This window comes from Macaca fascicularis, chromosome 3 (assembly GCF_037993035.2).
Source record: "Macaca fascicularis isolate 582-1 chromosome 3, T2T-MFA8v1.1".
In the NCBI taxonomy this organism is placed as follows: domain Eukaryota; kingdom Metazoa; phylum Chordata; class Mammalia; order Primates; family Cercopithecidae; genus Macaca; species Macaca fascicularis.
In genome coordinates, this window is record NC_088377.1 from 100,525,790 (window position 1) to 100,662,804 (window position 137,015).

Sequence of the window (137,015 nt, forward strand, 5' to 3'; positions counted from 1 at the left end):
ACTAGAGAAAATCTGAAGCAATTCACCAAGTTGGATGAAAAAGGACTTACGTACCCTTGATTTATTAAAATTCATTGTTTTATGTACATTTCTCTTTAATAAAACTCTGAAATGAACATTTGTTTATGCAGTATGATATGATTTAACAATTTATATGACAAGCTTAATAAGGCTGACATTCAATGAACAGAAAAGTAATTTATCGTTTAGTAATCAGAAAAACTTTCAATCCATTTTTATCTTATTTTTAAGTGTCTGTTATTAAAGCTTGTGATTTTTATTAATGTAAACAAGCCAAAGGGTGATTGTTTTTGACACACGGCATTGTACCATAGTGTAATGGGTAGTTTCCTTCTCAGTTAACCTTCAATACTCTGTACACACTATTCTGAAATACTGTGGTGAAGTAAGGCCTCGCATCTTTGAGCAGGACGCTACATAAGGGAGGGTTGGCTGCATTGGAAGGGTCTTCCACATCCCAGATTTCAAGCATACTGCAACCAGGCCTGAGAAAAGATAGACATGTATATCCATATCAGAAATGTATTCCTGTCTAGAGAAAATAGATACATAACACAACATCTAGATTTTCAAAGACAAATTTATTAAATATTTTAAAGCGTCATTTCAAAAAACATAATTTCAGTGTTTAGAAATTTAAAAAATAGAATGAAATTAAGTATGTTGCATTTTCACATCTCATTTAACCGAATGAAAGACATATCCTACAATAAAGCTTCAATATACATTCGTAAATATATATTTAAAAGCTCACTTTCAAGATGAAGCAAACACAAATGTACTTTCCCAGTACCATCACCATCTAAACATAAGGCCCATTTGTAGTAAAATAAGACAACTTAAAACCTAATCGAATTCCTGATGAATTTCATATTTTTTAGCATAAACTGTCTTGGATTAGCATGAAATCATCCAAGGCAGGGACAGGAGACTCTCATGGCAGTTTGTTTTCTTCAGTGCTTTCCCGTTTTGGGCGGCTGTATGACTGGGCTACACGAGACACTGTTCCTCCCCGGAGAGTAACCCTGCATGGCAGTCATTAAAGGGAAGGAGTCAGGCAAAACTGATGTCTAATTTTTTAACATCTATATTGAAGTATAAGTTACACACAATAAAATTCACCTACTTTATGGGTAAAGTTTGGCAAGTATGGGCAAATGTGTATAGATGTGCGAGCACTACCACAATCATAATACAGAAAATTTCCATCACCCCGACAAGTTCCCTGTGCCCTTTTGCAATCTACCTCCTTCCCCAAACATGGCCTCAGGCAACTACTGTGCTTTCTGCACTATAGTTTTGCTTTTTCTAGGATTTCATATAAATATATTATTAGTCTTTTCACTTTTGGCTTCTTTACCATAGCATGTTTTTGATATTCATATCTGAGCTGTAGTTCCTACAACTTCTGTTGAGGTTCAGTAGTTCCTTCCTTTTTGTTGCTAAATAATATTTCATTGTATACAGAGAGCACAATTTGTTTATCCATTTGCAAGTTAATGAACATTTGAGATGTTTTGAGTTTTTGGTGACCATGAACAATGCCGCTATAAACATTCATGGACAAGGTTTTTTGTGGACGTGTGTTATCATTTCTCTTAGGGAAACACCTAGAAGTGGAATTGCTGGGTTGCATGGTTATGTTTGATTAAGTGTGGATTTATCTTTATAAGCAAGTTCAAAACTGTTTTCCAGAGTAGATGCACCATTTTCCATTTCCACCATCAATGCATGAGAGTTTGAGTTGTATCAGTTTTTGTAATTTTAATCATTATAGTATGGTTATGGATGATTCAGAATATCTTCTTTGGTGGAATGTCTATTTAAATATTTTGCCAAATTTTGTGTTCTTATTGAGGTGTGAGAGCTCCTTGTATATTCTGGGTAAACGTCTGCCAGATTTTTTTAGCAGATGTATTAAGGCATAATTGCTCAATAATTACTCAATAAGCTGCACATATTTAGTATCCACTTTGATACATATTAACATGTGTATACAACTGTAAAACAGCAGCCACAATAAAAGTCATGAACATATCCATCTCTCCCAAAAGTTTACTTCCGCCCTTTTGTAATCCTAATTATTGCATGCTTTCTTTTTTGACTGGATTCTTGTCCTCAGTAGAATTATTTTGAGATCCATCCATATTGCTGTATCAATAGTTCGTTCATTTTTATTAGTATTTACATTGTCTGGATATTCTAATAGTGTGTTTATATATTCATCTGTTGATAAATAAGCAGGTCGTTTCCAGTTTGGGGCTATTACAGAAAATAAGGTGCTATGAACATTTGTGTACAATTACTGGGATGGATATATGCTTTCTTTTATGTTAATAAATATAGTAGTTATATGTTTAACTTTTAATATAATTGCTACACTGTCTTGCAGAGTGGTTGTACCCTATTACTTTAGCACCACTGGTGTATGAGAGTTCTAAGTCCTCCATAGTGTCAGCAACACTTGGCATCATCAGGTTTTCTTTTTTTTTTTTTTTCAATTATAGCTATTTAGCTATTTTATTAAGTGTTTAGTGATATCTCACTGTAATTTGCATTTGCATTTCACAAATCACGAGTAACATCAAGCATCTTTGTGTGTGATTATTTGCTATCTGTCCTTTTGTCCTTTTTTTAAAAAATTTTTTTATTTTTGAAACAAGGTCTTGCTCTGTCACCCAGTGGAGTGCAGTGGCACAATCTCGGCTCACTGCAACCTCCGCCTCCTGGGTTTAAGCGATTATCCAGCTTCAGCCTCCCGAGTAGCTGGGATTATATGCGCCCACCATCACGCCTGGCTAACTTTTTGTATTTTTCCAGGCTGATCTCCAACTCCTGACCTCAGGTGATCCACCCACCTCTGCCTCCCAAAATCCTGGAATTACAGGTGTGAGCCACCCACTGTGCCCAGCCTCTTTTGTCCATTTTTAATTGGATTGTTTTCTTACTATTGGGTTTTGAGAGTTCTTTATACATCTAGAGAAAGTCCTTTATCAGACATAGGCTTTGAAAATATTTCCTCCCAGACTGTGGTTTATCTTTTAATTCTTCCTAATACTGTTTATGAAAAAGCAGAGGTTTACAGTTTTAATGAAGTCCTATTTATCAATGTGTTCTTTTGTGAATCATGATGATGTTACTGTATCTGAGAAATCTTAGCCTAATCCAAGGTTACAATAATTTTCTTCCATATTTTCTTCTAGAAATTTTATATTCTTAGATTCTTAGTAGCAAGTTACCTTCTACTCCTAGTTTGCTGAGAGTTTTTAATCAGTTGTGGATACTGAATTATGTCAAATACTTTTTCCTGAATGTACTGAGAGGATGATGGGGTCTTTCTTTTTCAGTTTGTTACTATGGTGAATTCACCTAATTGGTTTTCAAATAGTGAGATAACTTTGCATTCCTGGGATAATCTCCACTGGTACATTGTGTATTGTCTTTCTTTAATATATTGCTGATTCATTTGTTGCAATTTTACTTAAAAATTTCACATATGTGTTCATGATACATTTTGATTGGTTGTTTCCTTTTATTGTAATGTTTCTCTCATGTTGGTTTCAGGATAATGCTGACCTCATAGAACCAGCTGGGAAGTAATCCTTCCTTTTGAATTTTCTGGAATAGTTTGTAGAATTGGAATTATTTCCAGTGAAGATATCTGTCTTAATGTTTTCTTTGTGACAATTCTTTTTACTACAAATATAATTTTATTAATAGATATAAGGTCATTCATAATAAGGTAATAGATATAAGATTTTCTATGTCTTAAGTGAGCTTTGGTTTTGCATCTTTCAGGGAACTTCTCCATTTTATCTATTTTGTCCTACTTAGTGGAGTAAAGTTGTTCCTAAAACTCCCTCATTATCCTTTTCATTCTTCAGATCTTGTAGTGATAAAATCTTTCTTATTCATGATATTAGTAATTTCTGTCTTCAATCTTTTAGTTTGGGTAGAAGTTAATCAGTTTTATTAATCTTCTCAAGAATCAGTGTTTGGTTTTATTGACTTTTCCCCGTTTTGAGGGGAAATTCACACTGATTTTGATTCTAATTTTTATGCTTTCTTTTCTTCTCCTTACTTTGGAGTTTACTTGTTCTTTTCTTCTAGTTCCTTAAGGTGAAGCCGAGTGACTGATATGAGGCCTTTCTTCTTTTTCTATTATAGGCATTCAACATAAAAACAAATCTCTCTACTGCTGTATCTGCATCCCACAAATAGTGGGATGGTGTTCTCATTTTCCCTTAGGTCAAAATACATTGAAACTAACCCTCCTTTTGTTTCTTCTTGACCACGGATTATCTGGAAGTGTATTACTTAGTTTCTAAACATTTGAGGGAATTTCCACATAGAATTCTGTTACTTATTTCTTAATTTCATTGTAGTCAGAGATTGTACTTTACATGATCTAAAGTATTTTAAATGTGTCAATACTTGTTTTGTGGCCTAGAAACTGGTCTTTTTTGATAAATAGTCTGTGTGTGCTTGAATGTCTATTTTGCTGTTCTAGGGTGGTGTGTACTATAAATGTCAATTAGTTCATATTGGTTGATGGCGTTATTCAAATCTTCTGTATTCTTGCTAAATTTCTTTTTATTCTACAAATTATTTAGAGAAGACTATTAAAATTTCTAACTATTCTGTAGATTAGTCTATTTTTTCCTAAAGTTCTATCAGTTGTGCTTCATATATTTGAAGCTCTGTTATCTGAGTGCATAAATGTTCAGGGTTGCTACATTCTCTTGAAATATAAATCCCTTCATTTAAAAATCCTTGTTTAATCTTGATAATATTCTTAGCATTCAAATGTACTTTGATGTTATTACAGCCACACCAGTTTTCACTGACTAGTAGTAGCATCGCATGTCCTCTTCCTATCTGTTAACTTTTAACCTCTTCGTTTCTTTATATTTAAATAAATTTCTTGAAAGTAGCCTATAGTAGGGTCTTGCTTTGCTATGCAATCTGACAATTCTTGCTTTTCATTTGTGGTGTTTAGAACTATATTAGTTTCCTATTGCTGCTATAACAAATTACCACAAACAGTTGCTTAAAGCAACATGTATTTATTCTCTTTCAAATTTTGGAGCTCATAAGTCTAAAATCACGGTATTGGCAGGACTCCAATCCTTCAGGAGGTTCGAGAAGAAAATCCACTTCCTTGCTTTTCCAGCTCCTAGAAGCTGGCCTCATTCCTTGGCTTGTGGCCTTATATCACTCCAACTTCTGCTTCTACCATCATATCACCTTTTTGATCTCTTACTCTTTTACCTCCTCCTTATACTTTGTGATTACATTTGTCCTACCTGGATAATAAGGATAATCTCCACATCTCATGAGCATTAATTTAATCACATTTGCAAATTTCCTTTTTCCATGTAACGTAATTCACAATTTCTGGGAATTAGGACATGGCCATCGTGGGGGGCTCATTATTCAGCCTACCACAAGTCCATTTACACTTAATGTGATAATTGATATGGTTAGATTTAAGTTTATACTCTCGGTGCTTTCTCTTTGTTCCGTCTGATCTTTGTCTCCCTTTCCCACTTCTTCTGCCTTATTTTGGATTGAGTGATTTTTATAATTCCATTTTAATCTTGTTTGTTGCCTTTTGGGTTCTGTCAATTTTTGCTCTACATATTTTGAAATTCTCTTTTAAGTTCATATGCACTCAAATTATTACATCTTTCTCCTGTACTGAACTATTTTGCATTATAAAACATAGTCGTTTCTAGTAATATTCTTTGTCTTAACATCTATCTTATCTGATATTTATATATTTTTCACTTCAGCTTTCTAATGTTTACTCACGTGGTATCTTTTCCATTCTTTTTCCTTCAGCCAATATACATATTTGTATTTAAAGTGCACCTCTGCAGGCAGCCCATAGATAGGTTTTGCTCTTGTATTCAGTTTGCCAATCTCCGCCTTTTATTTGGAAGAATTTAGTTCTCCTTCACTTTGAAATTACTGATATGGTTTGATATAGGCTTGCTGTTGTGCTCTTTTGTTTTTTTAAAAAAACTTTATTTCAAGACATTTGGAGATCCACATTAAGTGAGAGATAATACAAGTAGTTCTTGTATAGACTTTAAACAGCGTCCCCGGCCATGGTAACATCTTGCATATTTGCATAATATCACAGCCAGATAATTCACATTGATAGAATGGCGATAGAGAGCATTTCCATCACCACGGAGATCCCTTGTATGGCCACACATACTATACTTTCCTCACATTCCCACCCCACCCTAGCCCCTCGCAACCACAAATCATTATCTACATCTATAATTTTGTCATTTGAAGACAGTTACATAAACGGAATTATACAGTAGGTAACCTATGGGGATTGTCTTTTCTTCATTCAAACAATTCTCTGGAGATTCATCCAGGATCTTGAGTGTATCAATAGTTTGATCCTATTGCTGAGCGGTATTCCATGGTATGAATAGATCACTATTATTTAACCATTCATCTTGTGAAAAACACCTGGGTTGTTTCAGGTTTAGGCTATTACAAATAAAGCTGCTATAGACATTTTTCTATAGAATTTTGTGTGAACACAACTTTTCATCTGTCTGCGAAAAAATGCCCAGTACAATTGCTGGGTCTTAAGCTGGTTGTATGTTTAGGCTTTTTCCCCTTTTATTTTTAGTTGACAAGTAATACTTGTACATATTTATGGAGTATAGAGTGATATTTCAATGCATAATTACGAAGTGTAATGATAAATCAGGGTAAGGATATCCATCAGTTCAAATGTTTACCATTTGTTTGTGCTGGGAACATTCAGAATCCTGTTCTTTCTTGACATATACGATAAGTTACTGTTAACTAATATTCACTCTAAAGTGGCAGAGAACACTAGAACTTATTCCTTCTATTTATCTCTAATTTTGTATCTCTTAACCAACCTCTCCTTATTTTCTTCTCCTCCTTACCCTTCCCACTCAGACTCTAACTACCACAATTCTACTCTACTTCTATGAGCTACTTCTTTTAGCTTCCACATGAGTGACAACATGCACTATTCATCTTACTGTGGCTGACTGATTTCACTTAATGTATCCAGGCTCATCCATGTCTAGGCTTGCCATTATGCTCTTTTTTCCCCTACTGTTTTATTTTTTGAGTGGTTTTGCTAGGGATGACAACAAGCATCTTTAACATATCATGATTTACTTACCATTTAAATTGGGTTATTTCTAGTAAATCATACATTTCCATTTACTCAATTTTTGTGCTACTGTCATGTATATTTAATTTCTGTCATGAAGTAAAAAATATAATGGTATCACTTTTGCCTTAAATAAAGTCTTCTAAAGATTTTCAGAGAAGAAAATGTGTAGTGATTAATATCCACATATTTACCATTTCCAGCGCATTTCGGTATTTCTTGTATATCTGAGTTACCATCTGGCACCATTTCTCATCAGCTGATAGAACTTCTTGTCCATCTTGAAGTATAAATCTGTTACCAACAAATTATATTAGATTTTTTTGATCTGAAAAATGTATTTTTGGCCTCCATTTTTAAAAGATAATTTCATTAAATATAGAATTCTTGATTTTTCTTCTTCAGCACTTTGAATTACCATTCCAGTGTCTGATAATTTCCACTATTTATGTTGAGACGTCAGATGTTTATATAGCATATCATTTTTTCTCTTATTTTCAAGATTTTCTCTTTATCTTTGATTTTACCATTTTGACTATAATGTTCCTTGCTTTGGTTTTCTTTGGGCTTAACCCAGTTGGATTTGTTGAGCTTAGCAGATCTCTAAGTTAGTAGCTCTTATCAAACTTGAGAAATTTTTGGCCAACATTTCTTCAATATTTTTTCTGTCATGTTCTTTTTTTCATTACACCTAATATTAAAATTATGCATGTGTTGAACTACTTAATGTTACACAGGTCTGTGACGTTGGTTATTTTTCAATCTTTTTGGTTCCTGTTCTTTTGATTAACTATTCTCTCTTATCTTCAAATTCACTGAATTTTCTGTTCAAATGTTCTGTTTTCATCTCAAAACTGTTGAGTACATTTAAATAACTTTCATTTCATTTACTATACTTTTCAGTTCTAGAATTCCCATGGGGGCTGGAGTATTTCTATTTCTCTGCTGAGATTCCATATCTCTTCACTCATGGATACCATGTTTTCTTTTAATTTATTGAATATATTTTTCTTAAGCCTTTGAATGTGTTTGTAATAGTGGCTTTGCAGTCTTTGGCTGCTAAATCCAACATCTGGACCTACTTGAATTGGTTTCTATTAACTTATTTTTTTTTTCAGGGTGTTGATCATACTTTCTCATTTTAGTTGGCATCTCTGAAACCTTTTGAACATTGTAAATGATATATTGAAGTGACTGTAGAACCTGTTTTGTTCTTCTGATTGCCAATGTGTTGTTCTAGGAGACATTTAATGTGCCTGAATTTCCTGTCATGTGCAGGAGCTAATATCTCTGCTTAGGAGCCTAAACAAAGGCCTCAAAAGATCCATTACACATCTTAGAATTTTATGATTTTTAGAGATTCAAAATTCAGAAATTAAAAAATTTTAATTTTTTTTATTATGTTTTTCTTAGGATGTTTTTCTTATTATGGCATTTTGGGTTTTATCACTTTTCTTTTAAGTCTTACAAATCCAACTCAGCTATGGTACTGGATGCTAATATCTCACTGTGTTTTAAATTCAAATCCATATTTCAGATATCTAATAAAAATTTTCATATTTCAAAAATTATGAAAAAAGCTAAGTAGAAGATGTTAAATTGAAAAATCAGGATGTTAAAATATACTATAATGTTTGGAATTAAATTCTACTTCATTGATAGTATAATTTTACTTCTCTAGATGAAATAATTTAAACTAAGATACCAGGATAATATTTTAATGAATTTAAACTAAAATCTCTTAAAAAATCAGGACTATTGTAATAAAGTGAAACATTTGTTGCTTAAAAATATACCATATCAGAGAGCATAGGGTTAATACTCACTTAGTTCTCACAACACACCATGCCTCTTCTAAAACATAGTAATTCACATGTAACTCCAACAATTTATCTCTTACTTCTTTGGCAGATTTTCGACTATATGTAGAATAAACTATTTTTGTCTGGGCCCTTTAAATTTAAACAATAGTTTAAAAGATTTTTAAATGAATGATAATAGAGTAGACTAAAAAAATTGAAATCTCAATACTCACTGGGTGGAACACTGATATACATGACTCAGAACAGCATCAACTATTTTGGGGATGGCAGTTTCCACATTCCTACTTATATTTTGAATGTAATAAAACTTATAGCAATTTTAATTCTGCATATACTGCTTATTAGTGTTTAAAATAGTCTAAAGTTGTACTGGGTAGCAGAGAGCAGCTTAGGATATGACATTTTCTTCTCATAATTCACAAAGTTTTCAGAGAATATATTCTGACAGAGACTGAATGTAGTGAAAACATATCTTTAAATGCTTAATTTCATCTAAAGAAGCTCTGACAAACACATGAATTGAAACTGAGTGTATCAAGTAGAACACTTAGACAATGGGCATCCAGGGTGTCAGAACAGGTAGGAAAAGCACCTTCACAGAATCTTGAGAAATGGGGATGGTCACCAAAATATGGTACAATAGGTGATTTGACCATAGTGGAAGTTCTTACAATATCCTGACAGACTATCACTTATGCATTGGATGTTGCTTAGAATTTCAAGCATATGGGATGCTCAGTCACCACAGTGGTTTCCATGCCAGTTCACCGCAGTAGAATAGAGAGAGCGTCAGGTACATTTCTAAGGTGTCTGACTCCAAGCCCTGGCTCCTAGACAGCAGACCTAAAACTTTTAAATAATTTAAACAATTGCCTCTAACAACAGGCCAAAAATCCACTTTTAAAAAAGATTATACTGACAACTACTAGAATAACCAAAATAATTTTTTAAACCAGCCATTTAAGGAAAGCAAAACTTTTAGACATCAATGGAAACTAGAGTTCTCATAATCAGCTAGCAAAAATTTTCATGAAAGCATGTAATATATAATAGCAACTTTCATGTACTTTTTCAGCCTGTCACAAAAGGCTAGTCATTGGCCACCACTAAGATCTAGAAGTCATTTCTTAAATCAGAGTGAGGCTTGTGATGTAGAGCAGGGGTTGGCAAACCATGGCTGTGAGTAAAATCCATCCTATCTCCTGTTCCAACTACCTAGGAGTTTTACTGGAATACACACACACATCATAAATATGTGACACATTTGTCACTTTGGGAAAAACTGGCTTTTGCATTTTTCAGTTTTCAGAGGTCTGCTTGCTCCAGAGGCGACAGGTATATATTGTCATTTCTGGATGGTTATTGTCATTTTTTTTTAACTTCCAGCATGAAAATGCGGATGAGTTTGTGTGTGTGTGTGTAAAAATTTTCCCAATTCCTAAGAATTGGGAGTCACCCAAGTGAGTCTTGATGAAATATTCATCGGCCGCCAACCTCAAGTCTGCCATCTTTGTAATGTGGATGATCCACAATGGGATGAAGTGTAGACAGCTTGACGCCATTGTAGGCATGGCACCTGCGAAGATGGCATCTAAAAAAAAAAAGGCTATATTCTTCAATAAAATGTTTTAAAGAAAATCAGAAGTTAAACTTACCTCTAATATGTGAACCCAAATTAAGAAGGATGATGCCTATTTACATGACGGTGGACCTCATTCTTTTTATTGACTCAATAGCTACTCACTGTCTACTATAATAATAGCTGACTTTTGTTAAATGCTATCTTGGTGCTAGAAACTGTGCTCTATATTTTAGTAAGAATTAAATAACTTAATTTGCACAATTCTAAGAGGTGGGTCCTCTGTTCTTACTTTGTAGAATCTACAAACTGAGCATGTGTGGGGTCTGGGTTGCACACTCATTAGAATCTAATGCCTGATGATCTGAGGTGGAACAATTTAATCCAGAAACCACCCCATATCCCCCAGTTCTGTGGGAAAAAATGGTCTTCCACGAAACCAGTCCCTGGTGCCAAAAAGCTGGGGACTGCTGTTGTAGATGATGAAGAGACAGAGCCAAGTTAAGTGACTTGCCCAAGACTGCACAGCCAGGAAGTTCCAGAGCCTGCCCTCTTAGCTGCTTCACTAAAGCTTCCTGCCATGCTAGACCACCATGCGAACAGCAGGACTACAGACACACATGAAACAAAAAGAATGTAAAATGTCATATCTGTTCCAATAATGTGAAATGCCAGGAACTGAGAGACTGCTGTGAAGGGCAAGGCTCATGGGACATTTTTTCAAATGACTTTTGTGGCTTGTGAACTATGGTCCTGTGGATGTGCCATAAAAAGAGAAAAGCATTGTTTTCTTCCCTCAGATCATCTTTAATTAAGTTCTCAGAGTTACCATTTGACTTGACACCATTTATACATGCCATGAAATCATTTCACTATTTGCTGCTAGTACTTTTTGGAGTAATGACATGTATAAATTTGGTCATAACAAGAGATACATCAAAATCTACTATCTGGCTTCCATTTCATCTCTTGAAGCACCAGAAGACCAAATGCTTACTTCCCGATACTTTGGTATAAAAAACAATTATATACTTGTGAAGGTTATCATTTTTAATCAGTACAATAAAATCAGTAATAAAGACAAGACATATTATTCAGATCTACTGTAAAAAAAACTATGTTGGAGAGGAGGTGGAGCATGATGACCAAGTAGAAGCCTCCACCGTTCATCTTCCCCTCAGGAACACCAAATGTGATAACGATCTACACAAAAAGCACCTTCATAAGAACCAAAAATCGCTTAGGTACCAGGTTGGCCACAGTGGGGAGGAGCACCAAGCAGGCTCTTGTGGTCCCCCGATTCCAGGTCTTGGCTCTTGGGTGGCATTTCTGGACCTGGGCTGGAAGAGAGCCCGCTGCCCTGAAGGGTGAGTCCTAGGCCTGGCAGCACTTACCACAAGCTAACTGAAGAGCCCTTGGGCTTTAAGTGAATGCTGGCAGTAGCCAGGCAGTACCTCCCATGGGCCTGTGGTAGTGGTGGAAATGGAGAGAGACCCCTCTGCCTGGGGAAAGGGGAAGGAAGGGTGGGAAGGACTTTGTCTGGTGGTTTCAGCACCAGCTCAGCTGCGGTAGAATAGAGCATCAAGTAGATTTCTAAGGTGTCTGACTCCAGGCCCTGGCTCCTGGACAGCAGCATCTCTGGACCTGACTCTGACCTGGGGGATCTTGCCACCCTGAAGGGAAGGTCACCAGCCTGGTTTGCTTTGATACTTGCTGACTGTAGAGCCCTACACCTTGGGCAAACATAGGTGGTAGCCAGGCAGTAGTTACAATGAGCTTTGGGCAAGACCCAGTGCTGTGCTAGCTTCAGGTCTGACCCAACACATTCCCAGTAGTGGTGGCCACAGAGGTGCTTATGTCACCCCATCCCCAGCTCCAGGCAGCTTAGCACATAGAAAAAGAGAGAGAGACTCCATATGGGAGACAGTAAGGGAAGAGAAACAAGAACTTCTGCCTGCTAATCCTGAGAATTCTGGATTTTATCCAAGACCACCAAGGTAGTACCTCTAAAAGTCTGTGATAGCTTCAGCATTACTGGGCATGGGGTGCCTCCTAGTGCAGATACAGCTGCAGCGACCAGAAACTTAGATCACAACACCAAAGTCCCTTTGAATACTTGGAAAGCCTTTCCAACAAGGATGGGTACAAACAAGCCCAGACTGCAAAAACTACAATAAATACCTAACTCTTCAATGCCCAGACACTGACAAACATCCACAAGCATCAAGACCATCCAGGAAAACATGACCTCACCAAACAAACTAAATAAGGCACTAGGGGCCCAATCCTGGAGAGACAGATATGCAGCCTTTCAGACAGAGAATTCAAAATAGCTGTGCTGAGGAAACTCAAATAAATTCAAGATAACACAGAGAAGGAATTGGTAATCCTATCAGATAAAGTCAACAAATACATTGAAATAATTAAAAAGAATCAAGCAGAAATTCTGGAGCTGAAAAATGCAACTGACATATTGAAGAATGTACAAGTCTCTTAATAAGCAGAACTGATCAAGCAGAAGAAAGAAATAGTGAGCTTGAAGACAAGGAGTTAGAAAGAGAGACAGCAGTAGGAAGTTTATTCAAAAGTATAACAGAGAACTTCTCAAAGCTAGAGAAAATATCGATATTCAAGCACAAGAAGGTTCTAGAACACCAAGCAGATTTAACCCAAAGGCTAACTCAAGTCATTTAATATCAAACTCCCAAAGTTCAAGGATAAAGAAGGGATCCTAAAAGCAGCAAGAGAAAAGAAACAAATAACATACAATGGAGCTCTAATACATATCTGGCAGCAGACTCTTCAGTGGAAACCTTACAGGCCAGGACAGCATGTCATGACATATTTAAAGTGAAGGAAAAAAACCTTTTACCTGAGAGTAGTGTATCCAGAGAAAATGTCCTTCAAACCTAAAGGAGAAGACTTTCTCAGTCAAACAAAAGCTGTGAAATTTCATTAACACCAGACCTATCCTATAAGAAATGCTAAAGGAAGTTCTTCAATCTGAAAGAAAAGGACATTAATGAGGAAGAAATAATCAGAAGGTACAAAACTCACTGGTAATAGTAAGTACACAGAGAAACACAGAATATTATAGCAGTGTAATTATGGTATATAAACAACTTATGTAAGTAGAAAGACAAAAAGATGAACCAATAAAAAATAACTACAATAACTTTTCAAGAGACAGTGCAATAAGATATAAATAGAAACAACAAAAAGGTAAAAAGTGGGGAGATGAAGTTAAAGTTTAGAATTTTTATTAGCTTTCCTTTGGCTTGTTTGTTTATGCAATCAGGGCTGTCATCAGTTTAAAATAATGGGTTATATTATTTGCAAGGCTCATGGTAACCTCAAGTTTAAAAACATACAATGGATATACAAAAAATAAAAAGCAGTAAGTTAAAACACACCACCAGAGAAAAATCACCTTCAATGAAAGAAAGAGAGGAAGGAAGAGAAGACCACAAAACAATGAGAAAACAAATAACAAAATGGCAGGGTAAGTCCATATCAATAATAACACTGAATGTAAATGGATTAAACTCTCCAATCAAAAGACAAAGAGTGGCTGAATAAGAAAACAAAACCCTAAGAATCTGTTACCTACAAGAAACACACTTTACTTGTAAAGGCAAATATAGACTGAAAACAAAGGGATGGAAAATTATATTCCATGCTGATGGAAACCATAAAAGAACAGGAATAGCCATACTTATATCAGACACAATAGAGTACAAGACAAAAACTATAAAAAGAGACAAAGAAGGTCATTATATAATGATAAAAGGGTTAATTCAGCAAGAGTATACAACAATTATAAATATATATACACCCAATACTGGAGCACCCAGATACATAAAGCAAATATTATCAGAGCTAAAGAGAGAGACAGAGAAAGACAGATCCCAATACAATAATAGCCTGAGACTTCAACACCCCACCTTCAGCAGTGGACAGATCATCTAGACAGAAAATCAACAAAGAAACACTGAACTTAATCTGCACTATAGATCAAAAGGACCTAATAGATACTTACAGAACATTTCGTCCAACAGCTACAAAATACACATCCTTCTCAGCACCTGGATCATTCCTTGAGGACAGACCACAAAACAAGGATAGGCCACAAAACAAGTCTTAAAACATTTTTTAAAAATTGAAACAATATCATGTATCTTCTCTGACCACAATGGAAAAAAACTAGAAATCAGTAGTAAAAGGAATTTTGGAAACTCTATAAACATAGAAATTAAAGAATATGCTCCTGAATGACCAGTGGGTTAACAAAGAAATTAAGAAGGAAATTGAAAATTTTCTTGAACCAAATGATAATGAAAACACAACATATCAAAATCTATGGGATACAGCGAAAGCAGTATTAAGAGGGAAGTCTATAGCTATAAATGCCTACATCAAAATAGAAGAAAACCCTCAAATCGACAACTCAATGATGCATCTTATAAAACTAGAAAAGGGCAAACAAAACCCAAAGTTAGTAGGAGAAATGAAATAATAAAGATCGGAGCAGAAATAAATGAAATTGCAATGAAGAAAACAATATAAAAGATCAACTGGTTTTGTGAAAAGATAAAATAAACAAATCTTTAGCCAGACTAAGAAAGAGAGAAGGTCCAAATAAATAAAATTAGAGATTAAAAAAAGGAGACATTACAACCAATATTGCAGAAATTAAAGGATCATTAGAGACTACCATGAGCAACTGTATGCCGATCAATTAGAAAACCTAGAAATGGGTAAATCCCTAGATATGTAAAACCTACCAAGACTGAACTACATAGAAATCCAAAACCTGAACAGATCAATCACAAGTAATGAGATCAAATCTCTAATGAAAAGTCTCCCAGCAAAGAAAAGCCCAGGACCTGATGGTTTCACTGCTGAATTTTATCAAACATTTAAAGAAGAACTAATATCAATCCTACTCTAATGATTCTAGGAAACAGAGGAGGAGGGAACACTTCCAAACCTGTTGTATGAAATCAATATCACTTTAATACCAAAACCATACGAAGACCCATCAAAAAAAAAAAAAAAAAAACTACGGGCCAGTATCTCTGATTAATGTTAATGCAAAAATCCTCAACAAAAAACTAGCAAACTGAATTCAATAACACATTAAAAAGATTATTCATCATGACCAAATAGGATTTATCTCAGGGACACAAAGATGGTTCAACACAGCAAATCAATGTGATACGTAATATCAACACAATGAAGGGGGAAAAAATCATATGATCATCTCATCTCCATAGATGCAGAAAAATCATTTGATAAAATTCAACATCCTTTCAGGATAAAAACCTTCCAAAAAAACTTGGGTATAGAAGGAACATTAATCAACATAATAGAAGCTACATGCGGCAAACGCACAGCTAGTATCATACTGAGTGAGGAAACACTGAAAACCTTTCTTCTAAGATCTGGGACATGACAAGGATGCTCACTTTTTACCACATTATTCAACATAGTAATGGAAATCCTAGCTAGAGCAATCAGACAAGAGAAAGAAATAAAGGGCATCCAAATTTGAAAGGAAGAGGTCAAATTATCATTTTTTTGCAGATGACATGATCTTATATTTAGAAAAACCTAAAATCTCCACCAAAAAAAAACTATTAGAACTGATAAATTCAGTAATGTTGTAGGATACAATATCATACAAAAATCATTAACATTTCTATATGCCAACAGAGAACAACCTGAAAAAGAAAATTTAAAAAGTAATTCCATTTACAGTAGCTGCACATAAAATTAAATACCTAGAAATTAACCAAAGAAATGAAAGATCTCTAGAATGAAAGCGATGCAAAACTGGAGAAAGAAATTGAAGAAGACACAAAAAAATGGAAAGCTATTCCATGTTCAAGCATTGCAAGAATCAGTATTGCTAAAATGTCCATACTATTCAAAGCAATCTACAGATTCAATGCAATTTCCATCAAACAACTAATGATATTCCTCACAGAAACAGAAAACAAAAATCTTTATTTATATATAAAAACAGAAAAGACCTAGAATAACCAAAGCTATCCTGAGCAAGAAAAAAACTGAAGGAATCACAATATCTGACTTCAAATTATACTACAGAAGTATAGTAAACAAAACATCATGGTACTGCCATAAAAACAGACACACAAACCAGTGAAACAGAAGGAGAACCCAGAAAGAAATCCATACATCTACTGTAAAGTTATTTTTTACAGCAATCCCAAAAATATACACTGGGGAAAGGGTAAATCTCTTCAATAAATGGTGCTGGGAAAACTGGATATCCATATGCGGAAGAATGAATCTACACGCCTATCTCTTGCCACATACAAAAATCAAATCCAAATGGATTAAAGACTTAAATCTAAGACCTCAAACTCTGAAATTACTACAAGAAAACTTTGGGGACACTCTCCAGAACTCTGGATTGAGCAAAGATTTCTTGAGTAAATACCCGGGAAGCACAGGCAACCAAAGCAAAAAAGAACAAATGGGATCACATCAAGTGTAAAAGCTTCAGCACAGCAAAGGAAACAATCAGCAAAGTGAAGAGACAACAGAAAGAATGGGCGAAAATATTTGCAAACTACCAATCTGACAAGGAATTAATAACCAGAATATATAAGGGACTCAAACAACTCTGTGGGGAAATATATATATATATATATCTACTTTAAAAATGGGCAAAAGATCTGAATAGACACTTCTCAAAAGAAAACATACAAGTGGCAAACAGGTACATGAAAAGGTGCTCAACATTACTGATCATCAGAGAAATGCAAATCAAAACTACAGGGAAATAGAATCTCACTCCAGTTAAAATGGCTATTATCCAAAAGACAGGCAATAACAAATGGCTGTTATCCAAAAGACAGGAAAAGATGTGGAGAAAAGGGAACCCTCGTACACTTTTGTTGAAAATGTAAATTAGTACAACCACTATATAGAAGAGTTTGGAGGTTCCTCAAAAAACTAAAAATAGAGTTACCAAATGATCCAGCAATCCTACTCTTAGATATATACCCCAAAGAAAGGAAATAAATGTTCAGAAGAGGTATCTGCACTCCCATGTTTATTGCAGCACTTCTCACAATAGCCTAGATTTGGAAGCAACCTAAGTGTCCATCAACAGGTGAATGGATAAAGAAAATGTGGTACACTGACACAACACAATGCTACTCAGCCATAAAAAAGAATGAGATCCTGTCATAAAAAAAAGAATGAGATGCTATCCATAACATGGATGGAACTGGAGTCCTTTACATTAATTGAAATAAGCCAGGTACAGAAAGACAAACTTTGCATGTTCTTACTTACTTGTGGGAGCCAAAAATTAAAAGAGTTGAACTCATGGAGATCAAGAATAGAATGATGGTTACCAGAGGCTGGGAAGGATAGCGAGGGGGTGGAGGGGAAGTGGGGATGGTTAATGTGCACAAACAAAATAGAAAGAAAGGATAAGATGTAGTGTTTGGTAACACTATAGTCAACAAAATTTAATTGTACATTTAAAAACAACTGAGAGAGTATTACTGGATTGTTTGTAACACAAAGGATCAATGCTTCAGGTGATGGATACTCCATTTACCCTGATGTGATTATTATACATTGTATGCCTGTATCAAAATATCCCATCACCCCATAAATATACACACCTGCTATGTACCCACATAAATGAAAAACTTTGAGAACCCTGAGTGTTTCCTTTCAAATATAACTAAGCATTCTAAATGCAACTCTGAATGAAAATTTCTTTATATGCCTCAAACTTGAAAATATGTAAGCCAGTCAAAGAATGTGTATTTATTATTGGAGACTCAATAATTAATGATGACAAGCTGTTAAGCTAGAGAAGTGGTTCTCAAGCAGGTATGATTTTGCTCCCTAGGGAGCACTGTCAACTCTGGAGACATTTTTGGATGTCACGCTATGGGGAGGAGGGAGGAGATGCTGTTGGCACCTTGTAGATAGAGGCCAAGGATTTCTTGTAATTCATAGGACAGCCTCAATGTCAACAGTGCTAAGGTTGGGAAATGCTGGGCAAGAAGAACTGAAAGCCCAGGGCCAGGGTCTTCCAGAAAAAACTAGGCACACCTGTCCAGCAAGAGCTGGACCCACTGAGTTGTCGTCTATGGCAGACAGAGAGGAAGAAATACCCTCCCCCTCCACCTTCTGTTTTTTTGGCTGTGAAGTAAATGAGCATAACAAGGAAAAATCAGGTATTTTCCTATCACTGTATGGAAGTCTCCATTTAGCCTACACACAGATTAGAAAAAGGTATTCCCCTGACTTGACAGAGCCCCGTTTGTACATGGCTTGCTGAGTGGACCACAAGCTGGATTTAAGCTTTCACTTATCCTCTCAATTGGTCACCTTTGTGCAGTGCACAAACTATACAGCCTTACATGGCAGGCCTCAATATAAGCACGAGTCCCACTAATACTACAAAACTTCATACAGCTTTTAATATGTGGTAGCCATGAGAAAACTCATAATAAGAGTAATTAAAAGGAGAGTAAGACAGATTGAAAAGAAGATCAAAGAAGAGGCATCTAAAAGTGAGACAGGGGTTTGTAGCAGTTATCTTAGAAGGATAAGTTGCTAAACGTAGGCTCTCTGTCAGGAATGTAATACAAACACCAAAACAAAGAAAGACACAAGAAAATATTAAAAGGGCAGCTACCTTTAAAAGCTTGGGAAAAATAGCTATAACTGGGGAGGGGTAAGGGAGAGTAAAGAAAGGGAGTGACTATCTTGATCTCCTATGTGGAAAAAGTCAGTTGGGGATTACTTTTAAAATTCGAATTAAACTAGCTAGGCAGTTTAACGAGGCGCTGTCACCTACACCCTTTGAAAGCTATAGACCAAATATCTTAGTTAATGTCTATAAAGATTTACCTTAATGATGGTTAATTAGTAAAAAAGTGGCTATCAAATAAGAAATAAGAGGAAACAAGCTCAGGAGTCATAAGAAAATTTAAATAAACCACAGTGAAGACCTCGTACCAGAGAAAGTTTCTAAATATCAAAAATAATCTTAGATTTACAAATTTAGTTACAGAAAATGTTATAGAATATACTTATTCTCTGGAAAGGTATTTAAAAATATCTATCTGCTTGAGATAGTTCTGAATAAAGACAGAAAGAAAAGAAGGTAAGCTAAAAAGAAAATTTTGGAGTATTTAAAAGTAGGGTGTATACTATCTCTGTGAGATGATTTCGTGAAGAAAATAGAATATCCAAGACTTTAACTCTTCTGCCGATGACCTGTTTACAGAATTAGAGGAGATGGCACTGATTGGAGTGACAGAAGCGGTGCCAGTTCTCCCCGCCATCAAGAGTATCTTCTGCTGTGCCTGGCACAAGGTGTGAAATTTCATTTTTAAAGATTTACTTCTTTGATTTGTCATTGTTATGGTTAAAATGCTATAGTGCTCTCTGAGAGTTAAAGGACATAACTTGTGAAAAATCATTAATTTCCTGGTGCTAATTTAAATTATTTGACAATTATCTGGGAGGGGCTTAAAGGGGGCACAAAATTGCCTTTTGAAAGGGTTTAATTGATTGACATTACAATAGTCTGCTCAAAGTCTGTGAGAGTATGAATGCCTATGTAAATCTGTCATACACACATGAAAACATGTATCAGAAATGACAATTATATAGCACACACAAATGTGTTTGTATGTTTGTGTAAAACTATGCATATAACCAAATACTTATACACCTGGTGTGGTATTGTATTTGATCCACTGTAAAAGTTCTTCCTGAGGCAAATTATTAAATTATCCTATTATGCTCCATTGATTATGGAGGTTTGCATAACCTTGTATTGACATCACTGTTAGAATGCCAAAGATAACATTCTCAAAACGAACTCCGCAAAAAAGCCAGCCAAAGAGCTGACGACATAAACCATTTATTTATAGTTCTTATATGAAGAGTACTGCAGGGTCAACAATAAATTCTCACCTTGTTACTCAAACCAATGTGAATTACCCTTTGATATCAGCACATATATATACAGAATTACCATCTCCGGTTGTTTCCAAAGCAACGAATATGTTGGCATTACAGGGCCCAGGTGAAAACGGAACTTTCTCTCCCCTGGGAAGAATTAAGGAAGCAATGCCTGATCCTTCTAGTACTAATTTACTACCAAGGATTAAAATAAACAAATCACAACTGTGAAACATCTTCGAACTAAATCCTTTCATCCTTGGCTGCCTTTTGTGGACATCGTTAGTAGACAGGGAAGTCCTATTAGCTTGACATATATAGATTCTTCTCAGGAAAACAGGCATTATGGTATTTTAAGGCTATATACTCATAATCAAAACTAAGTAAGGTGTTTGTAGAAGTACCTGAGGCCTAATATTCTAGCTAATTTATCTACTTCTTTTGTATGTTAGATACAGTGATAGAACCCCAGAATTTCTTATAGATTCTTTGAGCCAAATGGGACCATACTAGAGCAATTACTCTGCATCTGCTCTGGTATTGGATGAGCACTTCAGGGTACTTTTTTTTTTTTTTTTTTTTTGAGACAGAGTGTCACTCTGTCTCCCAGGCTGGAGTGCAGTGGTGCGACCTCAGCTCACTTCGACCTCTGCTTCCCGGGTTTAAGCAATTTTCCTGCCCCAGCATCCTGAGTAGCTGGGATTACAGGCACACACCACCATGCCCGGCTAATTTTTGTATTTTAGTAGAGACGGGGTTTCACCATGTTGGCCAGGTAGGTCTCGAACTCTTGACCTCAAGTGATCTGCCCACCTCGGCCTTCCAAAGTGCTGGGATTTCAGGTGTGAGGCATCATGCCCGGCCACCAGGAAACTTTTTTTTTTCTTTCTTTTTTTTTTTGAGACAGAGTCTCACTCTGTCACCCTGGTTAGAGTGATGTGGTGCGATCTTGGCTGACTGTAGTCTCTGCCTCCCAGGTTCAAGTGATTCGCCTGCCTCAGCCTCCCAAGTAGCTGGAATTACAGGCACGTGCCACCATGCCTGACTAATTTTTGTATTTTTAGTAGAGATGGGGTTTTACCATGTCAGCCAAGCTGGTCTCGGAACTCCTGGCCTCAAGTGATCTGCTCGCCTTGGCCTCCCAAAGTGTTGTGATTACAGGTGTGAGCCACTGTGCCAGGCACTCTTACACAGACCTGAACTCCGAAAGGTTATGTTCATAGACAGGATATTAACAGGGGAAATATTTGCCTAATCACTTGTTATAGAAATATCAATTTAAAATCTAGAAATACTTTTCAAAGCCACTTGAAATTGCTTTTCTTGCTTATAGTGAATCATGAAGTAATATTTTAAATCATTTAAATTAGTTAAAAACACTTAGTGTGTTTGTATTTTGAATTAGTCAGCAAAGCTGCGGTAACTTTAAGTGTAGTTACTATAGTTTTTATGGTATTGTTATACAAGAATGAATCCCTTACCTGTTGAGAGCATATCAAGGAAGCCATAACACACACGTGTGGTGTCAAAAACAGCTTTAGCCTCATAATTAAAATGCCAAGGGCAGTAAACACTAACAACTGCAATGTGTGAAAAGTCAGCTACAAAAACACAAATAAGACAAAATCACATTTTTGCTTTTCATATTTTTAAATTAATGAAGTATATTAAAACTATATTATTCATTAAGACAAGGATCTTCTAACTTAGTAATGAGCCTATTAGTATTCATTCATTCAGCAACAATTTATCGAATGCTGACTATGTTCCAGGTCCTCTTCTGGGTGCTTCAGATACAACAGTGAGCAATTTCTGCCCTTGTATTGTATTTAAGTACATTTAGTAACGAAAGACAGACAATACATAGACATAGCAAATAAATAAATCCATTACATAGTCTACTGTAAGGCAATAAGTGCAGCCGGCAAGAAAATGGAGCAGGCAGAGGAGCCAGGGAGAGCAGGAGGTGGTGCGAGGAGGCGGAGGACCAACACAGCGGGCCTCACTGTAAAGTGACAAAGTTACCAATGCATCCCTGATGCAAACATCTGAAATCTACAATGCTCCGAAATCTGAAACTTTTGAGTACCAATATGATGTTCAAAGGTTATGCTAAAACAAATGCTCATTGAAGCATTTTGGATTTTGGATTTTCAGATTAGGGATCTCAACTAGCAACTACAGTGTAAATATTCCAAAATTCAATAAAATCTGAAATCTGAAACACCTCTAGTCCTAAGCATTTTGGATAAGGGATACTCAACATGTGTCATAAACTATCCCTATTAAGTTCAAATTCAGTTACCCACTCCTGTAAATTTGACCTTTACCTCAATACCCACTTAAAGTTCTATCAAATAGGAAATATCTCTAGTCCATATTGATCTTTTCCTTTTTATGCTACAAAATGATTTTGCACCATATAAAATGTTGTCTTGTTTCCTTTGTAAACTTACACATACTGAAGAGCAGGAACATTACTTTAGTATCTTTTGTGTCCTTCAACACTTCTGAGCTTGTCACTGACTGACCAGCAAATCTACGTGGTGGCAGATGGCCACCAGTCACAGGGCCAAGGGCGCCTGCCCTAATGGACTGTAGCTGATTAGCTCAGCAGGTTAGAAACCAAATGCTTGTTATTGTTAAATGAATGCAATTTAATTTAATTCTGTACTATAGTAATAAATCAGCCTTCTAGCTTTTAAATCCTTATTACTATTCAAAAGTGAGAGCAGATGAAAGAGCGAGAAGGATCAGCAGAAATGTATCACCAATGCTGACAACTCACGACTGATGATGCGTCAGCAGCAGGTTATACCTTTGTCAATTATCCTCAAACTAGAATGTAATACACAAGTCTACTAGAGATTAAAATGAAAGCTTTACCTCACCGTGTTCAAGGAGCTTTTTTATAGAATAAAACAAAAATATTATCTATTTACTGAATGTCTTTTATACTATAAATGTATAAAAATAAGCTTCGTTTGTTTGATCTTAAAAATCTGAGTATCTCTAAACTACTTAGGAACATACATAAAAATAAAAATATCAGATAATACTACAAAAATTACAACAATTTAAAAGTCATAATTTATAGTCATCATATTCAAGATATGTCAAAAATTTGTTCTTTGGTTAAGACAAAATAGATCTTACAGATCCCTGGAGATTGTACCTCTCATGAATAAATGAATAGGATGACCTTCTATTAAACCTATATATACAGTGTATACAATACTTTAGATGACCACTGTTAAACTTTTGAGTTGTTTTCATTTTTCACAATTACAAATAACATAGACACTTGTGCATAAAACTTTGTAAGCATCTCTGAATATTTCCTTAGCATAAATTTCCAGAAGAAAAATTACTGGGCAAAACATAAATATTTTTAGTTTCAGAAAAGTTGTCCCTTTATAAAATACTTATAGTACACCTACTGTATTCTAGGCAGTATGCAATGAAATGAATACCACAGTCCCTGCTTATCCTCCGATCCTCACTTTCCACAGTTTCAGTTACCTGTGGTCAACTGCAGTCCAAAAATATTAAACGAAAAGTTCCAGGAAATAAACAATTCCTAGGTTTTAAATTGTGCACCATACTGAATAGTGAAATCTCAAGTCACCCTGCTTCATCCTACCTGGGATGTGACTCACCCCTTTGTCCAGCATATCCATGCTGTATATGTCACCGGCCTGTTAGTCACATAGTTACCATCTCAGTTATCAGATGGACTCTGGTGGTATCTCAGTGCTTATTTTCAAGTAACCCTTTTCTGACTTAATAATGGTCCCAAAGTGCAAGAGCAGTGATGCTGGCAGTTGAGATATGCCAAAGAGAAGCTGTAAAGTGCTTTCTTTTAAGAGAAAAGGTGAAAGTTCTCAAAAGAAAAAACATCATATGCTGAGGTGGCTAAGATCTATGGTAAGAACAAATCTATCCATGAAATTGTGAAGAAGAAAAAATTAATGCTAGTTTTGCTGTTGCATCTAAAACTGCAAAAGTTATGGCCACAGTCCATGGTAGGTGCTTAGTTAAGATGGAAAAGGCATCAAAATTGTGGGTGGAAGATGTGAACAGAAATATGTTCCGATGATGGCAATCCGGTGTGTTACTCTCTGCAGTTTCAAGCATCCACTGGGGGTCTTGGGATGCATCGCCCTGCAGATAAGGGCAACTGCTGTGCAGCATGAACAGTATGGACACAACACTTACCTTCATGGAGTTTCTATTAGAGTAAGACAAGAGGTAGGAGGCTGCCTATTTTATTCTTCTCTTGAAAAGACTGGGTATTTTACTTTTATGAAAGGTTTTATAGCCTGCAGGGGCTATAAATATGGATTCTGGGGGTGAAGAGAGAAATAAGTGTAGAAACTAAATTCAGGGGTACAGAGACCCACAGGTTTTTTAAAAGAGAAGTCAGGGGAAGGTCTCTTAAGGTAGTAGTGGAGCCCAAATTATTCTATCTCCCTTGTAGCTCCTACCCTTTGTATACAGTAGTTTTTTAAAAATAGAAGACAGGGGAAGGTTTCTTAAGGTAATAGTGGAGACCAAATTATTCTACCTCCCTTGTAGCTCCTTCCCTGTGTATGCAGTTAACAGACTGCGGTTTCCCCACTTGTCCCAAAATCTTCTAGGCACAACAAATTCCTGTAGTGAGCTGCATGCAAGGAAGAAGCCTGGTAGGTGAGTAATTATTATAATCACCAAGAACCCTGAAAGTGACTACTGATACTTTATTTAAATCAAGTAGCTAATTAAAAATGTGAATATACAACCAAATCCCAAGACAGAAATAGCATGAAAAGGAAACACCAAAATGAGTAAAAAACTTGACCTCTCGGCCGGGCGCGGTGGCTCAAGCCTGTAATCCCAGCACTTTGGGAGGCCGAGACGGGCGGATCACGAGGCCAGGAGATCGAGACCATCCTGGCTAACACAGTGAAACCCCGTCTCTACTAAAAAAATACAAAAAACTAGCCGGGCGAGGTGGCGGGCGCCTGTAGTCCCAGCTACTCGGGAGGCTGAGGCAGGAGAATGGCGTAAACCCGGGAGGCGGAGCTTGCAGTGAGCTGAGATCCGGCCACTGTACTCCAGCCCAGGTGACAGAATGAGACTCCGTCTCAAAAAAAAAAAAAAACCAAAAAAAAAACCAAAAAAAAAACTTGACCTCTCATGAAACAGCTAATGCAAATGAAAACTCCAGTTATTATTTTCACAGAAGTTTAAGAGGATAATGCATCCATATAATTAAAATAAGCTCCAGTGAAAAGGAGTTTTCAGAAATTCTAAGAAAAATATATTTGCCTAATTTAAAGCCTCAAAAGAAGGTTGAAGAGCAACATGTACACAGCTGAAGTTGACAGTATTAAAGACTCAGTGATGATATTCTCTAAGAACATAGAAAGAGAAGAAAAAGATATGATAAAAGCAGTAACAGAAATTCAAGAAAGAGAGGCTAAAGTGAAAGAATAAGAGAACAACAAAGCACACACATCACCCCTCCAAACCTTATAAATTTCCAGAGAGAAAAACTATATAGAAATTTTCATCTGTAATGCTCAATGCTAGAACACAAAGAAGAATGTCAACAAAATGTTGAATGAAACCCACAAATATCTATTAACCAATCTATCCATCAAATATGAGGGCAAAATAAAGCCATTTTTCAGGTAACAAAGCACCCAGAAAGCATGCCAACTTCTACATGTCAAGGAAAAATAAATTAGTAAAATTTGAAGTCAAGTCCAAAGATTGCTGATGTCTTTAATGTAAATGTTTAGAGATTTCTTAAAACATAAGAGATAAGACAACAATCTAGAAGTAAATTTCAGCATAACCTGGAAGGAGAGGGTGCGTAGGCAGGGACAAGTAACAATATTCCGACAGCTCAGTGCTGAAGCAAGCAGGTCTCTAAATACAGAGCCTGAGTATGAATTCTGCCTCCACTAGTCACTAGCTGTGTGCCTTTTGGAAAATTACTTACCTTCTTACTGGTTTCCTCATCTGTAAATAATGAGAATAACTGACTCCCTTCTTACAAGGTGGTTGTGAGGATTTATTGAGTTAATACTGGTAAGAAGCTTAAAATACTGTCAGACATACAGGAAATAATAACTATTAGCTATTACCATTGGTAGTAACAGGTTTTAGATGCTGATGAATTCTTGGTATCAAGATGAATATATTTGCTAATAATTTAAGAAAAACCATCAGGAAATATAGAAATGGAATACAGCTAACAATTCAGCAAGTATCAAGAAAATAATTTTTGAAAAGCACGATGAATAGAAAACATAAAATCAGATGGCAGGAAGAAGTATAAACACACCAGTTATCACAGTTAATATGAAAATGGGTTAGATTCACCAATTAGAAAATGAGTATCAGAGGAATTTAAATAGAAAAAAAAATCTAACAGTAAGAAATATACCAAAACCAAAATGTCACAAAAATGTTAAAAAAGAATAAAGCGTAAATACAGGTAAACCAGGCAAATCTATAAAAAAGCAGATGTGGCAATACTAATTTTCTACAAAGAAAAATTTACAGCAAAAATCACTAAGTAAAGCAAAGAATATCCTTTATAATAATCAAAACTACAATCCTATAATAATCATGCAATGAACAACAGCACTATATAAAGCAAACACTATTCATTTTTAATGTTGTATGTGAAGATAGCATTCTAAGAAAACATAAAAAGTAGAAAAATAAGTTGGTGTACTAGACCATTTAGAATAGCACATTAATAACATGATATAACATGTAACTTTGAACTTCCCCCAAATAAGAAATGAACATTTAAAAAATCCTCAGAGCATTTACTAAAACTGAACATCTATCTCAATAAATAGCAAGTTAATTTATTTAAACTTATTTATTTATTTTTATTATACTTTAAGTTCTAGGGTACATGTGCACAACACTCAGGTTTGTTACATATGTATACTTGTGCCATGTTGGTGTGCTGCACCCATTAACTCGTCATTTACATTAGGTATATCTCCTAATGCTATTCCTCCCCTCTTCCCCCACCCCACAACAGGCCCTGGTGTGTGATGTTCCTCTTCCTGTGTCCAAGTGTTCTCACTGCTCAATTCCCACCTAGGAATGAGAACATGCATTGTTTGGTGTTTTGTTCTTGTGATAGTTTGTTGAGAATGATGGTTTCCAGCTGCATCCATGTCCCTACAAAGGACATGAGCTCATCCTTTTTTATGGCTGCATAGTATTCCATGGTGTATATGTGCCACATTTTCTTAATCCAGTCTGTCATTGATGGACATATGGGTTGGTTCCAAGTCTTTGCTATTGTGAATAGTGTCACAATAAACATACGTGTGCATGTGTCTTTATAGCAGCATGATTTATAATCCTTTGGGTATATACCCAGTAATGGGATAGCTGGGTCATATGGTATTTCTAGTTCTAGATCCTTGAGGAATCATCACACTGTTTTCCACAATGGTTGAACTAGTTTACAGTCCCACCAACAGTGTAAAAGTGTTCCTATTTCTCCACATCCTCTCCAGCAGCTGTTTCCTGACTTTATAATGACTGCCATTCCAACTGGTGTGAGATGGTATCTCATTGTGGTTTTGATTTGCATTTCTCTGATGGCGAGTGATGATGAGCATTTTTTCATGTGTCTGTTGGGCTGTATAAATGTCTTCTTTTGAGAAGTGTCTGTTCATATCCTTTGCCCACTTTTTGATGGGGTTGTTTTTTTCTTGTAAATTTGTTTGAGTTCTTTGTAGGTTCTGGATATTAGCCCTTTGTCAGATGAGTAGCTTGCAAAAATTTTCTCCCATTCTGTAGGTTGCCTGTTCACTCTGATGGTAGTTTCTTTTGCTGTGCAGAAGCTCTTTAGTTTAATTAGATCCCATTTGTCAATTGTGGCTTTTGTTGCCATTGCTTTTGGTGTTTTAGACATGAAGTCCTTGCCCATGCCTATGTCCTGAATGGTATTACCTAGGTTTTCTTCTAGGGTTTTTATAATTTTAGGTCTAACATTTAAGTCTCTAATCCATCTTCAATTAATTTTCATATAAGGAGTAAGGAAAGGATCCAGTTTCAGCTTTCTACTTATGGCTAGCCAATTTTCCCAGCACCATTTATTAAACAGGGAATCCTTTCCCCATTTCTTGTTTTTCTCAGGTTTGTCAAAGATCAGATGGCTATAGATGTGTGGTATTATTTCTGAGGGCTCTGTTCTGTTCCATTGGTCTATATCTCTGTTTTGGTACTAGTACCATGCTGTTTTGGTTACTGTAGCCTTGTAGTATAGTTTGAAGTCAGGTAGCGTGATGCTTTTAGCTTTGTTCTTTTGGCTTAGGATTGTCTATGCAAATCAATAAACGTAATCCAGCATATAAACAGAACCAGAGACAAAAACCACCTGATTATCTCAATAGATGCAGAAAAGGCCTTTGACAAAATTCAACAGCCCTTCATGCTAAAAACTCTCAATAAATTCCTTGGAACATATCTCAAAATAATAAGAGCTATTTATGACAAACCCACAGTCAATATCATACTGAATGGGCAAAAACTGAAAGCATTCCCTTTGAAAACTGGCACAAGACAGGGATGCCCTCTCTCACCACTCCTATTCAACATAGTGTTGGAAGTTCTGGCTAGGGCAATCAGGCAAGAGAAAGAAATAAAGGGTATTCAATTAGGAAAAGAAGATGTCAAATTGTCCCTGTTTGCAGATGACATGATTGTATATTTAGAAAACTCCATTGTCTCAGCCCAAAATCTCCTTAAGCTGATAAGCAACTTCAGCAAAGTCTCAGGATACAAAACCAATGTGCAAAAATCACAAGCATTCCTATACACCAATAACAGACAAACAGAGAGTCAAATCATGAATGAACTCCCATTCACAATTGCTTCAAAGAGAATAAAATACCTAGGAATCCAACTTACAAGGGATGTGAAGGACCTCTTCAAGGAGAACTACAATCCACTGCTCAGTGAAATAAAAGAGGACACAAACAAATGGAAGAACATACCATGCTCATGGATAGGAAGAATCAATATCGTGAAAATGGCCATACTGCCCAAGGTAATTTATAGATTCAATGCCATCCCCATTAAGCTACCAATGACTTTCTTCACAGAATTGGAAAAAACTGCTTTAAAGTTCATATGGAACCAAAAAAGAGCCTGCGTTGCCAAGACAATCTTTTTATTTATTTATTTATTTTGATACAGAGTCTCACTCTGTTGCCCAGGCTGGAGTGCACTTGTGCCATCTCAGCTCACTGCAATCTCTGCCTCCAGGATTCAAGCAATTCTCCTGTCTCAGCCTCCTACTCAGATTGGGACTACAGGCATGCACCAACATGCCTGGCTAATTTTTGTATTTTTAGTAGAGATGGGGTTACCACTAGTTGGTCAGGCTGGTCTCAAACTCCTGACCTCACGTGATCCACCTGCCTCAGTCTCCAAATGTGCTGGGATTACAGGGATGAACCACCACGCCCAGGCTATATTTTAAAGCTTTATTGCATGAACTTTTTAAAAAGAATAATACCTTGCATTTGCATAATTTAAAATGAATTTTTATATGTTCATTAAAACTCATCAGTAGCATACCTTTCTTGGTAACAGCTTGTTAAAAATGTTGTAATATTTGGGGTGTTAACTGTAATAAAACTGAATTTCTTAAAAACAGAAACAAGAATTGAGACTTTTTTCCTGAATGGTCGCATATTTCCAAGTGGCCTAGATTATTGAAAGTAATTGAAAATAATAGTAATTATTATGGGTCATATAGTATGTTAAACACTCTTCTCAGATTATCTCATTTACCCATCATCAATAACTCTATAAGATATGAGGCTGGTTTTTTTTTTAATTTTACAGACAAAAAAACAAGTGAGGAAGGTGGATTAGCAGTTACAGTAAAAAAATATAAAATAAGTTGACTGTTTCTAAGTAAAAATTTTGACTTTCAGATAAAAAAAAAAAAACTAGAGCAAAAACTCTTATTAGTAGAGAAGGAAAAAAACATTCATACCGCTTTTTCCATGAAGTCAAATTTGGGAGCACAGGTGTATATTAAAGTATCAAAATCTGTATACCTTAATATTCTGGCTGCTGTAAGACCACCCAGGCGAATCTGGGAGAAAATAAAGTAAAATGAATTAAAATTACACAAATGACTATAGCCTATAGCCAGTAATACTTTATTGATGTAAGAAAAACAAAGTTTATAGAGCAGATAAATCCAATGTATTTAGACATCTCCCTAAGAAAATAAAAAACTACAGTGAACCAAATATACAATGTGCTGACTTCTCAAGATAACTGAAAATAAAGAGAAATATCATGAAAAATGAAAAGTAGAAAGAAGTCAGAAAAAAATAAAGAGAAGATGATAAAGAGTGAGCTAAAATCAGTATCTGCTGAGAAGAAACCACCATGTAGTACATTTTATAATAAGACAACTTATGATGAAAAACTATTTTACTTAACCTCTTTCAACATATATTGTAGATCATAAGCTTTCTGTGCATTGTCACTTTCACAAAGCCTCACAGACTGATTACAATATTTGGTACTTCTTGATGTTTTACAGACATATATTCAAACCACTGAATATGAGATCTGATCCTCATAAGAATTACAACAATTACACATATCACTTTGATTTTTGACTTAGCTATTTGATCTCCAAGACTAAAAATAGATACCAACAACCAAATCCAATGCAGAACTTCTATTTTTCTACTGATTATTTACAACCTGCTCTTGGTGAGACAATTATTCTTCCACAGCATCCTCAGAAGGCCAGAAAAAGAAAATATTTGGCAAGTAAACTCTTAATTCAAATTATTTTATACGGATGGAAATTATCTTATAATAAGTTTGATGACTATAAGCGGTTTTCATTCAATTATTTTTCCTAATCTACCAGTACTCAAGGATAATCTAGAGTTGCACTTTATTTTTCTAATTTAGAGTAGGCCTGGTGACTAACAGTAATGTAACCAAACCACTATAATTTCAGGTTTTCCTCATAACTGTCACATAAAGGAAGTCACTCAGGACTACCAAGGAAGCGTGTGTGGTTTTTTTGTTTTTTTTTTTAAGATTTGTAGGGCAGACATGGTGGTTCACACCTGTAATCCCATCACTTTGGGAGGCCAAGGCAAGTGGATTACTTGAGGTCAGGAGTTTGAGACCAGGCTGGCCAACATGCTGGAACCCCATCTCTACTAATAATACAAAAATTAGCCGGGTGTGTTGGCGCCTGCCTATAATCTCAGCTACTCAGTAAGCTGAGGCACAAGAATTGCTTGAACTCAGGAGTTGGAGGCTGCAGTGACCCAAGATTGGCCACTGCACTCCAGCCTGGGTAACAGAGTGAGACTGTGTTTCAAAAAAAAAAAGATTTGTAAAGAGTTGGGGGTCAATGTGAAGTAAGGCAAGAAACATAATCATGTCAAACTTAACAGATAAATAAATAACTTAAAAGGTCTAAATAAAGTTTATCATAAGACATACATAATAAAGTTAAAAACAATAAAAAGGAAAGGAGAATGGGGAAATGTGTCAGACACACCAGAGAACAGCAGCAACAAATAAACTAATAAACCACCATGCAAAGCCAGCAATAAATGGCAAATAAATGCTTACACTTAGAAATTGTATTTAATATAAACATGTTGCATGTTATATTGCATAGAGATAGCATTTGACTTTTTAGAGAAGTAATACTATAATCCCTTGCCAAAGTACATAATTTCAGCATCAAACAGGGCCCTAATTGGATAGTATTAAATGAGGTAAATTTCAAAATTGATTATTGTATGATATACTCATGTATGCTTATTTCTAAACAGAAAGTGCTAGAAATAAAAAGTAGATTCATGCATTGTTTTCTATTCCCTAAACCAGTTAGTTAAGCAGGGACTTAGGCCTTGAAGAGGGCTACTCTTTAAGACATTAACAAACAGAAATACCACATGAGAGATAAATGCTCTTCATGTATTTCCTAGAAAATAAAAAGATCAAAATTTTTTAACATTTTCTTTTTATATAACAAGAAAGGCCTTAAAACATCATACATTGATTTTAGTCCATAGTTATAAATAAATAAAACAATACTGAGATTTTAAGAGTTCTGTATTTTCAAAGCTGAGGACGGCCTCCCATATATATGTTAACATCTGCAATAAATGGATAACTTATGATGTAAACAACTAATTATTTGCATTTTAACTGAAATATAAACAAATAACTACTTAACAAACTTGTTTAAAGTTAGTTAAAAAAAAAAAAAAAAAGGATTTTTTCCTAAAAGGCTAAGTCAGCATTCACGAATATTCTTTCTTTTTAGTGGGTTGCAATGATCACTGACCTGCAAGACTTTATGATTGACTCTGCCAATAACTTGTCTAGAGACCTTAAAGAAGGCACTTAGCCTCTGTAAAATGGAGAGATAAGAATAGATGGTTTCAAAGTTTTCATTCAGCTACATATTTATAAAAACTTTTATGTTTTAACTAAAACGTACTTACGTGGTCTGAAACACCCAAGATTTTAGATGTCAGAAATTTCAAAATGATTGTTCCAAACCACCAGGCACTACCTTGAATTAGCTAGAAAATAAAATAGAAGTCCAGTATTTAAAACTACAAATCACCCAGTTAAAGTATTCAATTATATCCATAAATGACATAGAAAAATTTTAATTATGTGAGGTATAAATGGTGAGGTTTTTAAAAAAAGTTCCTTTAGAAAATCTTGTTTAAAAGCAAAGAATTAAAACTGACGACACTGGTATAAAATATATAGCAACACTAGAATTCTACATCTCCTAAATCTTTTGTTGTTGTTGTTGTTTTGTCTTAAGGAGTGAAAAGGTTAATAGAAAAGAAAGAAAGAAGGAAGAAGAAAACAGCTCCCCATACAGAGACAGAGGGAGGGGGGATTTGAACAAAGAGAAAACTCTGGGTGCGTCAGAAAAGTGGCTGCTTATATATATCCTAATCTAAAGGAAGTTTTAAAAGCTTACTTCTTTTTGATTTCTGTTAAGGAGTGTTTATGTGTTTGTTTCCAAATATTATTTCTCAGCTGAAAATCCATTTTTCAAAACACTACCTTAAAAGTTCTTCTACCACTCCTGTGGAAATATATGAGCCCATCTTCAAGAAATAACAGTTTGAAATGTGAAAATTTAAGCTTTCCTTTAAGAAAGAGGAATATGAACTAGAACTGGCAATGAGGCTTCTATTTTGTTGTTGTTGTTGTTGATTTTTTGACTAGCCTTGATTAAAAAGGGAACAACTGTGTACTTCTGGTTAGCCTGGGGAAAGTTACAGCAGCCTAAATTAAAATCTCTGCATATATCAACCAACAAGTAGAACAATACAACCACATATATAGAAAAAAGGTAACAGCACAAACTTCAAATCACCTATGAATCAAAAAGGAAGCAACGAATATATAGAGTTATACCTCAAGTCCCTGACCTAAGCCTTTGCAGAGAATAAGGGGAGACCCACAAAAGGATAAAGAAGAAAAGGAAAGACAGGGGTCAAAATTGGAACTAAAATAACCCAAGAAAGAGAAAAGTCCACCCTATGTGTAAAAAGAGCCCTGGGAAATTGGTAAATGGGAGTACAGAGCAGGGACTAAGAATGAGTAGGGACAAAAACACCAATGTCAGAAAGGCATCATTTCTGGAAAAAAAGGAGAATAAAAAGGGGAGTGCAAGAAGGAAAAAGTATCCAGCAGGAAAAATGAGAAGCCAAACCAAAAGACTATCCATCGCTACTGCCATCACGCACAAAAAACGAAAAAAGTTATTCGTTGAAAAAAATCACACTATGCTACATTCTCAGAAGAGGTTTGCACTTGGACTAGAAAACACAAAATAATAGACGAAAAAATGCCTATATAAATATCCAGAGCTTCTTTAAGAAGATAACAAACATGAAAGTCAAATATTTCAGCTAATGAAATCCACACCACTGAACGATAAAATCTCACAAAGCAGAAGAAAATTATGCAGAATTAAAAGTTGATATTAGGTCTAACATTTAAGTCTCTAATCCATCTTGAATTAATTTTCGTATAAGGAGTAAGGAAAGGATCCAGTTTCAGCTTTCTACTTATGGCTAGCCAATTTTCCCAGCACCATTTATTAAATAGGGAATCCTTTCCCCATTTCTTGTTTCTCTCAGGTTTGTCAAAGATCAGATGGCTGTAGATGTGTGGTATTATTTCTGAGGACTCTGTTCTGTTCCATTGGTCTATATCTCTGTTTTGGTACCAGTACCATGCTGTTTTGGTTACTGTAGCCTTGTAGTATAGTTTGAAGTCAGGTAGCGTGATGCCTCCAGCTTTGTTCTTTTGACTTAGGATTATCTTGGAGATGCGGGCTCTTTTTTGGTTCCATATGAACTTTAAAGCAGTTTTTTAATCCTAGAGGAAAACCTAGGTAGTACCATTCAGGACATAGGCATGAGCAAAGACTTCATGTCTAAAACACCAAAAGCAACGGCAGCAAAAGCCAAAATTGACAAATGGGATCTCATTAAACTAAAGAGCTTCTGCACAGCAAAAGAAACTACCATCAGAGTGAACAGGCAACCTACAGAATGGGAGAAAATTTTTGCAATCTACTCATCTGACAAAGGGCCAAAGAACTCAAACAAATTTACAAGAAAAAAACAAACAACCCCATCAAAAAGTGGGCAAAGGATATGAACAGACATTTCTCAAAAGAAGACATTCATACAGCCAACAGACACATGAAAAAATGCTCATCATCACTGGCCATCAGAGAAATGCAAATCAAAACCACAATGAGATACCATCTCACACCAGTTAGAATGGCCATCATTAAAAAGTCAGGAAACAACAGGTGCTGGAGAGGATGTGGAGAAATAGGAACACTTTTACACTGTTGGTGGGATTGTAAACTAGTTCAACCATTATGGAAAACAGTATGGCGATTCCTCAAGGATCTAGAACTAGATGTACCATATGACCCAGCCATCCCATTACTGGGTATATTCCCAAAGGATTATAAATTATGCTGCTATAAAGACACATGCACTCGTATGTTTATTGCAGCACTATTCACAATAGCAAAGACTTGGAATCAACCCAAATGTCCATTAGTGACAGATTGGATTAAGAAAATGTGGCACATATACACCATGGAATACTATGCAGCCATCAAAAAGGATAAGTTTGTGTCCTTTGTAGGGACATGGATGCAGCTGGAAACCATCATTCTTAGCAATATATCACAAGAACAGAAAACCAAACACCGCATGTTCTCACTCATAGGTGGGAACTGAATAATGAGATCACTTGGACTCAGGAAAGGGAACATCACACACAGGGGCCTGTCATGGGGAGGGGGGAGGGGGGAGGGATTGCATTGGGAGTTATACCTGATGTAAATGACAAGTTGATGGGTGCAGCACACCAACATGGCACAAGTATACATATGTAACAAACCTGCACGTTATGCACATGTACCCTACAACTTAAAGTATAATAATAATAAATAAATTTAAAAAAAAAAAGAAAAAAGAAAAAAAAAGTTGAATTAAATATCCTCAAATGAGCATTCAGAAATATTAAAAAAGCAATTTAAGCAAGAAATTCAAAAACCAAGAACAGAAATGGGGAAAAAATCAGAACGAAATAAAGAGTTTATTAGACATAGAAAGGGAATGGAAAAAAATGAGAACATTATCAAAAAATAAGAACGAAATCACAAGATGATTAAAAGAAAAAAAATTCAAATAAGTTAATGAAGGAATTGAAGTAAAGGCACTAAAACAATGATGAAGAATGAAAATGATACCAGAGAAAGAAGTGAGAAGTATCAAAGTGGCAGAAATGGAAGAAAGGCACATACTTAAAACTGGAGCGCCTGAAAAAAAACCCCACAGCAATGAACCAAAACTAGTGTTTAAATTATAATCTAAGAAAACTTTCCAGAAATAAAAGAAGACCTGAATCAGGTCTTCTTTGGAAAGGATCCAGGGGGTACTGGAAAAAATTAATCTGGTATGGTAAACTAACTCAAGACATCTTTCAGTAGAACTATGAAAAATGAAGAAAAATTCCTCCAGGCACAGAAGTCACATAATTTATAAGGGACAGAAGAATTTGACTAGCATCAGACTTGTTAAAAGAAACATACAAACCAAAGCAGTGGTGTAGATGCATTTTAAAGACACTTTAAAAAGAGAGAACCAAGTATTTTATATCTAGCCAATCTGTCATTCAAGTATAGAAGTTATAAAAAAAAGTTTCATATATGCAATAATAGAGGAAATAATAGCAAATACAAAATACAAGACTAAGTTCCTAAATACAAAAAGTTTAAAAGAGAATCATATACAGAAACAAAGCAAATATAGTCAAATACACATAAAACTTAAAAGTTTTCACATTATCTCACAAAGCAAAGACAGACTCAACTTATGCTACACAGAGAAGACAAAAACAGATTCAGAAAGGTGAAAAATAGAATGATGGCAGCAGCATGGCAGGCAAATACCATTTCCATATGGAAACTAAGGAAGACATTTAAAGCAAGGATAAGAAGCAAATTCATGGCCTCAAAAGCTTTATCAATAAGAATGAAAGAGTGAAAATAAATGAATTAAATCCTTGACTTAAAAATCTAAATAAAGAATAACAAAATAAAGCGAAAAAAGTACAGGAGAGGAAATACTCATGAGAATAGTCTATTATATCTACCCCTCTGTGTTATCTATTTTTCTGTTTTATATTTCTTCCCTATATTCTAGGATTCCTTCTTTCATTTCCTTTTTGTTTTCAGAACTTTTTAAATTTTATGTTCAGGGGTACATGTGAAGGATGTGCATGTTTGCTACATAGGTAAACATGTGCCATGGTGGTTTGCTGCACCTATCACCCATTACCTAGGTATTAAGCCCAGCATGCATTAGCTATTTTTCCTGATGTTCTCCCTCCCCCTCCCCTTCCCTGACAAGCCCCAGTGTGTGTTGTTCCCCTCCCTGTGTCCATGTGTTCTCACTGTTCAGCTCCCACTTGTAAGTGAGAACATGCAGTGTTTGGTTTTCTGTTTGTGCATTAGTTTGCTGAGCATAATGACTTCCAGCTCCATCCATGTCCTCACCAAGGACATGATCTCATTTCTTCTTATTACTGCATAATATTCCATGGTGTACATGTACCACATTTTCTTTAGCCAGTCCATCATTCATGGGCATTTGGGTTGATTCCACGCTATCAAAAAAGAGCTCACATAGCCAAGGCAATCCTAAGCAAAAAGAACAAAGCTGGAGGCCTCAGGCTACCAGACTTCAAACTATATTACAAGGCTACAATAACCAAAACAGCATGGTCCTGGTACAGGCACATAAACCAATGCAACAGAATAATAAAACCACATATCTACAACCATCTGGTCTTCAACAAATCTGACAAAAGAACTTCAATTAACCATTCTTTAAGGTTTTCTGCTAGCCACAAATTATCTTAATTTTCCTTGATTGGAGAATGTCTATTTCCCCTTCATTCCTAAAGGAAACATCCACTGGATAGGTAATTCATCTTGACAGATGCTCTGCCACAACCTTCTGGCCTCCTTAGTTTCACATGACAAGTCTGCTACAATTCAAGTCAGTTTTGCCCTGTAGGTGATGTGTCATTTCTCCGTAACTGTTTTCAAGATTTTTTTCTTTTAGTTTTAAAAGTTAACTTATAATGTATCTTGGTATGGATTTATCTGGGTTTGTCTTACTTGGGAATCACTCAGTGTCTTCACTCTGCAGGTGTGTCTTTCACCAAATTTGGGGAACTTTTAGCAATTACTTCTTAAAATACTATTCAGCCCCACTCTCTTTTTCCATTCCTTCTGAAATTTTGATGATACAAATATTAGATCTTTTGTTACTATACCATAGGTCCTGGAGGCTCTGTCCTTTCTCCTGTGATTTCTCTCTCAATTTAGATTGGGAGATTTCTATTGTTCTATCTTCAAGAACACTGACTGCTTCCTCTGTAATATTCACTCTGCTACCAAGTCCATTTACTAAATTTTAATGTCAGTTATTGTATTTTTCAGTTCTATAATCACCAAATTCTTCTTTAAAAAAACAAAAACAATTCTTGGTGAGATTTTATAGCCTTTTTCATTTGTTTCCAGAGTATTTAAAACTGCTCACTGAAGTGTTTTTATGATGACTGCTTTAAAACTCTTGTCAGATAATCACCACATCCTATTCATCTCAGTGTTGACATCTGTTGATTGTCTTTTCTCATTCAAGTTGTATTTTCTTCATTCTTGCCAAGATGAATGGTTTTTCTCTTGTGTGCAGTACATTTTTTAATATTATGTTAGAGACTGTGGATCCTATTTTAAATTTCTATTTCAGCAGACAGTCACTTTGTTTTTAGGTTTATCATGCAAGTCCTGGCCTACTTCTGTGTGCTATAGTTACAATGACAGTTTACTTTTCAGAGCCTTTGCAGTGCTAGTGCTATTCTGGTCATCTTGATTCATCTGGTGCCCTGGTACTCTGTCTCTGCCCCAAATCATGCTGCCAATGCAGGAAGAATGTACTTCCCAAGTCCTGTTGCCATGAGGTAGAGGGTGAGAGACACCAGTATTGTGGGGTAGGGGGTCAGCAGAGGGCAGAAGGCTCTTTCTTGGGCTGCCTAGTCCTAGCAGGGCACCTGTTAGATCCCTGCTGCTGCTACCTGCATGGGCAGCCTTCCTGGAGGGAATAGTAGATACCAGACCCACAGGATGGAGAGCATTTCCCTGGACCCTCTTTCTGAGTATCTTCTCCCACTGGATAGAGTTTCAGGAGATGGCAGCCTGTGGTGTTTTTCTGTGAGTTCTGAGGTACCTAACTAGTCTGCCTTTCTATAGCATTGGGCTGGGATTGGAGCTATAGTTATGAAATCATGATTTCATACACACACGTGTGCACATACATGCAGTGAAAGGGCCTAGAAACAAGGACACACTGGTAGTAACGAGTGCACATTACCACTCAGGTCTTGGTTTCCAAATACCATTCTCCCCTAAAAGGAACCAGGGCTCCTTGGAAAAATGGCTGATTCTAAGGCTAGCACAAGGAAAATCAAGAAAAGCCTGGAGCATTATAAAGTTATAAAGACATGTCAAAAAGACATCCAGCTTAGGGACATTCAAAATGGCTAGGCCTGGAACTGATATTTGTGTATAACATATGGTTTTTCTCATATAGATAGACTATTCCAGCATCATTTAGTGAAAAGTGACCTGCAAGACAATCTTGCTGAAATTTCTTTGAATCTGAACATCAACTGGGGAGAACTGCATTACATGAACCTTCATACACATAAGTGGGTTTTCTCTATTTATGTCTTAGAATTTTTAAAATAAATTTCCATACAAATACTATATGCATTTTGTTAGATTCATTCAGATCCTATGCATTTTTCTTCCTAATATATAAGGCATATTTTTAAAAAATATGTTTTCTGTTTGTTGCCAAAGAATAGAAATGCAATTGATTTTTGAATATTAAACTTAAATCTAGCCATGGTATTGAATTCTTCTAATTCCTAATAATTTGTCAATTATTTTATTCTTTCTAGGTAAATATTGATACTATAATAAATTTTCCTTCTTTCTGTTTCTTTCCTTTTCCTATTATTTACTTTTCTTGCATTACTAGGCTAGTTTGGACTTTAATAAAATGTGAAAAAGCATATTTATCTTTATGTTGATTTTAAGTAGAACACTCTAAGTACCTTATTATCGGTAAGGCTAATGACTGCTGAAGAATTTTACTGGGTTGAGAAAACTGTTATTTCTACTGTGTTACGTTTTCATTATAAATGGGTGTTCAATTTTATCAATTTTATTTTCTGCATCTAATGGGATGAACATAAGATATTTTTCTCTTTTAATCTGTTAGTATGATAACTTACATTTTTGGATCTTCCAGAAACATCTTTGGATTCCTAGAATAAGCCAGTTTTATCACAAATGGATTATCTTTATCATATCGATGGCTGTTCTTGAGTTACTAATCTTCTATACTTTTGTGTGTAAGAAATGTTTTTAATCGAGGTGAAATTTTGAATCTATGCTCACGAGTAAGAATATCCTTTCTCATACTATTCTTATCTGGCCTTAGTACTGAGCTTTAGATTATCTTGGAGGTTCCATTTCCCTTCCTGTAATGATTCTCATGCCTCATGGCACACACAAAGTTCCCCTTTGTAAATTTCAGCATGAGCTCAATTCAATAATTACCTTGCGACCAAAAACTGGAGTCTCCCATTAAACAATGAATTTGCTTCTATTGACATTAAACTCTAAAATGAATCACTTAGATCTAAAAATACCTTGTTCAGGTTGTATGTAATAAATACTTATCTTTGCCAAAGATATACAGAGCTAAAAACAGAAAATAATACCTAGGGAGGCTTAAAAAACATGTAAGCTGAACATTTGGTTAAATCTCAACTCTTTCCCTACTTAGATTTTTTGTTTCTTTGATATTCCTGAATTTAAAACTTAGTCAATTCATGTTCTTTCCAGTCTACTACTGAAAATGTGGTTGAAAAATGAAGACAGTAAATTTTCCTTTGAGTGCAGCCTTGGCAGAATTTTTTTGATGTTTATGGACACTCTTCTATTTATTGTTATTTTTCAGTAGTTTGCAACTGAAATTCTGACCTCCTTTTGAGTTACTAAATTGCTCAATTTTTCTGAAGTGAAAGAATTATATATTACAAGTGTAATGTCGATATGTGAATTTCTACAAAGCCTGCATGCCTAAGACAGGTGGCCTGGGTAAAGAGTCAAATTGGTAGAACCAATAAAGAATAATAAAAAGACAAAAAAAGCATCATGTCATCCATTCAACAACTTAGTGGACAAATCTTTCTATATTTTCACCATAAAGGATGGGAGAATGCCTCCAACAAGGAGAAAATAGCAACTCCTTCCATTTTGTTCTCTTGTATTGTGGGTAGGAAACTACCTCCCCAACTTGTAACATTTCCAGACTTATCCTCTCAATATATAACATGTAAACATAACAGTTCATTTCTTCTGTCACCCAGCGTGGAGTGCAGTGGGGTGATCATGGCTCACTGTAACCATCCTGGGCTCAAGCAATCCTCCCACCTCAGCCTCCTGAGTAGTTGGGATCACAGGCTCACGCCACCATGCCCAACTAGTTTTTCTATTTTTTGTAGAGATGGGGTTTTGCCATGTTGCCCAGGCTGGTCTCAAACTCCTGGGCTGAAGCTCTCTGTCTGCGTTGGCCTCCCAAAGTGCTGTGATTACAGGCGTGAGCCACTGTGTGTGGCCCAGGGTTTATTTTTTAATGGAAGTACATCACAGACCAGCGAAAAAGAATATCGTCTGTCTCATATTAAGAGAATTTAGGAGTTGCACTACCTGCCTAATAACTTATTTTACTAGGAAACCATGGAAGTAACGTGAGCCATCCATCTGCATATTTGGGAAGAAGCCAAACAAAAATTAGGTAGTGGCTGAGTTCAAATTAGAAGGGGCTGGGAGACTGTAAGGAAAATGTTAAAAGGACAAAAGTAATAGAGTCTAAAGTTGGAAGCAGAAGGAAAGAGAGATAGATGATGGATAGATGCAGAGGAAAGAAAAGGAGAAAGCTGGAAAGAAACTACGAACTTGAGTTATTTTGAAGGGAAGGTTAACTAAAGCTAAAGAGAGAAACTCAAGACAAACAAATGTTAAAAAGCAAGGCTGTGTGGATACAGCAGGATGAAACATAAAGGAAGAGTGGCCTGGAAGTGAGTTGTGAAATACGTGTGCTGACTTCTTGAAAATGATTTCTAGTCTTTGCTAAGGACTATTTCCTTACATATCTATCTACCTTAGATAGTAGCTATTTTAAAGACAGTAGTTATTTATTAACTATAAATCATTAGCATTTTAAAGCATATTAACTGTGTTCAATTTATAGAAATCAAAAGTAGAATTTAAATAAACTACATTAAAAACATTGAATCTTACCCAAAAGTTGAGTTCAGATACTCCCAGTTTTTAAATTTTCTTTCTCTTTAGAATTATTGCCTAAAATGCACATAAGGGAAAATGAAACAATTCAATTAACATTTATATTTTGTATAAATTGTACATTTCAAAAATTACATAGCCACCCTGTTCCATCTCAGCTATCATCAGCCATTTTCCTCCATAACTGTTTATTTTTCAAATTTTGGACATGGCAATTTTCCTTAAGGTGAGAGTTAAGTCGTTTGTGTGTCAAAAAGCTGCCTCTTGAATCAAGTTATTTCCTCACGTAGATACCCTGGCCGTTTTCTGCAGGATAATTCCTCTACAAAGGTAAATGGTATATGAGCATATGACAGCATCCATGCAAGTCTGTATGTGAGTTATCCAGTAACATTAGTGAACTAAACTAACATGAAAATCCTTCCTCTCCAAACTGCCAAATAAAATATTTAAACATGTTTAAAAAACGTATACTCATGTGAAAGAGAAGGAAGTTGTGATGCTAGAAAAAAGGTGAATTTTTAAAAATACAATATTAATTAGCAGATAACAACCACCCCGGCAGTCTTTATAAAGGCCTGTAGATTAAAGTTACAACTATAGGCTTGTATTGTAAGGGGAGGGCAGCAGAAGAGGCCTTGGGTCTATGAAAGGTAAGAAGTTGGAATTGAGACTAATACATAAAGCTAGGGTCCTCAAAAACTATACCTGCAGTGCTATGGACTGAGAATTTGTGTCCACCTCAAATTCATAGACTGAATCTTTATAATCCCCCTTGTGATGGTGTTTGGAGGGTGGGTCTCTGGGAAGTAATTGAGTCATGAGGGTGAAACCCTCCTAAATGGGATTAGGGTGCCCGTATTACAAGAGACTAGAGAGTTGATGTCTCTCTCTACCGTGTGAGGACACAGCAAAAAGGCTTCTGTCTGCAAACTACCAAAAGGGCTTTCACCAAGAACCAAATCAGCTGGCACCTCGATTTTGAACTGCTCAGCCTCCAGAGCCGTGAGAAATAAATTCCTGTTGTTTAAGCCATCCTGTCTGTGGTACTTTTGTTATAACAGCCCAAACTGACTAAGACATACAGTGCCTAAGAATACTTCACCTACCATCTCTACAAGTTGATAGGTTATTTGTTTATTCCCAGGTTTGGGGTGAAAACAGTGCTCTCATGAGAAATTGAATTCTTGGACTTGCATATTATTTAGATTTGGATTCGAATTTTGTATCATTTAGTTGGTGTAGAAATTACCAAAGTGAGCCAGGATTACTAAACTTCCAATAGGAAAATATAAATGTATCAGATTATTCATTGCAACATTGTTTGTAAATGCAAAATTTAGGAAACAACCTAAATGCCAGACATAGAAGAGTGACTGAATGACAGTAAATCCACAGTAGAATACTAGGAAACCACCAGAAAGAATGAGGAAAATCTCTATGAACTGATATCCAGGATAGGTTGTTAAATGAAAAAAAAAGTACAAAAGATTATCTTTAATATAAGAAGAGGAGATGTAAAAAATATACATGTAACATTTATTAGTACTCAAAAAAGCCCAACTAAATGGCTCAACCAGAAAACTAATGAGATTTCTTACCTACAGGGAATAGGCAGTAACAGGGTGAAAAGTAAGGTGGAGAGAATGGGCTGGAAGGAATAATGGGGAATATTTTCTGGTATAATTTTATATATATATATATTTCTTCCTCATTGAAACATGGTAATGTTTCACCCAAAGTAACTAAAATCAATCAGAATGAAACTTCCCGTCCAAGTTTGTATAACAGGAACCACATTTACTTTCTCACCCTAAAAAACTAAAATACCAAGCAAAATAGATTATAGAGACAACTGTGAACAATGATATGCCAACAAATTAGATAATTTATAAGAAATAAATTTCTACAAACATACAACCTACCAAGAGTAACTTATGAAAACACAAAAAAACTCAACAGACCTATAAGAAGATTATTTAAATAAATAAATAAATAAATAAATAAATAAATAAATAATTTTCTCAACAAAGGAAAACCTCGAACCAGATGGCTTCACTGGAGAATTCTATGAAACATTTAAATAAGAATTTACACCAATCCTTCTCAAGCTCTTCCAAAAAACTGAAGAGAACACTTCTATACACATTGTATGAGGCCAGCATTACCCTGATACCAATCCAGAAAAACATACTACAAGAAAACTACAGGCCAGTATTTCTGATGCATATAGAAAAAAACCCAAATATTTCTATTAAAAATGAGCAAATGACTTAAATAAACATTTCCCCAAAGAATAAATACAGATGCCCAACAGGTATTTAAAATGATGTTCAACATCACTAATCATCAGGGAAATGTAAATCAAAACTACAATGAGATACCACCTCAAACCTGTTAGGATGGCCATTATAAAACAAAACAAACCAAAACAAAACCAGAAGTAACAAGTTTTGGCAAAAATGTAGAAAAATTGGAATGCTTATGCATTGTTGGTGGGAATATAAAATGGTGCAGCCAAAGGGCACATCAGGTAGTCTACATAGAAGAGTTTGCTTCAGAGTGCAGCAATATTAGCCATAAACTAACCAATACTTTTAATTCCAGCTAACAAATCTTAAAAGCAAGGCCCGAAAACATCAGCCTGTGTTCAAGCAATTTAACTGCATCACAGAAAAAAGCTCAAGAATATTTATAGGAATAAGAAAATATCCAGCAGCTAACAAGGTAAAATTCACAAAGCCTGGCATCCAAGTAAACATTGCCAAGCATGCAGACACTCAAGAAAACACAACCCCGATATGAGGAGAAGAAACAATTAATTGAAACTGACACAGATGACAGAATTAGCAGGTGGAGGCACTGAGGCAGTTACTATAACTGTATTACACATGGTGAAGAAGTGGTAACAGAGACAGAACATGTTAATTAGAGACACAAAATACTTCAAAGATCCAAAATGAACTTTTAGATATGAAAACTACAATGACTTGAATGAGAAACACACTGGATGTGATTAACAACAGGTTAGATACTGCAGAAAAGCAACCAGTGAACTCTTGAAGACACAGCAATAGTAACTCTCCAAAATTAAATAAAGAACAAAAATAAACATAGGCTCCATGAACCACTGAACAATTTCAAGCAGCCCAATATGCATGTAGTGAGAGTCCCTAAATGAAAGTGAGGTGGGGAGGCAGAAAAATATTTGAAGAAACAATGGCCAAAATTTTCCAAATTTGATAAAAATTATAAACCTAAAGATCTAAGAATTTCAATGAATCCTAAATACAAGAAACATAAAGAAAGCTATAGTAGGGCACATTATATAAACAAACTGCTCAAAATCAGTGGTAAAGAGAAAATCTTATCTCTAGCTGGGAACAGTTAGAAAAGTAACATATTATTTACAGACGAAAGCACAGGGATGTCAACAGATTTCATAAGAAAAAAATGCAAACAAGACAAGTCAAGCAGCATCTTTTAAATTCTTAAAGAAAATTGCTGTTAACCTGCAATTCTACATCCAGGAAACATACCTTTCAAAAATGAAGGCAAAATAAAGACTTCATGACCAGCTGATTTGCACTAAAAGAAAAGTTAAAGGAGGTCTTTCAGACAGCAGGAATACAGTAGGTCAATCTGGCTGTACACAAGTAAAAGGCAGCGAAAATGGTAACTACAGGGTAAATATATAACATTTAAAAAATTTCAAATACTTTTGAAAGGTAATTTACTGTTTAAACAAAAACAATAATTTATTGAGATTTCTATATCATATGTTTAAGTAAAATGTATGACAATAACATGAAATAAATTTAAAAATGCGCTTTATCAAAATATGTGGGATGCTGATAAAGCAGTGCTTGGAGAAAAGTTTATAGCACTAAACACCTGTGTTTTAAAAAAAGAAAAAAACAAGAAAGGTCTCAAGTCAATGACCTTGCTTTATAACTTAAAAAAAAAAAAAAAAAACCTAGAAAAGGCCGGGCGCGGTGGCTCACGCCTGTAATCCCAGCACTTTGGGAGGCCGAGGCGGGCAGATCACAAGGTCAGGAGATCGAGACCACGGTGAAACCCCGTCTCTACTAAAAATACAAAAAATTAGCCGGGCGCGGTTGTGGGCGCCTGTAGTCCCAGCTACTCGGGAGGCTGAGGCAGGAGAATGGCGTGAACCCGGGAGGCGGAGCTTGCAGTGAGCCGAGATCGCGCCACTGCACTCCAGCCTGGGCTGGGCGACAGAGCGAGACTCCGTCTCAAAAAAAAAAAAAAAAAAAAAAAAAAACCTAGAAAAAAAGGAGAGCAAAACCCAAAGTAAGCAGAAGAAATGAGGTAATAAAGATCAAGTAGAAATCAATGAAACAGAAAACAAAAACAGTAGAGCAAATCAATGAAACCAAAAGCTGGTTCCTTGAGAAAATTAATAAAATTGATATACCTCTAACCAGACTGATAAGAGAAAAAAAAAATAGAACACAAACATCTAATACCAGGAATGAAAGAGGAACTATCACTACAGATACTATAGATACATGAAAGAAAGAAAACATTATGCCTTTGTCTATAAATTTGACATCATAAATAAAATTTAAAAATTCCTTGAAAGATACAACCAAAGTTCACTCAAGAGGAAATGGATAACACGAATAGCCTTATATCTTATTAATGAAATGGAACTTGTAGTTAAAAAACATTCCTACAAAGAAAGTTCTAGATGGTTTCACTGGTAAATTCTACCAAATATTTAGGGAAGAAATCATGATTTTACACAAATTCTTCAGAAAACTGGAGAAGAAAGAACAACTTCATAACGCATTTTATGAGGCCAGCATTGCCATGTAACCAAAAAAGACAAAGATGTCATAAGAAAACTATGAACCAATTATTGTCATGAACTTAGGTGCAAAAATTATAAACACAATTTTAGAAAGCTATATCCAACAAAAAATAATACAGCATGACCAAAGTAAGGTCTATTCAAGGAATGCAAAGATGCTATAACATTTGAAAATCAACCTATACAATGCAGCACATTAACAAAACAGAAAAGAGAAACTATATGATTATATCATATCTTCAAAATTCATTTTTGACAAAACTCAGCAAACTGAACAGAAGGGAACTTCTTCAACCTGATAAACGGCTTCTCTGAAAAATCCTATAGCTAACACCATTACTTAAGGATGAAAGACTGAATAATTAAACAAAATTTATATTTCAAAATGAGCCATTTAAGACATTTAAAACTACTAAAATATGTGAAAGAATGACACAAATCAAAATTAGAAAAACTGAGAAATGAGCTGACAGAAATCAAAGAATTTGAAATAAAACAATAATTTCAGACATAAAAATTCAAGCAGAGGAAATATGAGGAAATGAACATAATAATAATGCCTTAAGAGGTATAAAAGGTGAAGAGAAGAAACTTTTAGAAATAAAAAAAGAAATAAGATAAAAAGTATTCAAAAGAGAGTGATACGTTTATAACGTATCAAAACTTGTAACACTTTTAACAGCAACCCTTTTGGACAGAAGTAAAACAAGTACTCAAGGCAAAAAATAAAAGAGACGGCCAGGTGCGGTGGCTCACACCTGTAATCCCAGCACTTTGGGAGGCAGAGGAGGGCCGATCATCTGAGGTCAGGAGTTCGAGACCAGCCTGGCCAACATGGTGAAACCCTGTCTCTACTAAAAATACAAAAATTAGCTGAGTGTGGTGGTGGGCGCCTGTAATCCCAGACACTCGGGAGGCTGAGGCAAGAGACTCGCTTGAACCCAGGAGCTGGAGGTTGCAGTGAGCCAAGATGGCACCATTGCACTCCAGCCTGGGCAACAAGAGCGAAACTCTGTCTCAAAAAAAAAAAAAAAAAAAAAAAAGAAAGAAAGAAAGAAAGAAAAAAGAAGTGAAAAAGAAAAGAAAGAAAAAGTAAAAACAAAAGAGACAAGAATTTTACATAGAGCCAACTTCACTTTCAAGTAAAAGGTGACAAAACAAACTGACAAACACATCAGAATTGAATGAATTCTCTTGTAGAACAAGACTAAAATAACCAAGGTAACTAGGAGATAACGACATAAAGACTGCTGATAAATAAATGTGTATTTGTTCACATAAAAACACAAAATAAGGTTTATAAGGCAGAAAGTACAGTATGCAATACTCTACGTTCTGACAATATAGATACAGAATTAGTAAAAAAAAAACAAAAACAAAAAAAAAACCAAAAAAAAAACGGGTTAAGAGAATGAGAGAAGGATATGCAAAAAAATCTTTATTTCTCATAATCATATGCATGGTGCAGTACAGCAATTCTCATGCATACACTTTGGGAGAAGGCAAATGGATATGTGATATTCTATCATCCATAGGCTTCTTGAGACCCAAGAGAAACAAAAATACAAATACAGGATAGAAGGAGTTAAGTAAAACCTCATATTCTTCAATTTGATTTGTAAATTCAGAACTTGTGAGCTAGTTTACCATAAATGCATGCACACACACACACACACACACACACACACATTTTCATGGTAGATTTTTAATGAGAGAGAGCCTGCACCCTATGATATTTCCTACCTCTGTCCACTAAGAAGGCCTAGAAACAATGACCTACTCAGTAGCAGTGAGTATCCTTGGGTCCCAGACTGCGGTCTTAAAACACCATTTCCCCGGTAAAGGCAAGGAGGGTGTCTTGCAGGAATGGCTTCCTCCAGGGTTTGGACAGGAGTCCACAAGAGAGACCTGGAAGAACTTGTCATACATGACACAAGTGTGCTATCAGACCACCAGGGTCGCGTCAGAGAACTCAGGAGAACCCTAAAGAGGCTTCCCTGGTCAACAAAGAAACAATCTGAGAATGAGTAAAGGTAATAATTTCAATTAACTTGAAATACATCAAAAATGTTTAAATCCCTATGTTCCTAATGAAACTTAAACACACACATACACAGCCCAAAGAGCCCACATTTGGAAGATGACAGGGAACCAGTTCATTATTTGTAAAACTTGCAAATAAAGACGTAAATCAACACTTACTTAACTTTTCCTAAATGAACTCTAGATGACGGATTAGAATGTGACCACTTTGCAATCCCTATTGAATTAACAGATCTGTCATAAGGCACTGAGGGCTAGTACCATAAAGAGAGACATTATGTGCCTTTTGATGGAAGAACAATACTATAGATTTGCCAAAGTGATCAAGCCTGAAGCAATCCAAGTTTCAGATCCAGTTTCTAATATATTAAGCTATACCATGAGACAAAGGAACATGCTTAGCTACACCACAAGAACTCAAAAAGCAAAATCTGGACCATGAAATCCTCCACATGTTCTATGACTCCAGTTCTTCAACAAATAAATTTCATGAGGATAAAACCAGGCAGATACGCAGGAAACTTGTAGCTAAAAAGAGAAACTTAAGTAACGAAACTATAAAGGAATGCTGGAAAGTTACTATCATAGCAATCAAGACAGCCATTATTGTTTTAGGGCAGTACAAGGGAGTGCTTTGGGACGGGTCACATGAAGGGCTTCTACACTCATTTAGAAAATTATAATTTTGATATAATGGTAGTTTAAGAATGTTTGCCACGTAATACATAACACAGTCAGCCCTCCACATCCATGGGTTCCAACTGCTGCAGATTCAACCAACAGCAGATAGAAAATATTTGAAATAATAATAATAATACAACAGTTTAAAAAGTACAAATGAAAATACAGTATACAACTATTTGCATAGTATTTACATTGCATTAGATGTTATAAGTAATCCAGAGATGATTTAAAGTGTATAGGAAGACGTGCATAGATTATATGCAAATAACACACCATTTTACATAAGAAACTTCAACATCTGCAGATTTTAGTATCCACAGGGGTTGGGGGTGTCCTGGAATCAATCCTTGCAGACACTGAGGGGAGACTGTACTCATCAGTATTAGCCAGCACTAAGTCAGCACACAAAACATTTGCTCTATGCAGTTTTTATCTGTACTACATTTCAAAATAAAAAAGTTTTCATTAAAAGAGGTAGATGAGCACACTATTAGGAGTTCTCTACTCTGTAATGGTGAAATAGTTTGGCAAAATGTTGGAAAGAAAGAGCATTTTCTGGGGGGAGAGAAAGAGGAGGGATTAACTACTATGAAGGAAAAAGGATATGGAAGGCAAAAATGTTAAAACATAAGGGCAATCCCAAAAGATTAAATCACTGCACCATACATGGAAAAGTGCTGTATTTTGGCATTACTGTAGTTGGTACCATTTCTGATCAGTGTGGAGATGGGAGGTAGAGGAGAATATTCTAGGTTCTGGCTTATAGATATCAGAAAGTTGGTATCATTTCTGATCAGTGTGGCGATGGGAGGTAGAGGAGAATATTCTAGGTTCTGGCTTATAGACATCAGAAATATGACTACAGTGTAATAGAACTGATTCACTAAACCACCCTTCCAAACACATATCCAAATGAGCGTCATTCCATGTAGTTCCTGTGAGCAGACTACACACTTATTCTAATTGTCTTGCTATTGCTCAAAGTAGTTTGGAACTACACTTTCTAAACTGCCTTCAGAAATAATTTAGTTATAGGTGCAAAATAATTGGTCTTATGACTTTACTGTCACACCATCGTTTGAGCAAGATCTGTATTTCCCAGCCCAATTACACAAAATATTCACAAAATTTTGGTCATTTCCAAAAATCGAATCCACTCTGGAAAGGCAAAGATTTGCCACCAGTGAAGACATTCTAAAGAATGTGCCGTATCTGTGAAGGAAACTCAGAGGAGTTCCAAAAATGTTTTGGGCAGTGGCAGTGTCACTGCAATGAGTACTTAACCTCCTCAAGTGACTTAAGAGAAAGAAGTCATATTTATCATAAAATGGGATATGTTTAAAGTATGTATAAAGTCTTATTACTTTATAATAATTTTCCAATATTTACTTGGGCACTGTCTTAAAAAGAAAAACTTCATACTGTAATATTTTTCAAGGATAAGACAGGTTTGCTTGGGAAGAACTGTGTCATGTTGAATGATAATCAGGAAAGGGTCTATTTATTCTGTTATAACTGTTTTAGACAGGAAAACATGCTATTTGGTAGGTTAAAAAAACCAACTTTATGAACTAAACACCCACATCATTAACAAAGATGAAGAATAAAAAGAAGGTAAGTACATTAAATTTCCAAACATCAAAATGAAACTAATGATAACTGAAATCTGAAAAAAAAGTGGAAAAAATACATTTTATGGTTATTACATTTATTGGCATAATGCATACTTTGTAGGTATATAGCCATTTCTAATGCAAATTTATTTGCATAAAGATGAATGACTCTTGGCCAAATGATAATAGACTTTCAAGTCACTGCTAGATTCTAAGTATTAAAATTCAAGACTATAAACTCTATCTGGCAGAATTTAACTTTTTCTCCATCTGCTGCTTGGAACAATGAAAAATAAGTCTATGATTTCTATTGTTTTATCAATGGAGTAACATAACAAGAAAGATTTAGTTGTAAATACCAGTTTTATTAATCTTATTTTTGTTAGACTTCTGGACTTCTATTATTTATGAAGCTTTACTAACTTTTTATGTTTTTAAGGAAGCTATGTTTGGGACCTAAGCCAAAAACAAAATTGCAAGAATATAAAATTTCAGTTAGAGTGTCATTCAGGCAAAATGCTAAAAATCTCATGTCAGAGAAAGAAAAGGAAGTTTTAAAGTAGTAATAATAATAAATAAAACATAAAAATAAAGTTTTAGAGAGCAAAACACATACACAGTCTACCTGAAAGTATAATCTATTATAATACGACATCTATAATATACATTTCCAGTTTTCCTTCTGGGTATCACCAATAGCATATGTATTAAATGTTACCAAAGAGGAGGTACCCTATAAAACAGAATCACTTCGATTTTATAAACTCTGAGGACCTATCTTAATATTTGACTTATATATATTAAAAATGTTACCATGTTCACATAAATGATCTACTGAAATTTGCTTGGTTTAATGCATCCCACAACATACATGGGAAATAATGACGCTATCTGAAATAATATAAAAAAGCAAAAGTGATAAAAAGTATAGAAAACTAACACTTTACTATTCACAGGCAAAGTAAATATAAGAGGAGGGCTACATTTCTAATAATGGTAAGCAAAGGAATTTGAACCAACCTTCCTTCCCACTAAGAACCAGAATGGCTAGGAAAAATATAAATATATAAATATTTTTAAAATATGTATGAAAGCCATAGATTATTAACAAAGCAAATGAGGAATTAAAAAGATAGATGGCAATCTATAGCGATGAGCATGACGTTTTGGGCCACTTTTCTCCCAGAGGTATCTGCCAATTTCAACAGAGGCAGATGCCTGCCAGCTGAGAGGCAGTTGGGAGACCAGCAAGCTGAGCAGGCATTTCAGCAGATTCAGCAGTCAGAGTGCACCAAGAATGGTGCTTTAGTTTGGAGTTTCAAAAGGCCATACTATAATAGTGAACCAGAAATCAAGCAGCCCTCAGAAAGACTGAAACCCATCTATGGATCATCTCAATCTGATTGCATGAAGGTGGTTCAAGATTTATTAGTGCTTTTTACTTGCCTCTCCAATTTTTCATGTATAATGTCCAGCACCAAATCAAAAATAACCCAGAATAGATGGAGATAAGACACTATCGCTAACACAATAGAAATAGATCCACAAAAGATTTAGATCAGGGACCAGCACATTTGCTATATAAAAGGCCAGATAATAAATATGTTACGCTTTGTTGGTCACATACAGTCTCTTGTATATTCTTTTTCTATTTTTGTTCTATAACCCTTTAAATATATAAAAACTATTCTTAGCTTGGAGATCACTCAAACATTTGTCTGGCATAATCAGATATGTCTTTAGTTTTGCTTCAAATGTTCAAGGAAATAACTGATAGGATTGAAAATTCCAGGAGAGCACAGAAGTCATTAAAAAAAAAAAAAATTGGGCCAGGCATGGTGGCTCACGCCTATAATCCCAGCACTTTGGGAGGCCAAGATAGGAGGACTGCTTGAGCCCAGGAGTTCAAGAGCAGCCTGAGCAAAATGTTGATACCTCATCTCTACAAAAAACTAAAAAATTACCCAGGTGTGGTGGCACAATAAACTAATTTTAACCTTAATCTATAAAAAACACAATTAAGAATAAAATCTTAACGTACTCCCAGAAAATAACAAAGAACATTGAATTATCCCTCTGTAAGCATGAAATGCACACATACAAACAAAACTATATACATTAGTAAAGAAAAATAACAGCCTAGTATATATCCAGAGAACGGCTAGAAAATCATTACAGCAATACCAAACTTACCCAATAGCTTCTTCTTTTTCTTTGTTTTGTTTTTGAAACTGAGTCTGGCTCTGTCACCCAGGCTGGAGTGCAGTGGCGTGATCTTGGTTCACTGCAACCTCTGCCTCCTCCGAGGTTCAAGCAATTCTCTGCCTCAGCCTTCCAAGTAGCTGAGATTACAGGCGCCCAGGGTTTCACCATCTTGGCCAGGCTGGTCTTGAACTCCTGACCTCGTGATCCACCCGCCTCAGCCTCCCAAAGTGTAAGAATTACAGGTGTGAGCCATCGTGCCTGACCCAAAGAGCTTCTTAGTTGCATCATTACCACTGGATTAATAAATGGGCTTGCAATGAAGTGATGCTCATTAAAAATCTATTCTACTCTGTTGGCATGTGCAAATAATGAAAACCATAGAATAATGTCTGTGTTATAACGTGAAAGGGGCCAACTATTATGAAGTAAAGCAGAGAGAATACTTTAAACATGCAGCACCAATTGAGCTGGGGTTATAATTTCATTCTTTGTAGGCTACTGGCAGCATGAGACTTCTTAGCAGAATTTCTCACTTCCAATATAGAATATTATTATTATCATCAGTATTTGTTATGCAGGAAGGAACACTGATGGAAAATCTTAGTATCATGAAATTTCATCAAAATTCTCCATTTACTCTCTGCTTTCCCAATTCAGTTTCTTGGTACTAGTTACGGAGCTGCTTTGGAAATAGGATATGGGCTCAGCTCACTTAAGCAATGATGAGCTTTATGATTAAAGCTCGCAGAAATGCTGCCAGGTAAAATTCTGCTCCACAGTCAAAACAGTCAACATTTAGCTGGATTAGAAGCAGAATGTCCTGCTGTGAAGAGTAGGATTGGCCCTTAGCATGCTGTGTAGCTTGGCACCCAGAATGATTCCCAGGACAAAAGGAAAATCTATAGGTAGATATATACAGATACTATCTCAAACACCAAAAATAACATTTGTGAATAAATATAATAGAAAAACTCTTTCACATGTTGAGCCTTAAAATCTGTCAAACTAATCAACACAGTAAAATAATGTGAAATTATATTATTTCATAAAAATCATACCTTTAAGTAAACTTTATTCCCCATTTTGAAAATCTTTTAGGGCATAAATGTCACCATATTTAAAATTTTCTATGGAAACAACCAAGTACATCTTGCATTCAACTTAATTAATATACACAAAGGAATATAAATCATTGTATTGCAAAGACACATGCACCCATGTGTTCACTGCAGCACTGTTCACAATAGCAAAGACATGGAATTAACCCAAATGCCCATCAGTGACAGACTGGATGAAGATATGTGGTACATATACACCATGGAATACTACACAGCCATAAAAAGGAATGAGATCAGGTCCTTTGCAGGGACATGGATGGAGCTGGAGGCCATTATCCTCAGCAACAGGAACAGAAAACCAAACACCACATTTTCTCACTTATAAGCGGTTGCTGAACAATGAGAATACATGGACACAGGGAGGGCAACAACACACACTGGGGCCTGCTGGGGGATGGGGTGGGGAGAGCATTAGGAAAAATAGCTAATGCATGCTGGGCTTAATACCTAGGTAATAGGTTGATAGGTGCAAAAACCACCATGGCATACATTTACCTATGTAACAAACCTGTACATCCTGCACATGTACTCCAGAACTTAAAATAAAAATAAAAATTAATTTTAAAAATCTTCTTACCTGTGTAAAAAGAATAAACTGAGCAAATTGCCAGGGAAGCATAAAAGCCACATTGGAAAGAGAGAGTGCAACGAAGGGGCTTCTATCATTGCTCGAGGTCCTTAATAGAGAGAATTGATACCAATAAGTTTCACCCTGAAAATAGTCTGTCCCTAAAAAGAAAGACTAATTGCAAATGATAAAATCTAAATTATTACATTGCCTTTACTATTCATACAACAAAATATATAGTTAACTTTTTAAAGTATACTAAAAATAAATTGAAATACTACAGGGTTTGCATGAAGCAATCAAAATTAGAGTTATAAAAATAACGTTGTAATTTACCATTAGATATTTTAAATACAAAAGCTCATCTTCCTCTACATCTGCATGACATTAGAAATTTAATACTCCAGCAAGGAGGTCAGAAAATAGGATGCGGCGCTGCCTCTGCACACCTCAACATGCTTCTCCTGTATGTGTAGCAACAACTTTTACATACCACCACTTTTATGTTTCAAAAAACATTGAAGAGAAATGTAAGTGCTAACAAAGTAATAAGTTTACAACTATGGAAAAATTTAAGCAAAAAGAATCTTAAAATATTAAAAAGTCATTCTAGAATTTAGCTGAAGCAAGTGGAAGTTTAAATGGTCCATTCTGCATTACTGAGATGTATTAGGAACCAATAACTTTTACCATACAGAATTACAGTAACTTTTAGATATGAAAAAAGAAACACAAATATTTTACCTAAACAATAGAACTGTAACTGTTCCTTTTATAAATGCTGTATTGGATTTTGATGAATCTTTGTACAACCGTATATAAATTTTCAAAAACAAAATTCTAAATGTTCATATTGTTTACTAATGTTATCATAAAATACTCATTATGTACTTTGTAGTCTTATATTTTTCAAACAAAAATTACTTTTGACTAAGATACAGAGTATAGCACATGCCCTCAATGATACAACCCTAAATGTTCTAATTAAAGCATTTTATTCCATGAAACCCCTAACTGACCAGACTGATATCACTTCAAAAAAATATAACCCACCTTCCTAGGAATTAAACTGGGAACGAATAGCAAGGGGTGATGAAGAATGGGCAGCTTCCATCACCTAATCTCTGAGAGAAGGCAAAGTGTAGAGCAAAGATATAGAGATCTGAATGAGGAGGAGGTTCCTAAATCCAAATTCAACCTCAGAATATACTCGTCAGGTTGGTAAGAAATCAGAAGTTAGCCTGCTCCATTCTCAAGGTTTGTGCCACCCCAGTACACTACTATTTACCACTCTTCAATTAGCTTTATCTGAGTGCCACAAATATTTGCATGGACATGTGCAGTGTTCCGTGGTTAAAGAGATAAATATGGCATGGTCCCTGTTTCCAGTAGTACTTTTAAATACATATAATTAGCCAGGTACAGCAGCTCACGCCTGTAATTCCAGCACTTTGGGAGGCTGAAGCGGGCGGATCACTTGAGGTCAGGAGTTCGAGACCAGCTTAGACAACACGGCAAAATCCTGCCTCTACCAAAAATACAAAAATTAGCTGGAGGTGGTGGTGTGCACCTGTAATCCCAGCTACCTGGGAGGCTGAGGCAGGAGAATCGCTTGAACCCGGGAAGCAGAGGGTGCAATGAGCCTGGGTGACAGAGCAAGACTTCATCTCTAAAGAAAGAAATAAAAATTTGTGTATGTGTGGATGATTCATAAATTTACTGTTTTAAAAAACAAGGAAGACAAACAAATGATTTTTATATAAGGCAGAATCTGCCAGGGATAGCAGGTGAAGAATGGGGTCCTTTGGGAGTTTGGAGGAGATAGTGATCATTATTTCATTCAGTGAGAGTTCTCATTAGTATTCTATCAAACTTATTTCTCTGAAAGGCTATTTATAGTATTCTACCACATATGGGTTTTTTTTTTTTTTGTTCATTTCTCAGACCTCTTAAATATCTGAAATGCTTATAAACGTAATCCCTACAAAAAAAAGTATCCAAAAAATAAAGTTTGAAATGAAACTGGTTGTCCTATTAGAAACATTAGTTGTTCAGAAATGCTTCATAAATATGCAAATATATGTACTCCTTATCCATCTAACTCCGCATTTCCCAAATTCGTTTGCACACAGAACACTTTTCATGGCACAGTCATCAAAACCACAGGTTAGAAAACAATGTCAAAGTACCTCAACTTTGAAGAGAAAATGTAATTGTTTCTCAAAAACTTTTGAATCTTGGCAAACTATATACAAACACATACCTTTTGGTTTATTAAAACATAATGTAGTTATCTAAAATCTGTAGCCTACACTCTTAAATGGACAGCCATTTTTACATAGCAATTTTGAATTATTTTCTTAACTCTATACTCAATTTACTTTTAAAATAACTAAAAAATGGTCTAAATTTGGTAATTACAACTTCATAGGTTGAAGTATATATAGTATATATATATATATTATATGTATATATAAAATATATATTTATGTATTTTTTTTAGAGGGAGTCTCGCTCTGTTGCCCAGGCTGGAGTGTAGTGGCACAATTTCGGCTCACTGCAACCTCTGCCTCCCAGGTTCAAGCAATTCTTCTGCCTCAGCCTCCCAAGTAGCTGGGATTACAGGTGCACACCACCATGCCTGGCTAATTTTTGTATTTTAGTAGAGATGAGGCTTCAGCATGTTGGCCAGGCTGGTCTTGAACTCCTGACCTCAAGTGATCCACCTACCTCAGCCTCCCAAAGTGCTGAATTGAAGCATATTTTAAGAAACTTAAATTATAATTTATTTGCCTTTGTTTTATGAATCAAAGTTACCTGAGAATCAAAGTTAAAATATACATCTGAAGTACAAGGAATGGATAGGAAAAACTTTCACGGAGAGGTGGTGTCCAGACCACACAGGTGGCCTGAAATCAACAAAATGCCCACTTTACATCATGTTTACTACAACAAACATATTTAAAAACCAGGGGTGAGTCTGTTTTAGTAATTTTAACACTAGGTTCACTATATCCCATTTCTGAGTGTCCGGCATGGCTTCTCAGTTTTTGAAGCTCTCTTAATGCATGAGGCCATTAAGTAGAGAGCAATTAACTACCATGTCCAGAAATCAGCAACAGATATATCAGACCCAGCAAAAGGAAACCCAAGGGACAAACAAGATTGTACATATAAGAGTTGTGAGAATTCTGTGACTGACCAACTAGATCCACAGTCCAGCTCTCAAGGTATGATCCTGGCATATGATCCTGGCATCCCAGGCTTTGGGATATATGCATGCCAAGACAAATACCTAAACAAATGTCACCTAGATCACTCGCAAGCACCAAGAGAGTTTCTACATAACAAGTATATTCGAATGAATATAAATACACACTTCGAATAGCTAAGATTGCCTCAGAATTTGTAAAATGTACCTTAAAAAAGGTTAAGTATATATTTTAAAAACAACGAGAAGTATTTGTGAACTACAAATGCGATGCATGTAATGAAAGTATTAAAGTTTCATACAAACTTTAAAATGACTTCTAAGACATATAGGTCAGAGTATTAGAAAAATTTTCCATCAACAATTCTGAAATTCTAGAAAGAATGTGAACTCTTATTACTTTGCAAGAGTCTTAAAAGTTATTGCTCCTCTTCCAAGATACCAAAATTGTAAATGTTGGAAGAAGAATTATGATACATATAAGAAAGTCAACTTATACCAACAGTTTCCTGGCACACTAAAAGAAAAAGCTTTGTCATTATATCAGCACATTGTTGAATGACAATGCATTTGTTTGCTTTAAAATAATATATATGGCTTTCATGTGTAATTTTTATGATTCCTTTATCTAACTGATTTTTAAAAATTAACGCAACAGCAATGGATGAAAGTACTTCTACCCTGGCCGGGTGCGGTGGCTCATGCCTGTAATCCCCAGTACTCTGGTAGGCCAAGGCAGGTGAATCACAAGGTCAGGGTTTCGAGACCAGCCTGGCCAACATGGTGAAACCCCATCTCTACTAAAAATACAAAAATTTAGCTGGGCGTGGTGGCACATGCCTGTAATCCCAGCTACTCAGGAGGCTGAGGCAGGAGAATTGCTTGAACCCAGGAGGCAGAGGTTGCAGTGAGCCAAGATCGCGCCATGGCACTCCAGCCCAGGCGACAGAGCAAGACTCCACCTTGAAAAAAAAAAAAAAGTACTTCTACCCTATGTAACCTGTGTCATAACATATTAAATATTTTGTTCCCAAGAGCTAGTAGTCAGAATCTCTCTCTTTTTCATTGCCATATCCTCAGCATCTAACAGAGCATGGATGTGGTATGTACTCAATATTTTGTTGAATGAATCCATCGTATTTGAAATAAGCTTCTATGAGCTCTTTTTTAGGCGGACTGTGTTTCATTGAGCTGAATTAGTAAGTTTCAGCATTTTGCATTACTGAACAGACAGCATGACATAACAGAAAGAAGTGAGGGAGCAGGAGGCAGTGTCTTAACTGTGTCCCTGCTGTCAGGCCTGAGGCCTCTTTCATTGTTGTTAAGGGGAGTGCAATGCATACAAAGTTTCACTTAGGCAAGATGAGTAAGTTCTAGAGATCTGCTATACAGCATTGTGTTAATACCGTATTGTACACTTAAAAATCTGTTAAGAGGGCAGATCTCATGTTACTTATTCTTACCACAATAAAAAAGTTGAATATATATGTTATATATATATAATATGTTTTTATAAAATATAACTATAATTTTATCATTTATAAAATATAAATTAATATACATATGTGAGGTTTTAGAGGCAGACAGACATGGAATGGGAAATCCAGCTTCATAATGCAGCAAATGTGGAATGCGGATAAATAACTTAACCTTCTCTAAATTTAAATTTCATAACTTGTATGATGAGGCTGCCACCACCCACAAAAAAAGTTTACTGGGAATACATCAGATAATGTGCATGACGTGATTCAACTCAACAAGTACAGTATTTCCTTTTCTCTACAGAATATATGTATATGTATATATTTACTAAAAGTAAGGCAAGAGATTTCACGTTTGAAATTCTAGCTATTTAAACATTTCAATCAGTGTGATTCAAGTATCAACTTATAACACAAGGGTCTCTAAAATATTGTGAAGTCATAAGTAGTATACAATTACATATTGTTTGGACGAGTATATTTCCTTGTTCCTCTATAACCCTTTCTACTTCTTAAAAATTGCTTTCTAGAAAACAAACCTCTCCATGATTGAAAAAGAAGCACAGTACTGTAATAAGACCTCCTAGTTGAGTACCACTGTAAAAAAAAAAAAAAATAAGAGTATACAATCAAAATTCATGGAAAATATAGTGAGCTTTTCACAAAATTACCTCAGAATTTAAAATCATAGTTTAAATCATATTTAAAACATAATAGTACTAAACCATACCCATGTAGTTGATGTTTAAATCCTGAATGTACAATTCTAAAAAGTGTACATATAAATTAATCTCAATTTTATAATTTATTATAGCTAAAACACTTTCTAAATAAAATACATAGGGTCATAGGGTGTGAACATAAAATACTTTTCTTTTTGTTTTTTTGAGACGGGGTCTTGCTCTGTTGCCCAGACTGGAGTGCAGTGGTGAAATCTCGGCTCACTGCAACCTCCACCTCCTGGGTTCTAACAATTCTCCTGTCTCAGGTTCCTGAGTAGCTGGGATTACAAGCGCATGCCACCATGCCCGGCTAATTTTTTCACTTTTAGTAGAGACGGGGTTTCACCATGTTGGCCAAGCTGGTCTCAAACTCCTGACCTCAGGATCCACCCACCTTGGCCTCCCAAAATGCTGGGATTAGAGGTGTGAGCCACCGCGCACCACCACATAAAATAATTTTGTAAGAAACAGACTAGCACTTTAGAGTCTAGATCACATCCTTTGAATACTCTGAACAAAGGTAAATTTTTATCTTTTGAAATTGGATTTAAGGGATTGAGAGATGAAGATTCTAACAGTTTCATGTACCATTAACTTATAACTGTCTAAACTACTGCAAATATTCTTTACTTGAGTCCCAGAGAAGCAATAATGCAGAATACAAAAATCAGATGAAAGATAAAAACCATTTCTTTTGATACTGTTGTTTTGTTTTTTTGTTTGTTTGTTTGAGAAGGAGTCTCGCTGTGTCACCCAGGCTGGAGTGCAGTGGCGTGATCGTGGCTCACAGCAACCTCCGCCTCCATGGTTCAAGCCGATTCTTCTGCCTCAGCCTCCCGAGTAGCTGGGATTACAGGTGCCCACCACAATGCCTGGCTAATTTTTTTTGTATTTTTAGTAGAGACGGGGTTTCACCATGTTAGCCAGGATGGTCTCAATCTCCTGACCTCATGATCCGCCCGCCTCGGCCTCCCAGGGATTACAGGTGTGAGCCACTGTGCCTGGCACAAAAACAGAACTTTAAAAAAAAAAAAAATAGAACATTTTTAAACCTGCCCAAACAATCTCAAAGCAATTCTTTTCCCTCACAATAACAAGCTTACATTTTTCTATATGGCATATAGAAAAGTGCATAAAATTTCTAGCTTATACAACTATATAAAGGGAACATCCATGTAGTCACCACATAATTAATTGAAATAGAGAAACGATTATACTGAGTCTCTACTTGCCAGCCTCCAAGATAAGAATCAGCTACTGACCTGATTTTTGAGATTATCAACATAACTCTTTCGATATACATATCAAACTATGATTTACTTTAATCTGTTTTTAAACAATATACAAATGGAAGAATGCAGTATTTTTAAAAATTCTGTACCTGGATTCACTCATTCAAAATTATATCTGTAAGAATCAACCATGTTGTGTGTAGCCGTATAGTTCATTCATTCTCATTATTGTATACTGTTCCACCATGTTAATAAACCAAAATGTATTCATTTCTCTGTTAATGGATATTTGGGTTGTTTCCAGTTTGAAGCTTTTGCAAATGATGCTACTATATTATTGTATGTACTTCCTAGTACACATGTGCAAGACTTTTTTGGGAATATATACTTTAAACTAGAATTGCTGAGTTACAAGGTATCTATACCTTCAACTTTACCAGATAATGTACACTGTTCACCAAAATAGTTGTACCAATTTATGTGTCCACCTGTGGTGGATGAAAGCTCCTTTATCAATCTATTAGATGTGAGTTGGTATTTCACTGTGGTTTGAATGTGTATTTTCTTCATGACTAATGATGGTGGTCAACTTTACATGTTTATTGACCATTTGGTGTTCTTCTGGGAAATACCAGTTCATAAACATTTTGTCCATTTTTCTATCAGGTTGTCTTTCTTCTTTGTCTTCATCTTCCCACTCTAATATAAACTTCACAGGGACAGAGATTTCTGTTCTGTATTCCAAGCACCCAGAACAGTGCTCCAAGTCACAACAGGCTTTCAATAAATATTTATCAAGTTAATTAATGGAATTTCTGGATAGTAGGTGGGGTATATACTTTGTAAATATCTTCACTCACTTGGAGGTTTTTTTTTTTTATCCTATAGTTCTTTTGAGGAACTGAAGTTCTTTTCATCCAATTTATCAGTTTTTCTTCATGGCTGGATTTTTGTGTCTTGTTTAAGAAATCATTTCTTATTCCAAATGACTTCTGTATTATACGCTGAACACTTTATAAAAAATTTGTCTTTCATATTTGAGTGTTTAATCCAGCTTGGATTTATTATTTATATAGTTCCAATTTCTCCTTGTTCCATATGATCTCCCAATTATTCCAGCACTATTTATTAAAATGCCTGTCCTTACCCACCAATCTGCGATACCCACTCTTCCATATATCGAATGCCTTTAAATGTACATTTCTGCTTCTGGGCTGTACTCTATTTCAGTTACCCATTTGTCTATTCCTGTGCCAATATCATAGTGTCTTTTACATTAGCTTTATAATATAGCAACAATTGATAGTGCAAATCCTTCTTTTTCAAGAATACCTTGACTGCATTTGGCCCTTTGCATTTCTGAAAACTTTTAAATCAGCTCATCAAAGTCAACAAAAAATATGTTGGAATTTTGACTGGTAGAGCATTGAATCTATAAATCTTTTTAATATCAAGTCTTCAATCAATGAATATGGAATATCTCTCCACTTGAATTTTCCCAGACATATCTCAGGAATGTTTTAATCATTTTCCCACAGGTGTCATATATATCTTTTGTTGGTTTTATTCTGAGGAACGTCATGCTTTTAATGCTATTCTAAACAGCATCCTTTCAAAATTTCATTTTCTATTTGATCCTAAAGTATAAAATTTATAATTTTGAATTTTAATATTAATGTTTACATCTAGTAACATTGTAAATTTTCTTATTATTGCAAACATTGTATCAATCAACTTTTAAAATTTTTCTAGATATATGATGTAATCTACTTTTAAGAACACTTTTTTTTTTTTTTTCAAGTTTTCCAATCCTTATACTTATCACTACTCTTCTTTTTATGTACTGTGCTGGATAGTATCCCTGGTACAACACTGACTTATGTTAATAGTTTTCGTTGATTCTATGCTAGTGTTTTTTATGCTGAAAACTTCCTAAAACAAAAAGTGTGTATATTTACTGAACTCTAAATTGACATAAGCCTATGAAAACTCAACAAATATTTGTTCAAAGAGTAAAGCTATTAATTAACTTTAATTTTAAATGTTTTACACAACAAGAATAACCTTGTAAAGAAATCTGATGATTCAGCTAGGAAAATGTTCCACCTAAAGAAACAGAAAACCTAACAAAAGTGGCTCACACAATATGGATGTTGTTTATTATATCATTCAACAAGAAAATGAAAGATAAGTATCTGTTGGCATTGGTTCAGTAGCAGAAGCATGGTAGGCCAGATAGATCTCCTATGTTTATGGCCTTTCCCTTATGGTCACAAGATGACTGCTGCAGCTCTGGGCATGACATCCTAGTGTAATCAAAGCAGGAAGAAACAGAGAAGGGGCAGCTAAGTCTGTCCTTTTGTGAGAAAGGCAGATACTTTCCTAGATGTAACCAAAACCGACTTCACCTTAGTTTTCATTGACAAAAAGTAGCTGATATGGTTATCTCAGGGAGCAATTAAGTGTGGGAGCAAAACACACGACCATTGAAATTAATTTCAACTTATCACCTGAGACAGGTCTCACTGCTGCTTCCCGTGGTACTCTTATCAAGATAGACAGGCTAGCAGATGTAAGTGCCCGCCACATGTGATACACAGTTTTTCCTACTGCTTTCTTAATTTCACCCTTAGAGAATACAATTAGAAATAAGCTGCTGTTATTGCTAATGAAAGATCTCCTCCAATGTTTTATTAATTTTACACATGAACTAGGAGATATTCCATTAAAGCCTTTGTTAGGAAATCTTAATTAGTTTAAAAAAAAAAAAAAAAAAAAAACCCTTACAGGATAAAAGGGATGCCTTTGAGATAGAATTTTAGTGACATCTCCAGTTTCTGGTTACATGATATTGGTTAAGCTTCTGAAAAAAAATCAAACAAATCCACAAACTTTCCTGATATGAATCTAATCTCGTTAATTTTCCTTTTCATTTAATCAACAAATATCAGCCAGTCTGTATAAGCCCACTGAAAGGTCTCTCAATTCAGTAGTAGTCTTACCTCAGGTATGCTCCATACGTGAAGAACAATCCCATCATTAGTCCATTTAAAATAAAGATTACACCAACATAATAGCAAGCAGGATCTCCCAATCCTTTGAAAAGATACAGATAATCAGTGTTTAATGAATATACGACTCTAAAGCAATTGGGCATAATTATCTCGGTGCTTTGCAATCAAGAGCTCATGAATTTGCTGAAAGCATTTGCTTTCCAGATTGCTGCTGTGTTTAATTCTTTACCCTTATAAGAGTTTGTGTGTGTGTGTGTGTATGCAGACACATATATATGTATGTGTGTATATATATGTGTGTATATCTACACATACACATATGTAAGCTCACCCTTATTGAGGTATAATATAGTTACACTTATACTTAACACTTTTTATAACTGCATTTGTACTTTCCTCTAAAGAATTACTATTACACTGTAATGATTTGTTGGGGATTCACATTTATTAGCTGATGCTGCTAGTAGTTAAGTGTCTGGAACTGTCTGTAGAACCACTTAATGAATACAAAAGAAAATCCATTGCATTATTTTTATCTGTTGCTAGGCTCTAGGAAGAGTTAAGGTATGGTTTTGACTTCAGGATACAGCTTTAGTCTATACGAAATGATCCAGTCATTTGATCCATTATCATGTATAGCTAGAATCTTAGTATATTCCATACAGAAGATCGTGCGTGTGTGGCAATACGTACTTTACGATCATCCCACATTTTTCTCAGAACAAGTTTATGACATTAGCAGATATAAAAATACTTTTCTTATGATTGAGAAAACAGAACATAGAATACTCAACTTGTCAGAGGTTATTTCACTTTAACTGGCTGGAGCCAAGGTCTGAAGGCTGGCCTTCTGATTCCCCCTGCCTCTCTGATCACTCCTCTGAGTCAGTTCCAGTAACTTCTCTTGTTTTATTTACCACTCTTCGACACTGGACCACCTTAGGTTCTGTCGTATGCCCCCTTCATTTCTCCATCTGCATATTCTCCATAAAGAAATTCTTCCACATCCATGGCTCCAATGATCTATATACAGATGACTCCAACTCTACATTTAATCCAGAACTTTCTCCTTATTCTCATACCCAGATAGCCACTTCATGTCCCCACTCTGAGGTGTCTTAAGTACCTCAAATTAATGCATACACAATGAAACATAACAATACAAACCTGCTGCTGTTCAAATGCTTCTTACCATTCAAAGGAGCTCAGTTACTTAAGCTAGAAACCCAACTGTGTTTCACATGACTCTTCACTCACCTTCCCCTCCCTTACCAAACAATTACCAAGTCTCGTCCATTCTACTTCCAAAATCTCTCTCACACCCAGACATTTCCACATTATCTTTCCTGCAGTCACTTGCTGAGAATAGAGGAAGTCTCCTGCCTGGTCTCCCTGAACCTACTTTTGTCCCTTTTCTAATATTCTTTCCATACCATTGACTAAATAATGTTTTAAAATGAAAATCTGTTAAAATTCTTCAATGGATAAAGTATAAAATCCTTTGCCAGTGCACGCCTTTCATGATCTGATCCTTCCTTATATTCCCAGCACCATTTCACATCATTTTCTTCTCCATTGCTTCCAGGAATTCTAGCCTTCTTTCAGTTCTCTCTTGCTTCAGGATATTTGAATATGCTATTCCCTATTCTTAAAATACTTACCCTCTCTTACTCCTAATGTCGGGAACCTTATTTTCTTATTTGTAATATCCATCACAGTTGTAACTGCTAACAGCCCCCTTACAGCATAAACTCAATGAGGGTAAGGCTCCACGCCTAGCTGGTTCATCTCGGTGTGCCAAGTGCCAAACACGAACCTATCACTTATCGGGAATGTAACTAACACCATACTTAGGTGATCATTTTCACCACTCAGACAGGGTCACACCTTCTAGCTGACTGAATCATTGCTAAGCCTCTCATTTTATGAGGCAGTTTCTCCAATCCTTTACATTGTACACAAAAAAGTATAATTGCCCCTCAAACATCCTCATCAATTCTATTTTTACTGAGGGAATTAGTAAAAAATGTAATGAAAATAGATTTGGTTCATATTCCAAGAGTTGAATGTTGTTACAAACAAGTCTAAAAATTTATTCATAAAATATAGCAAGTCATGTTCTTAAGAATTTGAAGAAATAAAGAAAAAACAACAGTATTAGTGTTATGAAAAGAGATACATGTGGCTCTGAATGAGAGTTTCAAGGGACAGCACCGTACTTGAATTGTAAAAGTGCTGAAATGCAAACATCTTAAATGGAAGTGACCACTATGTATCCTGGGAAGCTGTTAGATGATTCCAAAAGCGGTTCTTTGACAAAGAAATCAATGTAGAATATAAATAGGAAGAGTTTTATTAATACTACTCATGAACTATGAGCATATATAAAAAAGTAGTATTTCTAAATCTATTATTGCATATTTATGCAATTTAAAATTTTTAAAATATGTATGCATAATTAAATTTATATTAGTTATTACAAATAGATATTTGACTACTTAATCTACCCTCAAAATTTATATATTGAAACTACTCCAAGACACATCTTTCTGTATCTTTGCATTCTGAAACAGAAGACTAACTTATAGTCAAAATTGCATTACAATGGGATATGTTAATACTCAAATTCCAAACTTGATACTCAAATTTGTAAGTACACAGCCTTCTCAAAAAACTACTTTAAAATGTAAAATACTCATTGAGGTGAGTCACTTCTAATTTTTTTAAGTGAACAACAGTATTTTACAATAATTCTTAAAAGTGAATCATATTATTAAATGTTGATGAATGTTTACAAATGACAGCATGTTTGGAAGAAACATGCCTTCACAGCTTTGAACTTCATTAAGAGGTTCTATTCTGGTGACATTCCAGCAGGTCTTAGTCTCTAGTCCAAATAAATTCATTATTCCCATTAATGTGCAATACCAGGAGCCTATGACTACCTTTAAAAAGACTAAAAAAAAAAGAGATAATGGAGGAAAATACATTCTCTTCATAATGATCTTTCCAAAGTACCATTTTGTGATGGTTGCCTTAGACATTATAAACTCTGACAATTTAGATCATTTCACTTGTGAATCAGTCACTTCAAAATTATACATTATGCTTCTATATAGAAAAATATTACATATGTGGTAACCAATTCTGTAATATAAATAATAGTAACTGTTAAGTCAATATAAAACTATATAATTAAAATATGGTGATTAATAGAAAAATACAAAGATTTATAGAAACATTTCAAAATTCATTTCATTTAGATCCTTGAATTTATTCCTTCATAAAATATATAAAATACATCATAAAAACTGGAACATAATGGAATAATAGCACCCGTATGCATTACCACTTTAACCAAGCAGAAGATTTAATTAACCAGTTGTTTCCAATCTGCAAGCTATTTGTAACATATTCAAAGAGAAAGGAAAAATAACCACAAAAAAATTTCTAACAGAATGTTTATGTCTCAGAGGTTTTTAAAAAATAACATTATACATTCTGGAAAACTAATGTGAGATCACTGGGGGAAAAATAAAAAAATAAAGAGGTGAAAAAGGAAAGTAAGCACCTCTAAGAGCTAACCATTTTTAATATTTTGGTGATTGGCCAGGCGCCGTGGCTCATGCCTGTAATCCCACCACTTTGGGAGGCCAACGCGGGCAGATCACGAGGTCAGGAGTTCGAGAACAGCCTGGCCAACTGGTGAAACCCCATCTCTACTAAAAATACAAAAATTAGCTGGGCATGGTGGCAGGCGCCTGTGATGCCAGCTACTCAGGAGGCTGAGGCAGGAGAATCACTTGAAATCAGAAGGCAGAGGCTGCAATGAGCCAACATCACACCACTGCACTCCAGCCTGGGCAACAAGAGTGAAACTCCAACTCAAAAAAACAAAAAAAAATGTTGGTGATTATCTTTCCAGTCCTCCCCCTAGGCATTTAAAACATGAAATTAAGAGTTACTCAATACTACCTAATGAGATCACATTATCAATGTTAATGTAATATATATCACTAAACATCGTAAACATCTTTCCACGTCTCACAAGTGTAGATTTATTATGCAGCTTGATATAGTAGGAAAAGTATAGCTTTGATGTCAGAATTGAACTGAAATTCTGACTCTGCAAGTTATAGTTTCTATGGTTTCAAGAAATCCTTCAACAGCTGTCAATCATTTCATCTCTCAAATGAGTTTAATAATAACTATTCTACAAGAGAAGTGAGGTAAGAGCTCACATATATAGTCATGTATGTCCTAAGTATAGTGCTGGCATATAGTATGCAATGAATGCTTTTACCTTTTTAAAACATTCTGTTCTAAACTCACATTTTTATTTGTAAATGAGAAATTAATCTCCTGTGAAATTAATCTCGCAGGGGGAGCAAGGCGACGGTTGCCGGGAAGCGCGCGCCACCCCTCCCTCCCATTCTTCGTCCTCCCCTCGCGCGCCACCCGTTTTTCCCTCTTTCTCCGTTAATAACAGCTGGGTGGCTGGGGGAGGAGGGAAGGTGGCCCCGGCGGAGTCTGGGCGGGCGCCTCCCGCTCAGCCGCCAGCCGCCTTGGGAGCCGGAGGATAGCGGCGCTAGCAGCGGCCGCCCGAGAGGAGGCTGTGCCGAGGCTCGGGGCGCCGAGCGCAGCAGCAGAGAGCACCAGCGACCCGTTGTGGCGCACCAGACGCAAAACCAGCGGCAGCCGCACGGCCAACTGAGCCGCCCCTTCCTGCTGGAGCCAGCGAGGGGTGCGCGCAGCCTGGACCCCTTCCTCTGCGCGTCTCCTCGTTTCCCCCGCCCGCGTCAAGCCGCCAGCCTCGCCCGCCGCCCAGAGAAGGGGGCGCCGGGCGGCGGCCCTGTACGCGCGGGGGCCTCTCTGGACCGGCCGCGGCGCCTGGGCCCTGCTCTCTAGCTCCCGCGCTCACTCCTGCCCTCTGGGCTCTCCGGGCGCAGCGCGCAGGCCGGGCCGGACCCTGCCCGGGCCAGGACGGACATGAGCGCCAAGCAGAGCGGCCCGACAGCAGTTAACAGTCGCACGCGCGCGTGCTCGGGCTCAGATCTACTTTCCAGTAGCAGCGGAGGGGCCAATGGGACCGCGGGCGGCGGAGGCGCTCTGACCGCCGCTGCGCGGAGGTTCCCGGCTCAGGTGCCCAATGCGCACCAGCTCAGCGCTACGGCCGGCGCCGCGGCGGCTTCGGCAGTCCCGCGCAGCCGCTGCCTCGGCGGGGCCGTGGGGAGCGTGGCGTCGGCGGCCCGTGCGGCGCAGTCCTCCTTCAGCATCCCGAACAGCAGCGGCGGCCCCTACGGCTCGCAGGACTCGGTGCACAGCAGCCCTGAAGACGGCGGCGGCGGCGGCCGGGAGCACCGGGGTACTGCGCCCGGTGATTGGCTCCTTACCAGCTCTCCTCTCGCCGCACATGTTTGGAGGTACGGACCCCTCTCCGCGGGCCCGCGCTCGGTCCTCCCGCGGCTGCACGTGGGTTGTGGCCGCCGGCTATTTTTAGCCTTCTTTTCTCCTTCGCCCGGGGCGCCGGGGGCTGCTCCCAGGCCCAGCCCCCGCAGGTCTCCATCCTGGGAAGAAACCCCCGGCACTTAACTGCTGCGGTGCGGCTGTCGCGTAGACGCGTGGTTTGGTTTTTAAACATCGTGAGCACCCTCACCTCAGCGGCTCCCCGGTAGAGAAAGTCTCTTTTTCAGAGAGATGACTGGAGCAAATGTTGTTTTACAACAAACCGACGTAACAGCCCTTATGGTTGTGGCTTTTAGTACCGGGAAGTCAGGAGGAGACCTGTTGCTAAATGTAGTTCTATCTGGGGACTCAGTGGGGAACAGTTTTTAAAGGGCAAAGGTCAAAGGGTCTCGAATGAACGCTGAGTTACCATCTTTGGACCGACCTTTAATAAAAAGCTGTAATCCTTAAATCTGTGTCAGTCCCACTTACTATGTCACTTTAATTGGAGGAAAGCGTTAATGAAAAGTTTGTTTTTAAACCCCACTGAACCGCTACTTAAGGTCACAGTTAATGTGAGTCCTGCTTAATTTAGAAAGCATTTAAAAAGTGGAAAAGTTTCCTAAGGAAGTAAAAATTTTGCAACTCTGCCTACAAGATACAGTAATTGGCTAGGTTCTTTGGAAGAGCAGTGTTGACTAGAGTTAAGAAAAAGTCAGTTGTGGAAAATGGGCATTTTTAATAGCAAAATGATGTGCTTTACTATAGAAACAGGAGGAAGGGTGCGTTGTCCTGGGAAAAGTGAATTCTTCTTCAGTTATGTTTTATGCTGATCTACTTTATTGCAAAACGCTAATAGTAAATGAATCAAGACCACCTCCCCTCCCCGATTTATGAAAATAAATACAAATATAGAAGATAAGCATTCCCATTTCATCGCATTATGCATCCAATATTAGAAGAATTCGCAGCTGAGCGCAGATGAACAGCGAAAACAGCATCCCCTACATTTTTGTGCCTCTTTTACTCATGTATTTGTAAACGTAGGAACTTTGAGTGGAGACTTAGTAAAGTGGAATACGTAGTAATTTATCTGTTCTGATGTTCTGTACTATCAGCATACACGCCAGCATAAATTAAAAATAAGAATGTCATGTTTAATTTTTCCCATCTTTTTAGTAACGCTTTGCACATTCAATATGGAATGACGCTTGACTTTTAATTAGCTACCTTGTTTTAAATTAATTTTTGCTTCTTAAAAATATTCATCCCTCTTAAAATTGGGCCATTTTTAAAAGTCATTTGCTTTTGAGTAAAAGAACTCTCCTGGTGTCCTTAAAGTGATTTGATCACAACTAAACAGTTGAAGTTGCTGTAGTCCACACTGAAGAATATAAAAGGCAGATTCTGAGAATTGGTGATTAGTGTGAGATTGAAGGGCAAACTGGTTTTTAATATTTATCTTTATCTTTTTAAAGTGAAAACTTGCATTTAGCAGTTATCAAAAGATGAATAAGTTCGCTAAAGAAGGGTGAATAGGAAAAGCCTTGTCAAGTTAATAGTTAATATTTAATATGCTGATTTTTAAAAATTCATTTTCTAAGAGCTGATAATTCCCTTTGAGAAACATATTTCTATGGGTTTACTTTGTTAAGTAAATGCATTCCATTCAGAGCACGGGACAGTTGAGCCCCATGTTATTCCTAGTAAATGAGTAAGTCAAAATACCTAGTTGCTTAAAGTTGGAAATAAAGCATTTCTCTTTTTTCTTATCTAAGTTGTAGATTTGTGCAGTCACTAGTTCTTTTAGTGCTGTTGGGGTTGGGTGACTGGGACCTAGTAGTACAAAGACAGTTTCTGAGGAACTTATAGCAGCCTTTCTCAACCGGCTTTGTGGAGACAATTGTGCTGTAGTGTGCAATGCATTTTAACTTTTAGCTCCAGTGCATTTAGGACAGTTTTAGTTATGTATCATTCTTGGAACAGTTGAGAAAACAGTCACTGAAAAAATTGCCTGTGTTTAGTGATTCAGATGAGGAACCTCAGTTGAGAATTGCTGGAAAGGGATCAGAGAAATTACCTGTTCTTACTGTATGACAGGATCAAATGAAAGTGCCACATCCTGAAATTTTTGTTGAGACAGGGAGATGGAATACACTTATGTAAAACCCCATCTTAGTGGCATGCCTTACTGAGATTTTTACCTATATTTTAGTGGACGGGTTATTAGGAAAATAATAGAAGTGTGTTTCTCATCATCATGAGATTTAGGGAGCTAGATCTTATAATTTAAAAAATTAGACTTGACTATACTTCACATTTACTTGATTTTTTAGTATCTATTATAGCATTATTGTGTTTATTCAGTTACAAATTTTATAAATGGTTATATACAAATAACCCATCTTAAAATTGATAAAAGGATTATTTCAGAATTAATGGAAAGTTCATATTGTTTTTTGTAAAGCTGTTGTTTTAATTGTTGTTTAGATTATTCACGTCTCCTAATAAGAAAATATGGTACCAATAAGATTCAGAATTATTCTCTTGTGAGCTGTCATGTAATTTATAGAAAATGAAAAACAGTCCCCCCTTTTTATTTTTAACACTTAAGAGTCTAGCAAGTGGAATTTTTAGTAGTTCCCTCACAATGAATTGCCACATTGAACGAGGAAGTTTTCTGTGTTGGTTTTATGTTTTGCTGTCTTTTGGACATCTATTTTGGCTATATACGCTCTTATTTTCTCTAGAGACTGGAACAAAAATGCCTAATCCAGATATTTCAGTTTGTAGAAATTTCCTAGAATTGAGTTGCCGGACATCAGAATATGATTATATTTATATAGGAGTTTTTAGGTGAAGTAAATCTTGTCTTTGTTATTCTTTTCAGACTGGGGAGTGTTAAAGTGAACAGACGCTTTCTCGACTACTGCTAGTATTGTCCATCACCTTTGTTTTAAAACGGGTCTTAAGGGTATTTCCTAACGTTTAAAAGTCTTGATGGTATCTTAGAGGGGTTTGTCTGGCTTTAATTTATATCTACGTTTTTTTTCCCACTGTCAAGTAGCTATTGTTCATAAGAGCATAACATGAGTGGTAAAATAGCCTTTTAATGATGCGGCAAGAATGGGGTAGATGAATTGAGCTATAGAAATATACCAATAAATGGAGATTATTTCCAGAGAAATTGTGTGGACTTCTAAATGTGTCCTTGAGTCCGGAAGTGAAAATGTAAAATGACTTAATCTCAGACAACCAGTGGTGTGGGGTTGCTTTTGGCCTTCTGATTTTCTTGAGCTTTCTTGGGTGTGACTTGCTCTTGAGTATTTCAGTAGTCTGATTGTCATTCAGGTGCCTTGTTACTTGTGAAACATGTTTTCTTATATTGAAGGAGTGCGGGTTATCTCTTAAAACTGAATATGTTGAAGAAGACCTGTATTTCTAGGAAGATTTCTCTTAATTTGTAAAGCAGATGTGAAGTTTTATGGTGTTAGGTTATCTTCATCAATTAACCATTATTGAATTGGTCTCAGTTATCACTTCTTACCAATATCAAGTGCCAAAATGTTTGAATTTGGGATATTGTAATTTATTTCCCATTCTTGAATGTTATTTTGTGCCATTGAAGGCTTTTATGGGGAGTGGCAGAAGAGGAATGTTTGCCTCTTTCTAAGAAAAATGAGCCTTCTAACCACAACCCCTGCCACTCCTGAAGTAACAAGAATTTTGGTGGTTATTGTTTCTCACTTGTAATTTCATACCTTCATATTATATGCTTTGCTGTGTGTAAGTGTGGCCTATGTCGTGGAAGTTTCTGCTTTGGGAATTTTTCGGAACTATTCTTGACTGCAAGGTGGGGAGGATTGGTGAGTTGCACAGGGCATCACCTGATCTGAGAGCAGCATGACCTGAGAACCTGGTATTTTGATGCTTTGCTGGCTGGTGCAGTGCCTGAGGGGGTAAGAGCCCTGTTGTTGTAAGATAGTGTCTTACTCCCTCAGGCACATCTCCAGCAAGTCCCTTGCTGTCCTCCAATTTGATTGCTTTGCCTGATGACTAGTAAGTAAGTTCTTCTGACTACCAAATATCGTTAATTAGATATCAACTTTTAAACTATTTATTATTGTTTGGGCTGTAAGGAGAATTGCCCTAATGTTACACTTATTACATCTACTAAGTATTATGTAAAATTGGGTATATTGGCAAATGTGTTAAAAGAGAGTGTAGGAACTGCTTTATATAGCAAATTACTTCCTAAGTTTTACGTTATGTAAATATTCTTAAGAACTATTGTTAATTTGAAATGTTAGTCTGTGTTTTAATTTTGCATGTACATGACATTTACTTGTTTAGAAATTGGACAAAACGTAGGCCTTTTTGTGAAAAAAGAGTTCAGAAATGCCTTAGGTTCTGATTTTATTCGTTTCCTAAGCTGCTTATTAACAAATGACTACAAATTTAGCGGTTCTAAGCAACACATTTACTACCTCGCAATTTCTATGGGTCAAGAGGCTGGGCACAACTTAGCTGTGTCCTCTGTAAGACTGCAGTCAAAGTGTTGGCTAGGGCTGGGTTGTTATCTAGAGACTCAACTGGGGAAAGGTCTGCCCCCAGACTTCCTTGGGTTATTGGCTGAATTTATTTCTTTGTGTCTGTTAGGTTCAGAGCAGCTTGCTTCTTCAAAGTCAGCACAGGAAGAGAGTCTAGCAAAGGTGAACTGGTGCTATGTTCTTACATAATCACGTACATGTAATCACATACAACCCATTGCCTTTGCTGTATTTCATTGATTAAAAGCAAGCCATAGGTCCAGTTCATGTGCAAGGGGAGGAAATTATACAAAGGTTTAAACACCAGGAAGTGTAGGAATCAAGAACAGTCACATCAGTTCTGTCTGCCACATGGATTATAGACTTAGATTGACAGTTGAACATGTAACTTTTTTGTTAAACTCATTTTTTATTTACTTTTAAAAAGTTGTCCTAATGCATATGGTAAGTATAGTATTAATAAACATGAATCGAGCCCCTTTTAAGGGCTGCGCATTGTAGTTACTGAGAGTTCAAATATGGGGCTTCTTTATGCACTGCTCAACTCTCCACTGAATTTGGGAGATGGGTATATGTGATTATTATACGGTGCAACAAATTCTGTAAATGAACTGTTAGCAAAATGCTTAGTGAAGTATCTTTGTCTAGGCTAGTCAAAAAATGCTTCCCAGAGGAGGGTACATTTGAACTGTAGTTTGAAGGATTTAGAAGTTTTACGGAGAGAGGGCACTATAGACTAAAGAGAAATCCACAGAAGCGTGGGTTTTGATAGGGCATACTGAAAAGTTAAATATGTCTGGACTGCAGGGTGCATAGAGGAATGATGAGAACCTGAAGCTAGAAAAATAGAAAGTGGAGCCAGTTGAAGGATTTTATAGTGCTATAGGTTTGTTTTATCTCATGAAGTTTGAAAGCAGGGGGAGTATCATGATTAGGCCATTGGGCACAATTAACAATCGTAGTTTACATGGATGGCAACCTTCTCTAGTGGTGCAGACTTCAGGCTGTATGCAGCAACCCTTATCAGGATTCAGTTCTTAAGGAGGAGAGTGTGATAGCAGGAGGGTAAGTTAGGATTCGAATTTTAGAATATAACTGATAGAAGATGCCTATGTTGAAAACATGGCATTGGTGAGGGAGAAGAAAAGTTAGATTTGATTGAGATTTCTAAGGTAGAACTGATAGAATTGAGAACCAGGGTACATAGTGATGTCTTTAACCAGTATTAAAGATGAAAAGAACAAGTTTTAGGAAATGATAATGAGTTCCTTTTAGGCCTGTTAAATTTGAGTGGCTGTAGGATTTCCACCTGGATAGAAGTATCCTTTAAGTGGTTGGAAACATGAGTCTCTAATTCAGGATATTACAAAAAATTGAGAAATCAATTTTCAGGTTATAAATGAATCCAGAAAGTGGGTAAGATTCCTAAGGAATAAATATAAGTTGATGAAGGACAAGGATGGAATCCAGAGAAGTATTTTAAGAGACAGGCAGAGGAAGAGGCCAGCAATTAGAATTCAACCACAGGGAAAGGATGTTTTTTAAAACCTTTTTTTTTTTTAATTATAAAAATAATACCTGTTCACTAGAGAAAAACTAACATACAGAAAAGCAGTGGCTCACGCCTGTAATCCCAGCACTTTGGGAGGCTGAGGTGGGCGGATCACGAGGTCAGGAGATCGAGACCATCCTGGCTAACACGGTGAAACCCCGTCTCTACTAAAAATACAAAAAATTAGCTGGGCATGGTGGCGGGCACCTGTAGTCCCATCTACTCGGGAGGCTGAGGCAGGAGAACGACGTGAACCCGCGAGGCAGGGCTTGCAGTGAGCCGAGATCGTGCCACTTCACTCTGGCCTGGGCAAAACAGTGAGACTCCATCACACGCACACACACAAAAGCAAATTGCTGGTAATCTTACCACCAGAAATAACCAGAAAAAAGTGTTAATGTCTTTTATATATGTATTTGTTTTAGACACAAAGTTTGTTTGGAACATTCATTTTTATATTGTTTTGATTTTAACCTTTCTGATGTTCTCATACAAAGTTTAAAGCTACAAATTTTCCTCTAAGAATTGCTTTACCTGAATCCCACTGATTTTGAAGTGTTCTTGTTAACATTCAGTGAAAAATGCATTTCAATTTCCCATATGATTTCTTCTTGATCCATGGGTTACATATTCTTTGATAACGTGCTCTTTCCCTTTCCACTAGTTTCTAACATTGTATTAAAATTTTTTATAACGTGATTTTTAATTATCACCCAGTATTCCAAAAATCACTCAAATATTTAACGAGGACCTGCTCTTCTGGACACTATTCTGGGGATACAGCAGTGAAGAAATAAGACAAAAATCCCTGCTTTTAGGGGCCTTATTATTCTATTTGGGAGAGAGAGTAAACAAACAAGTAAAATACATAGCGTGTTAGGGCATTCAGTGTAATGGAAAAAAATGGAGTGCAAAGGCTGATAGAGATTCTGGGATGGAGCCCTGTCTATAGTTGCTATTTTAAATAGGGTTTTAAGGATGACCTCACTGACAAGGTGACAATTTAAGCAGAAAGTGAAGGAGCAAGCCATGAGAATCTCTGGGGGAAAAACATTTTCAGGCACAGGGAACAGTAACTGTAAAGGCCCTGAGGCATGAGTGTACCTGATATGTAGATTTACTGCAGCTGGAGTGCAGAGGGCTGTAGAAGATGAGAGCATAGTGGGGTGGCGTGAGGTTGGGACAGAATCATAAACTGCCTGGTAACCACTGACCTGTGGTTTCTGGCTTTTGTTTGAAAGAGGGATGGGGAGACACTGGAGTATTTTTGTGCAGAGGATTGACATAATCTGACTTGGGTTTTAAAGGATTACTCTGGCTATTGTGTGAGGTGGCAAGAGTCAGCAAGGAGGCAAAAATCCAGATGAAAGATAACAGTAGCTTGGAGTAGGGTGGCAGTGCTGGAGGTGCTAAGCAGTGGCCATATTCTGGATATCCAGTGTTTTGAAGATAGAGCCACCTGGATTAGATGTGGAGGTATGAGAGAAAATGAAGAGTCAAGGATTTATTTGGTTGTTCCTTATGGTTGAATTTGTTTGGTACAGTTATAATAAAATACTGTTGCTGTGAACACCCTGGTAAGCAAATTTGCAAATTTTTACAGGTTTTTAAAAAAATTTTTTTGGATGGAGTCTCCCTCTGTCACCCAGGCTAGAGTGCAGTAGTGCAATCTTGGTTCACTGCAACCTCTGCCTCCCAGGTTCAAGCGATTCTTGTGCCTCAGCCTCCCAAGTAGCTGGGATTACAGGTGTGCACCACCATGCCTGTCTAATTTTTGTATTTTTAGTAGAGACTGGATTTCACCATGTTGGCCACGCTAGTCTCAAACTCTTGGCCTCAAGAGATTCACCCACCTCGGCCTCCCAAAGTGGTGGGATTACAGGCCTGAGCGCCCAGCCAGTTCTTAGAAATTTATCAGTGACATGGGATTGCCAGAAACAAAGATATACTTTTGTTCAAGGCATTTGATCTTTATTGCCAAATTGCTCGTTAGAAATGGAAACAGCTTCTAGCAAGGTATAATCTTTAGGACTATGTAAAATTTTTTTTTTTTTTGAGATGGAGTCTCGCTCTGTCACCCAGGCTGGAGTGCAGTGGCCGGATCTCAGCTCACTGCAAGCTCCGCCTCCCAGGTTCACGCCATTCTCCTGCCTTAGCTTCCCGAGCAGCTGGGACTACAGGCGCCCACCACCTCGCCCGGCTAGTTTTTTTTGTTTTTTTGTTTTTGTATTTTTTAGTAGAGACGGGGTTTCACCGTGTTAGCCAGGATGGTCTTGATCTCCTGACCTCGTGATCTGCCCATCTCGGCCTCCCAAAGTGCTGGGATTACAGGCTTGAGCCACCGCGCCCGGCCAAAATGGTTTTTGATATTTATAAGTACAGATTGGTAGATTTATTTCAAGTAATATCACCTATCAGGTCTTTATTTCATTCAGGGCTCTTTTTTTTTTTAGCAACGAAAATATTTAGTGTGTCAGAAAATTATAGGTGTATTCAGTCATTTGAATTTCATAAGTTCTGACCATGTGGAATATCCTAATTTTTGCTTAAATTGTGATTAGTGTGTAATAGTTCTTTAATTTACCTATTTATATATGAGCTGAGGAAAAAAAAACAAAGAAGACATATATACATAATGGGTTATTTATTATGTGTAATATGTTTCAGAGAGCCAGTGCTCAATTTGAACAATAAATTTTGCTATTTTTTTGGTTTTTAATTTTTTTCTACTGTTACCTCTATTCTGTTCTTTCTCATTTTGTAAAGCTAATTTTGTTCTTTCACCTAGCTTCTTAGTTCTTTTTTATTTATAATTTTTTAATGATAAAAGCGTTTAAGGCTGTGTTTACTTCTCGTTACATATAGTCACTTCCCATAGCTTTGGATACTTACCATTTTCATTATCATTGAGTACACATTTTTTTTTTTCTTTTAAAAGTCAGTTCTATCGAGGAATAATCATGTTAACTGCATTTTGATATTTTCTTTTACTTGGAAGTTATTTTAAAGTGTGGCTTTATTGTGGTTGTCCTTACTACTACCCTTCTATTACTTCTGGTGTTAATTTAGAAATATTGAACCGTGACTGGGCATGGTGGCTTACGCCTGTAATCCCAGCACTTTGGGAGGCCGAGGTGGGTGGATCATCTGAGGTCAGGGGTTCGAGGCCAGCCTGGCCAACATGGTGAAAGCCCATCTCTACTAAAAAAAAAATACAAAAATCAGCTGGGCTTGGTGGCAGGTGCCTGTAATCCCAGCTTACCAGGGGGTGCTAAGGCAGGAGAATTGCTTGAACCTGGGAGGTGGAGGTTGCAGTAAGCCGAAATCGCGCCACTGTACTCCAGCCTGGGTGACAGAGCAAGACCCCGTCTCAAACAAACAAACAAACAAACAAAAAAACAACAAAAAAAGGTATTGCACCATGGTCAGAGAATCTTAGGTCTTTCAGTTGTAAAGGATAGAAGCATAACTCAAAATAGCATTAAGTGGAAAAACTATATATTGTTTCAAATTTTTGAAAGGATCCTAGGGTAACTTAGAGAATTGAAGGAACAAATGGAGGAACCAAGGCCTCTGGAGCTGAAATTTAGAGAGAGAGAGGGAGAGGGAGAGGGAAAGAGACAGAGAGAGAGAGAGAGAGGGAGTGTGTGTGTGTGTGTGTGTGTGTGTGTGTGTCTTTGTGTCTGTGTGTGTCTGGGATTACAGGTGTCAGCCACTGCCCCCAGGTAATATGGGCCTTCTTTAAGCTGGGGCTTTGAGACTCTCTGTATTTCCAACTACATGCAATTTTACAGGCCTGAAGGGAGTACCTTTCTCTACCTCCAGCAGAAAGGACTCAGATTAACTCAGTTTGAGTTCTGTGTCTGTCCATAAATTACAAAAGCAGAGATGGGATGCACTTTATGTCCAGGCTGTATTCTGTTATTGTGGGGAAGAGTTTAAGTCTTCAAGTCATGTTTCTTGGGCTGACCTTAAGCAAGTTTCTTAGTTCCTCTGTACCTCTGTTTTCTCATCTCTAGAATCAGGCCAGGTGCAGTGGCTTGCACCTGTAACCCCAGCACTCTGGGAGGCCGAGGGGGGCAATCGCTAGAGCTCAGGAGTTCGAGGCCAGCCTGGGCAACATGGTGAAACGCCGGTTCTACCAAAAATACAGATATTAGCCAGGTGTGGTGGTGTCTACTCTAGAGGCTGAAGCAGGAGGATCGCTTGAACCCAGGAGGCTGAGGTTGCGGTGAGCCAGGATTGCACCACTGCACTCCAGCCTGAGCGATGGAACGAGGCTTTGTCTCAGAACAAAACAAAAACCTGCTTTTGTAGTATTGTGAGGGTTAAAGTAGTTCACATACTTCATGCCTTTATACTTTTAACTATTGAATGAACCTCTTCAATGAATGAAAAAATTAAAACATCCAAGATTTATGCCCCACTTCCAATCTCACCCTCCTCAAAAGACCGTGTGCTTTACTCTGATGCCATATTCCTTTCTCTTCCCAACTGCTCAGATTTTGTAAAAACAATCCAGTTTGCATTATTTTTATAATGTATCTTCCTTATATTTACAGAATTCTCCCCTGAACATTTGAATTGAGTTTTTCAGCACATTTACCCTGCTAAACACATGGTAAAAACTTTGTAAATGTTGAATGTTTCCCAAAATGTATTTGATAACTACTTTATTATGTTTTAAGATAAGATTATTATCAGAATTATTGCTGTGTTTAAATTATGTATAAAAATGTATTGCTCTAGAAAGAAGTGGTGGGCTATGTTTTTATTTGTACAATGTAAATACAGATAAATTAATTTTTGAACCAAATAGGTATAATGTAGATTATACAAATGGAGGCAGTTATAAAATAGCCTTAGAAGTAAAATTATACTGTGCTTAGCTCTTTTATAACCATTTGAAGGTGTTACAAAGTGTTATCAATGTGAGTGTGTTTTGTGGGCGGTCGAAGATGGTTGGAAGGATGGTTGATAAGGTAGGTCAGTGTTTTCATTAAGTGTGTGCTGCTGCTTCAGGGCAAAGGCTGAAAAACTTAGATTTTTTTTTAGTTCCATGATTTACTGCATCTCAGGCAACCTGGATGACATGGCATTTACTAAAGCAATTCACTGCTTTGCTGGTGCTTCAGCACCCTTCAGTCTGAGAGTCCTGAAGTCTTGATTTGTAATTCTCCAGGTTTCCTGTCTATCATAGCACTTCTTCAAAAACAGCAAATCTAGTCACCCTGAAATGTCAGTTCCTTAATAACTCCTTTTGTCCACTCTTCCTACCAGCTTATCATACACAGAGTTCTTTGGAGGATTGCCATTAGTTTCTTTAAAACAAAATAACTAAAATTAAGAATATTTAATGTTATTGGCCACTTTAAGTGTCTTTATAAATACTGAACTAATACAGTCACTTTCATATAGTAATTTATGTGTTAGGGTAGTTACTTCATAAGCACTATCTCTTTTGAGTCTATGTCATAATAAATGGATGGTAAAGTAGATAATTTCTTTAGCTATTATTTGGAGATGAGACTCAGAAGTTAGATCAACCACTTGTAGTATTTTAAGTGTGAGTTATTCTATATTTTAGTTGTGAAGTGTACAGAATCTAATTAACTTTTAATAATTCAGAGTCCTTTTCACAGTTGGCTGCTTTTCTTTTCCTGTACAATCTTGTGTTTTCTCTTTTGTCTTTTAAAAATTTGTTAATTAAAAAAATTGTTTAGTTACAACCCTCCCTCATTTGTATAAATTTCTCTCAGATTATTCATATAATGAGTATTGCCTGAATGTCATTTTCTTGTTAAAGTCTCTTCTGGGACCCTCTGACCTACCGTGTTCTGAACTGATTATCCTGAGATCGCTTTTTGTTCATCATCATCTTGGAAATTGCATTTACCTGCCTCTCTCTTATGTTCAGTTTCCTGGTTCCTTGAATTTATATGTCTTCTTTCTTGATGTTCTCCATTGTTTTTAGTTGATGTAATCTCGTAGTTCCTACTGAGAAAGAATATGTGTAAGGTAAAAAAGTTTTGAGGCTTCCGTTTCTGAAAATACTTTATTTCTGCCCTCATTTTTGATTAGTACTTTGACTTGATATAGAATTCTAGGTTGAAGTTATTTTCCCTGAGAATTTTAAATGTGTTGCTTTGTTGCCTGCTGGCTTCTAGTGTTGCTGTTGAGCACATAGATGTCATTATGGTTTTTGATCCTTTGTATGAAAATTTCATTATTACATGCCTTGGGAGGGAACTGTTTTCATTCATTGTGCAGCATATTTGGTAGGCTCTTCGAGTTGGCTGCTTTCTGTGATTTTTTTTTTTTTTGCCATTTTTTTCTTTCATGATTTAGATGTTGTACACCTAGAGTAATCCTTTGCTTTTTCTTTTTTCTCTTCTTTTTTTATGTCTTTGCTTTTTGTTCTTTTTTTCTTTTGGGGGATTTATTTATTTATTTAAAGACAAGGTCTCGAGACTCTGTCACCTTGGTTGGAGTGTAGTCGTGTGATCCTAGCTCACAACAGCCTTGAACTCCTGGGCTCAAGTGATCCTCCTGCCTCAGCCTCTTGAGTAGTTGGGACTACAGGTGCATGCCACCATGCCCAGATGGGGACTTTTAAAAATGTGATCTTATAACTCTTCTGTCAATTTTTATTTGTTTCTCTAATTTTAATTTTTAACTTAATTTTTAACGTTTTTTTAAATTTCTGAGGTCTTTAGAAAAGAGTGTTTTTTCATATATTCCATTTTCGTTTTGTGGGTACAATATCTTTTTCTAAGAATATTACTGATGTGTATTTACTTGTGCATCTGTTTGTGTATATGTGTATATGTGTATGTGTACATTTGTATATGTATGTGTATGCTTTGTTCCGTTTCCTGATTACTCAGTTTCTTCCCACTTGCTTTTTCTGTTTGTTTGTTTTCATTCTTTTGTTAGATATTTTCCTTAAATGTTTGGTGATCTTTGGCTAACTCCTGATACTGTTAAAGTGGGAGATCACTAAAAAGCAAATTGGAAGCTCTCTGTGCATGTAGTGTGCTCTATCTGGGCCATTTTCTCGGGAGTATTACTGTCTTTTCTCTTGGGCTGGTCATATTTTGCAGAAATGGCTTTTCTTGCCTGGAAGACGCAATCGTTTATGGTAGTGATCTAAGAGCAGAGTGAGAAGAAGATTGAGAGTCTTAATACTCAAAATGATGCTTTCATTTAATCTCCATATTTAGTATCAATACAGGACCTCTGCCTTCAGCTATTCCTGTTGTCTGCAAGTCTAGAAACTTTTCCCTCTCCAAATAACAAACTTCTAGTGTAGTGCCAGGGTTGGGGCTGCTTAGGTGCTGCAAGTCAGGGAGGACAACTGGGAGATCTCACAGCTTCTTACAGAGACTGGCAATGAATCTTTCTTTTTGAGGCCTGCCTTCACCCCTGCTTCCAGGGATATCTTGTGCTTGCCAATTCTGGTGCCTGCTGTCAATCAGTTTGCTTCTCTGCTTTCCTAGTTCTGCAGTGAAAATTATTACTCATTAATTTTCTTTCCAGAGCCTAAAGGTACTGCTTTTTATTTCATTTTCCTGATTTTTTTGTAGGCGTATTCCCTTTAAAAATTACATTTTTATCATTTTAGTAGGATGTTTGGACTGAGCAGAAACTAATGAATGTGTACAACTAGTTATCTTTACTTAGAGGTTTTCCTTTTTTAATTGCAGAGGAAATAAGAATTCACTCCTATAAAAATTTAGATGATGTAGCTGGGCGTGGTGGCTCACGCCTGTAATCCCAGCACTTTGGGAGGCTAAGGGAGGTGAATCACCTGAGGTCAGGAGTTCGAGACCAGCCGGACTAACATGGTGATACCCTGTCTTTACAAAAATTAGCCGGGTGTAGTGGCACATGCCTGTAATCCCAGCGAGTCAGGAGGCTGAGGCAGGAGAATTGCTTGAACCCGGGAGGCGGAGGTTGCAGTGAGCTGAGATCGCACCATTGCACTCCAGCTGAGGCAACAAGAGCGAAACTATGTCCCCCGCCCCCCCAAAAAAAAGAAAAAGAAAATTCAGATGATGCAAAAAAAGTGAAAGTCGCTTTCAGTCCTCTGGTGTGAACATGTTCAACTAGTCCTCTAATGGTTTTCAAACTTTTTTTTTTCTTTTTTTTTTTTTTTTTTTTTTCTTTTGAGACATAGAGTCTCATTCTGTCGCCCAGGCAGGAGTGCAGTGGCACCATCTCAGCTCACTGCAGCCTGTCTCCTGGGTTCAAGCAATTCTCCTGTCTCAGCCCCCCAGGTAGCTGAGATTACAGGTGTGTACCACCATGCCTGGCTAATTTTTGTATTTTTAGTAGAGGTGGGGTTTCACTATGTTGGCCAGGCTGGTCTCAAACTCCTGACCTCAGGTGATCTGCCTCGCTCAGCCTCCCAATGTGCTGGAATAAAGGAACTGTGTATTAACATGTTAACAATTCATAACTGCACTTCTTTTTAATTATACTTTATGTTCTAGGGTACATGTGCCCAATGTGCAGATTTGTTACATATGTATACACGTGCTACGTTGGTGTGCTGCTGACCATTAACTCGTCATTTACATTAGGTATATCTCCTAATGCTATCCCTCCCCCCTCCCCCTACCCCACAACAGGCCCCGGTGTGTGGTGTTCCCCTTCCTGTGTCCAGGTGTTCTCCTTGTTCAATTCCCACCTATGAGTGAGAACATGCGGTGTTTGGTTTTCTGTTCTTGCGATAGTTTGCTGAGAATGACGGTTTCCAGCTGCATCCATGTCCCTACAAAGGACATGAACTCATCCTTTTTTATGGCTGCATAGTATTCTGTGGTGTATATGTGCCACATTTTCTTAATCCAGTCTGTCATTGATGGACATTTGGGTTGGTTCAAAGTCTTCGCTATTGTGAATAGTGCCACAATAAACATACGTGTGCATGTGTCTTTATAGCAGCATGATTTATAATCCTTTGGGTATATACCCAGTAATGGGATGGCTGGGTCAAATGGTATTTCTAGTTCTAGATCCGTGAGGAATCGTCACACTGTCTTCCACAATGGTTGAACTAGTTTACAGTCCCACCAACAGTGTAAAAGTGTTCCTATTTCTCCACATCCTCTCCAGCACCTGTTGTTTCCTGACTTTTTAATGATTGCCATTCTAACTAGTGTGAGATGGTATCTCATTGTGGTTTTGATTTTCATTTCTCTGATGGCTAGTGATGATGAGCATTTTTTCATGTGTCTATTGACTGCATAAATGTCTTCTTTTGAGAAGTGTCTGTTCATATCCTTTACCCACTTTTTGATGGGGTTGCATAACTGCACTTTTTATGACATTTTGAAAATCTATTTATAGTTAGAGAACAATGGGTTTTGTTAAACCGTATCACATTTATACTTGCAGAAGTTTATTTCATCGTTACTAGTAGGAATTTTATTGGTTCAATAAAATTGGCAAAACTGAAAAAAAAAAAAAACAACAGAAATGTATGTCTCCCAATTCTGGAGTCTAAGAATTCTGGAGTCCAAGAATTCTGGAGTCCAAGGAAGTCCAAGATCAAGGTGCCAGCAGATTTGATGTCTGGTGAGGGCTGCTCTCCGCTTCCAAGATGGTGCCTTGATGTTGCATCTTCTGAAGGAGAGGAACCCTGTGTCCTCACATGGCCGACAGGAGGAGAATAAGAGAGTTTTAATCTCACTCACGAGGGGGGAGTCCTCATGGCCTAATCACCCCTTACAGGTCCCATCTCTTAATACTATCACATTGGCCATTAAGTTTCAACACCTGAATTTTGGAGGGGACATATTCAAACCATAGTATTGCCCTTTGGCATTTCTGGATTGCCAGCCTCTTTAACTCCAAATCTGAGAAAATGAGGCACAAAGAGAGCCCATGGAACTCATAACCCTGTTGCTCTTTGGGTCTCAAGTCTGTCTTCTCTCTACTTTTCAGAGTCTTCTTATGTTTGATTTGTATGTAACTCAAAGGGTTTTCAGTTATACTTTAAGGGAGTAATCAGGAAAAGTACAGCCACTCCATCTTCCCAATAGCAAACATTTGTATTACTTAAGTATTTATATATTGTATAGGCAAGAGAGAAGGCAGTGCTGTGAGGGAAATGTATGGCACTAAAATGAATACATTAGAAAAGAGGAAAAAAATCAATTATCTAAGCTTCCAGTTAGGAACCTAGGAAAAAAAGAGCAAAATAAACTGAAAGCCAGTAGAATGAAGGAAATAATAAGGGTAGAAATCAATGAAATTGAAAATAGAAAAACAATAGAGAAAGCTGTATTAGTCTGTTTTACATTGCTATAAAAAAATCCTGAGGACTGGGTAGTTTAGAAAGAAAGGAGGTTTATTTTTTGCTCATGGTTCTGCAGACTATACAAGAAGCATGCATGGTACCAGCATCTGCTTCTGGTGAAGACCTTAGAAAGCTTATAATCATGTTGGAAGGCTAAGGGGAGCAAACAAGAGAGAGAAAGGTTCCAGCAGGGAGGGGGCAGGTCAAGACAGAGGGAGCAAGAGAGAGACGAGTGAGGTCCCAGATTCTCTTAACAATCAGATCTCACATAAACTTACAGAGGAAGAACTCCCTTATTACTGTGGGGTGGGAACCACATCATTCATGAGGGTTCCACCGCCATGATCCAAACACCTCCCACTAGATCCCACCTCCAACACTAGAGATCACTTTTCAACATGAGATTTGGAGGGAACAGATACCTAACTATATCAAAAGCCAAAGGGAAAAAAGGAGCTGGTTCTCCAAAAAGGTCAATAAAGTTGACAAACCTCTAGCAAGACTGACAAAACAAAAAGAGAAGACACAAATTATCCATATCCATATCAATGAAACAGGGGCTATCTGTAGACTCTGCATCAAAAAGATAATACGGGAATACTGTAAACAACTCTACACACTTAAATTTGTCAATTTAGATGAAATATACCAATTCCTTGAAAAGCTCAAACTATTGCTATAAATAAAATCAATATAAAATAGATCATTTAAACATTTCTATAACTATGAAGAACTTGAATTCAAATGTAAAAATTCTTCAAAAAGAAATCTCTAGACCCAGGTATTTTCACTAGAGACTTCTGCTAAAGGTTTAAGAAAGCATTAACATCAATTCTATGCAATCTCTTCCAGAAAAGAGAAGAGGAAACACTTCCCAATTCTTTACCTCAAGCTAGTATTACCTTGATACTAAAACCAACAAAGTACCAACAGTATCAAAACAAAGTAAACTTCAGACTAATATCCCTTGCAAATATAAACACACAATTCCCAAACCAAATTGCAAAAATAGATTTCAATAATATATTAAAATAATTATATGCCATCACTAAATGAGGTTTTCCTCTAGGGATACAAGACTGTTTCAATATTCAAATACATCATATTTGTTACAGGCAACATACATGTTACATGTTACATACATCATACATGTTAACAGGCAAAATAAGAAAAATCACATAATCATATCAATTGCTACAGAAAAAAAAATTTGAAAGAATTCAATACCCATTCATGGTGAGAACTCTCAGGAAGAAAAAGAAGAAATAAAACGGAAATTTTCTCAAGTGTGTAAAAATCATGTGCAAAGAACTTGTGGCTAACATTATACTTAATGATTAAATACTGATGCTTTCTCCTAAGGCTGACAACAAGGCATGTATGTTCACGTTCACCACTTATTAAACACAGTACTAAACATTTTAGTGCAATAAGGCAAATAATGGAAATAAGCATACAGATTAAAAAGTAAGAAATAAAACTGTCCCTATTTGCACATGCCATAACTGTAAAAAAAATCCCAACAAATCTAAAACAACAACAAAAAAGATAACCACAACAAAACTCCTAGAACAAGTGAGTTCAGCAAAGTTGCGTGATAAAAGATTTAAAAAAATGTATTTTATGTACTAATGATGGACAACAAAATTAAAAGTATAATTCTATGACATGAAAAACTTAAATGTATATCTAGCAAAATACATATAAGGCTTAGATCGAAACTATACAATGCTGATGAAAGAAATCAAAGGTGATCTGAATAAATGAAGAGACATACCATGTTCATAAACTGGAAGACTGAGTAAAGATGTCAGTTCTTCCAAAATTGATTTACGAGTTTAATGCAATTCTTATCAAAGTCCCAAAAAGATTTTTGTAGATACAGCATGTTGTAAAATATATATGAAAAGGCAAAAAAAAAAATAAAAAATAAAATAAAAAAAATAAAAAAAAGAACCTAGCCAAACCAATTTTGGAAAAGAATAAAGTAGGAGGTATCAGGCTACTTGATTCTAAAACTTACTACATAGATGCATTAATTAAGACTATTGGCCAGACACAGTGGTTCACACCTGTAATCCCAGCACTTTGAGAGGCTGATGTGGGCGGATCACTTGAGGCCAGATGTTCAAGACCACATTGGCCAACATGGTGAAACCCAATTTCTACTAAAAATAAAAAATTAGCTGGGTGTGGTGGCATGTGCCTGTAATCCCAGCTACTCAGGTGGCTGAGGCATGAGAATTGTTTGAACCCAGGAGCAGAGGCTGCAGTGTGTTGAGATCATGCCACTGCACTCTAGCCTGGGCAACAGAGTGAGACTCTAAAATACAGCAACAACAACAACAACAACAACAAAGACTATGTGGTATTGGCAGAGGGGTAGATGCGTAAATCAGTGGAAAAGAACAGAGAACCCAGAAATAGACCCATACAAAATATGTCCAATTGACATATTTAACAGGCACAAAAGCAATTCAGTGAAGAAAGGAAAGATCCACTTTCAACAAATGGTGGTGGAGTAATGAACATCCATATGCAAACAAACAGAATTCTTGACCTAAATTTCATTCAAAATGGATCAGTTAGATATAAAACACAAAACTCTTAACCTTTTGCAAAAAATACAGGAGAAAATCTTTATCTCTAGGGCTAGGCAAAGAATCCTTAGACTTGACACCCGAAGCACAATCAATAGGAGAAAAATGGACACGCTGGACTTCATAAAAATTTAAAAATTTTTCTATGCAAAAGACCCTGTTTAAGAGAATGAAAAGGCAAACTGGGAAAATATATTTGCAAGCCATATATATGAAAAGTAATTAGCATCTATAATACGTAAAGAACACCCTAAGATCCAAAATTCATAAACAATTCAAATAGAAATGGAGCAAAATACATAAAGACACGTTTCACATATGGATGGCAAATAAGCACAAAAAGATGTGCATCATCATTAGCCAATAGGGAAATGTAAGTTAAAACCATAATGATATATCACTACGTATGTGTAAGAATGAGTAAAATAAAAAATAGTGACAATACCAAATGCAGATGAGGATACAGATAAACCTAATTTTGGTTGTGCTCAGGTTGTATCCATTGACTACTGAGTATGTAGCACAAGGAAATTTGCATAGTTTCATTCATGCAACAAATATGATACTGAATCAACTCCATATTCCAGGAAGTAGGCACCTAGGATACAGCTAGGAAATACATAATGGGCACGGGAAAACAGTAGAAAACAAGGTCATTAGCTGAGAATGAAAGGGGGAGAGGAGGTTTGGGATAACTGGAGAGAGAAGATATGAAACAGGCATCAAGGGGTTAGCAAAAATAAGGCTCAGGGACCAAATCAGGATCTGCGGCCTGTTTTTGTACCAGTAATGTGGAAAGGACAGTGTTTGTTACCTTTCCCCCAGCATTTAAGACAAGAGAGGTTAAGAGTTATAGGGGAGATAAGGAAGAGGGGGTTGGGTGGGTTTCTTGCCTTTCTCTAAGTGGCTCCTGTTCTCCCAGGCTTTACCATGGAGGATGCTTTCTGAGCACTCTTGCTAATCTTTTGTCAGCACCCTATGATATCTGTGTAAAAATGTCTGTAAGCAATTGCAAATTCCCTTGCTAACCCACACTGGGCATTTACCAACTGGTGAACAATTTGAGCTGAATTCTTTACCATCATGTCTAGTGGCATGACCCGTGTAATTAAATGCTTGTTTCTGTTCTCCTTGCAGGTGCTTTTTCTTTTTAATTTATTTTGGGTTATTTGATTGCCCTGTGATCTCAGCTCCCTGACTGCTTCAGGAAAAGTTGTAAATTTGAAGACTGTCTGGCTTTTGTTGTTTTTGCTGCTGACATTGCTGGAAGGCCACGAGCAATGTTCTTTTTGGCTTTCTACATCCAAGGGAAAGCTGACCCAACATGATTAAATCCAACTCTCCATTTTCTCCGTTTTCATACTTGGGAATCTGAGTATAGCTGGAGAAACACAATTCTGTTGGCTGGTTTTGTTCTCAGGTCAACACCATCAACCTCAAATGAAGCCCTTGGTGCTGCCCAAGAAACTCACATTATATCCCTGGTCTGTTCATTCTCTTGGATAAGAGGTCAGCAAGCTTTTCCTATAAAGAGCCAGACGATAAGTATTTTAGGCTTTGTAAGATAGTCTCTGTCTCATACTCTTTAATGTGTTTACATTTACCCCTAGGTTTGTATACGCATGTTTGGTTTATCTATTCATTCATACATTTGTTTGGTATTTATCCTTTTTGGTGTTCTCTGTGTTTCTTGGATCTGTGGTTTGGTATCTGTCACTAATTTTGGAAAATTCTCAGTCATTTATTTTTCAAATATTTATTCTTCCTCATCCTTTCCTCTCCCACTGGGATTCTAATTATGCATATATTAGAATATTTGATATGGTGTCACAACTCTTAGATGCTCTATTGTTTCCTTCCTCCACTTTTTTTTCTCTTTGCATTCCTATTGACCTATCTTCAAACTCACTGATTATTTCTTCTGCTGTTGTGTCTGCTGATGAGCCCATCTAAGGGATTTTTTACTACTTTTTTTTTATTTCTAGCATTTCCCTTTGATTCTTAAAGTGTCCAACTCTCTGCTAAAATTATCTATCTGATCTTGCATATCATCTGTCTATTTGGGTCTTTAAAATATTAATCATAGTGACTTAAATCTGTCCAGTTGTTCCAGTATCTGTATCTTCTTTGGGTCTGATGATTGCTCTGTCTGTCCAGACTTTGCTTTTTCTTACCTTTAGGTATGCCTCATAATTTTTGCTGAAAGTTAAGACATGTATAAAACAGTAGACATAGAGGTCAGTATTTTTATGCTTGAAAATAAGAACATCTTTCTTACTGTTAAGTCTTTATTCTAGGGATTTGTGTTAATCTAGTTAGGGTGGGCTGGATTTGAAGTTTGTAATTGCTGTAGTTACCAAAGCCGGAGTTTGTTGCTGCTGTGGACACTAGCAATTTCAAATTCCTGTAGTGGTACCTTGTTTTGAGCTTGGTTTTGGGTTTTCCTTTGTGCTGCTCCCTAGAAAGAAAATGCCTTGCAAAACTCATTCAGTCACATCCCACTGAGATTTTTACCAAAGGCTTGTTAATGTAATGGGGGAAGAGTAACAGGTTTTCTGACGTTCCAATTAAGCCTCAGTCTTAGGCAGGTACTGTGAATTTGGGGCTTGGGCTGTACCCTTTGTAAGTGTTCCCTCTTCAAGGAATATGACTGTTTTTTTTTTAACATTTAGGGTTTCTTTTTTTTTTTCCTGCCTGTTCTCTTTCACCAGCTTCACTGGATACCCACCAGTGTCCTCAGACAATGGGTTTGATACCGTTCTCCCTGCAGATCATGGCTGTCTTTTCCTTAGGAGAGATTTCACAACATGGGTGTGAGCAGAGTCAACAATGATTGCTTTTCCTGTCCTGTAGCCATAGTGAAAGCTTTCTCTAAATACTTCCCCAATCTTCCCTGAGAGACCCTGCTCACCTTCACATTTCATGCCAGCTCACACTTAAGTCTTTAGCAGTTCATTAAAAAATTTCTGGTTTAATCTTTGTACCAGCTTATATGGCATTCAAAAGCATCTATCTCAGTCAAGCAGTTCCTATTCCAGAATGTTCAGTTCCTATTGCTTTCTGCAGGCACCTGTCCTCCTTGAAATTTTGCGTTGGTTGTCCTCTGACCTCAGTTTCCTGAAGGGTTCAAGAAAAGGTGTTATCTTGCAGTTTGTCCAGCTATTTTCCTTGTAGGAATAAGAGTGTCATCATTCCAGCTCTCTTCATCACCAAACTGACACCTGAAGCCTCCAGAAGCTAAATATATAAAGAATTAAGAGTTCTTTATATGTGAGGTGTATTAACCCTTTCTCTGTGAGGTATATTACAAATATTTTCTCCTGGCCGGGCATGGTGGCTCATGCCTGTAATCCCAGCACTTTGGGAGGCCGAGGCGGGAGAATCACTGGAGGCCAGGAGTTTGAGACCAGCTAGGCTAACATGGTGAAACCCCATTTCTACTAAAAATACAAAAATGAGCCAGGTGTGGTGGCGCGCATCTGTAATCCCAGCTATTCGGAGGCTGAGGCTGGAGAATTGCTTGAACCCAGGAGGCGGAGGCTACAGGGAGCCAAGATCACGCCACTGCACTTCAACCTGAGCAATGAAGTGAGACTCTGTCTCAAACAAAAAGAAACCAAACAAATATCTTCTCCCAGTTTGTCAACTGTCTTTCGATTTTATTTCTTTTCTTTTTTAAACTCTGCCCAGTTTTGCCTTTCCCATAGAAACCCCAATAAAAGCGATGGCTTAGGCTTTACCCTCAGTACTGCTTCTGCCTGACCAAACTGTATCTCTCCTGTGGCTCTGTGTGATGTGACTTGTCCTCTTCTCCAAGGAAGTATTAATCATAAATTCTTCTTTCAGTGGCACTGATCTATCTATGTCATCACTCAGTCAATCGCATAAATTAAGACCTGGGCACAGAACAACTCTGTTTCTATTTCTATAAAATTCTAGAAAATGCAAAACCATAATGACAAAGAGAATATCAGTGGTTTCCTAGGGATGGGATGTGGGCAAAGAGAGATGAAGGAAGGAGGGATTACGAAGGAACACAGGGAAACTTCGGGATGAGGGATGTGCCAATTGTTTTGATTGTGGTGATGGTTTTACAGGTGGGCCAAAACTAATCAAATTTTACACTTCATCTATATGACCAGCTATCATATGTCAATTATACCTCAGTAAAGCTGTTTTAAAAACATTTAGGGTATATCTACTGGAAAATAAAACTGCTTTTAATTACAGACTGTATCATCATTTGCATAGAAAAATCCAAAGGATTCTACAAACAAGCTACTAGAACCGCTGACTTCATCAAGATGCAGGTACAAGTTAATATTCAAAATCAACTATATTTCTATACAAAAGCAACAAAAAATGGAAAAATAAAAAATTTTAAAATAATACCATTTATAATAAAAGAGTACTGAGGAAGACTGTACATTGAAAAAATACAAAACATTGCTGAGACAAATTAAAAATAATCAGTAAAATGGAGATCTATTCCATGATTGTAGATTAGAAAATGCAATATTGTTAAGATGTCAGTTCTTCCCACATACATGTACAAATCCAACATAATCCCAACCAAAATCCCAGCAGGTTTTTTTTTTTTTTTTTGAGAAATTAATAAGCTGACCCTAACATTTAGATAGAAATGCAGTTTTAAAAAGGAAAAACAAAGTTGGAGAACTATCTACTTTCAAGATTTATTGTAAAGCTACAGTAATCAAGACACTGTGGTACTGGCGTAATTATAGATCAAGAGAAGAATAGAGTCCAGAAACAGATTCACACATAATGTGGTCAATCAGCTTTCAACAAACGTACCGAGAAAATTAATTCAATCAGGGAAAAGACAGTTACCACAATGGAGCATTTTTTGGCATTCTGAAAATGTTTTGTAACTCAATTGTGGTGATGGATACATAGCTTCATACATTTGTCAAAACTCAGAGAATGGTACACTCAAAATTGGCACATTTTATTACATGTAAGTCATACCTCAAAAAAGCTGATTTGGTGACCAAGATTTATATATGTCGTTGATAGAAGAACAAATCCAAATGCTTATTAAACATGGAAATATATTTATCCTCATAAATAATAAGGGAAGTACAAATTTAAAAAATATATCACAGCCATCATAACAGGTCTGACAATTCAAAATCTAATAAGTATATGAGAAAATTCTAGACAGCAGTGTGAACTGCTACATTTGCTTCAGACAGCAATTTAGCAATATCTGGTAAAGCTGAAAAAGCACACACTCTATAATAGCAAGTCCACTTCTAGGTATATATCCTAGACAAAATACTGCACATATACAGAAGAAAATCACACAGAAGTGCACATTTGAGATTACATTGCTTGTAATAAAAAAATTGGAAATAATATATTAAGATGGGGAAATACATAAACTTTACAATTCATAAAATGGTTAAAATTAAAGAAATGTATATATACAGGAAGTGTAAAAATATAATTTTGAAGAAAATCCTACAGTGACACATTCAGTATGAGATCATTTATGTGGACTTAAAGCACATAATAAAACAATCTCTGAAAACAGAGATTGGATGGATACACACACCAAATTTTAATAAAGGTATAAGTTGGACTAGAAGCAGAACAAAGGTGATTTTAACTGTATTTATAAATTTTAATTATTTTTAAATAGCTGATGCAAAAATGACAAAGATTTGCATTTATTCTAGATGGTTGATCACACATATTTGAATACTATTTTCTAAGTCTGTAGTCTTAAGCATTTCAAAATCTAAATAGTAATTTTTAAAAGCTATAAAAATATGAATAAAGGACTAGAAAGCAGAAACTTTTAATTAATATGCTGGATTCTGAGACAACTTTAAACTCAACAGTAGTATTTACCATGGTGTCAAATTTAGCATTTATCTTGAATTCAAAAACTGAGTTCACTAATTTTGTCTCCATTTTTCAAATTTCTAGCATTTACAGACTACTATAACAACCATACTTTTTTAGGCTAAGTGTTGGAAGATAGTAATAGATTTCTGGCTGTGTGACTAAAGAAATCTTACTGTACTAACTCCAAGATCACTATTCAAGCTCATCACTCTCACTGTTCCTTCACGTGGTCATCGTGCCCACCTATGAGGTGTCCAAAGCCAAAAGCCCATGCCCATTTAGAACCTTTTTGGCTCCCATGACTGTCGTTTTCATTTGGCTTGTCTATTACCCTGGCCATTATTTACACACTAAGGTTCATTCTTTGAGTTCATGCGAGAACAGTTTCTGGGTTCTTTACATTTTACGAGAGGAGCTTATGATATTCTGCTCAACTGTAAGGATACACACAATTAATACACCTGAAAGCTCCCCTCCCTTTCTTAACAAGATTGTGCTATTTTTATCTGATAAAAAGGATCACTCTACAAATATGATTTGTCTCAAATGATGACTCACCTCTGGATAAAGATGGAAGCGTTTTACTGTATTAATTACAAGAGTATTATTCAGTAAGCCTGTCATTCGTAATCATCCACAGTCCTTCCAAAAATGAAGGTGCTTCAATAATGGTCTTGAAGTAGGAATAATAAAGTCCTTTTTTTTTTTTTAAAAAAAAAGGCATATATTGTCAATGTAATTAAAACTTTAAAATATTTATTTTTATCATTTTAGAACTTTTTTTTCTGAAAAAAAAAGGTAATAAGATTTGCTAATTACTCCTCGCTATTTTGCATTCTTGGACTTTAAAAAGCATGTATTTTCAAGTGATCACTGTACTATTCTTTCAAATTGTCTATAGGTTTTCAAACTAAAGAGTTGGAGGGATGGTCCAACAATTTAAAGAGTTTCTCTAATAATGTCTTAAAATGTGTAGACAGTGTATGTTTAATTTTACCAAATCTGGTTTTATCCCCCACATTTGAGATGCTTGAAGGTTGACATCTGATTAATTCTATCATAAACAGGGATGCCTTCATGCCTCTGTATAACTTTGCATATAGAAAATTACTTCTTTTTTTCCATGCTCTTAGGAAATAAAATATAATGACCATAAGCATCATGAGCAAGGAATCCAATGCTTCTGGCCTACTTCATAGTTCCATCAAATCCTCTGTGCAAAGTGAAAGCTCAATGTCGATTGACTATTGTTGCTCACAAATGTTATATACTAAAAAGCACATTATTTTAGTGTCTTACACTTCAGCATATAAAATAAAGTCTTCATTAGGATAGTAAAAGTGCTGTTGAGTTAAAATTCATGGATTAACAACAGCATGTTGTGTCTTATTTCCCCTTCAATTTCTTGTTTTCACTCCTAAAATCTAAAAGCAAAAAAGGGCCACATTGTTTAAAATGCACTCTCTCTAAAAAATGCGATATGCTATATTCATATCTGCCTCATCCAACACGAGTAACTACTAAATTAAAGGTCTGTTTTAGCTGCTGTCTGAAAGGCCATTACCTCATAGTTGATTGGCAAAATATGAGTTCATAAAGAATTTTCCTTTCTGCTTAGGAGGATAAAGCAATACAGTAATTAAAGGATATCTAATATGCAAAAGTCTATATTTAGGGAAATATTAAATATATAAATAAGTTGCTAATAACAGTTACTGTTTTGTGTTAAGTATTCTGCTATGTGTTGCCATTCATTATCCCCCTTCATTTTCCCTAAACTGCTCTAAGGTTGGCATTGTTTCTGTTGAGCAGATGAGATTACTGAAAATCTGAGAGGTTACCTGACTAGCCATCATACAGTAAAGCACAGAACTGCTATTAGAATCCAGCAGTCTGTCACCAAAGTCCAGACTCTGCCACAGTTACACTCTTTATTTAATAATATTTTATATTCTGTCTTTGGAAATACCTTTAAAATGTTCAAATGTCATACATATGTTAATATATCCAATGCTTTGAAACTTTATAGGGGCAATATAGGGATGAAAATAAAAAAGCAGTGACTGTGGGGCCTAGCATAGGCAAATTCATAGAGACAGAAAATAGAGTTGGGTGTGATTAGTGTTTAGTGGGTAGAGTTTCTGTTTGGGATAGCAAAAAGTTCTATGTGGACAGATGTGGACAGTGGTTATAGTTGCAAGACAACATGAATGTACTTAATGTCACTGAGATGTACGCTGAAATGATAAACATATTGAAATTTTTTTATTACAAATTTAAATCTAAATTTTACCACAATTTAAACAAAAAGCAATGGCCAGAGTGAGGAGAGCCAGTTTCAATGCTTCACTAGGCCCCCAACCAGCTGTGAGGAGATCTGGAAGATGGACGGTTGTGGTGTCTTCTAAATGTAAAACTGCAGTTTTGGCATTCACTATCCCACTTACTCACAATAATTATGTGAGATGTGTACAGCAGAAAACTCCATTTTAAAAATTAAGTATCGAAAAGCAAAATTATTTAAAAATTATATCAAACTTTATCTCTTAAAAGAGATTATCCTGAAATCAAAAGAGAGCCAAATAATCATCATCATTAAAAGACCCAGGTGAAACATGGGATCTCCCAACTGTAGCCAAAGAGAAAGCAATTTCTGATAACATCTCATTTCATTCCCCTTTATCACTTCCTCAGTGCTTCCTTTGTTCTCCTTTCTCAGCTATTATAATTCATGCAGTCTGCATTAGGAAAGGGTGAGAGATAATGAAATGAGTAACAGAAGAATAATCTCAAATAGTTTACTATTTAAATAATAAACCTGGGTTATAGCTTATGAAACAGTGCAGTTCACCAAAAGCTGGTTTCAATTCCTAATACATTTCTACCTCATAGTCTCACTATTCTTAAACTACAGATTAATTCGTTAGAAGAAGAAATCTAATCATTTCAGTGTGAAAAGTCATCTCCTGTTCCAAGGATGAGGTGAGAGAAATGATGATCATTTTCAAAAAGTGTTACTAAATGTAACCTAGAAAAAAAATGAAGTATCATATTACAATAAGAACAAGTTTCAAAACCAACACTAAAATAAGCGATAAGCAAAGAAAGCCATAAAAAAGAAAATAAGTTGTTATAATACTAATTTTATAATTTGCTTACTAACTTGTATGTTTTTAGGCATTTATAATCCAGTATGGCACACACCTGAAATTCCTTAACTCAGTGGTTTTTAAACTTCATTGTGGCTGGGTGCGTTGGCTCACACCTGTAATCTCAGCACTTTGGGAGCCCAAGGCAGGCAGATCACTTGAGGTGAGGAGTTCAAGACCAGCCTGGTCAACATAGTTAAACCCCGTCTCTACTAAAAATACAAAAATTAGCCAGCCATGGTAGTGCATGTCTGTAATCTTGACTGCTTGGGAGGTTGAGGCAGGAAAATTGCTTGAACCCAGGGGACGGAGGTCGCAGTGAGCAGATAATATCATGCCACTGCACTCCAGCCTGGGCAACAGAGTGAGACTGTCTCAAAAAAAAACCAAACCTTAATTATATACCTGAAATTCTTCTGGCTTTTTTCACCCTTCCTTCCATCCCAGGTCTCTAAATCAGAAAATCAGAACAGAGGCAGGTTATTGTTTGTTTTTTAAGTTTCAAATGATTCTAATGTACCAGCCTTGGGAAATACCTCCATAAGTGTTGAAAAGGGTTCAGAATATAATTTTAAATAAAATTGCTTTAGATCAAAGCAGACTTACAATAAGTATAATATCACATAAGGTATCAAATTTCAAGTGCCAGAGAACACAGGTGTGTGCTTGAAGACATTTTAGTAGTGAAACTCAACAGCTGTAGGCAGTGAAGAAAGGAGCATATGTGATAAACAAAATTAGCTGTGGTCGACAATTATGCTATAGCTAACTTATGTAGTCAGTACTTTCCAGTGAAGTTGAAAATAAAGCTCCATATATTAACCCTGTTTTCCACTAACCCTTCTTTACATGTAGGCCATATGCTAGGGTACCAAAAACTGCAGGAATATTCCCTACCATTGCAGCCTCAGTTCTAACATCAAAATCTCCCTGCAGACTAAATATCTAGAGCAGCACTGTGTCAACAGAACATAGGGGCAAATCTCATACCTCCCAAGGGTAGAAATCGCTGAGCACAGGTAAAAATAAAATATTCCAGAGGGAAATATTATTTTACAAATTTTTATAAACACTTTTGTAAAATAATATACACAGGCTTGCACACTGAAAGACTCAAAGCCATTTAACTCTGTATAACCACTGCAGAATCTTTATCTTCTTTTTTACCTGATTTCCAATTGGCAGGTGTTACTAAAACTTTATCACCCAAGTTATTTCACTGGCTGGGTGTGGTGGCTCATGCCTGTAATCCCAACACTTTGGGAGGCTGAGGCAGGTGAGGCCAGGAGTTTGACACCAGCCTGGCCAACATGGTGAAACCTCGTCTCCACTAAAAATACAACAAATTGGCTGGGTGTGGTGGCGCACACCTGTAATCCCAGCTACTCGGAAGGCTGAGGCATGAGAATCACTTGAGCCTGGGAGGCAGAGGTTGCAGTGAGTCAAGATCGCGCCACTACACTCCAACCTGGGAGACAGAGCAAGACTGTTTCAAAAAAAAAAAAGTTATTTCACTAACAACATATAATTACCATAAAATAAAGGAGGGTTTTAAATGAACTACACATGCAAAATACACTAGAAAAGCTACATATTTAAAGAAGCATGTAGTGAATTATTTGATAAAGCAAAATTATTTTAATTCATAAGTTACTATTCCCTTAATGCATCTGTTATATAAATGCTGCTTCACATATGAGGTTTGTAAAAAAGCAAAATATACGTATAAATTGGTGCACATAAAGATGTTCTACAAATATAGCCAGAAGTATGCAACGAGTGATGGCAATTTTTAATTCAAATATTTTAAAATATTTCAAATTGAAACTAAATCTTATCAGTGTAAAATTGCCACAAAGACAGCTGGAAAAAAGAAAAAAAGGAAAGTTATTAAAAGCTGCTTTAATTATAAAATATCGTTAAAACAAGTATTTCAAATGTATTATTTTACATGTCTAGAAAGATAGCACACAAAGCAAGATGGCCAGCTAATCCTGTCTCTATGAGTATAGGAAAAATCCAGGATACAAAGGAAATTCTGAACAGAGCTTACCGGTCTGCAGCGGGGCTTGACAAACAAGAGAGACTTGAGAGAGTTTTTTTACTTCAGGTAATTGGTAGGAGGGATGGAATTACGGATAATTGTGACCTTTTTTGTTTTTTTCAGTATTATTTTCTATTCCTTTATATGAAATTTTTGAAAGAAGTAAATACATACAGTATGCTTCAGCTAGTTCTAACCAGGAGGAGCCACTCTAGATCAGTTTCCCTAGCATTCATCAGAAGACGATTAAATGCAGGCAATCACTTCCTCAGCAGCACATCTAAAAGCCTCATTGTGCAACTCAACCCTTGATGAATCACAAGCTCTTTGCAAGCGCCCAGACCTAGGAGCTACTAGATGGCCTAGGAGACTAATCTGGAGTCACCTGTGCCAGCGCCCCATGTATACGTAAGACTTCACCCGGGAGCTGGGAGACGCTGCTCTGGGTATGGAGCTTTTACAGGAGCTGCAAACGCAGCCTGTGCCCCTGTTTCGTTGGGGGATTGCTTGTTTTCAAGAGTAGCATGGAGCTGGGGAGAGAAGAGTGGGGAATAGGACAAGTTAAAGCACCACAAACATTGCTGTTCTTATAGAGGTTCAGCAGCTTTTCTTGAATTAATGTCCTTTAGATTGTTGTAAACCTTTGGTTAATTTTCAGAGTTTTGAAGAAAATGATTTTGATAATTTTCCAAGTATTTTCATTGTCGTCGCGGAGGAGTGCATTTCCTTGGCTATTCCAGAAGTCCTACCTCCCCTCTGAGATTTTATAATGGTATTTCTTATGGTGATCCCAAATATACTTGGCAAGTCATCTTATAAACCACCAATAGTAGCCTCTTAAAAATTCTAAAATTACTCCACTTGGCTAACAAAATAAATGTAAATTCATTCAATAATTATTGAAGAAATTAAATTTTAAAAAATTTAAAAATTGTAATGTTGAAATTCTCAACCATGTTTATCCAGATCTTTTCCTATATTACTAACTGTCCTGGGCTTATCTTAAATACTTCTCAGAAGATTTACTTGTTTTATATCAGGATAGGCAAAGTATGGCCCATGGTGTGTTTTTGGACTGTCCGCAAGCACGGTTGCTATAATTTTTAAAAGGTTGAAAAATTTAGAAGGTTGTAAAGATGCTCATTAACTGTTTATTAGGCTTCATTAATTTTAAAATATACAGAGGCTATCCTATTCAGCTATATTTATATCCTATTTCTAATTATTGTAAAATGATATACACTGGCAAAAACTCTTCAGATGATATATAAGGAAAAGGTCAAATATGCTACCAAATACATCCAGCTTTCCAAAGATGCTCAGAATCTGTGTCTCTCACTCCCTCCCTTAACCCACATACCACATTTAAAAAAAAAAAAGAAATGATACAGTGTAGTGATGCCAGTATTCTAAATGCTTGAAGGGCTTATCACATGCCCTTTCCAAGCTGTGACAGAAGCATGTCCCCTGGACCTGGGCATCCTATCAATCTCACCTCTGAAGGTGACCCAGCCTCATACTTCACTGAAACAGACCATTAGACGCCAGCACTCCCAACTTCTTTTATCTCCACTTTAACATTTCTCCACATAGTAATCCTCGCTTTTCTACTCCCTGCCATCTCAGAAAAGGAATTCTCTCTCCTCTTTTCCACAGTTAGCTTCTCAAATTTGTGTCTTTAATTCTACCCTCCCAAATATTCCAAGACTTGCTCCACTAATTATTTCCTGTCTTGGAATCTCAATCTCATCCTCTTCCCTTGATCCTTCCCCTCAGCCTTTAAAACTCCTACACCTTAAAACACTCTCTGCGGTCTGACAGCCCGTCAAACCAATGTACTCCCCATCTCTTTCCGCTGGTTCAATGACAAGATCTTTGGCCAACTTCTTTTTACTAGGTTCTCATAAGTTTTTTTTTAAATGATCAATGACCTTTTAGTTATCACAATTCTTTTGCATCTTTCTGTAGCATTTGGTCAGATTCTTGGATCTCTTCCCCTCTCATCTTTCATCACACCACCTTTCCCAGTTCTTCTATTTCTGTGACTACTCTGATTTTATCTGGTTTTTCCTTTTCCTCTCATCTCTTAAAACGAGAAGTTTTCCCCAAGTATTTGTCCTTTGCTCACTTTTCTCTCTTGGCAGTTTCACTCATTCTTAAAGTTTCAGTGCTCACATCTACAGAGATAACTCCCAAATCCAAAACCTTCATTCCTGAACTTTCTCCCTGCTCAGCCTCCTTTTCTACCAGGCCACCCATCCACTCCTGTCGGTCTGTCTCCATCAGGTCTCACCTGTCTTCTCCATGTCTGCTGTGGCTACCCTTGTGAAGACTATTACTGCCTGGATTCTAGTGCTAGTTTTCCAATTATTCTTTCTGCTCCCTTTCTCAGTCTCTGTTACACACTGCTGCCGAGTTAATCTCTGAAGCTCACTTCTGATCATGTCACTATTTAAAAATCGCTTGGTGTCAATATTGGGAATGTACTATATGCCACTAAACTGTTCACTTTAAAACGATTAATTTTATGTTATGTGATTTCATCTCATTAAAACAATTTTTTTAAAGAAAAGAATTAATCAACGCCTTCCTACAGGATGAAGTTCAAATGCCTTACACCTAACCTTGAATTAGACTCTCCAAGGCTGGTCCCAATCAACCTTCTCAACTTATTTCCTATTACTTCTTTTTCGTGCCTTTCAGCCTACTTGGCTTTCATGTTTTCTCCCTCCTATGACTTTGATCATGCTGTTCTATCAGCCTCTGACACTTGTTGATCTCAGCTCCACATATCCAAATAGTAGCCTTTTGTCACAATTCGAATCTCACCTTTTCCTAAAAGTCTTCCCTGATCTCATTTCCCACTTCCCATCCTAAAGCATTTGTTCACATTTCTGAACTCCTGTAACACTCATGATAGTCACGCATTATTTTACCCAACCCTAGGGTTCCTTCAGTGCACCAGACCTCGGTCCTCCATCATTCCTCAAGTACTGTTAACACTTCAAGTGTGGGGACACATTCTACTTTGACATCAACAGTCAGCTTACAGTGAGAAAAGTACAATAATTGACATTAAGAGACATTTATCTGACAGTTTGTATCAGCAGTCAGTCTGACTTAGGGCTAGGCTCAAAACTGATTCTATACCAACAGCAACTACATTTAAGCTCCCTCTTATGCTACAGAAAATGAAGGGAATGAAGGGAAGGGAATGGGGGAAGAAAAAACCCTTCAGGTGCATAAATAAGGAAATCTCCCAATTGTAGGCACTGAAGCTCCACAGCAAGATGGAAGTCAATTGGGCAATATATATCTACTTTGACCCTATTTCCATTATAAATGTTCTCAACTAATTTTTTTAAACTCCATTTTATTCTGCTTTCAGGTGCTGAGAAACAATCTCTGTTACCCAAGAGCCAGCTAATCCTTTTTACCAACTATGATAATTGGCTGCCCTGATTCAGATAACATTTCTTTCTTGTGACATAGGGGTGACCACTGTTAGAAAACCCTGAAAATGTTTTAAAACCAGAACTAATGGGGCTTGGCGATTCTTGCCACGCTTTTCCAGAGCTCGGACCTTGCTATTACTTGCTCCTAGGCACCCACAAACCCTTGCTTGTTAAACTGATCTCCTTCAAGATTCAAGAAAAGCGGCATGGGGCTCCCTCCTAGGGCCCTCCTGCCCTCTCCTCACAGATGCCGAGAGTGGTCCTGGTGGAGAACCGATGGGCCTGCAGGTCCTGCACCTTATCCTGGAGCTGCACCAGGAAATTATGGATCAACCGGAAGCAGCCCAGAAGAAGGGTCTTGGCTGATCACTTCCAACTATTTAGCCGTCTCAGATTGCGGACCTCTGCGCACCCCCTGCCAAGTTCCCTCCGCCTAGGGTGGAAAGGTGCAGAGGCCACCCCACTCTTACATCTCAGGCTCCTGGGCTTGGGATGCTCTGCACCGCAGCTTCGTCGGGCTGGGGCGGGAAGATTGAAAAGGCTCTGGAGCCTCCGCTTTTGAGCTTACTCCTCGATTGCTGGACTACTTTCTCATAGTCCCTGTTTTGGTCAATTTCCGGTGCAGGCCAGCCTAGTTGGGTGAGGTCTGGAAAGGCCTGACTCGCTTGGTAGCCTCAAGGACTTGTACCCACCGCAGTTGTGGCCCTCTGGGTCGTCATGGCAACTGTGAAATGTGGTTCTGGGGGACGTGCAGTTGAAGCCATTCGCGAGGGCAGTCCCTCCCTGTCCCCTCACGTGCTCCCCACTGCGCGCAGTACTCCGGCCTCCGTGCTTCTGAAAGCAGCCCAGAAGAAGGGTCTTAGCGATCACCTCCAGCTGTAAGCCGTTTCGCCTCTCAGATTGCAGACCTACACCCGCCCCCTGGCAGGTTCCCTCCGCCTAGTGTCGAAAGCCGCAGAGGCAGCCCCGACTCTTCCGCCACGTCCTCCCTCTTCAGCTCCAGGCTTGGGAGGCCGGCGCGCCACCGCTTTGACTGGCTGGGGCAGGAAGATTGAAACGGCTAGGGGACTCCGCTTTTGAGCTTATTCCTCGTTTGCCCGACTATTTTTAATAGTCCCTGTACCGGTCAATTTCTGGCACAGCCCAGCTGAGTAGGGTGAGGTCTGTAAAGGCCTGACTCGCCTCTCAGCCTCAACGACTTGTACCCGCCGCCATTGCGGACTTCCGGGTCATCATGGCGATTGTGAAATGTGGGGTAGGGGGAATGCGGTTGAAACCATTTGCGCGGGCAGTGCCTTCGTGTCCCCACGTGCTCGCAGCGAGCAGAGCACCTCCGCCTCTGCGCTTACTGGAGCATGCTGCCTTTGGTGAGGGCAGCCCCCCACACCCTCCCCAGCGTCTGCAGCCTTCCGTGCGCACAGTCCCCAAACCCGCACAGTCCCCAAGCCCGCACGTGCAGTCCCCACCTTGCCAGCAGGTCCACATACAGCCCCCCACACGCTTCCAGCCCTACTGATGCAGAACCCATCATTGCTCGCCCTTCACACACTTCAGTGGCTGTGCAGTCCCCCGAGCACGCAGCTCCACACAGCCTTCCCACATGCTCCCCAACGCCTGCAGCCTTCTCTTAACTTCTTTTGCCAGGCCCATACATACCTGCCTGTAGGCAACGACAGGTATGGCAACCTGTCGTATGCCAGTGGATTGGCAACGACAATGGTGACAGCTGACATTTATTGAATACATGCTATGTTCCAGATGCTGCATCTCCATTTCTCAGATGAAGAATCTAAGTCTCAGGGCCTCATCCAAAACCATACAGGTAATAAGCAGTAGGGCTGGGATCTAAGCTGAGGGAATTTTACTCTAGAACTCACAGTATTAACCACAGTGCTCTCTTGGCTTATATTTCTAAGGTACATGCTGTAACCACTTTTATTTTTTTATTTTTATTTATTTTTTTATTTTGAGATGGGGTCTCACTCTGACACCCAGGCTGGAGTGCAGTGGTGCGATCTCGGCTGATTGCAACCTTCGCCTCCCAGATTCAAGGGATTCCCTTGCCTCAGCGTCCTGAGTAGCTGGGATTACAGGCATGTGCCACCATGCCCAGCTAATTTTTTGTATTTTTAGTAGAGATGGGGATTTGCCATGTTGCCCAGGCTGGTCTTAAACTCCTGACCTCAGGAGATCCGCCAGCCTCGGCTTCCCAAAGTGGTGGGATTACAGGCGTGAGCTGCCACACCCTGCCTATAACCATTCCTTGTTTAGGGAGGTGTGGTATGTGGTGCTACCCTGGATCTATAGTCAGGATTTGAAGAAGAGAGAAGGTATTTGCTTTTGAAGAAGGCACCCATGCATTGTGCTGGGTAGTGGCGACTGGAGAGAGAGCTGGGAGGGGCACAGGCAGCAAGGTCCATGCTTAACGGCAGTTATCTAGTTTGGAGAAACTTAGCTGGATAGTCAGTCCTTACATGCATTTGGCAAGCACTTATCATACACTGTAAAGACACAATTTGTCTAGCTTGTTAGAGGGTGGGCTCTGGAGTCAGACTCCTGGCTTTGAACCCCAACTTCCCTGCCATTTTCAAATGACACTGGAGAAGTCGCAAAACCTATTTCTGTCTCAGATTCCTCCCCAGTAAAAGTTGGATATTAATAGTACCTCCTTTGGCTTGATATGAAAATTCGATGAGTTGATATATGCAGAACATCTTAGAACAGCAACCAGCTTAGAGTAAATCTTCAGTAATTGTAAACTGTGGTTATACTATGTTTTTGGCACTGAAGTCACGTTGTGGTGAATAAGATAGTGCCTGACCTCAAGAAACTCAGAGTCTAGTAATGGAGACAGGTAAACAAATACTTGCAAAGTGTGTGGAATGAGAGAGGTGTGACAGGTGGGTGGGAACCTGCAGCAGGCACATCTGACCCATCCTAGTTGTGTATGGTGCAGAGAAGTTAGCTTAGGCTTTCTAGGGGCACTGATGTCTGGGCCAAGTCTTGTAGGGCAGGGAGCTATGGGGCACATGTAGTGATCCAGCTGGGGGCTGAGCAGGAGCTGAAAGTGAGCAGCTCACATCTGTAGGATTGCCAGATTTAGCAACGGAAAGTACAGGATGCCCTATTAAATGTGAATTTCAGATAAAATAATAACTTATAAGAATAAGTATGTGTCATGCAATATTTTTAGTATAAGTATGTCCCAAATATTGTATAGCCACACAAATTATTCATTGTTTATCTGAAATTCAGATTTCACTGGGCATCCTATGAAAAGTCTGGCAATTTTATCTGTCCACATTTAGGAAGGTGCAGTGTGTTTCAGAGTAGCTGGAGTGATGCAAGGAGGAAAGGCAGAGTGGGCCGGATGGGACTGAGAGGCACGCAGGAGGCACTTCATAAAAGACCTATGCTATGTTAAGGGATTTGGATTTTATCCTGAAATTAATGATTAGCCCTTAGAGAGCTTTAACCACAGGGACGTGAAACCACGGAGACAGCAGTGTCAGGCATGATGAAATGAGTGTCAGTTTCTATGGCTGAATAGCAAATTACTCCAAATTTAGAGTCTTAAACAGTAAACATTTATTATCTCCCAGTTTCTGTGGCTCAGGAATTCAGAGGCAACTTAGCTGAGTGGTTCTGGCTGAGGTTTCTCATGAGGTTGTAGACAAGATGGTGACCAGAGTGGCAGTTATCTAAAGGATGCACTGGAGCTGGAGAATGTGCTTCTAAGGTGACTTACTCTAATGGTTGGGAAGACACTGCTGGTTGTCAGCAGGAGAGCTCAGTTCCTTGTCACAGGGACCCACCACAGGACAACTTGAGCCTCCTCACTACATGACAACTGGCTTAGTGATCCGAGACAGCAAAGTGACCTTAACTTTGGAAGTCACATGCTGCCTTGTCATTCCCATATATCCCAGTGTGAACACAGTTCAGCCCTGCTCAACCGGACATACAAAATTTAGACAGACACCAAACAGGACAATAGACACTGGGCAAGGACTTCTTCAGGGTCCTTAGTACAGATTTTCTATCTCAGGAGGTCAAATCTCTCATCAGTCGTTTGGGCTGGCCATCCCAGTCCTGCCTTTTCTGTCAGAAACAAATCAGGTGTTGTTACGGGGAGGGGTGTGGAAGACATTCGCCCATTTGGGATTCCTGGTACCATAAAGATTGCTGGTGTTTAGATCGCCATACTCCATGCCCCAATGACTGGACCATCTTCTCCTTAGACCAGTGGTGGATTCAAAATAGCCACCCTGCAGACCTCCTTGCTCACCTTTTCTGTCATCCTGTAACTTTTCCCATGCCCTTAGATAAGGCACTGTGCAGAGAAACCTACGCCCGTAGTGCTCTACTCCATCCGTCTGGATTCTTATTCTATCCCTCCGTGGCTACTGTCCTACTTTAGGAAAGATCCGAGCGGCCCCTTTCCTCCTCATCCCCATCCCTTGCCCCGCACATCTCGTTTTCCTGTGTCACTGCAAGTCCAGCCCTTCAATACTTAACTCTGCTCTCCCTCCTAGAACCCTTAAAAGAAAGGGCCGAGTTTGAACTTTCTGCCTTTGAGTCGTGGAGACACCACAGATAATTTGGGCTATAAGTTAAGGGGTGAGGGGGTCCTTGAGGAGGCAGATCTTATGTGACAAGAAGCATTAGCTACAGCTGTTTTCCTGCTTCTTCTAGCTATAATACTTCTGATACTGAGAGGTGACAATGTGCTAGCAGCCGTAGTGCTCAGCGCCGCCTCGGCCTCAGCCACTCTGGCGGCGCTTGAGGAGCCCTTCAGCCTGCCGGGGCACCGTGGGAACCCCGCTCTGGGCTGGCTGAGGCGGAAGCCATCTCCCTCTGCTTGCAGGGAGGTGTGAAGGGAGAAGTGCGGGCAGGAACTGGGGCTTCGTGCAGCGCTCACCAGCCAGAGCGAGTTCTGGCGGGCCGGGCACGGGCTTGGTGGGCCCCGCACACGGAGCGGCCGGCTGGCGGGGTCATCCGGTGCTGCTGGCCCAGGGCAATGAGGGGCTTAGCATCCAGGCCGGCAGCTGCAGAGGGTGCACCAGGTCCCCTGGCAGTGCCGGCCTGCCAGTGCTGTGCTCGAATTCTTGTGGAGCCTCAGCTGCCTCCCCGCGGGGCAGGGCTCGGGACCTGGAGCCCACCATGTCCGAGCCCCCCTCCACCATGGTCTCCCACGCGGCCCGAGCTTCCCTGTCGGGCTCTGCCCCCTGCTCCGTGGCACTTGGTCCCATCAACCACCCAAGGGCTGAGGAGTGGCAGGCGCAACTCAGGACTGGCAGGCAGCTCCGCCTGCAGCCCCGGTGCAGGATCCACTAGGTGAAGCCAGCTGGGCTCCGGAGCCCAATGGGGACTTGGAGAACTTTTATATCTAGCCAGAGGATTGTGTGTGCACCAGTCAGCACTCTGTATCTAGCTCATCTGGTGGGGACTTGGAGAATTTTTATGTCTAGCTAGAGGATCGTAAATACACCAGTCAGCACTCTGTGTCTAGCTCAGGGTTTGTAAATACACCAATCAGTACTCCGTGTCTAGCTCAAGGTTTGTAAATACACCAATTGGTACTGTGTATCTAGCTAACCTAGTGGGGACTTGGAGAACTTTTCTGTCTAGCACTCTGTGTCTAGCTCAAGGATTGTAAACGCACCAATCAGCACTCTGTCAAAACGGACCAATCAGCTCTCTGTAAAATGGACCAATCAGCTCTCTGTAAAATGAACCAATGAGCTCTCTGTAAACTGGACCAATCAGCAAGATGTGGGTGGGGTCAGATAAGGTAATAAAAGCAGGCTGCTGGAACCAGTAGTGGCAACCTGAGGGGTCCCCCTCAACGCTGTGGAAGCCTTGTTCTTTCACTCTTTATAATAAATCTTGCTGCTGCTCACTCTTTGGGTCCACGCTGCCTTTAAGAGCTGTAACACTCACCACAAAGGTCTGCAGCTTCACTCCTGTCAGCGAGGCCACGAACCCACCAAAAGGAAGAAACTCCAGACACATCTGAATATCTGAAGGAACAAACTCCAGACACACACTGTCTTTAAGAACTGTAACATTCACCGCGATGGTCCGTGGATTCATTCTTGAAATCCGCGAGACCAAGAACCTACCAATTCCAGACACAATACTACAGCCCCCAGGCCGTGAATATCTCTGTGCTGGGTTTAATAATTCTGCTGAAATTTTGTTAATTGCCTCCATAATGGAAAACTCTTCTTTCCAGCCCCATAGAGATTGGAGCCCTCTCCAGTGTATGTTACAGTATTTCTCTGGGCTTCTCAGAGGATTATGGAGTCCACCTTAAAAAGGGCAAATTCCGGACACTGTGAAGTAGATTGTTCACAGTTTGGAACCGGGTGGCCTCCAGAAGGGTCACTGAACCCCACAACTGTCCAGGCTGTGTGATGGGTCGTCGCTGAAACTCCTGGACACCCCAGTTTCCCTACATTGATCAATGGCTAGAGTTGGTCCGGAGCCCTCCTCCATGGCTTCGCTCATGTGCCATTCATGATCCCACCTACAAGGTCCTTTAGAGCCAGACTGCACTTTTGCCCAAACCCTCGGCTCCTCTCGTACTGCCTCCTTCTGAAGAAGGAAAGTTTTTCTCATCCAGGTCCACCACCCTGTAACCCTCCTGCTCCCCGAGAATCTTCCCTTGTCTCCTTGACTACATCCCCTGGGGCCTCTCCACCTATAGTCACCTGATCATGGCCTTGGCCGGAGACGGTGGCCCCACTCCTCCCGTTGAGAGATGCCCAAATCCCTCTGGACAGTGAGTGCGCTGCTCCATTTTTAGTTTATGTCCCCTTCTCTGCTTCTGACCCGTACAATTGGAAGGCTCATAATCCCCCCTTCTCTGAAAAGCACCAGGTCTTGACCTCACTGATGGAGTCTGTGCTCCAGACTCACTGACCCACCTGGGATGACTATTAGCAACTCCTTTTAGCCCTTTTCACCTTTGAAGAGAGGGACCGTATCTGAAGAGAGGCCAGAAAGTATTTCCTCACATCAGCCGGTAGCCCAGAGGAGGAAGCCCAGGACCTCCTTGAGGTTTTCCTCTCTACCTGGCCTGATTGAGATCCAAACTCCTTGGGTGGGAAGAGAGCTTTGTATGGTTTTCACTGGTATTTCTTCAAAGGTATCAAGGGAGCCGCTGGAAAATCCATGAATCTATCCAAGACAACTGAAGTTGTCCAGGGGCTTGATGAGTCACCAGGAGCATTTCTAGAATGCTTCCTGGAGGCCTATCGGACTTAACACCGCTTTCAACCCAGTGGCTCCCAAGAATAGCTGTGCTATTGATTTGGCATTTGTGACTCTGGCAGCCCCTGATACTAAAAGAAAATTACAAAAGCTGGAAAGATTTGCTGGAATGAGTATCAGCCAACTTTTAGAAATAGCCCAGAAAGTTTATGACAATCGAGTTTGAAAAGCAAAAACAGGCAGCTTAGGCAGCTGAAAGAGCTGCTGATAAAGCATCAAAAAGGCAAAAATCTTAGTAGCCGCCATCCAGAGAGCCAAGAAGGAAGGACCCCCATCACAAAACACTGGCCAGGGGACCCTGGGTCCCCGCCAGGAAGGCCAAAAAGGTGAGCGGGCTCCCCTACAAAGAAACCAATGCACATATTGCAAACAGATTGGACACTGGAAAAAGGAATGCCCATTAAAACCAGAAGAAAAACCAGAAAAGAAAAAGGTCCTCATCCTCCCCGCTACGGAGGAATCTGACGATTGACAGGGCTGGGGCTCCCTCTCGGTTGGTCCCCAGGAGCCCATGGTGACCGCCACAGTGGGGGACCAGCTGTACGCTTCCTAATTGACACAGGGGTGGAACACTCGGTCCTGCAAACACCCTTGGGCAGTGTCTCTAATAAAAAGGTGGCTGTGCAAGGGGCTACTGGAACTATTCGGGAATATCCAGTCACCCACTCACGAGAGGTGAGTTTGGGACAGGAAAGAGTAACCCACTCGTTTCTCGTGGTCCAAGAGTGCCCCTTCCCCCTCCTTGGATGAGACCTGCTTCATAAGTTGCAGGCATCCATCTCCTTCTCGGCCCAACAAGCTCACCTCACCGTTAGGGGACCCAGCACCCGCTACCGCCCAGCTCCTGCTAACTACCCCTCCGTTGGAGAAGTATCTCTTAGTTTCATCCTCACAACCACTGGAGAATAAAACTAATCCTCTCCTACTGGATTTACAGACTCCGTTTCCTCGAGTCTGGGCCGAGTCAAACTGCCCACGACTGGCAAAGTACCATCTGCCGGTAGTTGTAGAACTGCTGGCCACCACCCTGCCAGTTCAGGTAAAACAATATCCTATGAGTCAGCAGACTAGAGAGGGAATCAATCCCCATATTCATCGACTATTACCAGCTGGTATACTCACACTGTGTCAGTCTGCCTGGAATACTCCATTTTTGCCAGTCCGGAAACCTGGGACAAATGATTACCAGCCGGTACAGGACTTGCGGGAAGTTAACAAGCAGACAGTCACCGTCCATCTAACTGTCCCTAACCCTTATACTTTACTCAGCCTGCTTCTGCCAGAACATATAGTATACACTGTCCGTGACTTAAAGGATGCTTTATTTGCTATTCTTCTGGCCCCCAAAAGCCAACCTATCTTTGCTTTTGAATGGACAGATCCTGGCTCAGGAGACACCACCCAATTAACCTGGACTCGGTTACCCCAGGGTTTTAAAAATTCCCCCACCCTTGTTGGGGAAGTCCTCCAACAAGATCTTATACCATTCTGAGCCAGTCACCCTAACTGCACTCTTCTCCAGTACATGGACGACCTGTTACTGCCTCTCAAAACTACTGACAGCTGCCTGCAACACACTAGGGACCTACTTTACCTCCTTCAGGAACTTGGGTGTCAGGTCTCAGCCAAGAGGGCCCAGCTTTGTCTTCCCAGAGTTTCCTACTTAGGGTATGAGATAAACAAATGAAAAGGGGCACTCACTAGTGCTCAGAAGGAAACCATCCTGCAGATCCCTACTCCCACCACCAAGAGACAGGTACGTGAATTCCTGGGGGCCATGGGATACTGTCGTTTACGGATATTGGCGTTCGCAGAAATCGCCAAGCCCCTGTACTCTGCTACCGGAGGAAATGGCCCGCTAGTTTGGACTGACAAAGAAGAGCAGGCTTTTCACAATCTAAAGAAGGCATTAACTGAGGCCCCTGCTCTTGCCCTCCCAAATATCTCAAAACCATTTCATCTTTTTGTGCATGAGAGCGAGGGATTTGCTAAAGGGGTACTTACTCAGACTTTGGGACCATGGCGACGTCCGGTGGCCTATTTGTCTAAGAGACTGAACCCTGTGGCCTCTGGGTGGCCAAGTTGTCTGTGAGCCGTAGTGGCAACAGCAAGCCTGGTCCAGGAGGCTGATAAACTGACTGGGCCAGAATTTAACCCTTACAGCTCCTCATGCCATAGAGACTTTGCTATGAAGTGCTTCTGGCAAATGGATGTTGAGCGCTCGCATCCTACAATATCAGAGTTTACTGTTAGATCAGCCTCGTTTAACTTTCTCTCCCACAAGGTGGTTAAATCCAGCTACCTTGCTCCCTGATCCAGACCTTACCACACCTGTCCTTTACTGCGAAGAACTGTTAGAGACTACAGAAACTGGCCGACCTGATCTCCAAGATGTGCCTCTAAAGGAGGTGGACGCCACTGTGTCTACAGAGAGTAGCAGCTTCCTTGAACAGGGAGTACGAAAGGCTAGTGCAGTCGTTACTACGGAGACAGATGTACTGTGGGCCCAGTCACTGCTGGCAGGTACCTTGGCACAGAAGGCTGAATTGGTCGCCCTCACTCAGGCTGTCCGATGGGGTAAGGATAAACATATTAACATCTGCACTGACAGCAGGTATGCTTCTGCTACTGTACATGTACACGGAGCCATCTATCAAGAGTGAGGGCTACTCACCTCAATAGGAAAGACTGTTAAAAACAAAGAAGAGATTTTGACCCTGCTTGAAGCTGTTTGGCTTCTTCAGCAGGTGGCTGTAATTCACTGCAAGGGATATCAAAGAGAAGACTCGGCCGTTGCCCATGGTAACCAAAGAACAGACTCTGCAGCTGGAGAGGCAGCTCGGCTCCCAGTCACACCTTTGACCCTGCTGCCCACTGTGTTCTTTCTGCAACCTGACTTACCAGATCACCCAGAATACTCCCCAGAGGAAGAAAAACAAGCTTTGGATCTTCAGGCCAGTAAAAATCAGGAAGGTTGGTGGATTCTTCCTGATTCCAGAATCTTCATGCCCCGAGCCCTCGGGAAAACTTTAATCAGTCGTCTGCATTGTACCACCCATTTGGGAGGAGTAAAACTGGCCCAGCTTTGTAGGAGCCATTTCAAGATCCCCCACCTTCAGGACTTAAGTAACCAAGCAGCTCTCCATTGTATGGCTTGTACTCAGGTAAACGCCAAACAAGGTCCCAAGCCCAGCCCAGGCCACCGCCTCTGGGGAGGCTCGCCAGGAGAAAGGTGGGAAGTTGAATTTACAGAAATAAAACTGCACTGGGCAGGGTATAAATACCTCCTAGTGCTAGTAGACACCTTTTCCGGATGGACTGAGGCATTTGCCACCAAAAACGAAACTGCCACCACGGTGGTTAGGCTTTTACTCAATGAAATTATCCCTCCACATGGGCTGCCTCTTGCCATAGGGTCTGATAATGGACCAGCCTTCACCTGGACCATAGCTCAGTTGGTCAGCAAGGCATTAAACATTCAATGGAAACTCCATTGTGCCTATCAACCCCAGAGCTCTGGACAGGTAGAATGCATGAACCACACCCTAAAAGGTATTCTTACTAAGTTAATCCTAGAGACCGGTGAGAATTGGGTAAAGCTCCTTCCTTTAGCCCTTCTTAGAGTAAGATGCATCTCTTACTGGGCTGGGTTTTCACCTTTTGAAATCATGTATGGAAGGGCTCCGCCTATCTTGCCTAAGCTAAGGGATACCCATTTAGCAGAAATCTCACAAGCTAATTTGTTACAGTACTTGCAGTCTTCTCCAACAGGTGCGAGACATCATCCAGCCGCTTGTCCGGGGAGCGCACTTCAATCCAGTTCCTGACCGGAGTGACCTGGTGTATGTTAAAAAGTTCCAGAGAAAAGGATTCACTCTTGCCTGGAAAGGACCTCATACTGTCAGCCTCACCACACTGACGGCTCTGAAGGTGGACGGCATTCCTGCTTGGATTCATCACTCTCGCATCAAAAAGGCCAACAGAGCCCAGCAGGAAACATGGGTCCCCAAGCCTGGGCCAGGCCCTTTAAAACTGCGCCTAAGTCGAGTGAAGCCATCAAATTAATTCTTTTTATTTACCTCTTTTGTTTGTTTCCGCCTATTATGCCCTCTGCTCCGTCCTACTCTTTTCTCCTCACTTCTTTCATGACAGGACGTTGTTTGCAAACTCCACTTGGAAGACAGGAACCTCCAAGGAAGTCTCTCTTGCAATCAGTTTATGTGCTTTGTTCCCAGAGCCTGTCCGCACCTACGAAGAACAACGCAACCTGCCGGTCATGGGAGCAGGACACGTTGACCTGGCTGCAGGATGCGGACACACAGGAAGCCGGACTGGATGTGGGAGTTCTGGAGGTGCAGAAAAAGGACTCCAGAGCGTTGACTTTTACCTCTGTCCTGGAAATCACCCTGACACTAGCTGTCGAGATTCTTACCAGTTTTTCTGCCCTCACTGGTCATGTGTAACCCTAGCCACTTTCCCTGGAGGATCAACCTGGTCCTCAACCCTCTCCATAACTCGCAGTTCCCGTCCTAGACCATGTACTATGGGAAATTGTAACCCTCTTATTGTAACTGTCCGTAACCCTGGTTCAGCTCAATGGTATTGTGGCGTGGCATATCATGGGGATTGAGGCTTTGTATCTCGAGATTTGATGTTGGAACTGTGTTCACCATTTAGGAAAAGGTCCTGGTCCCATGGAGCCCTCCTAAGCCAATTGGACCTTTAATGATTTTGGTGACCCTATGTTCCAAAGACACCAAGACAGGGTCGATTTAACTATCCCGCCGCCACTCCTTGTTCCCAGATCTCAGTTACAATGACAACATCTCCAACCCAGCCTGATGTCCATTCTGGACGGGGTGCATCGCCTCCTTAATCTCACCCAGCCTAAATTAGCCCAGGATTGTTGGTTGTGCCTAAAAGCCAAACCGCCATATTATGTTGGATTAGGAGTAGAAGCCATGATTAAAATTGACTCTCTTTCTTGTCGTACTTGGCCCCATGCCGTTACACTAGGAGACGTGTCAGGGAACGCCTCCTGTCTAATTAGCACCGGCTATAACTTATCTGCTTCTCCCTTTCAGGCTACCTGTAATCAGTCTCTACTTACTTCCTTAAACACCTCAGTCTCTAACCAGGCAACCAACAATACCTGGCTGGCCTGCACTTCAGGCCTCACTCGTTGCATCAATGGGACTGAACCTGGACCTCTCCTGTGCGTGTTAGTTCATGTACTGCCCCAAGTTTACGTGTACAATGGGCCAGAAAGGCAACTTCTCATCGCTCCCCTTGAATTACATTCCAGGTTTTGCAGAGCTGCCCCACTCCTCGTACCCCTTCTGGCCGGCCTTAGCATAGCTGGATCAGCATCCATTGGCATGGCTGCCCTTGTTCAGGGAGAAACTGGACTAATGTCCCTGTCTTAGCAAGTAGATGCTGATTTAAGCAATCTCCAATCAGCCATAAATATGCTACATACCCAGGTAGAGTCTCTAGCTGAAGTAGTACTTCAAAACCGCCAAGGCCTAGATCTGCTATTTCTCTCCCAAGGAGGGTTACGTGCAACTCTAGGAGAGAGTTGTTTCTGTGCCAATCAGTCTGGGGTCATAAAGGATACTCTCCAAAAAGTTCGAGAAAATCTAGATCGATGTCAACAGGAATGGGAAAATAACATCCCCTGGTACCAAAACATGTTTAACTGGAATCCATGGCTGACTGATCACTGGACCGGGGGGACCCCTTCTCCTCCTCTTGTTAGGTTTAGTCTTCGAGCCTTGTATATTGAATTGGTTTCTTTATAAAGCAGCGCATAGCTTCTATCAAACTTATGTGTCTTAAAACCCAATAAAACCCGCTTGTTATTACTGAAGAATCAATGATTTGATTCTCCAAAACATGAGTAGGGAATGTGATAACCTACCCTGTTTTAACCTGAGTGACTCTCTTAGCTGAGGGAGCCGGAGAGACTCCATTTTAGCTTCTTCACTTGCAGCCCCCTTATCCCCCTCCCTTAAGGGAATAACTAGTGCAAGTTGACTCCAAGCACATCCAGGAATGCACTTACTGATAAGATATTGAGGCAAGCTGTACCAGCAGCTCCTGGGGACTTGCTCAGTGGATGGTACCCAAGCCCCTGCATTTATCTCTTTGTGATAGTTTAAGCCCCTGTACATAGAACTTTTTTTTTTTTCTGTAACTATCTCTGTAAGCATTTTTTTTTTTTTTTAACATTTTGCCTGTTCCGCTTCTGTAAAAATTGCTTCAGCTAGGCTCTCCCTCCCCTAGTTAGACCACGGTATAAAAAGAAATCTAGCCCCTTCTTCCAGGCCGAGAGAATTTTGAGCTCTAGCCATCTCTCAGTCACCAGCAATAAAAGGACTTCTGAATTAGTCTCAGAGTGTGGCGTTTCTCTATAACTCCCTAGGTTACAACGTATCATCTATATATCTATCAATCATCTATCAATTACCTGTCTGTATCAACTATCATCAATATATCCATCTATCAATCATCTATTATCTATCAATTATCTATATCAACTATCATCTATATATCCCTCTATCAATCATCTAATTGCCTATCAATGATCTATATCAATTATCATCTATATATCCATCTATCAACCATCTATCATCGATTATCTATATAAACTGTCATCTATATATCCATATGTCATCTATCAATTATGTCAACTATCTGTCATCTCTCATCTGTCATATCTATCATCTATCTGTATCATCTCTCTTCTATCCATCAATCATCTATCTAATCTATTTTTTGAAAAGGCTGTAAACTTGTTAACATATATATACACAGGCATTTTAACAAGTGTTTTCCTTGGAGAAGCGAGGATAGAAACTAACCTGTAGGAAGAGTGCCCTCTGCTGGCACTTGTTCAAAATAGCTCTTCTGCCTGGCCATACCAAGGGAAACCTCCTAAAAGGTTCTTAGCCTTCTGGCTGCTGTCTATAACAAAAAATAAATAAGTAGCATCTTTGCCTCTTAAAATATCTTTAAGATTTCTGTTTTGTAGAGAGCCATGTTGCTACATTTTTCCATTTGGTTTTATTCTTTCCATGGCAACCATAAAGCAAACATAACTAAGAAACAGACATTGGATACTTATGCAGTACACAGAAAGCATTTCTTCCAAACTCTTAACTAAATAAACTCAATCCTTTTCTAGGTGCACAAATCCATAGGTCAGAGGTCAAGATTACCCCACCAGGAATAGCTCATCATTGTAGGCAGGAGGAAATGGCTTTATTTACTCCAGAGCACCCAGGAAAAAGTTCTGACCTTTACGACCAGCTCTGCTTGCTATTCCAGGGGAAAGCAGGAAGGGAGGGGCGGAAGGACAGATCCATAAATGTTCTATGACAATTACTTGGCAGCACTGTTTCAAAGAAACAAGGGAAGTCTTTACTTGGCATTCTGTACTAAGCAGTGCATTGACATGGGTTGGTTCCAGCTCTGGACTGCCCACCCACACCTGGCCCCTCTGGGCATACTAAACAGGAGTGACACCACTACCCCAGGTGTTAACCTGGAAACTTCCCTCCCTTCCATGCATCATCCCTGCTTTCATCTCCGTAGTTGACAGATTCTCAGGGTCTGTTGTGTGGATTCTGGGATCAGCTTCTGAGCTCTTGCCCTTCTCTGAAACATCGCTGTTGGCTCTCTTTTAACTCAGGACTCTGCAGGGCTCTTGATTCTGAAATACTTGCAACTTCAGGGAGAAGACACTCCCTTGGCCAGCTTCATCCCAGCATCTAGTTGGGGAAAGAAGATTGGACATACTACATTTTTGGGCAAGATGTTTATCTTTTCCAAACCTATTTCCTGATCTATAAAATGGGAATGATAAAAGAACTCACATCGTCAAGCTTTTGTGAGAATTACAACTGATAAAGGATAAATGTCGATTATTATAGTAATAAAATAAGTATTATGGAATATTATTGAAGCCTGCCTGCCTTTCTTTCTCTCTCTCTCTCTCTTTTTCTTTCTTTCTTTCTTTTCTTTCCTTCCTTCCTTCCTTCCTTCTTTTTTTTTTTTTTTTTCCGAGACAGAGTTCCACTCTTGTTGCTCAGGCTGTAGTGCAATGGCACGATCTCAGCTCCCTGCAACCTCCACCTCCTCGGTTCAAGTCATTCTCCTGCCTCAGCCTCCCGAGTAGCTGGGATTACAGGCAGCTGCCACCACACCCAGCTGAGATTTTGTATTTTTAGTAGAGATGGGGTTTCACCATGTTAGCCAGGCTGGTCTTGAGCTCCTGACCTCAGGTGATCTGCCCACCTTGGCCTCCCAAAGTGCTGGGATTACAGGTGTAAGCCACCGTGCCTGGCCCTGGACAGAGGGCAAATATTAATATACAGGTATCTAGTGGCTGCGACCAGGCCGGAGAGAGGAAGGTTAAAAAATCAAGGGAAGGAGTTTTGTCCCTAAGTTTAAAAATACATAACATTGAGACTGGAGATAAATAGACCAAATACTAACAATGGTTAGCTTTAGCTTTTTTGTTTTATTTTCAGCTTTAAGTTTTTATTTTTTGTGGATACATAATGGGCGAATATATTTATGGGTTACATGAGATATTTTCATACATGCATGCAATGTATAATAATCACATCAAGGAAAATAGGACATCTGTCACCTGAAGTATTTATCCTTTGTCTTACAAACAATTCAATTCTACTGTTTTATTTTAAAATGTAAAATTAAATTATTTTTTACTGTAGTCATCCTGTTGTGCTATCAAATGTTAGGTCTTATTCATTATTTCTAACTTTTTTTTTTTTTGAGACAGCTTCACCCTGTTACCCAGGCTGGAGTGCAGTAGCGTGATCTCGGCTCACTGCAACCTCTGCCTCCTGGGCTCAAGTGATTATCCTGCCTTAGTATCCCAAACAGCTGGGATTACAGGCACATTCTAGCATGCCTAGCTAATTTTTGTATTTTTAGTAGAGACAGGGGTTTCACCACATTGGCCAGGCTGGTCTCGAACTCCTGGCTTCAAGTGAGCCACTTGCCTCAGCCTCCCAAAGTGCTGGGATTACAGGTGTGAGCCACCGCAGCTGGCACTATTTTTTATACCCATTAACCATACCCACTTCCCCCAATCCCCAACTACCCTTCCCAGCCTGTGGTAACCACCATTCTACTCTCTGTCTCTGTGAGTTCAGTTGTTTTAATTTTTAGCTCCCACAAAAAAATGAGAACACACAGTTTTTCTTTCTGTGCTTGGCTTATTTCATTTAACATAATAAACTCCAATTGCACGACAATGGTTATCTTTGAGTGGGGAATTTATAGGTGATTACTTTTCTTTCTTCTCCTATTTTTCAAATTTTCTGTAATGAGTACTTTTTAAATACTTTTTTAATAGAAAATATGAAATTTTGTTGTTAAAAAGGCATCATTTTTTCTTTCTTTTCACTGACTTATACGATTAATACATGATCATATTCTCAATCTAAAGCTTACAAGCCAGAGGTAAGGCTAAAACCCCTCATGGACACACACAAACACGACCGCTGCCACACCAAACGCAGTCACTTCCCAGAGGTAGTCTCTTCAGAACTTGTCGAGTGGGGAGTAATCATCTCTTGCCACTAGATGAACAATAGGGCCATTCTAGAGGCTCTCTGGCCAGTCATAGGTGATGGACACTTCCACATTTTCCTCCTTGTAAGACAGAGGGTCCATCTGGAAATTTTGAATACCCAGTGTAAGGTACACAGCAAACCGTCCTGTGCCAGAGGGGAAAAAACTGAGCCTGATTCTGATCAAAACTGTAGATCAGTGGTTTTCAATATTGGTTGCATACTGGGATCATCTGAGGTTGTTTAAAAAATTCCTGTGTCTCAGTTCCCCCCCATCCCCCCGAGTCTCTGGTATAATTGCTCTTGGACTTGCCTGGGCTTTAGGGATATTTATTTATTTATGTATTATTATTATTATTATTATTTTTGAGACCCAGTCTCACTCTGTTGCCCAGGCTGGAGTGCAGAGGCGTGATCTTAGCTCACTACAACCTCTGCCTCCCGGGTTCAAATGATTCTCCTGCTTTAGCCTCCTGAATAGCTGGGACTACAGGCACCCACCAACACACCTGGCTAATGTTTGTGTTTTTAGTAGAGTTGGGGTTTCACGATGTTGGCCAAGCTGGTCTCGAACTCCTGAACTCAGGTGATCCACCTGCCTCGGCCTCCCGAAGTGCTGGGATTACAGGTGTGAGCCACCGTGCCCGGCCAGCTTCAGGGTTTTTAAGCGCTCCCCAGATAATTGTAGTGAGCTACCTTTGAGAATCATTGCTCCAGATTTAACATCCAATTTATAGAAAATACAGTGGTAAGGATAGAAGAACAGCATGGAGTGCAATAAGCAATAGCCACACTGGGACATGCTATAGGACAAACACTCAGTTTTTTTAGTTTTCTTTTCTTTTTTTTGAGACGGAGTCTCGCTTTGTCGCCCAGGCTGGAGTGCAGTGGCGCTATCTCGGCTCACTGCAAGCTCTGCCTCCCGGGTTCAGGCCATTCTGCCTCCAGAGTAGCTGGGACTACAGGCGCCCGCCACCACGCCCAGCTAATTTTTTGCATTTTTAGTAGAGACTGGGTTTCACCGTGTTAGCCAGCATGGTCTCAATCTCCTGACCTTGTGATCCGCCCACCTCCGCCTCCCAAAGTGCTGGGATTACAGGTGTGAGCCACCGCACCCAGCAACACTCAGTTTCTTTACAAAAAGTTGTAAGAATAAAAGGTGAGGAGGAGAGAGGAACCTACAGGTTAAAAGCGACTAAATTACTAATTGCAATGTGTAAAGAGATCTTTTTGGATCTTCAGGTGAACAAAGAAAACATATGAAAAGTTTTACACATCAAACAAGAATATTTGAACATTCAGTAGATATTTGATATTAAGGGATTGTTTTTAATTTTGAGGTTATAATAATGTGGGGGTTTTTTTTATTTTTATTTTTTAAACTTTCATTTTAGGTTCATGGGTACATGTGCAGGTTTGTTACACAGGTAAACTCATATTATGGAGGTTTGTTGTACAGACTGCTTTATCACCCAGGTACTAAGCCTAGTACCCAATAGTTATTTTTTTCTGCTCCTCTCCCTCCTCCCTACCTGAGGCCTGGGGTAGGCCTCAGTGTCTGTTGTTTTACTTTTAAAACAGTTTTTATCTTTCAGAGACATGTTGAAATAACTGAATGAAGTATCTCCAGATTATATATCTGAGATTTACGTGAAAAGAAGCCTGTGAGAGGGAGGAGTGTGTGAGGGTGTTGATTAAAAAAAAATGATTGGCCATGAGTTGATAATTGTTGAAGCTGGGCAAATGGGTACATAGGAACTCGGTATTCTGTTTCATCTATTTTTGTATGCTTAAACATTTCCAAAATAAGAAGTTTTTTTTTAGAATGCTCAGTCCAAGATATTAATTAACAATTTAGTTCTTATTTATAGATAGAACATCTTTTTCCCACTACAGCGTGCAGTTCTTGGCTGTCTTCTTTTGGGGAGACAGGTGTGACCATCTGTCCTGCTCCTTGCCCATCCCCACCGCCTCTCCCCTGCTGACTGTTGCTTCCCAAGGCCAAGGCCAGAGGGCGGAGTAGACATGAGGGCATTAGACCATTAGACAGCTCTCATTTACTGAGTGGTCTTGGGCTTCCACCCTGGCTGGTTTTACAGCTGGCTTTTCCTGGGTTTGGTCACTTCGCTTGTGTTATGGATCCATTCTGTTCCCCAAAAAACTTTTTTTGTTTTTGTTTTTTTTTTGACAGAGTCTCGCTCTGTTGCTCAGGCTGGAGTTTAGTTGCGTGATCTCAGCTCACTGCAACGTCTCCTCCCGGGTTCAAGTGATTCTTCTGCCTCAGCCTCCTGAGTAGCTGGAATTACAGGCGCCCGCCACCATGCCTGGATAATTTTTTGTATCTTTAGTAGAGACGGCTTCACCATGTTGGCCAGGCTGGTCTCACACTCCTGACCTCAGGTGATCCACTCGCCTTGGCCTCTCAAAATGCTGGGATTATAGGCGTGAGCCATTGCACGCTGCTCCAAAAGACATGTTGAACTCCTAACCCCAGTACCTGTGAATGTGCCTTTATTTAGAGACGAGGTCTTTGCAGATGTAATCAAATTAAGATGAGGTCAGACTGGGTGTGGTGGTTCACACCTGTAATCCCATCACTTTGGGAGGCCGAGGAGGGCAGATCATTTGAGGTCAGGAGTTTGAGACCAGCCAGACCAACATGGTGAAACCCCATCTCTACTAAAAATTCAAAAATTACCTGGTGTGATGGTGTGAGCCTGTAATCCCGGCTACTCGGGAGGCTGAGGCAGGAGAATCGCTTGAACCTGAGAGGCAGAGGTTGCAGTGAGCCGGGATAGTGCCACTGCACTCGAATGAGGTCATACTGGATTACGATGGGCCCTAAATCCTATGACTGGTGTCCTTACAAGGAAAGAGATTTGAAAACACAGAGGAGGCACAGGTGAAATAAGACCATGTGAAGACAGAGGCAGGGCTTGCATAAGCCAAGGAATGCCAAGGTTGGCAACCAAAGGAGTTAGAAGCAAGGAAAGATTATTCCCTAGAGACTTTAAAGGGAGCATGGCTCTGCTGATACCTTGATTTTGAACTTTGAGTCTGTAGAACTGTGAGACAAGTTTCTGTTGTTTTAAACCACCCAGTTTGTGGTACTTTCTTACAGTAGCCCTAAGAAACGAACACACCCGATCCAGACCTTCCCAGCCCTGGGGATGCCTCTTCTGCTGCATGCTGTGTATTTGGTCCCCGGGGATGCCAGCTCCAACTGTGGCTCCCAGGAGCCCAAGCAACACATACTCCTGCAATTGGGGTCCCTCACCTTTGCCGCTGGGTCCACTTGGGCAGGACTTGAGCGCCTCTCTCTCCCGCATGCCTATCCCAGCCCAAGGGAAACCCTCACCCACCCCTGACCTTGCCCACGCAGAAAGAGGTGGCTTTGCTCAGTGCAGTAGCACTTTCTGGGTCCCACGGAAAGCACTTCGTTGACCCCTTTCCTCTGTTTATATTTCCTGGGCATGAGCCAGACCCCCCTTTTAACTATAGGGACTATATACCTGGTTTTCACTCTTTTTACACTTGAGTGTGAATAACAGAAATTTCCCTTCCCCTGGAAGTCTCCCCTCTCATCTCTCATCTCTCTGACCTTTTCTTTTGTTTCTTTCCTTTTTTCTTTTTTTTGTTTGTTTTGAGACGGAATTTTGATCTTGTTGCCCAGGCTGGAGTGCAATGATGTGATCTCAGCTCACTGCAACCTCCGCCTCCCAGGTTCAAGCGTTTCTACTGTCTTACCCTCCTGAGTAGCTGGGATTACAGGCACCCGCCACCATGCCCAGCTAATTTTTTAAATTTTAATAGAGACGGGGTTTCACTGTGTTGGCCAGGCTGGTCTTGAACTCCTGACCTCAGGTGATCCGCCTGTCTGTGCCTCCCAAAGTGCTGGGATTACAGGCATGAGCCACTGCACCGGGCCCACTCTGATCTTTTCATATCCCAGGTCTATCTGAGGTGTTCGAGAGCCTAGGAATAGGTGTTGACCTTTTCCTTTGTAAATTATTCACACGGGGTTGCCTCATAATCACTCTAACTGAATTACATGTCCCTAGAACTTGGTTAATTGTTTTGTGGGTTGTTCTCCTTTTTTGGGTTGTAAATAACATCATATCATATATACTAAAACTAACTTTTAAATTCTACAGTATGTCCTAAAGATCCTTCAATGACAGTACATATCATCTGATCTTACTATTATTATTATTATTATTTTTTGGGTGAGGTCTCACTCTGTTGCCCAGGCTGGAGCGCACTTGTGGGATCATAGCTCACTGTAGCCTCAAAATCCTGGGCTCAAGTGATACTCTCACCTCAGCCTACCAGGTAGCTGGGACTACAGATGCACACCACTACACCCAACTAGTTTTTATTTTATTTTATTTTTTGTAGAGATGGGGTCTCACTGTCCTGGACTCAAGCAGTCCTCCCACCTTGACCTCCCGAAGTGCTGGGATTGCAAAGTGTGAGCCACTGTGCCTGGTCCTGCTTTCACATTTTAAAATTCTGCCAATTGCTCTCTAACATGGGTACCTCACCTTATATTCTCTCCCATTGGCAACCTGTTAGGGTGTTCTTTTCCTCTAGTCTCCCAACTCAAGGTATTCTTCTACTTCTCAATGCAATGTTCCAAATGGTTGTAGACTCATATCAACTAACTCACTAGAGTGCCCACAGATGAATTTCTTCACCTTGATATTATCAGCTGATACTCAGTATTCATTGCCTCTTCATTTTAGTGCACCTTCCAGTATGGCAGACATTAGAAAGTTTTACAACACATAAACAAACTATATTTTGATACTTTCCTGCAGGTAAGGTTCTGGATGCAAATTAGGTCCTGCCAACGAGATGCTTCATTGGAAACTGGAAGGTAGAAATGAGGTTATGGTATTTTTCTCTTGCTTTCTTGACTGTTTTATGATGTCAGATATGGCCAGAGGATGGAGTTCCTCACACCCCCCCAAAATGGTACGGTGTCCAGTTTCTCCAGATTTGTGGGTGGTAAGGGGCATTTGCTGTGGTGCCAGTGATTCCCAGATACCAGCTACTTGATCTTGGATCTTATTTGCACTAGCATTACCTTGGACTATGATCTTGGGCTCAGTCATTCCAGGGGCAATCTCTTGATATTCAAGCTCCCTGGTTGGGACAGTTGTAATAGCTTCTCTAGTGAGACAGTTCTGCAGTGTTCTGGGCATAATTCCTGGAAACCTAGCCTACAGCCTAGTTCTGCCAACTTTATAAACATCCAATTCCCTGTATTAAATCCCATTCTGCATAAAATCCCTAGGGTGGTATCTGCTTCCTGCAATTGAACCCTAAAAGATACAGGCTTGCTATATGGCTTCTAATTTTACTTCTCAATTATAGGCAATGGCCCTGCTTAGCCATAATTGATGGCCTCGGCTCCCTTGTTGGTAGACCAGGAAGAGAAAGTCTTGGTGTTCAGCAGAATAGATTTCCACAAAAAAGTATTTAGCTGAGCCTTAGGTACTAGAACTAACAGATGAAAGAGACAATGTAATGTTGTGAGTAAACAGAACTCCAGGCTTAAATTCTGTATCCCATGTTCTGTTTGTGACTGTGTCCCTTACCAGCAAAATGACCTTCATTAAATCCCTTACTGTGTACGGGACTGAGTCTCCTTGACTTTAAAATAAGGGGTTCCCGGCTGGGCACAGTAGATCACACCTGTAATCTCAGTGTTTTTGAAAGGCTGAAACAGGTGTATCGCTTGAGGTCAGGAGTTCGAAGCTACAGTGAGCTATGATCTCGCCACTGCACTCCAGCCTGGGAAACAGAGCAAGACTCTGTCTCTAAAAAAAAAAAAAAAAAGCTAAAATAAAATAAGGGGTTTCAGATGACTTTTAAGGTCTATTTTAGCTCAAAGATTTTATGGTCCTATGAAATCATTATCACAAACCTGAGCATAAAATGGTTAAATGTTGTTCACTAAACCCTAAAATCCTTGCAAATGACAGGTTCATTCCTCTTCCTCCTTGCTTTGCCAGTCCGTCTTGAGGCATTAAGGTTTCTCCTGTTCTGTCTGCTTGCTTTTGTTCCATCTTCCGTTAATAGTAAATTGACATAAAATTGCAGTTCCGGAGAAGTAGACTTGTTGCTATGGAAATAGCTTTGATTCATTGATGTAAACATTAAGCTGTGGATGCTCATCCCTGAGGTGCTGGCAAAAAGAAAAAAACACAAAATAAATGTTATAGTAAGAATGACATTTTGTTTTCGGAGAAGGTGGACCACACTCTGAAGGCTTGCTCTGAAGGTATATGTAGCACATTCTTACCAGGATCCAGATCTACCCCAGGTGTAACAATGCTCCCTGACTCACAGTGTCTGATGTGATGCAGGAAGACTGAACTGTGGTATTAGTCTGGTCCCCCTGCACTGTGTTACAAGGAAATCCCAGAACTCATCGTGATTAACATCAAATAAAAATACCTCCCCTTTAGGCTGATTGTCCCCTTTTGGGGCTTAATGAAATTTTATATTTTCCCTTCAAACTGAGTATCTCATTTACTTTCAGAAAGAAGATTTCCTAATTTTGGCCCTTTCTTTTTTCTTTGGGCTGGGGGAGTGTTTAAAACTGTTTGTTTTTTAAACAAACATTGGGCATTCCAATAATTAAAATCATTTTAAACACAAAAAAATAATGGCACTCTGACTAAATGGCATTTAGTAGCCAGCAGGACACCTTGGGCCAGGTTGGTTTTACTCTAGATTTCATTGTCGTCCCACCCCACTTCTTCCTTCACCAACATGCAAGCTCTTTTCCTGTCATGACAGCCAGATAGGCAGAGGCAGGTGCAGCCCTCATCATCAGTGGTTCTCAACTCCTTGATGTGAACGGGACAGCACAGGCATTAAGCTTGATCTGGCCTCTTTGCATTGTACAAAGTTAAACAGCTAAACGAAGTAAAATACAAAGGCAATACCTGTGGAATACATACCGCATGTTGGTGGGCATGCCTCATTGCAATTTGCCTGCTTGTTTCTATTCTGTCATTTCTTTGGAAGGCAGCAGATTTTTCTCTTGTATTTCTGTATTCTTTAATTTCAATTTACTGAATTTCTTGATCTCAGTCACATCGGGTTTGTCAGGCATAGAGGAAGTGGAGTGAGGCACGAGAGTAAATGGAATCTTGACCTTTTCTATTTCCCTCTCTCCCTTTCCCTTCCCCTTCTCCTTCCCCTTTCCCTCCCCCTCCCTCCCTCCCTCCTCCTCCCTCAGTCCCTCCCTCTCTCCCTCCCTCCCTCCCTCCCTCCCTTCCTTCCTTCCTTCCTTCTTTCCTTCCTCCTCTCTCCTTCCCTTCCTCCCACCTTCTTCCTTCCTTCCTCTCTTCCTTCTTTCTTTCTTTTGTTCCTTACTTTTATTTAACTATAATGTATATACAATAAAATCCACTCACTTTAAGGGTGCTGTTTGGTGAATTTTGATGATCGTACACAGTATTTAACCTCCACCAACACTGAGGTTCAGAACAGTTTCATCATCCTAAAAAGAACCCTCTTGTCCCTTTGCAGTTGATCCCCTTCACCCTCATCCCTAGTACCAGATAACCACACATCTGATTTCTGTCACTATGGTTTTATCTTAGTAGAATTTCATGTAAATGGAATCATATAGTATGTAATCTTCATGTTTCACTTCTTTCATTTAAAATTAATGTCTTTGATATTCATCCCTATTGTTGTATAAATGATTTCATTCTTCTTTCTTGCTATATGATATTCTGTAATATGAATACACAATTTGTTTATTCACTCACCAGTTGATAGAAATTTGGCTTGTTATCAGTTTTTGGCTATTGTAAATAATGCTGCTACATACAAGTCTTTGTATGGACATGGGTGGTTGTTTCTCTTGAGTAACTACCTTGAAGTTGGATTGTTGGGTTGTATGGTAAGTGCATAAAGTTTCATAACTGTCTAAGAATCTACCATGCTGTTTCCAAAGTGGCTGTACCAATTTGCATTCCCACCTGCAATGTATAAGGGTTCCAGTTGCTTCACATCCTTGCCAACACTGGGTATGCTCTCCCAATTTCTGTACTAATTTCTTGGTGGACTAGCACCAATCTGTAGACCATACTTCATGCAGGAGTACTCCAACCCATTCATAGGAATATGTCCACGGTCCTAAATGTCATGGAATAAAGAACTAGGCATTCTGGTTATTGTTGACCAGAACAACAGGTTCTAATGCAATACTCCCCCCAGATCAAGAAAATAAATATGATACAAGTTTAGCTGTGTAGCTTTGTTATGGATTTGACTTTAATAAACACTGGGGTATACATTTTGTTTGGGAAGCACTTTAAGTTTTCTTTCTTTCTTAAATAATAGAAAAGAAATGTAATATCTATTTTTAAAAAATGAATACAAATCTAGCTCTGACATACCTTGTAGCATTGACAGCATGTCCGTTGGCATCGTTTCTGGCCTCTTTAGCAGTGCCTGGATTGAGCTTGGTTGAGCCAGCCTATAATGGGTTAACACACAGCCAGGCTCAGGAGCAGAGGCAGTGACACATGTATTGGATGGGGTGGATGGAGTCAAGGAGATGCATCTTGAGCTAGAGTAGGAAAAAAAGGCCAAGATGAACACTAATTAGGAGCCATGGAGAATGGAACATATTGCCGGAGGGAATAGCTACAGCAACTTTTCTAACTGAGGTAAGTTTCTCAAAATCTGCTGATAGGAAGGAAGAAAAACCATTGATCTGAGATGTCAGGATAGCCTGTTAGCTTTTCAATTTTCTGCCCCTTTAGAGACACACTTGAGTCACTGCACAGCCAGATGAATAAAGTGTCACACAATTATGTGTGTAGATTAAAATCTGGATGCAACAGCCCCAATGGCAAGTTGACTCAGCTGCTTATTTGTGACTAGAGAGCACATTAGAATAGAATATTCAGAAATGCACAAAACACACTTATAGAGGGTAGGTTGGAACTGAGTGAGATTATTTTGCTGAATAGTACAGAAGAAATTCTATTAAAAGATTAATTCTGCTGGGCGTGTTGGCTCACACCTGTAATGCTAGACTTTGGGAGGCCGAGGCGGGTGGATCACCTGAGGTCAGGAGTTTGAGACCAGCCTGGCCAACATGAAACCCCATCTCTACTAAAACTACAAAAATTAGCCAGGTATAGTGGCAGATACCTGTAGTCCCAGCCACTTGGAAAGGGCTGAGGCAGGAGAATCGCTTGAACCCGGGAGGCGGAGGTTGCAGTCAGCCGAGATCGCGCCATTGCACTACAGCCTGGGCAACAGAGGAAGACACTGTCTCAAAAAAAAAGAAAAAAGAAAAGAGAAAAAAGAAAAAAAAAAAAAGGAAAAAAGGGACTTATCTTTAAGGCATAAAATACCAGTTAAAACTATCCACATTTATGAATAGGGAAGCAAAGCATTGTCAGATGCTTTATATAGTTTATATACATTAAAATTTATTGCATACTCATTGCATCAGCAAGTATGAGGACTTCTCTAAAGGACTGATTTAAATGTAGTAAATCATTTAAGTATGAAAATAATTAGTAGACATCTGGGTTAAGGGTGCTGGGCTGCTAGGCAGAGAGATGCCTGACTCATCTCCCTGCTCCTCAACATGCATGCTTTCCAAAACGATTCATGAAAGCTTTTCATAGAATCAGCTGCCAATTGCAACTGCCCAGGCAGGAAACACATTAGTCAACTATCTGTCACACACCAGGAGAAGTTTTATTAGCCTTCGTCTAAGAGGCTGCTGTCCCAGGTTGAAGAAGAGGTTTCCACGTATCCCGAGACCCCAGAGATTGGAGCCTTCGTTGTTGAGCAACTGTCGGTTATCTCTCCATTGCACAGGGACAGCTCTAGGAGGTAGCCCTGGTTGTTTCACCCCGAATCAATACCTGCCTCTCTGCTTCTGCTCCAGGGCTGCAATGGACTGCAATGCACTTGGAGGAGGACGGGGTTAGTCAGGAGCTCACTGCCGCCAGGAACAGGAAGGTAATACAGGTGCAAAACCAGGAAAGGTGTGGGGACTAATTGTCGCCAGAGGTTTTAGTTTTTCTAGATGCTTTTTCTAACAGGCAATGAACTGTAAACTGCTTCAAATTATTCTGGAAAAACCCTCTAACTGACCCAACAATTAGGTACCAGGCCTTAGTAGATGTAATAATTTAGTATCTTAATAGGTGGTTAACCATTTGGGAGAAAGTAATTTAGATCTTCATCCCATATCATACATCAACATAAATTCCAAATGAACTAAAGAATTAGATGTAAATGATTAAGCTATAAAATAAGGAAGAATAAGTAGCTGACTGAGTCTGGGATGGGGAAATGACTTTTCAGGCATACAAGTCAATACAATATTACAAAAGAAAAATTTGTAATAGATTTGGCTACATAAAGCATTTATTACATCTGTGTATATATATTAAAACCACAACCAACAGAATAAAAATAAAAATACAAAAATGAGTAAATATTTACAAATATTTATAGAAGTGAGTTCATGGCCTTATTATAGAAAGATTCCCTTCCTTAAATTTAAATTAACAAAGCCGGCCGGGCGCGGTGGCTCAAGCCTGTAATCCCAGCACTTTGGGAGGCCGAGACGGGCGGATCACGAGGTCAGGAGTTCGAGACCATCCTGGCTAACACGGTGAAACCCCGTCTCTACTAAAAAATACAAAAAACTAGCCGGGCGAGGTGGTGGGCGCCTGTAGTCCCGGCTACTCGGGAGGCTGAGGCAGGAGAATGGCGTAAAAACCCGGGAGGCGGAGCTTGCAGTGAGCTGAGATCCGGCCATTGCACTCCACCCTGGGCGACATAGCGAGACTCCGTCTCAAAAATAAATAAATAAATAAATAAATTAATTAATTAATTAACAAAGCCTAGGAAAACATAATTCATAAATTTAATATTTTATGAAAATAGTAAATAACATTATTATGTCCACCCTCCCTAGGAACTAAACAAATCTAAATGAAAACAAGATTGTTTCTTTTTAATTATCAAAGAACAATGATTTTTTTAGAACAATAATACACAAATATAACTAGATTAAGACCTTGTAGTTATTAGGTAGGGAAATTTGGCCATATTTGTTTAAATTTATTTTACTTTAGGAAATTTTTATCTACATCCTAATGAACTAGTCAAACATTCAATAATTTATATATAAAATATTCATCCATTAATTTATCAAAAGCTTGAAATCACCCAAATGCCCAACGTAAGATAAATCTTTACTACAGGCATCTGCCACCATGCCCAACTAATTTTTGTATTTTTTGTAGAGATGGGTTTTGCCATGTTGCCCAGGCTGGGCTCAAACTCCTGGGCTCAAGCCATCCTCTCGCCTCGATAAATCTTATATAAACTACAGCACAGACACATATAAAATACAATTTTTAACTATTTATTTTAAATTTATTTAATTTTAAATTTCATTTTTTTTAATGTTAATAGTTATTTGAAATGATACTTAAATGATGTGAGCAATGTTCAGAGTGCACTTTGTGGAACGTCATAAATACTTTATTTCACAATGAAAAGAATTCCTTATGTCTTTGATAATGCAATTAGAATGTAAGAGTAAAATTTAAAAAGTAATACAGAAAGCACAAAGGTAAAAGTAAAAATTAACCAAAACATCATCTCTAAGTGATAAAAGATGTTAAATTATTGAATAGCCTTTTGTATAGTTTTCTGTGCATATATGTAGCACACAGTCTCATGTACAAATTTACAAAGTATTATTTTTATGAACTAGAGCATACTCATCCTGAATTTAACTAATTTCCTTTCCTTCAAGATATTTATTTATATCTTTTAATGTGAAAATTATACATCCTCATCATCATTTGTAATGACTGCACAGTATGCTATTGTATGTATATTTGTTCCAAAATTCAGTTAACTAGCTTTCCATTGATGGATATATTTAATAAGTAAACAGAACCAGGGAAATGCAGCTGGACGGAGAGCTCAGTTTTAAGAGAGTCTCTGTTCTCCTGCTAGTCTCTTTTCTAAAGCTGCAAATACGACGACAATCTTGTTTGTAGTTAATAAGCTCTGAGCACACAAGGACCAGGCACGCAAACATGTTCCACACCACCTGTGCAAGAAATTGTCTGACCCTGTCAACTGTAAGCTCCTGGCAACCCTTTAAGAAACAGGATTCAAGCTGCAAGGGTGAGGGGAGACTTGATCCTTTGAGAAGCTGAGTCCTTCTGGTTCCAGTCCACCCATTCCAGGCAACCAGAGCACATAGTCATTGACTGAATAATCCTGCCCATCTCTCTCCCCAAGAACATTGTCCTGAAGACTCACTCAGAGGAAGATCACACCTCTGATAAAAACCAGCTTTTGGAAAAATTTAAAATGTTAGCTAGTGAAAGGCCCCCCTGGGGCTAGAGGCTGAACTTGTCTGGTTTCTTCCTTTTCAATCTGGAGTTTCTTTACCATAAACTCATTGGTCTATTCCATGGGCTTGGCTCAGCCTTGCTTGCAAATTACTTCCTGCAAAATCCTACTTCGCATATTCGAAGCTTATCCTTAACTCTTCCCCCTTGCACTTCTGCTATGACAACCCTAATTCTTCCCAGTCCCTGCCCACAATACCTACCTAACTAGGGAGAACGTGGCATAATGCAGAAACACAAAGCAAAGCACATGAATATTTTCTAAAATATTTTTCTTATGGCATCCACACTTAAGTTCACATCCTTCAAAAAATAAATTTGCAATTTTTAAGTGATTGGTATTGTTAACACCAAGTATGAGATCCAATTGTCAGACGTGTTTGAACCAGAGCAACTCCATCTTGAATAAGGACTGGGTAAAAATGAGGCTGAGACCTACTAGGCTGTATTTTCAGACAGTTAAGACATTCTAAGTCACAGGATGACACAGGAGTTCTGCGCAACATACAGGTCATAAAGACCTTGCTGATGAAACAGGGTGCAGTAGAGAAGTCAGTTAAAACCCACCCAAACCAAGATGGTGGCAAGAGTGACCTCTGGTCATTCTCACTGCTACACTCCCACCAGTGCCATGACAGTTTACAAATGCCATGGCAACATCAGGAAGTTACCCTATATGGTCTGAAAAGGGGAGGCATGAATAATCCACCCCTTGTTTAGCAAATAATCAAGAAATAACCGTAAAAATAGGCAACCAGCAGCCCTTGTCTCTGTCTATGGAGTAGCCATTCTTTTATTGTTTTACTTTCCTAATCAAGTTGCTTTCACTTTAGTCTGTGGACTTGCCCTGAATTCTTTCTTGCATGAGATCCAAGAACCCTCTCTTAGGGTCTGGATTGAGACCCCTTTCCAGTAACACAGCTACACCCTGCTTTAAAAATTGTAATGGCATCTCAAGGCCAATAGTGTAAGAGACTAAGCTCTTATCCTGTGTGGTATAAAAGACTGCATAATCGGACCCAGGTACCTCTCTTTCCTCGTTTTCCACCATCCCTTATTATGTTTGCTATAGAAAACAGTTACGGTAACTAACTTGTCATCAATTCCCTCAAATGGCTAATGGTATTTTATCACTCTGTGACTCAGCTCAGATTTCTGCTTTTCCCTAGGGCTTCTTAATCCTAGTGGCTCATCAGAATCACCTGGTGACATTTTTTAAATGTTTACTTGTTTATATTTCAAAATTTTTTAAATTTTGAAATTGTTTTAGATTTACAAAAGAGTTGTAAAGATAGCACATAGAGTTCCTGTCTATTCTTCTTTAGCTTCCCCTAATGTTAACATTTTACCTTAACTGTGGTACATTTATCGAAACTAAGAAATCGGCATTGGCATTTTAATAACTATACTATAGACTTCCTTTGGATTTTGCCAGTTTTTCCACCAATGTCCCTTGTTCAAAGATCCAAACTAGGAAATCATATTTGTATTTACTCGACATGTCTCCTTAGACTTCTCCAATCTGTGAAAAATTCTGGGTTTTTTCCTTGTTTTTCAAGATCTTGGCACTTTGAAAGAGCACTATTCAGGTGTTTTGTAGAATGTCCCTCAGGTATGTCTGATATTTTCTTATAATCAAGCTGAGGTCATGGATTTGGAGGAAGAATACCACAGAGGTATGTGCCCTTCTCCCTGCATCCTTTCGGGGGCACATGATATCACCAGGAGTTATCACTGGTCATATTAACCTTGATCACTTGGTCAAGGTGGTTTCTGCCAGGTTTCTCCGGTGCAAAGTTACATTTTTCCCTTTCCATATGTATTAGTCAACAAATCACTAAGTCTAGCCCACACTCAAGGGCAAGGAAATAAAGTCTCACGTTTTGGAGGAAGAAGTATCTGTCTATAAAAATAACTGTGACATGTGTTAAAACAACCACACTAACTAAAACTATCATGAAGGAGACACTTTGAGGCTATGCAACTCTCCTGTTTTTTTTTTTTTTTTAAGTTTTGCCCACAAATTTTAATATTTAATGTGTTAATTATTATACTGGTGTTCTAAAGGTGATTTCTTTATTTCCCCCATTTCTTCTACATTCATTAATTGGAATTCCTTCTGTATTTTTACTACACAGTTCTATGGGTTTTGACAAACTCATACAGTCATGAACCCATCACCACAATCAAGATGTAGAAAATTTCCATTGTCCCTAAGTGTTCCCTCAAGTCCCTTTGTAGCAACCTGATCTATTTGCTGTCTATATAGTCTTACTTTTTCAGAATATCATCTAAATGGAATCATATGTTACATAGCCTTTGAGTCTTGCTTCTTTCACTCAGCATAATGCACGAGAGTCATCCATGTTGCTGCATATATCAATAGCTCATTCATATTTAGCAAAGTAGTATTCCATGTATAGATAAAGTTTTTTTAAAAAAATATATTCTCCAATGGATGCACATTTGGGTTGTTTCCAGTTTTTGACAATACCACATAATGATGCTATAAATATTCACAGGTGTGTTTTCATTTGAACATAAATTTCCTCTTTTTTGGACAAATAGCACTTGCTTAGGATTGCTGGGTATGAGGGTAATAATGGCCCCCAAGATGTCTACATTTTCATTTTCTAATTGCCAAGACCCATGAAGATGTTACCTTACATGGCAAAGGGGAATTGAGTTTGAGGATGGAGTTAAGGTAGTTAATCAGCTGACGTTAAAATAGGGAGATTATCCTGGATTATTTGGTGTGCCCAATTTAATCACATGGGTCCTTCCTTAAAAGCACAGAAGTCCGAGGGATACAGTGAGATGTTGCTAGGTTATATCATGAGTTAATTTTCTCACATTTTTGGAAGTCAGAATCCTAAAATCAAGGTGTTGGCAAGGCTCCCTTCAGGCTGCAGAGGAGAACCTGTTTTCTTGCTTTTTCCAGCTTCTACACGGGCCCACATTCCTTGGGCTGTGGCCTCTTCCTCCATCGTCAAAACGCATCATCACTCCAACCTCTGTTCCATAGCCATTGTCTTCCCTCTACCTGCCTCCATCATCCCATTGCCTTCTGTCTTTGACTGTAAGGTTCCCTGTGATCACATCGAGCCCACCAGGATAATGCAGGATAATCTCATCTCAGGATCCTTAACTTATCTCCATAGTCCCTTTTGCCATAGAAGATAATGTGTTCACAGTTTTCAGAGGTTACAACGTGGGCATTTTAGAGGGCCATTGTTCAGTCTAACACAATAGCATATAAAAAGAAAAAAAGTAAAAACCCAAAAAGCACAGACTATTAGGATAATCATCTCATTCTGGTTTGCCTGAAACTTTTGAGGTTTTAGCATTGGAAGTCTTGCATCCCTCAGT

At 38.4% G+C, this 137,015-nt stretch overlaps 1 protein-coding gene and 1 pseudogene across 1 annotated transcript; both read right to left on the bottom strand.

Annotated features, from left to right (window-relative positions):
• Window positions 1–235: 235 nt before the first annotated feature.
• Window positions 236–70,801, bottom strand: LOC102118950 (probable C-mannosyltransferase DPY19L2; annotated as a pseudogene).
• Window positions 70,802–128,093: 57,292 nt separating this feature from the next.
• LOC135969895 (thymosin beta-4-like) lies at window positions 128,094–128,462 on the bottom strand. The gene has a single exon (XM_065541171.2). It carries the CDS (start codon window positions 128,333–128,335, stop codon window positions 128,225–128,227), a length of 111 nt encoding a protein of 36 aa, XP_065397243.1. The 5' UTR covers window positions 128,336–128,462; the 3' UTR covers window positions 128,094–128,224.
• Between the last annotated feature and the right edge of the window lie 8,553 nt (window positions 128,463–137,015).

Coding starts and splice junctions, on each gene's coding strand:
- LOC135969895 (XM_065541171.2), bottom strand. CDS start 128,335: ATGCCTGACAAACCCGATGTGACTGAGATCAAGAAATTCAGTAAATTG.